The following is a 133,480-nucleotide window of genomic DNA, read 5'->3' on the forward strand; positions in this document are numbered from 1 at the left end:
TACACATTGTGGCCTACAACGACTATCAGAAGACTACAAACTCCTACCATATCATTGTGGCCTACAACGACTATCAGAATGCTACAAACTCCTACCATATCATTGTGGCCTACAACGACTATCAGAAGACTACAAACTCCTACCATACACATTGTGGCCTACAACGACTATCAGAAGACTACAAACTCCTACCATACACATTGTGGCCTACAACGACTATCAGAAGACTACAAACTCCTACCATACACACTGTGGCCTACAACGACTATCAGAAGACTACAAACTCCTACCATACACATTGTGGCCTACAACGACTATCAGAAGACTACAAACTCCTACCATACACATTGTGGCCTACAACGACTATCAGAAGACTACAAACTCCAACCATACACATTGTGGCCTACAACGACTATCAGAAGACTACAAACTCCTACCATACACATTGTGGCCTACAACGACTATCAGAAGACTACAAACTCCTACCATATCATTGTGGCCTACAACGACTATCAGAATGCTACAAACTCCTACCATATCATTGTGGCCTACAACGACTATCAGAAGACTACAAACTCCTACCATACACATTGTGGCCTACAACGACTATCAGAAGACTACAAACTCCTACCATACACATTGTGGCCTACAACGACTATCAGAAGACTACAAACTCCTACCATACACACTGTGGCCTACAACGACTATCAGAAGACTACAAACTCCTACCATACACATTGTGGCCTACAACGACTATCAGAAGACTACAAACTCCTACCATACACTTTGTGGCCTACAACGACTATCAGAAGACTACAAACTCCAACCATACACATTGTGGCCTACAACGACTATCAGAAGACTACAAACTCCTACCATATCATTGTGGCCTACAACGACTATCAGAAGACTACAAACTCCTACCATACACATTATGGCCTACAACGACTATCAGAAGACTAAAAACTCCTACCATACACATTGTGGCCTACAACGACTATCAGAAGACTACAAACTCCTACCATACACATTGTGGCCTACAACGACTATCAGAAGACTACAAACTCCTACCATACACATTGTGGCCTACAACGACTATCAGAAGACTACAAACTCCTACCATACACATTGTGGCCTACAACGACTATCAGAAGACTACAAACTCCTACCATATACATTGTGGCCTACAACGACTATCAGAAGACTACAAAGTCCTACCATACACATTGTGGCCTACAACGACTATCAGAAGACTACAAACTCCAACCATACACATTGTGGCCTACAACGACTATCAGAAGACTACAAACTCCTACCATATCATTGTGGCCTACAACGACTATCAGAAGACTACAAACTCCTACCATACACATTGTGGCCTACAACGACTATCAGAAGACTACAAACTCCTACCATACACATTGTGGCCTACAACGACTATCAGAAGACTACAAACTCCAACCATACACATTGTGGCCTACAACGACTATCAGTAGACTACAAACTCCTACCATACACATTGTGGCCTACAAGGACTATCAGAAGACTACAAACTCCTACCATACACATTGTGGCCTACAACGACTATCAGAAGACTACAAACTCCTACCATACACATTGTGGCCTACAACGACTATCAGAAGACTACAAACTCCTACCATACACATTGTGGCCTACAACTACTATCAGAAGACTACACACTCCTACCATATCATTGTGGCCTACAACGACTATGAGAAGACTACAAACTCTTACCATACACATTGTGGCCTACAACGACTATCAGAAGACTACAAACTCCTACCATTCACATTGTGGCCTACAACTACTATCAGAAGACTACAAACTCCTACCATACACATTGTGGCCTACAACGACTATCAGAAGACTACAAACTCCTACCATACACATTGTGGCCTACAACTACTATCAGAAGACTACACACTCCTACCATATTATTGTGCCCTACAACGACTATCAGAAGACTACAAACTCCTACCATACACATTGTGCCCTACAACGACTATCAGAAGACTACAAACTCCTACCATACACATTGTGGCCTACAGCGACTATCAGAAGACTATAAACTCCTACCATACACATTGTGGCCTACAACGACTATCAGAAGACTACAAACTCCTACCATACACATTGTGGCCTACAACGACTATCAGAAGACTACAAACTCCTACCATACACATTGTGGCCTACAACGACTATCAGAAGACTACAAACTCCAACCATACACATTGTGGCCTACAACGACTATCAGAAGACTACAAACTCCAACCATACACATTGTGGCTTACAACGACTATCAGAAGACTACAAACTCCTACCATACACATTGTGGCCTACAACGACTATCAGATGACTACAAACTCCTACCATACACATTGTGGCCTACAACGACTATCAGAAGACTACAAACTCCAACCATACACACTGTGGCCTACAACGACTATCAGAAGACTACAAACTCCTACCATACACATTGTGGCCTACAACGACTATCACAAGACTACAAACTCCTACCATATTATTGTGCCCTACAACGACTATCAGAAGACTACAAACTCCTACCATACACATTGTGGCCTACAGCGACTATCAGAAGACTACAAACTCCTACCATACACATTGTGGCCTACAACGACTATCAGAAGACTACAAACTCCTACCATACACATTGTGGCCTACAACGACTATCAGAAGATTACAAACTCCTACCATACACATTGTGGCCTACAACGACTATCAGAAGACTACAAACTCCAACCATACACATTGTGGCCTACAACGACTATCAGAAGACTACAAACTCCTACCATACACATTGTGGCCTACAACGACTATCAGAAGACTACAAACTCCTACCATACACATTGTGGCCTACAACGACTATCAGAAGACTACAAACTCCTACCATACACATTGTGGCCTACAACGACTATCACAAGACTACAAACTCCTACCATACACATTGTGGCCTACAACGACTATCAGAAGACTACAAACTCCTACCATACACATTGTGGCCTACAACGACTATCAGAAGACTACAAACTCCAACCATACACATTGTGGCCTACAACGACTATCAGAAGACTACAAACTCCTACCATACACATTGTGGCCTACAACGACTATCAGAAGACTACAAACTCCTACCATACACATTGTGGCCTACAACGACTATCAGAAGACTACAAACTCCTACCATACACATTGTGGCCTACAACGACTATCAGAAGACTACAAACTCCTACCATACACATTGTGTCCTACAACGAGTATCAGAAGACTACAAATTATCATTATAACCATATATTTATCAATAATATTTCATGTCAACACAAGTGCTGACTACTGTGCTGGTGGTGCCCTCTGGGAAATGAAAACTCGACCCAGTGATTGGAATTGTTCACACTTTTCGACAATCGGCATAATAGATAAAACTGATTAATTCATTAAATGCGATTCCATTTACGAACAAAATAGCCACGAACAGAACTTTCTTATTACTTCCGGTTATATTTGACGTTAGGGTTATGCCGCGTCACAAGAGTAAAAAGATTATTAACAATGATACCGAACTCCAAGATAAATTAAAAAAAGAGAAGTTAAATAAATCTGACAAACAAAATTCTGGACTATATCAACAAACAGAACGAATGAATATTCCTGACTTATTCCCCAACCCCATTGTAATGAATCTATATCCGATTTAAGTACATTAAACGAGCACATCCTGACTTCAGATCTCTATGAGAATTGAGGTGTTTATCATCAGTTGTTTTTGGCTTTGTAAAAAGTCGACACTCATTAAAAAAACACTAGATATTTGAAGTTTAAAGAAACAGTCCTCGATCCACAGAAAACAGACACAAGAATACCATTCTCACGAAAAATGGAAATATAAACATGTGTCCAAGAATAGTGCAAAAGTCTGTAGTATGGATGGAGTTTAATATCAGCAGATTCAACCGTAGAACTATGATATGTCATTATGCAGTCAATTCTTAACATGCTTCAACAAAAAACGTACCAGGAGTATTAACTTGTCGACGCACCTGTTTTTCTCCTTCTGTAGTTTAAGATTCTTGCGGATCTTTATATCTGTATCATCATCATTTGATACCCCTTTGTTACCCTTTGTTATATAATTATGACATCATGGGAATATATGAGCTATTATAACATAAAAAGGGTTATTGAGTGAAAGGGTTTCTTCTTGTCTTTCTGTTTCATGCTATAACACAGTAAGTTTACTAGCACATTATTTAAAGTAAATATTGGTTAGAAAGATATATACATATTGGAATGCTCTTTTATGGAAATATATATCCACCAAACTCAACAAACAGTCCATCATTTTGTTAATCAAATATTATATGATTATTTTATTTGAATATAAACATACTTTTTAATATATTTTTCTGACCGTTTTAATAGATTTGAATATCGATAAACTACTGTCGCCTTAATCTATATTTCTCTGTACTTATTCATAACAGTGTAATATTGTTGTTGACTATTCTGGAATTAAATGATGCTTGTATATCTAGAAAATTTGTTTACCTCAAAGTCGTAAAGAATGAAAAGCAACAAACGGAATTAAGAGATAGTCCCTGCTGAGTTTGTAAAGTGCATTACACACCTGTTCGGATACTAGTTATTTTGTGGCATCGATAGTAAAGCACTTATAAGTAATCTGATACGTTTAATTTACATGGTACAAAATGTACCTCAAGTCGTACATCTAACGACTTTTATTCAATTACAACTTCTAATGCTTTGTTATTTAACACCATTTAAATAACTGAAAATATCCGAATCTTCTAAAGACATTATTAGTTAACGTCAAAAATGAATTAGAAAATTGTAACATGATTAATGACTTTTCTTTTTCTCTTTTGTGCATCAAAATTAGCTCAGTATGTACTTTCTAATAGATATAGTTTTTCTTGTGTCAACTATTATAAACTCAATCCTACCTACACTGGGGACATGATTTTAACAAATATTTTTATTATTGAATGCTGGGGAATTTTAAACATTTGTGAATAAAAACATGGTCCAAAATATATTAAAAGATTGCCTAACATCTTCTCCATAAGGTGTTCCAAACAATATTGCTCAGTATGTACTTCGACAAAATAAAATAAAAGTTTAACTTATTATATATTTTCAATTTGAACAATTTAGCAATGGTGATTGTTTTTGGTTAAATTTTGTGGCCTGAAATGTTCAAATGTCAAAACTTAAAGCATCTCTTTTGTTGGGTGGTACCTTTAGTTCTATTTTCATTGTCTGTTTCTAGATGTTAGGCAGACCAGAATATTACACAGATTCAATTATATGTATAGCATTATCATTATTTAAGTTCAAAAGAACAGATATGATCAAAGTTTCTTACTTTATAAAAAATAAACGATAAGATCACGTGTTTTCTAAAGCTGAGATGGATTTTGAAGAATAAATCCTATCTTCTTTTTAATTTCTTTAGTCACCAATTCATGCATTGAAGCACAGGCACTTGCTGAAATTATAATCTCGGGGACAGTTTAAGACATTTATCGGTGGTCGAAATGCTATCATCCTGTTCAGTCATGGTGTAAATGATACTCTCAGAAACAGCCCTAACATTAACCACTTAACTAGGTGACATTCGCGGTGACATTGCTGTGCATTTACAGCTGCCTAAATGGTACCCTCTGGTACAGTCTTTGACATAAACCAGTGGATGAAATGTTGCCCTCCGAACAAACCTAGATATTTACCGATGGACGAAATGTTACCATCAGAACAGACCAGGATATTTACCCTTGGCTATTTTATTCTTCCAGGGAAGTCCTAGACAATTACCGCTTGACAAAATGTTACCCTGTGAGACATTACTAGACAAATACTGTTGGAGAAGATGCTACACTCGGGACCCTAGAAGAATTGATTCCCTCATAGACAGTCCGAAACATTTATCGCTGGGCGAAATGACACTCTTGGGTAAGTCATCAACATCTACCGCTGAACGAAACAAATCTAATAAAATTACGGAACTTTAAGGCAAATATTAAAAGGGTAAGAAGTCTATAAAAAATACAAAATCAAACGCTGTCGATCAACGGATCAAGAGAAAAACAACTACCGCATTTTGACTTGGTACAGGCATTTTCTGAAGAAATTATCAATAAAAGTTTTATAGCTAGCTAAACATCCCGTTTGTAAGAAAGTTGTTTATCGTTCCATTATATTGACATAAATGGGTTTGAAACCAAAAACAGACATAGGTTATTTTAACAATAATTGGGATCCAGCAGCCAAAAACTGTGTAAAAAACATCACAGACATACAACACCATTGACTAAAAAAATCAAAAGTCATACAACCAAAGAACCATTATGGACAAATAAAGGTGAAACTAAAGTCAAATAAAATGATACACTAATAATTAACTTCGTTGACAGTGCTAGATACCACTGAACTAATTGAAAACTTCATGGACCGTCCTAGACATTTATCGCTGGACGAAATTATGCCTTTTCATTGTCCCAAACGTTATAGATAGTACTGTGAGACCTAATCCTATGCAATCTCTATGAAAGAGATAATGGAGTTTGGATGCAGAAGAACCTTACGACCTTTAAATCTGGTTTGAGATGATATTTAAAAGTAAACTGTTAATAATAAACAAAGAACATACGCAAATTTTGAACAACACCATCATGATTATAACCTTTATGCATAAGTATATTAACACGAAATCCGTGATTCAGAAGGATAAGTTTCTGACATTTAGCATGAACAATATCAATATGGTTAAGTGCTGGTGTGAAATACAAAGATTTGTAATATATATTCATTATCACATATGTGTTACGAAAACTTTGGGTTTTGCATATGTAATAACACAAAAGTTGTCTTACTCATATTGCTAACCGGGTCAAAAAAAGTGTTTATTGGTTATTTTGCCCTGTTTTAAATGATGTGACGTCATTTCGTTCTTCACGAAAATGGCGCACAATGACAGTAAAATTGAAAATGGAAAGGAGATTATGTCAAAGAGACAACAACCACACCATATAGCAGACAACATCCGAAGGCCACTTATGGTTCTTCAACGAAGCGAGAAAATTACCCACCCCGGAGGTAGGCCCAAACTGATTCCTTAATAAAATAATGTACTTTTTCAGTGAAAATGGATGAATTTTGCTACACTAGCTACTAGTAACAATGTGCAACAAACTATTATCGAATAAGACTCAGTTATGCAAAACTATTGCTTTCGTGTATAACCACATTAAAATATATGGGGACATGTTACAATAAATGTGTATGCAGTAAATGAAAAAAAGTTGTTTGTACATTTTGTTGTTAACCAGATAGTTATAGTTGAACGCTTTTCTCTGCTCTGCAGAACTAAAATACGCGATAAATAGATTATAACATGTCTTTTGCATATTGGCCCTGATATAATCCCCGACCTTGGCTAAAGCCTCGATATTATACTTGGACCAATATGGAAAAGATCATGTTATAATCTATAATAGTATTATGAAACTACTAGTATTCCTGCACAACAGGGGCAAATAAAGGCAACAGTAGTATACCGCTGTTCAAAACTCATAAATCCAATAAAAACAAAATCGGGGTAACAATTCAAAACCGAGGGAAACGCATTAAATATAAGAGGAGAACAACGACACAACACAAAAATGTAACACACACAGAAACGAACCAAGCATCAGACAAAATCCCACGAGAATAACAAATATAACATCAAAACCAAATACTAGCAACATCGGGATACTGACACATGCGTCATCAAAACATTTAATAAGATAGTTACAGATATTCGACATCGGAAGCCTAGTGGTATCATTAGTGCAACTACTGCACCACTGACTTGTCAACACCGATGTTGTAAGTTTATATATTACATAGGGACCTTGATAGCCAATCAAACTCGTCCAAGTACTGTACAACTCAACACTGAGGTTGTCAGTTCATATAAAAAAGAGGGACGAAAGATACCAGTGGGACAGTCAAACTCATAAATCAAAAATAAACTGACAACGCCATGTCTAAAAATGGAAACAAAAACAAATAGACAAACAAAAGTTCACACGACACAACATAGAAAACTAAGGAACAATCAACACGAACCCCATATAACATAGGGACCTCAGTTGCCGGTCTCATTAGTCGAACTTCTATATCACTGACCTGTGAACACGGAGGTTGTCAGTTCATACAATACATAGGGTCCTGGGTAGCCAATCCCACTCGTCCAAGTACTGTACCAGTCAATTTATTTGTCTAATAGACAAGATGGAAAGGCAATCTAACATGATGCGAAAATATTTGCAGTTTAATTTGAGAAATAATAGGCATAAAATGTTTTTGCCGAAAGTCGTCAATGTTTGAAACCATTGCATACGTTATATAATCACATGATTGGTACACATTAAACTACCATTTCTAACATAGTGGATAGTTGTATAAATAAAAGCAACAGTAGTATGCCACTGTTCAAAAATCATAAAATCTATTCGGCAAAAAACAGAACCTGTCAGAAAGCAAAACCCCGGGAAGCACATCAATTATTAGAGGAAAACAACGGAACACCAGAAACCATACCTAGAATGGACTATATTACAATTGCCATATTTCTGATTTGGTAAATGATATCTATTTAAAGGAAAAAATGGTGGGTTGAACCTGGTTTTATAGCTAGCCCGCTTTCTTTTATATTTCAATGACAGAATTATTGCTAATATGACAACACTACATGACAGGAATACAGTGCAAAAACGCAAGAACGCTCAGGACATAGATAAATAATATAATAGTATATTACAACATGTAAACCACCCATGAATTTACGACATCACACCAGAACACCAAAAAAGAAGTATAACTTCGCGTCACATGACTTGATCAATGCCCACAAAGAGTGACGTATGTTTTGTGACAATTCTAATATTAAGTAAATTTCTAAAGATAAAACATATTTTTTTTTGTTATTCATTTATAGACGTTTAAGAGTATAAAACTGCGATTGAGCATATTTGACAATTCGTTACAATAAAGTTATTAACGTTCATGTTTGAATTTGCAGTCTGTAGAATAAATTGGATTATGAGGCAGGTTTTTAAACTAGGGAAATGTGCAATTTGATATCAGTCTTTTACCCGTAACCATTTCGATGTTGATGAATTTTTAAAATCCATAATATGACATGTCTTTATAAATAAACATGTATTTACACATATCATTATTAAAACGAAATATTTCCTTTCATATAAAGAGACATTTTTCACAAATGAGGTTATAATATGTTAACGTTTCAATTGTATCTTCTGAAATAAACCAACACACTTTATCTTGACTTCTTTGTCACTCACTAACAGCTGCACTTGTTTTACTCTATTGTTCCAATAATAAAGAGAAAATTAAGACTTACACAGAACTCCGCACAACGTGCTTGATTGCTTATCCCATATCAGTCACATGTCATATTTATAGGTTTCGATACAATATGTTAAATCATAAATTGTCTTAACTGGAACTCATTGAGTCTGAGCGCTTGACATTTCAATGTCTTATTGAACATTGCTTGATGACGTATAGAATTACAATATTTGTTTTATTGTTTTTCAGTACTATCTTACCAGCTGTGGTTATAGCTTGTCTTTACATGATTTGTTTCCACCATTCAAAAACCTTTGGAAATTAAGCATATATTCCTATTAAAACTAATTTCTCATTTGATTGCTACTTTTGCATAGGTACTATATCTGTACTAAAAATCTGTAGTACTGTAAATATAGTTTTAATATTTAGTACCATTTCTTTACTTTAAAATTATTGTAATGTTTAGGTACCTGTATTTTACAGTACTTGATTTGTAAGAAATATTTTGGTACAGAAATAATACAATATTCCATGTTTGAAAATCATTATTTTAAGAGATTTGAAATAGAAAAACTTTCAAAATGCTGAAAATGTAACGGTAGTAACCAACAATCTGTAGTACCTACATTTCAAGTACAAATTAAGTACTGTAAAATACAGGTACCTAGATATTACAATAATTTTAAAGTAACTAAATAGTACTGAATATTAAAAATGAATTTCCAGTACTACATATTTTTAGTACAGAAATAGTACCTATGCAAAAGTAGCTGTGTAGTCACTATAGCATTAACAGATTAATAAGGGTGGTTGTGATATACATCCTTGTAACATTTTCTACCAGAAGTCGATAAGAACCGTAAAACAAAAATCATATTAGTATTAACAGGATGTAGGACTTCGAGCGTACGAATGCGTATTTTCTTTTGTTTTAATTTATAATTAATCATATTAGTATTAGTACCGATGCAAACAATATTTAAACTATGTATTACTGGTTAAGTATTAATTCAGGGATTGATTTCCATAAACTACTTAAAACCTTTACCTAATTCTTTCATAAATACACATATTTGGTTTGTAAGTTTGGGTAAAAACTACTTGTAAATGGTTACCAATTCAACACTTTAAGCAGATCTTAGAATATTGTTTTTATTGGTGAAGATATTGATTTTGTTATCAGTAAATTAAAATCAAACTAATATTATACATATGCACATTCACAGTTCAACAATCTGTCGGTAACTGTATTTTGGCTTTGCCAACGTTTTTCTCTGACTGGTACTGACTTCTGTACACTAAATTCATTTTGTTTTTGATATGTACTGATTGAAACTTAAGTTTTAGACGCATTATTTTTTATTAGTTGTTTTTGTCTTTGAACTGGCTGTCCCTTAATATTTTTTGTTCTAAGGATGTATCAATACACTGCCACGTCCTGTTTGTGTTTTTTATCCGAAGAGTGAAGCCATTATCAACTGACTTTTATAGTTTTTTCATATTCTGTATTGTTAAACCGCTGTCCCGGATTTTTGGACATTTGGGGGTTCGCTTACACAACAATACTCTGATAAACATTTTATTTGTATTAGCATTTTTTGTACAAATATCCCAGTTTCAGTACTAAAATCATGAAAAAACAAGGAAAAAACATTTCTGTGTGAGAGAAAAAAAGACGATAGAACTTTGAATTTATTAAAAAGATGGCTCATATATAAAACTTCAGAAGAAAAAAGGTGTACCCGCGGAATTCTTATTCTTGCTATAATCACATTGATTTAACATTCCTTTATTAAGGATCTGAGTTATCTCCCCTTATATAGCAAAGATGACAGAAATTAAAATTTCATATTAATATGAAAAAAACATATCATATTCTTAATTAGGATAAAGCGTTTTACATTTTAATAACATTCAAAAACAAACGCAATAAGCATGATAATCAAATATCGAAACCATGGTATAGATAAAAGGATATTTTGGTTAAAATGTAACTCCAAAGAAGGTCATATGGATAATATATTTTGTTTGTCGGCTGTGCTAAGTTGTAAATCTTCGCATCCACACTTTTTCCACTAATTTCTTTCCTATATACTTTGTCATTTGGCTTATAAATAAGAGAGGCGAGGGATACCAAAGAGACTTTCAATAATAACCACATGTTAATCAAATCGCCAAATGTAGTTTTGCAGCCCGTTTCCGCACAAGGCATATACATATAGAAAAATTAACACGAAACCAAATGATGTCGACATATGTTTTTAATTATCCATGACGTTAACAAATACAAAAAAATATGCAAAGTGATAAAACTACTGAACTCGGAGGAAAATTCAAAGTGAAACTCTAGTTGTAGATTATACAAAAGCGTCAACCGAGCACACATATTTATTAAGATTGATACACCAAAATGCTTCTGTCAACGCTTTTATATCAAATGGATCTAATTTTACTACAATGAATAGTGAAAACAGATCTGTAAATAAATAATTTGAAAACGGACCAGAAATAGACATGATCAATTGGTAAATGCTTTACGTCCAAAAAGAAAATAAAGCATACATATTTTTTACGTCTTTATGAGTTGTACCTCCATTGTTCCTAGCATTGAATCAGACTGTCAATGTGCTATCTCACATTGAGACAGTCCCAATACATATGACGATTATCGACCGATTCGTCTTTTCCTAATGCTACATGCTTTGTGTAGGAGGAGCAATAGACATTTGAAGGGCCATTGTTATAACCAAGCTGGAGCTTGTACACACAACTTATGTTGAGAACGGTACCTCTATATCACAAATAAAATAATATAAAAAATAGCAAGGGAGGTTGCCATTTGTTTCAAATGCCCTCATATCATAGGAACAAAAGTTCTCATAAATATAGAATTATGGGTAGTTTCGTTTTTAATATTGACTATATCATGATGAATATCTAGACGAGCCCGTTAGGGCGAGTTAAAATATTCACATGATATAGTCAGTATCAAAAACGAAACTACATATTATTCTGTTTATCGGTAATTGTAACGTCACACAATGTATTGCCTAATATTTTCAGTTATAAAGCCAGTACGTTGATACTCGAAAACATCAGGCAGTAACATCAACACTTTTTGTGCTGACATGAATTATCATTGATATTGTTATATTTATAAATTAACTGTTAACAAAAGTTTGATTTTTTTTTAAATACTAAGGCTTTTCTACCTCAGGCATAGATTACCTTAGCTGTATTTGGCAAAACTTTTAGAAATTTTGGTCCTGAATGCTCTTCAACATCGTACTTTATTTGGCCTTTTTAACTTTTTTTTATTCGAGCGCCACTGGTGAGTCTTTTGTAGACGAAACGCGCTTCTGGCGTTTATATAAAATTTAGTCCTGGTATCTATGATAAGTTTATTATCAAAGGAAAAATGTACAAATTACCGATGACTATCAATATCTGTAATTAGGGTACTTAAAGATATTTTTTCTAATATCAAATTTATCTGATTCAAAACTTTGAAGAAAATGTTATATGTAGTTTAAAAAAAAATGGATGCTTGCGTGGAACGAACAAAATCTATAATGAAAAATAAGCATAACGCAACTTCTCCTCAAAGTTAAAGTCTCCCTTACTCTTCCCTGCAAACCAATCAATGGAAATTTTATTTATTGTTTTACATATTGTTATATTAGTCTTGTGTGGACATGGCGCGCGTCTAGCGTATTTAATTTTAAACCAGCCACCTGTTTTTGGCTATTAATCGTTTGTTTCTCTGTCTTATAAACCTCCTATTTATTTGTATTGTAGTCCTGTCATGTTTAGTTGTCATTTAAATGTTATAATTAACATTGCCATTAAAGTGGGCGGTTTGGCATGCCACAAAAACAGGCTCAACCCACCATTTTTATCTTAAAATGCGCTGTACGAAGTCATGGAAATGGCCATTGTTATATTATAGTTCGTTTCTTTGTGTGTTGCGGTTTTGGTGTTTCTGTTGTGTCGTGGTTCTCTTATGTTTGATGCATTTCCCTCGGTTTTGGTTTGTGGCTCGAGTTGTTTTTTTCACTATCGATTTGTGAGTTTCAAACAGCGGTATACTACTGTTGCTTTTGTTTAAACATTTTCTGTAAATGACATCAAATATTAACGACTTTGTGTATGTATTCCGGACCATATGAGGATTTGGACTATACGCGTATGGTCATGACCATATGCGTATACTCATATGGTCCGACGATTCGCGTATGGTCCGACCGTACGCGTATGTTCGGACCATATGAGTAATATAATACTCGTTTTGGTTATTTACGGACCTGACCATATGAGTATTTGGACCATATAGAGAAAAAAAATTGCATTGTAAAAGCTCAATAATACAAAAACTTTATTTAAAAAAAAACCAATGATGGTTACGTACATGACAATGTATTATTATTATAATTCAAATACTTCGTAAATTTTAATATTGATGCCATACTTAGTTTTCATCGCTAATTACATTCTTGCATGTAGGCTTGGGTGACATTTACTTCCACATGGTATCATAGATTTTTTGCATTTGCAAGTCTTGGTTGTGCACGATCCTTTTCATTTAGACCTTTTGTTTGCGAATGAAAATCTCGCCTTTCCTAGCTGCGTTTAGCAATACCGAGGTCTTGGGCCATTCCGATATTTCTAATGTGTTTTTAAGAACCTCTAGATTTCACATATCGTAAATAAAGGCAACAGTAGTATACCGCTGTTCAAAACTCATAAATCCATGAACAGAAAACAAAATCGGGATAACAAACTAAACTGAAGGAAACGCATTAAATATAAGAGGAGAACAACGACAAAACATTAAAATGTAACACACACAGAAACAGACTAAGCATTAGACAAAATCCTATGAGAATAACAAATATCACATCAAAACCAAATACATGCATTTGGGATTGATAAGTACCATGACACGTCTTATAGTAATGTGAATTCACACTCACAAATAAGAGAAAACAAACGACATAACGGAAACACAACGTTAAAATGTAACACACACAGAAACGAACTATAATATAACAATGGCCATATTCTTGACTCGGTAGAGAACATTTTTAAAGAAAAAATGGTGGGTAGAACCTAGTTTTGTGGCATGCCAAACCTCCCTCTTTTATTGCCATGTGAAATATAACATTTCAATGACATCACAACATTACAGGACTACAAAATAAATAAATAGGAGAACACAATTGACAAGGAAACCCACGAATAAAAGCCAACAAGTTTAAAATTTTAATACGCCAGAAGTGCATTTTGTCCACACAAGACTTACTAGTTACACTCAGATACAAAAGTTTGAAAGCAGAAACAATTACAAAGTTGAACAGCTTCGAGGACCAAAAGTTCAAAAACGTTGTGCCAAAAACGGCCAGGGTTTTCTGTTAGGTACCAGAACATCTCTATTATTTAGAATAATTTATACTTTTGCAAACAGTAAATTTTATAAAATACAAAAGATATACTTGATAAAACTGAAGTATTAACTAATTACGGGAAACAACCGAAATACATTACATAACCCGACAAAATACAACACAAAAAATAGACACATCCGGATAAGTCAAAACCTCAACGTCAAGTGACGTCATATTTGAAACTGTAAAATATGACAAAAATGACGTCACATTTGAATGAATAAGATAGAATTAGGATTGATTTAAGATTATATTTGAACTAAATACTGATATTACATTTAATAACAATGCACATTTTAATACTTATCAATAGCATACTAAGGTAGTAGTTAACTATATTATATAGCTATGTCCGGTTTGTTTTGAATTTAACTTCAAACGTAAAACATCGTACAGATTACGTTGAACAAAATTAAATCTAATAAATGAAGGCGGTGATTAATTTTCTTTACCATAACACATGAATATTATAGAAAAGGCGTCAACACATATGACAAAATCCAATGAGAATTACAAATACAACATTAAACGTTTAAACTAAATACATGAATTTGGGATAAATAAGTACCGTAACACGTCTTATGGTGATGCGAATTCACACTCAGCAAAACAGTCACAATCGGGAATAAGTCACGTTTGGTAATTAAAAGATAAGACGACGTAATGACAAACCACAATCTAACATGTCCTTAGCTAGTTGTAACATGATTGCAATACACCATATTCACAAGACAAATCTAATGAACTATGCTACATTTTTAGTGACTTCTTGTGTTACAGTTCATTCAGAAATCTTTGGCATTTATTTTTTATGTCGACATATTGCCATTCACTCGTAATAACAAATAGATAATGACCATCGGTATTAAATGTATTTATTATAGTTTTGACAAGTAAGTCAAATTAACTATGTTAAATTTCTAAATTTTATTTAGCTAATTTTTCTATTATGATATAATAATAAAATAATCTATATGATAGCGTCTTTTTCATGTATGGATCATACCATATGAAGAGTTAAGAAGAGTCACAAGTAAACTGAAATAGAGTTTTAATTTCCCCAACCATACGCGTATGGTCAAAATACTCATATCGTCCGGAACATATGTAGCATTCACAGTGGATTTATTGAAAACAAGTAAATCCTTCAAAAACAGCAAACCATTTGAAGTGCTGTAGAGCTATTAATAAAGACCAAAGTGGTATGCCGCTGTTTAAAAGTCATAAATCGATGTACAGGGAAAACATCCAGGTTACAAACTAATCAGAAAGAAACAAATCAGCTATATGAGGGGAAAAAAGAAACAACAAGAACAATGAGGTGCAACAAAAACGCCAACATACATAGAAACTAACAATTTGAAAACAACTGCCATAATTCTCACTTGTGACAGGGCATTTTACGAAAAAAATGGTGGTTTAAAATTTGTTTATGGCTAGCCAAACTCTGGTTATATTGCAATGTTTAAACATGTCGCTAAACGGAAACAACTACGTGATCAACATGATAAAGCAAAAATAGGCTAGAAAACTCATCACAGAGAAACGCATCATAAATATTGTAATAAGGGGCAAACCAACCGAAGAGACAGTCAACCCTATAGAACGAAAATAAACTGACAACGCCATGGCTAAAACAGAAAAAGACAAACAGACAAATAATAGTACACAAAACACAACATAGAAAACCAAAGACTTTTCAACACAAACCCGACCAACAACTAGGAGTGACTGCAGGTGCTCCGGAAGGGTAAGCAGATGCAGCTCCACATATGGCACTCGATGTGTTGCTCATGTTATTGTAACGTCGACCGATACAACAACGAACATATTCCATCAACGATAGACAGCATCGGATATCACTAACATCAAATTACAAAAAAAAACCATCCAAAACAAATATACATAAATCTAGATGATTAATTATTGTTAAATGTTACGTCAGTTGAAAAAACCTTTTTCGTGAGGACCTTTTAATGGGAAAAACTAATAGGACTTGTGTTAGAGAAATCATGAATTCAAGATAATTCAATGATTTTTTGTTATTGGTTTAATGAAAATTTTATATGCATGAATGAAAATTTTATATGCATGATATATTTATGTAAATATATACCATAAACGTAATGTAATCAATGCATTTTACTTGAATAAAACAGGAATAAGAAAACACTCTTAAATGTTATCACATATTTTGAGTTGCATTACCTTTTTATTTTTCAATAATGATTACATCACAAAGAAAAACTGAATATTCATTATAAAAAGATATAGGAAGATGTGGTGTGAGTGCCAATGAGAAAACTCTCCATCCAAATAACAATTTAAAAAGTAAACCATTATAGGTTAAAGTACGGCCTTCAACACGGAGCTCTAATTCTACAAGTAGTCCAAGTATCTGTTCAACACATTCCGACTCCTGGCTCACTGGTAGTCAGTTCCTAACTTTTACATGTTTAAATACACAAAGTTTCCTAGCGAAACGAGACTTAATTGAAGCTGAGCTTAGCGACAGAGATGTTTTGTTATTTACCGAAACCTGGTTTAATACACACACTGATGACAGCAATATCAAATTGGAATCTTTTAAAAAACCATACAGAAATGATAGAAATCATAAAGCAGGAGGGGGTGTGGCTATTTATGTGAAAGAAAATATTTTTAGTGAAGAAAAACCTGAATTTAAAATAAACGGATTGGAATGTGTTTGGGTCAAAATACATGTTAAAGGAACAAATATATTATTTGGGAATTTTTATAGACCGCCAGATTCAGATAACCAAACGTGGGAAAAAATAAACTATTCAATAGATCTTGCCATAAATTCGAATGCAGATAAAATTATAATTTGCGGTGATTTTAATGATGACCAACTTAATCATAGCAAACAAAATCTTAGAGAAATTTGCAACCAAAATAGCTTATATCAAATAATTACTGATGCTACATATTTTTGCGAAAAGTCAGTGTCGCTACTTGATCTCATTATGGTAAATGATCCGGATGTAATACTGTACTCAGAAGTTGGTGAAAACATCCTCGAAAATTCTGTACGTTATCATTGCCCTATAAGTGCAGTAATAAATATCGAAAAACAATTAACCAAATCCTTTAAAAGACAAATTTGGCAATACCACTTAGGCGATTATGACTTGTTTAAAAACGAACTCCTTAAAATTAACTGGGATTCTCTAATTGATAATCACAACATTAATACCGCGGCAGTAAATGTTACGGAAAAAATTCTCGAAGCGGCAGCAAAATCAATCCCGAATAAAATGGTTCAGGTTAGGAAAAATGATCCACCTTGGATGAATTCGAATATAAGAAAAATGATTCGGAAGCGTAAAAGATTAAATAAAAAGGCAAAAATAACAAACGATGAAATTGATTGGTCAAATTTTCGACGTATACGAAATAAATGCATAAACTATGTTCGATCAAGTAAAAAAAAATTCTTAGAAAAGCAAATAAGTAAAGTAGATAGTATTCACACATTAAGCACTAAACAATGGTGGAAAACCATAAAAAATTTGATCGGACTACCAAACAAAAAATCAGCATATCCAACTTTAATTTTCAATAACCAATATATAGAAAGTGATTACGACAAGGCTACATATTTTAACGATTATTTCTGCGCTCAGTCTTCTGTTGATGATTCACATAATGTATTACCAATATTAGAAAATGATGAAATTAATAAACTAGAGGAACTGGTTATTAGTGAGCAGGATGTTGAAGATGTACTTTTGAATCTTGATATTTCAAAAGCTACAGGGCCTGATTTAATCAGCCCAAGACTCCTGAGGGCGGCAGCAACTGTCTTGAAGTATCCATTTACAAAACTTTTTAATCTATCCCTCTTAACAGGGAGGTTTCCAGATGTGTGGAAACTAGCAAATGTTATACCTGTTTATAAAAACAAAGGTGGCCCAGAATTTTTACTTAATTATAGACCTATATCTTTGCTGTCAAACATTGGTAAGACAATGGAGAGATGCATTTTTAAATACCTTTTTAACTTTATTATTACAAATTCTTTATTAACAAAATTCCAGTCTGGTTTCATCCCTGGTGATTCGACAGTAAACCAACTACTATGTATTATTAACGATTTTGGTAAAGCATTAGATGAAGGGAAAGAGGTCAGGGTAATTTTCTGCGACATTAGTCGAGCTTTCGACCGAGTTTGGCATAAAGGCTTACTATATAAGCTTAGAAAAATAGGAATTAATGGTAACTTGTTACTTTGGTTTGAAAGCTATTTAAACTCAAGAAGGCAACAGGTTGTCATTGGTGGAGAAACGTCCAATAACGAACATGTCTCAGCTGGGGTACCCCAAGGGTCTATCTTGGGTCCTATTTTATTTCTCATTTATATAAATGACATAGTCAATGACATCGAATGTGATATAAAACTTTTTGCTGATGACACCTCAATTTATATAGTGGTTGATAACGAATATGAAGCGGCAGAAAAGTTAAATAAAGATATTGAGAAAATACATAATTGGTCTAAGCAATGGCTTGTCAATTTCAACCCTAACAAAACAGAAATAATGACCATTTCAAAAAGGCATCATAAACCCCACCACCCGCCAGTGTATATGAATAATAATATCATAAAAGAAGTTGAGTCGCACAAGCATTTAGGGGTAATTATAAATGAAGATGGAAGCTGGAACAATCATGTAAAAATGATTATTGATAAGGCTATTCCTAGATTAGCATTATTTCGAAAGTTAAAGTTTAAACTTAAAAGGAAACATTTAGAAACTATTTATTTATCTTTCATACGCCCAGTCTTAGAATATGGGGACATTGTCTGGGATAACATACCTAATTATTTAAAAACATCTCTGGAAAACTTACAACTAGAAGCAGCAAGAATCGTTACAGGTGGTACTAAGGTAACATCGAGACACTTGCTGTACGATGAAACCGGTTGGGAAACTCTCCAGTCTCGGCGTGATAAACATAAGTTATTAAAATTTCATCAAATGTTCCACGGAGATTGTCCTGATTATCTTTCTGTTTTAGTTCCAAATCAGAGACTAGATCTACACGACCACAGGACTAGGGGGTCTTCAAATTTACAAACTGTATTATGCAGAACAAGCTATTATCAAAAGTCATTTCTACCAGTCGTAGTAAACCTTTGGAACAATATTCCTGACGACATTCGTCTAAACCAATCAAAATCGGGTTTTAAAACTTATCTTTCTCAAAATATTAATAAAATACCATTATATTTTCACTTCGGCTGTAGAAGAGAACAGATATGCTTAGCAAGACTAAGGCTCCAGAGTAGTGTTCTAAGGGACCATCTATTTAAAAAAAATCTAATCGAGAACTCACTGTGTTCCTGTGGTCGAGTAGAAACTACCTCTCATTATTTCTTCAAATGTCCAAAATATAATGAAATTCGAAGGGATACTATCGGGACGATCTCTTGTTCTAATCTTAAGATTATTTTATATGGGGATAGTCTAAAAGCTGACGAGGACAATATGCAAATATTTCATAAAGTTTCTGAATACATTAATAAAACAAAACGTTTTGAAAGTTAATCTAGTATATGTATATATATATTATATATTTAGACTTTTTTTTTTTTTAAATATGATGTAAAATCGAGTGGATGACCCGGTGTAGTTGATTGTGGTCGGACGTGTGTGTTGGTTCCAGTGACTGTCTAGAAAAGTAAATAAGAGTTGACTGTTTCTTGTTTTTTTATTTTTTATTTTTTTTTTCTCACTTTTTATTTTTTTCCTTTATTTTATTTGTTGTATTTTTTTTATTTTGTGTGTGTGTGTGTATGTTTATTTATTCAATTTATCATATGCTACCATAAAATGAATATACTGTTGGCACGTAATATTGTATGTTAAATAGATGTTTTTTGTTTTTTTAGGGAGACGGATTTATAAAAGTTTTTCCAAACTTGTTTCCGAATCCCATATTTGTACTTTATGTAACATTGGAATATTTGTCTTGAAATTGTTTATTAATAAATATTGTTTAAACTAACACGGAGCTTGGCTCACACCGAACAACAAGCTATAAAGGGCCCCAAAATTACTAGTGTAAAACCATTCAAACGGGAAAACCAACGGTCTAATCTGTATAAACAAAACGAGAAACGAGAAACACGTATATAGTACATAAACAAACGACAACTACTGTACATCAGATTCCTGACTTTGGACAGGTGCAAACATATGCAGCGGGATTAAACGTTTTAATGGATCCAACCTCCCTTTTTCTGAAACAATAGCATAACATCACAACAAAGAAAAACATACGATAAAATATCAATTGGAAGACTTAACTCAATCAAAAAACGTATGATTACAAATAACAAAAATACCGAACTTAAAAGTCCCTAATTAAATGGCAAAATCAAAAGTTCAAATGCATCAAACGAATGGATATACGATATTAACGAATGGAAAAGTACACATTTGATTACTAACATAATATCACGAATTTCAATACATATCATGTCTTTGCTTTGTTCACAAACTGTTTCAATTCAATATGATTGTGATTCCCATACAACTGAAGGTTTAGATATTTATGTAAAACCCTGTTTAATCCGCCATTTTTTACATAGAAAATACCTTTGCCAAGTCAGGAATATGACAGTTGATATCCATTCGTTTGATGCATTTGAACTTTTGATTTTGCCATTTTATTAGGGACTTTAATGCTAGTTTCAGATATTGTTTCCGTTGGAAGCAGAGTTAAGTTTGTTTTTTAACAAAGTAGGATTTATCCTACCCTAAGACAAGATACTTGTAAATATTTTTTTTATGTAACAAAGCATGACCAACTCTTTCAATTTTTTTTTTTAGTTAAGAATCGGAAAAACTGGGTTAGCGTCTGTAAACATTTGAAATGTTTTAATGCTTTTGCAAGATCAAAGACTGTTTGTACTCTACAATAACTGTATCATTTTTTGATTCTGATTCACGCCACCTCTAGAATAGGAAGTTTCACAATTACTTTACAGCCCGGCTTTATTTGATGATAACAATGTTAATAATTTAGAAAAACAATTTGTGGAGCACTTTGAAGAATCATCACTACATCGTTGTTTTTAAAGACACTTATGTAGTTTTTGTATTCATTACAGTAAAGGAAGATTCAGTTCTTCATCTTTGGTCGAATTTCCTACGGGATATAGAACAGACCTTTGATTATCCAGGATATTCTAATTTTAAAGTGTCGTTGGTGTATATGTTGAGTTTCCAAGTGAATTATCACAATCTAGTTCATTTATCAAGCAGTTTATGTAATGTAATTTACATTTATAAAGGGAAGGCAAACAATAGAACTTTAATTTGTATCTTTATTTTCATCGTTAGTTGAATACATTAAAATTCTACCAGTTTTCCAACTTTGTAGAATGACTGTTGACTCCTAAATTTCATAGTAGTGCTATCATATTAGAATATATATGTATAGCATAGCTGTCATAATCACTCAATACTATGATAAAACCCGGCATCAACCTTTTCCAATTTTGAATGCCGTTTGATTTAGATGATAAAGGGTACTCATAAACTTTGAATGCACTTGATTCGGAACATGGCCGGTTGTGATAAATCTTTATACACTTGTGTCATAAATTATTTGTTCCTACAATGGGCTTTTTACAATTAGCTCACATTGAGAGTAAATTATAACCTCTTTATAGTTGTAGAAGTATTTAGTATATTAAAAAACACAGAAAAACCTTAACTATATGTTATAAAATATGTTCGATTTTATGTTATAATTTATATATCATTGATATTCAGGGTTTGACTTTGATAGAAAATACTTGAAAATTTCATTTTGGGCTACAGGAACATATACTTTCAATATCAAGATCAGTGTTGTTGATTTTTTTCTTGTTTGTTCTACTACTTAAAAGACTTTCCACAATTTTTAACATGGGTTAAGTAAAATATCCAAGGTATTGAAGGGTCAAGGAATATTGACCCCCCCCCCCCCTTTTTTACACCTGGTGTAAGTAATGACTATTAAATGATCAAAAATGCAGTCATGGTCATTTAACTTTTTTTTTTACTATCAGTTGATACAACTTAAGGTATAAAACTTTCATTTAAGATAATAAATGGGATTTTTGTGAGTTTTTGCAATGTTTACATCAGGCTATGTTATCTGCCAAATACATGCTATGACGCAATGATATAAGGGATAAAAATCAAATAATTTCATTAAATCTTGATGACAACAACTTTTTTTGGTAGTAAAATAACCATGTTTTAATGTTGATACCACAGAAACAATTTACTGTGCATTTATACCAATTTGGGACATTTTTTTTATGTAAAGCATATTGTCAGGGTGGGAAAAGCTAAAAATAGCACAAATTCAAGTTTCAGGCTCTAAGTTTGCAATATGTGACTTTTTGCCCCAAAAAGATTGAAATGTGACTTCTATCACTTCATATAATCAGTTAAGTAAAAAAAAAATCAATTGTTTTTTTGAATTTGAGGTTTCACCGCATTTCCCTTAAAGGTGTCAGACCACCAATTAAAAGTCCCTATCTGTTCAACCAAATTTTGCAATTTTCATAGCTTTCTAAATTTTTTATCTTAAGTTTAACCTCTTACAAACCAGTTATGTCCTGAATCGTACAGGTATCACCTTTCTTCATGCCAATTTTCGACATACTCTAAAGCCATATAAGAAAGAAGAGACCTTCCGAATGGATGTACCACTAAAAATAACCCCTAGTTTCTTGAAATCTTAAATTAGTATACTATGGAGCGCATTTATCCTCAATTTTTAATTTCAACTCATAGACAAGTATATTTGGGCTAAAAATGGTCTTAGGCTCCGTGTTGAAGGCCGTACTTTTACCTATAATGGTTTAATTTTTAAATTGTTATTTGGAAGGAGAGTTGTCTCATTGGCACTCACACCACATCTTCCTATATCTATTAAGATATTTTTCTTTCACCAAAAGTTTCATTTCTGCAAATTTGTTGGGTAGTTTAAGTAAACAATGACATCAAATGCACTATTTTTGTCCCGAGTAGGCCTACTTTTACATACGTTCTAAATTTGGGGGAGTTATTTGTGGTCTGACACCTAAAGAGCCAATAAAGTTGCTCAGAAATCTTTGCTTTGCTTTATTCTTAATCCTTAGTCAATTTGAAGTCAGAAACAGCTTATTTGAGCATAATGTGACTTATATTACAAATTTCACAGCTCAATTTAAACTGACTGTAATGTATGACTTTGATAGAAAATACTTGAAAATTTCATTTTGGGCTACAGAAACATATACTTTCAATATCAAGATCAGTGTTGTTGATTTTTTTCTTGTTTGTTCTACTACTTAAAAGACTTTCCAAAATTTTTAACATGGGTTAAGTAAAATATCCAAGGTATTGAAGGGTCAAGGAATATTTACCCCCCCTTTTTTACACCTGGTGTAAGTAATGGGACTATTAAATGATCAAAAATGCAGTCATGGTCATTTAACTTTTTTTTTTACTATCAGTTGATACAACTTTAGCTTTCTAAATTTTTTATCTTAAGTTTAACCTCTTACAAACCAGTTATGTCCTGAATCGTACAGGTATCACCTTTCTTCATGCCAATTTTCGACATACTCTAAAGCCATATAAGAAAGAAGAGACCTTCCGAATGGATGTACCACTAAAAATAACCCCTGGTTTTCTTGAAATCTTAAATTAGTATACTATGGAGCGCATTAATCCTCAATTTTTAATTTCAACTCATAGACAAGTAAATTTTGGCTCAAAACGGTCTTAACATATTTCTCTTTCACCAAAAGTTTCATTTCTGCAAATTTGTTGGGTAGTTTAGGTAAACAATGACATCAAATGCACTATTTTTTTGTCCCGAATAGGCCTACTTTAACATGCGTTCTAAATTTGAGAGAGCAATTTGTGGTTTGACACCTAAAGCCAAACGTATATTGCAGAAAATGAAATCAGCACTAATGATCACTAATGGTTTAATATATAAACACACCCAAATAAAAAGAGTACTAAAACACGTAACTTAAGTCAGTACCTACAATCAATACTTCAAGACAATCCAGTATTATTGATACAGAATATTTATCAACAAGGTCTTGGTATTTTCCGAGGAACTTTTGACAAAGACGATACATGAATAGATACCACCTAGAAATTTGAACTCAGTAGGTTTAAGTTGCAAAGTTGTAGATTAAGAATGATCTGAAGATTTGATCATTTCAAGAAATTCTTGTTTTCCGAAGTTACCACCCGATAAAAAACGGTTGTTTCTCCTAAATTTAATTGTAAACATGCACTGTTTTAGAAGTATATACCATTTAAAAAAGACTTTATCTGTGATTTAACAGTGTAAACTAATAGTTTCCTCTTTTTACCTCATCATTTAAACGTCTGAGAACGCATGAAATTACATAAACATGTAATATTTAAATAGAATTGAAAATGTAAATGGGGAATTTGTCAAACAGATAGCAACCAGACCAAAGAAAGAAAAACAGTCGGCCACAACCAATGGGTTTTCAAAACAACGAGAAAATCCCCCACCCGGAGTAGAGCTACATCTGGCCTATTAATAAAAATATGTACTAGTTCAGTGAAGATGGACGTTATACTTAACTGAAATATATAAATGAACTAAAATTCAAAATCATACAATACAGGTTATAGGTACCTGAATTGGGACAGGTGCAACTCTCCTTAATATCTCTAGCCAATGTAGAAAAACAAACACAAAGCAATTCGCACAGTATAACTCAGTTTAAAAGGAGTCCGATTCCAATGTCAGAATAGTTACCAAAAGAAATTAAGCCAAATGACAATGATATATAAATCAAGACAAGGCTACCAGCAATTACTGACAAAGTAGTAAACTACAATTTTACAAAAGCATACATTCATTTTACTAGCCAGATGAAACCATACACAGGAAACGAATTGTTTTCATTCTAAATATTCTTAACAGTTCTGTTAAAGAGGCACTTTCTGTCAAATTCATGTTCACCGGTGGACTCAAGTTCTCATATCTTATTTATATCAATGAAAAACATTTTTTCCAAAATATCAAAAGTATAAAATAAACAATTTACAGGCCATGGTCTCAATAAGATTAAACTTCGTTTCGTGTGAATTTTGGCGATGGCGCCATTTAATTAAATTTCGAGTTGACCTTCTATGACCATATAGGCGATGTAAACATAAACATAGATATTAATAGATAAAGCAACTCGTGCAGTTGGATTTTTATAGGTCTACTCAATTTTGTATTATAGATTAAAAAATTATGTTTATCGTGTTTTTTTTCCTAAATAAGAAAGAATTTTTGTGGATCGAATCAGTCAATCAAATTATTTACCTTTGTTTCACCTTCAATAGTGACATTCTTTTCCTTTAAATAACCGTGCACGGGCAATGCATGCGTTATTCTAACTCTTTCTACGAGGTTAAATTGGAATTCAGATGAATACAGGTTTAATGAGGTCGAATTATTCATTTGCAGGTAAACAATTCATTATCAATTTTTATTAGCTTAATTTGACAAAATTGAACCATTTTAGCTGCTAAAAGTGAATTATTATTTCACTATTTCACTTTCATTTATGATTGAACAGAAAAAATCATACTTTAGTTTTTTTTATATATCTCGTAGCTAGTGCCTTTTAACAAGTTTTGAATATTTTCTTTGAAGTCCTCAAATATTAAACATATATACAGTTAAGATTCGTACATTAAACATACAACATATGACATATATATAAAATAATCATATATATATTAAGATGGTAACAAAAAATAGTTTGTATTTACAGACAGATCTGTAGTTGTGGTGTTGAACATTATTATCAATTACTATTGATTGATAATTAGATATTAGTCCATTAACAGTTGTATACAGATTAAATATGTTAATAAAGTCTCGTCACTTGTATAACACAAACACTTAAATACACCTTTGACATACAACGTATAAGATAAAACATTCAACTGCAGATATAAAAAAAAAATTCAAACTAACATGTACATAATTCAATTGGCGGTGTTTGATTATGTGTATTATTGTAAACGAAAAAGTTTGCATCTACGAACACTTCTACTTCCTTAAATATTAATTTGGATATTATGTTCATTAAGATTAGGGGAAGTGAATAAATGCAGTTAGTTACGAATATTTAACAAAGAAATATCGTGCGTCTGTTCGTCCGATCTTTTACATAACTGATATCATAGGTGTATATTCAGACAAGTTCGAAATTCATTGCCGGTCAACCATTCTAAAGGAGTTATTCTCATTCAGAAATGTTTTATATATGGAAAATTTCTTTGTAAGTAAAGCCACACAAGTATTGAACTCCGATGAAAATTTCAAATGCTCAAAAACATCAAACGAATGAAAAGTAACTGTCAGATTCCAGGACTATTACAGCGCTCTCATATGTTCCAAACTTTCAAAATTATTATGAAATCGAGTTATACCCCTTTTAAATAATTTTATATGGAAAATTGCATTTGAAGCGCACTGGTATGAACAATTTTTGCAAGATTTTAATTCAATTATATACTAAAGGTTTAAATGAGCAATGTCTCGGACTAGATCCAAAATTAGTGCCAATCAAAAGAGGTATGTCTTTTAGAAAAAAATCACATATATTGAAAATTGCATTGCATTTCACTACAAACTGCTCAGAGTCTGAAATGACCAGTTTTTGTGCTCGACCAGTAAAATCAAGCACACATTTTACTCTACTAGTCTCGACATTGTCTCGACTGTACTTAACTGTACTTAAATGTACTTGACTAGGTCTCGACTTTACTTAATTAGCCTGATTCAGTACTTGATGATCGTTGTGTAGTCTGAAATGGTCTTGATCATGGCTCGAAATGTCTCGACCTGTCTTGACTCAGTTTCAACCAGTCTGGACCTGTCTCGACTAGTCTTGACCTTCAAATTTAGATTTGACTGGTGTAAATCAGCCCATCTAACTAAATTAAATATTGATCTTTCAAAATTCAAGCTTATCAGGTAGTTTGATTAATGGCTGTGAAATGAAAGAATTTAATTTTACGATAGGTAAAAATAAAAGTTATTATATAATTCAGATCGGCATCTTAAATTTTTTATATCTTTTTCAAATCAACTTGGATTTTCATTAAACTATGCAGCTATCTTAGATATATATTTTACTTACTGAATCCCATTTCATTTAGTTTTTTGTTGTATTGCTGTAAAATTGAAGAATTAAAGTAATGTTGGTAAAAAAAAGCTAGGATTTGCTATTCGAACAAAATCGAGATAGTACACTTTAATTTCTTTAATAACTTTTTCAAATCAACTTGCATTTTCATCAAACTATACAGCTATCTTAGATATATATCAAGCTTACTGAATCCCATTTCATTGACTTTTTTGTTGAATTGCTGTCAAATTTAAGAATTAAATTAATCTAGGTAAAAAAAAAAGCTAGAATTTGCAGTTCGAACAAAATAGAGATAGTACACTTTAATTTTTTTAATAACTTTTTCAAATCATCTTGGATTTTATTCAAACTATGCAGCTAGTACAGTTAAGTACAGTCGAGACAATGTCAAGACTAATCTAGTAAAACATGTGCTCGATTTTACTGGTCGAGCACAAACACTGGTCAATTCAGACTCTGAGCAGTTTGTAGTGTTTGCTCTCAAGTCTTAATTTCTTTTAAACTCGTTATAAAAAGTTCAATAAAACAAAATATGTATTCGTTGGGTACTGCCCAATAGAAAAGATATGTGTTACGCGAAAGCAGACGTTGAAACTATGTTCTTTTAAACTTCTTCAAATGGTAAAAACTTGCAAATTACATATGTCATTTATTTATGCTATAAAGTTTAATATGGTTGCTATCGAATTCTACAGCGAGTTTCCTCAAATTAGCGTTATATGCAATATACCGTGGTCGCTTAATTCTATTATCTTCATCTAAAAGAGCGTAGACTAACCCATCAATTGCATTCATTTGATTTATCCTGTGCGCGTCATTGCTAGCAACAAACAGAATGCTGTTATGGAAAACTATTCCTCTTGGGCTTCTAACGTTCACGGTCCAGATCAGCCCACCATGAAAATCAACACAATGGACAGACTCTTTTACAATACGGCTACAAAAATGACCTGTTTCGTATAATCTAAGGCCAGGCGTAATGTATTGCCAGTAAATTGTCCAAAGCTTCTGGTGTTACCCGGAATAACACACATTTCTCTGATGTTCTGGTCATAAATGCGAATAGTACCATCGTCTCCTTCACCAAGTTCAACTGCAAAATGGTCTTTATCACAGGCAATGCTGTACGGCTTGTCGACTACTTTTATCGTTTTGTGAGTGCGTATCTTATTTTTTTCGAATTTATATATTCTTATTTCCTTCTTGTCAGCAATAGTGACTACTACAAAATCATTAGCTGATGTAGCCATTCCTCTTGGGTCCTCTTTGATAAACTTTACCGTTTCAAACTTCAATCCACTATTAAATAATTTCAAGCTTCGATTTTTATAATCAGCAACAACAATTCTGCCGTCGGAAAGAATTGCTATACCACGAACTCGAGTTACCTCTTTGTCTCCTGGGGCAGAACACATGAACTCGTGTGTAAATGTACCCGAGTACTGACCTTTCTCAACTTGAACCTGGGCTTGCACTAATTGTTGAACATGTGAAACTACATGTGTTCTTGTTTCTACCACCCCCGAGTGACTGTCTGAAATAAATGACATTGTTTCGTCTCTAGCGAGTTGTTTTGCAGATATCGCGATATGGCCTTTAGTTGCTTTAAGCATGGAGTGTTTCTTTGTGCAATTGTCACATAGCAATTGTCTACACTCTAGACAAAGACTTACTGCTTGCCCTCCACACTCATTGCCACAATTTACCTCAATAGAAGAATGAGTATTATCTGTATCTTGATGCGATGCATCTACTAAGACATGGGAACGTGTGGTTTTACATTTCATATGATAAGCGGTGCAGTCCTGGCAATACAGCTGCTCACAATTGACACAAAATGATTCTAGCTTTTCTTCGTTTTCGCAGCCTTCACAAACATTTGGTGCAGCTGCCATTCCTGTGGCAAAAATATATATTAACTCTATAAATGATAATTAAACTTGTTCATCAATTTCATCAACGGAAATAATTTGAAATTCTTAATCTCAAATTAAAACAAAATTTCTCAATTAATTCATCTAATTCCTCACTTGTTTGCACTTAGATTGTAAAATCTTACTCAGTTTACTTTTACAAAATGTTATACTTTTCATACCACTTCTGCCTCTGATGGTTTAAAGCCAATATTTCCTTGATAGAGGATAGCTGCTCACAAGGAAACTATTAAACCAAGAATTCCAAATGGGGAAGTTGCAATCATCCCTTCGTAAATTTTACACTCCATCACGAGTTGGTTGACCGTTAAGGAATAACCGTGACACAGATAATATTGGATATGTTCCTTGTGTCGTAACGACAATACCCTTCCCTTTTCACGAATGTGACCTACCGAATTAGACTATTTACCGGATTTGTAATAACATAATCAACACAACGGGTGCCACATGTTGAGCAGAATATGCTTTCCCTTCCTGAGCACCTGAGATAACCCCAAGTTTTGGGTGGGGTTCGTGATGATTAGTCTTTAGTGTTCTATGTAATGTCTTCTGTACTATTATTTGTCTTATTGTTTTTTTTATTTTTAGCCATGACATTGTCAATTTACGAGATTTAATGTTCCTCTGGCATTTTTCCTATCTTTACATGTCAATACTACACAGACAAATTGAAAAAAATAGAACAGGGATGTAAAAAGAAATTGTATCCGCTTTTATCAAATATTTCATATGACTTATACAAGTCATTATTGCCTATTTTCCAATTCGAAGAAGACTTCTTAATGTACTGTTCTGTATAATATCCCTTTGTCAGCTGTGATAGTAAGAGTGAAACCCAATGATTGGTGTGTCAGTGCCATATACACATTGTTTAATGAGGGAGGGGTTGTTTTTTTTTTTATATAGAAGACAGAAAATGTGTTAGAATTTTCAATGAGACAACTATCCATCGAAATTAAAATAAAGTGGATGAAAGCAATAATAAACACTCACCCGAACGGCCTTCAACAATGAACTAAAAATATGTATGGATTGTAAAGCATTTCAAAAACATTGTTTCAAATATCTCACCTTCTGGTGATAAATGTCTGGTCGACTATTCGCGTTCTTGTACTTTCATTTTTTCAATATTTTGATTTTCACAGTACCACATTCTCAGTATTCCAAGTATAGAAATTAAATGTTTCGGGTTGGTTTTAATGTAAATTAATAAATCTTGATCTTCAAAATAAAGTACACAGGATAACTGTAAATGGAACACTTGTAAGACATGCAATGTCGCCGTAAAGATATTTCTAAATTGGGACGAGTCTAAACAAGTTGTAAATGAATATATCTTAGTCGATCAACGTCGTCAATTTTTAAACTAATACAATTCCCAATTTACAAAGCCTACTTGGTGCATGCGTATAAAAATGTATGGGTCAAACCACTTTTGTTGAGATAAAAATGAACAAAAATAGATTTAAAAACATTGAATGGTAGTAATATTTAACCAGTTGTATCGGTAGTATAGAAAACCAAAACACAATTAATAAAATCAATAATGTATCTTACACTCTTTTATTTTAACTATATACATAATTGTTGACCATTATTCGATACAAATTATGCACCCGGAGGTAAGCCCCAGCTGATTCCTAAATAACAAACTATTATCGGATTAGACTCAATTATGCAAAATCATTGCTTTTTTGTATTATCACATTAAAATATATAGGAAAACTGTTACAATAAATATGTATGCAGTAAATGAAAAACATTTTTTTTTATATTTTACCTTTTGTTGTTTATCAGATAGTTATAATTGAACGTTTTTTTCTCTTTTCTGTAGAACTTAAATACGTGATAAATAGATTATAACATGTCTTTTCCATATTGACCCTGATAAACACCGACCCTCGACTAAAGGTTCGGGATGATATCTGGGACAATATTGAAAAGAGCATGTTATAATCTATAAATAGTATTGTGAAACTACCCCTGCACAACAGGGACAAGCAACATCGGGATACTGATACATGCGTCATCAAGACATTGTATGTTCATAGAACATTTAATGATTAAGATAGTTACAAATATTAAAAAATGTTATTAAGGATAAAATAGCAAAATACAGTTATTAGGTCTTAAAGGTGCATTGCAATAACTAGTTAATATTGCTCTAGAACATAGGGACATCGGAAGCCTAATGGTATCATTAGTTCAACTTCTGCATCATATACTACATCATATGTAACAAAGGGACCTCGGTAGCCAGCCACAATCGTCCAAGTGCTGTACAACTCACTTATTAATACTAATATTTTCTGCTGTTGTTTTTTTATTTGGTCGGGTTGTTTGACACATTCCGCATTTCCATTCTCAATTTTAAGGTTGTAAGTTCATATATAACAAAGGGACTTCGGTAGCCAGTCACACTCTTCCAAGAACTGCACCAATGACTTGTTAACACCGATGTTGTAAGTTCATATATAACATAGGGACCTCGGTAGCCAGTCACATTCGTCCAAGAACTGCACCACTGACTTGTCGTGGTACTGTTGATTCTTGGTACTGTACAACTCACTTATTTAAAACACTGAGGTTGTAAGTTCACATATAACATAGGGAACTCGGTAGTCAGTCACACTCGTCCAAGTACTGAGCCAATGACTTATCTACACCGATGGTGTAAGTTCATATATAACATAGGGAACTCGGTATTCAGTCACACTCGTGCAAGTACTGCGCCAATGACTTGTCAACACCGATGTTGTAAGTTCATATATACCATAGGGAACTCGGTAGTCAGTCACACTCGTCCAAGTACTGCGCCAATGACCTGTCAACACCGATGTTGTAAGTTCATATATAAAATAGTTAACTTGGTAGCCAGTCACACTCGTCCAAGTACTGCGCCAATGACTTGTAAACACCGATGTTGTAAGTTCATATATACCATAGGGAACTCGGTAGTCAGTCACACTCGTGCAAGTACTGCGCCAATGACTTGTCAACACCGATGTTGTAAGTTCATATATAACATACGGAACTCGGTAGCCAGTCACACTCGTCCAAGTACTGCGCCAATGACTTGTCAACACCCATGTAATTGCATTTATAACAAAGGGACCTTGGAAGCCAGTCACAAGGTATGCTATAATAAAGTCCAAGTACTGCACCACTGACTTGTCAACACCGATGTTGTAAGTTCATATATACCATAGGGAACTCGGTAGTCAGTCACACTCGTCCAAGTACTGCACCACTGACTTGTCAACACCGATGTTGTAAGTTCATATATAACATAGGAACCTATGTAGCCAGTCGCAATCGTCCAAGTACTGTACAACTCGCTTATTTATACTGAGAGTTTCAGTTTATATATAACATAGGGACTCATTAGTCCTACTACTGTATCACTGGCATGTCAACACGGAGGTTGTCAGTCAATACAATACATAGGGGCCTCGGTAGCCAATCACACTCGTTCAAGTACTGTAACAGTCCATTTCTTTGTCTAAAAAGACCAGACGGAAGGGCAGTCTAACATGACGTGAAAATATCAGTTTGAGAAATATAACAGGCATATCTTCAATTTTTCACTTATTCTTACAACATTTGTATAAACTTCAAGATTATAAAAAACCGGTTTTTTTCTAAAGTGAACATTGATTGGTTAAATATTTCTCAGTGTGTTTGAATTTGTTTGATAGCCTTTTGGTCATGACTGTTTGTCTCTAATGTTTAATTAACTGTGCATTTGTATTCAGATATCGCAGATCAAATTTATTCGTTCTTTGTGTAATCATACGTTTTTTGATTGAGTTAAGTCTGCTAATTGATATTTTATCGTATGTTTTTATATGTTGTGATGTTATGCTATTGTTTCAGAAAAAGGGAGAAGGTTTGGGCCCACTAAAACGTTTAATCCCGCTGCAAATGTTTGCACCTGTCCTAAGTCAGGAATCTGATGTACAGTAGTTGTCGTTTGTTTATGTAATATATACGTGTTTCTCGTTTCTCGTTTTGTTTATATAGATTAGACCGTTGGTTTTCCCGTTTGAATGGTTTTACACTAGTAATTTTGGGGCCCTTTATAGCTTGTTGTTCGGTGTGAGCCAAGGCTACGTGTTGAAGGCCTTACTTTAACCTATAATGGTTTAATTTTTAAATTGTTATTTGGATGGAGAGTTGTCTCATTGGCACTCACACCACATCTTCCTATATCTATAAAATGTTTTTGCCGTAAGTCGTCAATGTTTGATACAATTGCTTACGTTATACAAACGCATGAATGGTACATATTAAAGCTACTATTTCTAACATAGTGGATAGTTGTATGAATCAGAGCAACAGTAGTATGTCACTGTTCAAAAATCAAAAATTCGATTCAGCACAGAACAGGTCAGAAAGCAAACCAAGGGAAACACATCAACCATTAGAGGAAAACAACGGAACACCAGAAACTTTGAACATACATAGAATGGACCATATAACAATTACCATATTTCTGATTTGGTAAAGGACATTTAAAGAAAAATTGGTGGGTTGAACCTGGTTTTATAGCTAGCCCGCTTTCTTGTATATTGCAATGTTAGAATTATCGCTAATATGACAACACTACATGACTGGAATGCAATACAAAAAAACGCAAGAACGCTCAGTTCAGAGAAATACATACATTCTTTGTGTAATCATACGTTTTTTGATTGAGTTAAGTCTGCCAATTGATATTTTATCGTATGTTTTTATATGTTGTGATGTTATGCTATTGTTTCAGAAAAAGGGAGAAGGTTTGGGCCCATTAAAACGTTTAATCCCGCTGCAAATGTTTGCACCTGTCCTAAGTCAGGAATCTGATGTACAGTAGTTGTCGTTTGTTTATGTAATATATACGTGTTTCTCGTTTCTCGTTTTGTTTATATAGATCAGACCGTTGGTTTTCCCGTTTGAATGGTTTTACACTAGTAATTTTGGGGCCCTTTATAGCTTGTTGTTCGGTGTGAGCCAAGGCTCCATGTTGAAGGCCGTACTTTAACCTATAATGGTTTAATTTTTAAATTGTTATTTGGATGGAGAGTTGTCTCATTGGCACTCACACCACATCTTCCTATATCTATCTATAGACAAATAATATAAAAGTATATTACAACATGATAATTACAACAGAAACCATCCATGTATTTACGACATCACACCATGACACCATAAAAGAAGTATAAACTGCGCGTCACATGAATTGATCAACGTACACAAAAAGTGACGAATGTTTTGTGACGTTTCTATCATCACAGGTTAATTTTTAGAGATAAAATTTATTTGTTTTTATTTATTTGTAGACGTTCAAGAATATAAAATTGAGATTGAGCATATTTGACGAGTTTTTACAATAAAGTTATTAACGTTAATGTTTGAATTTGCAGTCTGTAGAGTAGTTTGGATTATGAGGCAGGTTTTCAGTGTGCAATTCGATGTCAGTCTTTTGCCAGAGCTTTTGATGTTGACGAATTTTTAAAATCCATAATAGGCCATATCTTTATAAATTAACATGTATTAACTCATCTCATTATTAAAAAGATATATTTGCTTTCTTATAAAGAGCCATTTTTCACAAATGAGGTTATAATATGTTCAATTGTATCTTCTGAAATAAACTAACACACTTTATCTTGACTTCTATGTCACTCACTAACAGCTGCACTTGTTTTACTCTGTTGTTCCAATAATAAAGAGAATATTAAGACTCACATAGAACTCTGAACAACGTGCTTGATTGCCATATCAGTCACATGTCATATTGAGAGTTTTCGATACAATGTGTTAAATCATAAATTGTCTCAACTGGAACTCATCGAGTCTGCGCGCTTGACATTTCAATGTCTTATTGAACATTGCTTGATGACGTATAGAATGATATTATTTGTTTTATTGTTTTTCAGTACTATCTGTCCAGCTGTGGTTTATAACTTGTCTTTACGTGGTTTGTTTCCACCATTCAAAAACCTTTGGAAATTTAGCATATTACTATTAAAGCTGATTTCTCATTTGATTGAGCCCTAGTCACTATAACATTTACTGATTAAGAAGGGAGGTTGTGCTATACATCCTTGCAACATTTTCTACCAGAAGTCGGTAAGAACCATTAATCAAACAACCGCAATACCCTTTCATACCTATACCTAACCTTTAACTAACAGATATATTTGACAAAGCCAGAGAATTATATTTAATTGACAGTAAAAAAACTAACGAAAGGTTAAAAACACAAAAAAAAACAGAAATATGATTACGCACAATAAATAAAAGCTAGATCAAAGTCAACGACAGCTTATAAATAAATCAGACTAAAATATCAATTATTACACATCATATGAATTACGTGTAAAGACTTCATAAATATGACATTGTACAATGAAAACATATAAGTATTGACAGGATGTAAGTATTGACAGGATGTAGGACTTCAAGCGTTCGAATACGTTTTTTTGTTTTGTTTTTAATTTATAATTAACCATATTAGTATTAGTACCGATGCAAACAATATTTAAACTTTGTATTACTGGTTAATTATTAAGTCAGGGATTCGTTTCCACAAATTACTGAAAACCTTTACCTAATTCTTTCATAAATACACATATTTGGTTTGTAAGTTTCGCTGAAAACTAATTGTAAATTCAACACTGTGAGCAAATATTAGAATATTTTTTTTTATTAGTGAAAATATCGATTTTTTTTATCACTAAATTAAAATCAACCTAATATTATTGTGATATACATAAAGATATGCACATTCAAAGTTTAACAATCTGTCAGTAACTGTATTTTTGCATAGCAAACGTTTTTCTCTGACTGTTAATGACTTCTGTATACTAAATTTATTTTGTTTTGGATATGTGCTGATTGAAACTTAAGTTTTGAATGCATTGTTTTTTATTAGTTGTTTTTATCTTTGAACTGGCTGTCAGTAACTGCGAGTTCCTTTATGTTTTTTGTTCTAAGGATGTATCAATACACTACCACTTCCTGTTTATGTTTTTTTTTATCCGAACCATTATCAACTGATTTTTATTGTTTGTTCATATGTTGTATTGTTACACCGCTGACCCGGATTTTCTGAGATTTGGGATTCGCTAATAGAACAATACTCAGATATTATAAGCATTTGATTTGTTTTAGCGCTTTTTGTATAAATATCCCAGTCTCAGTACTAAAATTATGAAAAAAACAAGGAAAAAACATTTCTGTGGGAGAAAAAAAGACGATAGAACTTTGAACTTGATGAAGATGGCTCATATATAAAAATTCCGAAGAAAACAGGTGTAGCCGCGGAATATTTGTTCTTGTTATAAACACATCGAATTAACATTACTTTATTTAATATCTGAGTTATCTCCCCTTATATAGATAAAATGACAGAAATTGAACTGAGGTTTGTAAACATTCGTATTAATAAGATAAACCATATCATATTCTTAATTAGATAAAGTGTTTTACACAGTAGCAACAGTACAGCAGCGCCTGCATATGGAGTATATATCTCATAATTGATACCCAACAATGTTAGATCTGTAAATTTGGTTTCGCAAATTTTTGGTACTTCCCTCGACGGGATTCGAACCCATATGCTACTGAGATATCGTGACACCAAATCGCCTGCACTGTAGCCGTCTCGCTAGACCACACGACCATCTGGTCTCCTATTTGATACGATATTCACGTGCTTGTATTAGTTGGGTGACTGTTATAAAAAATTTAAAAAGGCATCAGTAGTATATATACTGCTGTTCGTATTCATAAATCTAAATTATAACTTGAGAAAAAGCAAATACGGGTTACAATCTAAAACTGAGGAAAACACATCGAATATAAGAGGAGAACTACGACATAACAGAAACACAACACTAAAATGTAACACACACAGAAACAGAAACTACACGTATAATTAAACAATGACCATTTAACTGACTTGGTATAGGATATTTTCAGAAAAAATATGGTGGGTTGAACTTATCTTTGTGGCCAGCCAACCCTCCCGCTTTTATTGCAATGTTAAATATAACATTAAAATGACAACATTACATGACAGGACTAAAATACAAATAAATGGAAGAACATACAGGACAGAGAAACATATAGGATCGAATAACCGTTTCACAGATGATATCGGTTATGGTCCTTACATTTACGTCTTTATTACAATCCCAATTCTTTTTCATTAATTTCACCTACCGAATTAGACAATTTACCGGGTTGGTAATAGCATGAGCAACACGACAGGTGTCGCATATGAAGCGGGATCTGATCACCCTTCCGGAGCACACGAGATCAACCCCTAGGCCAGTGTTAGGTGGGGTTCTTGTTGCTTAGTCTTTAGTTTTCTATGTAGTGTCATTTGTACTATTATTTGTCTGTTTGTCTTTTTCATTTTAAGCCACGGCATTGTCAGTTTATTTTCGATCTATGAGTTTGACTGTCCCCCTTGTTTTTTTCGCCCCAGTCTTTATTTACATTTAAAAAGACACGGAATAAGCATGTTAATTTAAGCTCGAAACCACGGTAAAGATAAAAGGATATTTGGTCAAAATGTAACTCCAAAGATGGTGATGTTGAAGATATCTTATCTTTGTCGGCTGTGCTTAGTTGGAAAACTTCGCATCAACTAACTCTTTATCCTAATTTCTTCCCTAATAATAATAATAAAGGAACAACTCAGCAAGAAAAAGGACATAATTGGTTTTCATTGGAATTCCGAGAGTCTGTTGAAAAACACGTCCTCCAAACGTAACAAATAGGTTGTCAATCAAGAAATGAAGCATCTTGATATTGTCAGTTTCAGAGAATTTTCTTCGATTGAATCAGAGTGATTCTTTATAAAGTAGGATTTATCCCTCCCCAAGACAAGAAACTTGTAAATGCATACCATAAAATCAATGTACTGTATGTACTTTTAATTTAGAAAGACATACTTGAATATCATCACATATTTACAGTTGCATTAACTTTCAGTTTTTCATAGAGATGATAACGGCACAAAGAAAAAGTCAATATTTATTATAAGTTAATCTGAGTTCAAATTTGATTAATATTATAATAACACAGATTTCAATAACTTTTATGCCTGCTGCTTTGTAATCGTCATACTATTGAAGGTTCAGATAGCAATGAAACCATGCTTAATCCACCATTTTGTACATTAAAAAGGCATGTACCAAATTAAGAATATGACAGTAATTTCCCTTTGTGTTATGCGTTTGAAGATTTGATTATATATATGATTAAGGACATACTATTTTAGATATTCTTCGGAGCTCGGTAATTTTGTTATTTTTATTTTTTTTTAAACAAAACAAAAAAGACAAAGCGTGGTATTCTTAGAATATTGTCGTTAGTGTTGGTAAATGTCAAAAAATATTGGTAAAACTTATAATATAGTAAAATGGAGTTACATTTAATTAAAAAAAAATAAGAAGTCAATTATCACATGTGTTTTGTTCTCTTTAGAATATTCATTTAATTTGGTCATTATATAGTTCCTCTCTAACGTCCATCAGAATTGTTCCCAGAAGATTGGTTCCCCGCCATTTGTCTTTGTTGAATGCATCTGGATTATCTGCTGCTAACCCGATTCCCCATTTCTCATCAAACGGACTAGCCTCTGCTAGTGTTTTATTTCCGGTTTGTAGTAGTAAGGCTTTCAGTTTAGAATTCTGTGAGAACTGAAAGAAAATGTAAAAGAAAGAATAACATATTTTGTATTATCTGTCTGTAAAATTATCATGGTTATATATATAGTTAATAACAAGGCCAAATGCATGATCAATTTTAGAGATTAACTGTTTGCAAAGGTAAGAAATATTTGTAATACTTATAATTTGTTTTTTGTAACCCAAGCATGGATAACCTTTCCGTATTTGACACATTTTAGAATGTTGGGTCATCAATGCTCTTCAATTTTATACTTGTTTGGCTTTCTAACTATTTTGATCTGAGCGTCACTGATGGGTGTTGAGCTGTGTACATGTTTGGCTTTATACCTATTTTTATCTGAGCGTCACTGATCAGTCTTATGAGAACGAATAATCTCATCATAGATACCAGGATTAAAATTTTATATATAAGCCAGACGCGCGTTTCGTCTACAAAAGACTCATCAGTGACGCTCGAATAAAAAATGTTAAAAAGGCAAAAAAAAAAACGAAGTTGAAGTCGAAACGAGAGTCTGACGTATTAAATTTTGATCCTGGTACCTTTGATTACTAGTATGTATACGCGTCTGTCTTCTCAAATTATAAGCTTGGTACCTTTGATAACTATTTAGATGTCTATTTAAATATTGTCGAGTTTTCTTGTGAAACATTTGAGAGTTTTGTATACGCTTTATGGCTGAAACACCAAATCTCCGCTTTGAAAGGGTAAGTATGACTTAAATAAGCCTTCAATCGTAATTTTCACTAGCAGTTTAAGCAATTTTGTGAAATCCATGATAACTTGTTTAAACGTGATATTAGAAATGTGTTTTTTTATATAAAAATAGACCAATGATTTTGAAATATATCTTTTTTTATATTTTATATTCCTGTACCAAGTCAGGAATATGACAGTTGTTGTCTATTCGTTTGGTGTGTTTTATCATTAAATTTTGCAATTTGGTCAGAGACTTTCCGTTTTGAGTTTTCTCGGAGTTAAATACTTTGTGATTTTGCTTTTTATATATTTCTAGTTAACACTGATATACAGCGAGTATGAATTAAATGCATGTGTACTGTTATTAATGGCATACGATACAGTTACAGGGGAGATTTTAACTGATTTAGCTCGAAAGCGAGTACAAAGACCTCTATTTTTCAGAAGACATCAGGTTTGATTACGTGTGAAGATTATTTGACAATTTAATGAAAAAAATCACCTTGAAGGACTTTTTTTTAACTTGATAAATATAACGCAAAAATGTCGTTTTTCCTAAAATCCTAAAACCCTCTAAAAAAATATTTCAAAAGGACTGTTGCATATATGAAGAACATCTTAATGTACAAAAAAATCATAATTATCCTACAAAAATATTTGAATTTGAATAGGTAGCAATAAATCTTCTGCTTATGATTATCTGAAAATATTTTATAATAAAATTTTGAAAAAGCTTTTAATGTCCCCTTTTTTTTACTGTGTGTGAACTAAATACTTTGATTGAAACCTAACGCAAATGAAGAAGTAAAAAAACAATTTTCACACCAAATAAAGCATAAGACAAAATCCGATGAGAATAACAAATATAGCATCAAAACAAAATACATGAATTTGGGATAAAAAAAATTACCGTGACACGTCTTATAGTAATAAACCTAAAAATCATGTCTTTTTTGCGATTTACCTTTGCAATATTGCCCTGTTTCACAATTTCTTCACATTTACTATTCCACAACGGTCTATCAAAGCTAGGTAATTTTGCTGCCTGTCGACCCAAATCCTTTTGTTCTTCCGGGTCTGTTGATGTCATAACTCTTTCTGTTAACTTTTCGTCATCACACAAACCTTTTATAGAAGAATAAAAAAAATGTATGAGCTGAATAAATAAAGGCAACAGTAGTATACTGCTGTTCGAAAGTCATAAATCGATTGAAAGAAAACAAAACATTTCATTTGATAACATTTCTCTTTTTTCTTTTTTTATATGGGAGTTAATGAAGCGACAACCGAACAGTCACATGGCAACACATCTTTAAAAATGATCTACACTTAACATTTCGTTTATAAAAAAATATATTGTTTCAACTGAATTCTAAATTCATTGTATGACATAAGACAATAGACATTAGACATTAGACATTATTTTATTATACCAATCATAGGCCCTTGACGGGCAAGTTACAAAAACATCATAATACAATGATTATATAAACATAAGTGAAATACACAATAAGTAATACACAAATAATAAATTGATAATATGGGCAATGTTTGATATAATTATGGTAAGAGGCATTGAGTGTAATGAGGCCGATTTAATATTAAAAGAATATGATATAAAGTTTATTAATACGGAAACAAAAAAAAAGTAAAATTATAACCGGGAATATAGTATCTCATTCTGCAGTAGTTCTCCTCATGACCAGTGCACAGTAGTGAGGGACTTTTACATCACAACAATGCAAAGGTCATCAGGGGGAGATCCTTCAGAACTAGCTACAGATACATGAGATTACTCCAATGGTGATTCTCCTAATGACTAATGCACAGCATCAAGGGTTGACATTGCTACTGGGCAATATTCATCATGGGACGGTGCTCTATAACTCACTATAGAGAAAATATAAAGTTCAAATTACAAGTAGTAGAGAGAGATAAATCCCAATAAAACTTTTTTTAATATTTCTTAATGAACGTGCATAATTCTGTGAATGAAGTCTCATCTTCATTATTCATTAACCATATCAGTGTTTGGTTAGGGTCAAGATTTTTAAAAATCTTACAGTAACTATTTATCATTGTTATCATGTCTTTCCTTTGGTCCGATAAACTATCACAGTTGAAAAGAAAATGTGTTTCATCTTCGACCTCATTACTACAACATCTCTTACATATTCTATTGTGTCGGAGAGTATTACTATATCTATGAAATGGGGTCGAAATACATTCTATATCCGATTATATCTTACGTGTTTTATGATACATCATAAATTGCTCTGCACAGTTAAACGTCAGTTCCTCCACTGTAAACATTGAATGATACCACTGACTGAATACGGAGCCTTTCTGCCAGAATAGTACGAAATGTTTATTTTCTTTTTGTGTAAAAACTGGATCGCTGTATTTGGGCTTAAGAAAGTTTCCCATTTTCCTTTTTCCACTATGGGGTCGTCGTCCAGATCCTTCGGAATGCTTTTGAACTTTTGGTTTCTTGTACGGTTTTGCTTTCTTATGATCTTGCTTTACACGCCCATCACCACCTGAGTGTTTACTTCTTGTATGCCTTCTGTCTTGTTTATCTGAACTGAGTGCGTCACCCATTAAAGTTATATATTGTTCTACTGCACAATAACTTCTTCTGATGTATCAACTAAACTTAAACTTCGTTCATCTTTGAAGGAATGTGTTTTCCTCTGTTATAAAGTAATAAATCGAAAGTAGACTTATATCTGTTAAAGGTAAATAACTAAATCAAATACGTATACGTTAAAATTCCGTACAATTATGTAAACAACTAACCTTTAAAGTGTAACTGATCTCTTTAATAAATAATAACATTCGAAATGTTAATTTAATGATTATTTTACACAAAAGGATTGATTTATTGAGTATGTTGTGTGAACAAATGCGTCTAATCTATGTTATTTGTTTCCGTAATACAATAATAAAAGATCGTTTCGAAATTTTTAAGATATAAGTCAACATTCGTAATGTTAAGCCTCTTCTCCCATTACAGGAAATAAATAACAAACATAATACTAAATGAGTTCTAAGTTAGACAACTGGAATAGCAAACGAATTTAATGTAATTTAAAAATAACATTGTTGAAATGATGTTAGTTAGATTATTTTTTAATTTGATGAAACTATCATTTTTTTCTCTCTTTTAATTTTTTTCATATTCAACCTATCTATCATGATTTAAAGACATATGGTGCATTGTAACTTACGTTAAAAAAATATATTGCAAATACTTGATAGTATGACTTAATCTTTGCATTTGATGTAAACATGAACACTTGGGGACTTAAAAATCGACGAAAGATACCAGAGAGACAGTCAAATTCATCAATCGAAAATGAACTGACAATACCATGGCTAAAAATGAAAAGGACAAACAGACAAACAATAGTACAAATGACCCAACATAGAAACTAAAGAATAAGCATGACTAAGGTTATTCCATGCATGCATGGACGACGGCAACTAACATTAACTAAGTTAAGACTAGCATGAACTAAGTCTGCTTGAATAATTGAATAATTTCAAATGTCTATGTAAAGTTAGTTTAGCTCATGCATACATGGACTACGTTTGTTGTGTTTTTGGACTAAGTTAGAGTTAGATTTGTCTACTTCATATGGCGAATGGAAACGCATTTGATAAAAGTAAGTCAATACAATGGGACCATCAAGTATCATAAGTCTAAGAAAGACAGTACACAGAACAGCACTGCCTAACGATATTGTCTTAACTTATTTATTGAATGTGTACGGAATGACGTTTATCAAATAAATCGATAACATAAGTTTGGAATCAAAACGCATTTTAAGTGCATAAAAATCTAACTACATATTAACATTCAATATCGTGTGTAGTTAATATTCATGGAGTAGTTATAACCTATAAAATATATCCCTCGTGCTCAATTAAAGCAGAAATAAATGTATATATATAATGATTTGCAATTGGAAACTTGGTCGACTTTAAAGTTACAGTATCTTCAGTTTAACGAGTCTTTGGTTTTTATAACAAACAAAAAAAAAACAATAAGAAATTGACTAAATACCAACTGATTGCAGTGAAAGTGCGCAATAGCTCAACGTCAGTGAGTTCATGTCTTCTTATTATTAAAAATATATTTTTTTTAAATAACTATTTTTAGGTTTTTTAATCCAAATGCAATACTCAATTGATGCATGTTGCAGGCTAAAACTAACTACTGATTATTCAAACGATACACATTTTTCGTTGTTTTTCATAAATTTAATCTTTGTTTATTCAATTTCATTTTATTCATAAGAAGTAAAAACACAAAAATACTGAACTCCGAGGAAAATTCAAAAAGGAAAGTCCAAAATCAAAAGGCAAAATCAAAAGTCCAAACACATCAAACGAATGGATAACAACTGTCTTATTCTCTGCACATAATCGTGAGATTGATAAACAAACACTTAATAAATGAAACCCTTGTCAATACATTTTATCATACAATAAGTGTTTAAGTGTTAGTTTCACTCTGGATAAATACAATATACATGTAACACTGAAATGAGCTGATGAGAGATGCATGTACATGTACAGTTAAGATGGGGTCAGCAATTTTAATTCAGTTGTATATAAAGATGGTTGTTTCGTGTATCAGGATTTAAAGGTGCATGTTTATGGCATATGTATGTGTATATTTATATGTGGGTTTTTTTTCGTTTTTTTCTTCAATTGTATTATTGCATGTACCTGTGTTGATAAAAATGCTCTGTTGTTATTATGTTGGGTTTCTTTGTTTCTTTTTTTCGTTACTTTACTTTCTTTTATTTAGCATGGGGATTATAAATTAGCATGTTGACTTTTATTATTATATATGCTATTCTTTGGTATACATTGTCTGAGAATTTGTCTCTCTTAAAAACGAACAATACACAAATTTAAAATTAAAACGTGCAAATTGAGGTACAAATGAAGTTTCACAGAACTTTTTGATATATCTTTCAGTTTTACTTTAGTACAAAAATATTTGCTCATTTTATTTATACTATGATGCTCTCGACACTTTTTTTGGGGGGTTGGGGGTAACTCTAAGTAAAAAATTGAAACATTGGGAAAACACTTTTACGTATAGATGCACATGTGTATGGTTTGTTGATACTGTTTGAATATATTGGGGTTATAGATATTTATATTTATTATTATTTAAGCTATTCTTGTTTAACCACTTGATAATAGTATGTCGACTATAACTATTGGTAGTGTAAACTGCAGGGGTTTATCAATAACAGTTAAAAGAATTGATATATTTACAAAATATAAGGACTAATATGATATAATTATATTAGTAGACACCCATAGCACATCTGAAAAAGAAAAACAATGGCTGCATGAATGGGGAAATTTGGGGAAATTTAGTTCTTTTTATAGTAAAAGTAGAGGGGTAGCTGTTCTTTTCAGAAATACTTTTGAATTTAAAATCCATGGAGAAACCATAGACTTGTCTGGTAATTTTGTTATATTAGATATCACCATTCAGGACTATCGTATAACTTTGGCAGCAATATATGGACCAAATAATGAGGAACCAGCCTTTTTTGACAACATAAAAAACAAAATATCCCACTTTGGCAACTCGTTAATTGTAGTCGTGGGTGATTGGAATGTTGTTCAAGATTATGAGATAGACACATTATATTATAGAAATGAAAATAACCCTCAGTCAAAAGCTAAGATACATGAGGTTATGCATGACCTTGATTTATTAGATATATGGCGCCTGCAACACCCTTTTGAAAAGAGGTACTCATGGAGGGGTCCAAATCGCAAACAAAGTCGTTTGGACTACTTCATGATTACCTCTGATATAGAAGCATTTGTAATTTCATCAGATATAGGAATTAGTTATAGATCGGATCATTCTCCAGTACTTATTGATTTAAAATTTTCAAGCCAGATTAGAGGGAAGGGTACATGGAAATTTAATAACAGTCTTTTGAAGGAAACTGAGTTTATTGAAAAAGTTAAAGGGGATATCAAAACTGTCATTGAAGAATATGAGTCCATCTATTGATATTGAGACAGAGGACAAACAGTTTAATATAAGCTATCAGCTTTTATGGGATATGATTAAGTTGAAAGTTCGTGGATCTGCAATCTCATTTTCGTCTTTCCAGAAGAAGGAACAAAATAATAAAGAAAAAGAATTATTATACAAGATATTATTATTAGATAAAAAAAACTCATAGAGAATAACTTGCCATCAGTACAACAAGAAAGAGAAGGGTTGGAACTAGAATTAAAAGTAATAAGAGAAAAAAATGTTAAAGGGATAATTACAAGAGCAAAGGCAAGATGGCAAGTAGAGGGGGAAAAGGGAAGTAACTATTTTTGTAATTTGGAAAAAAAACATTATACAGAAAAAATTATTCCCAAACTTATTCTGGAGGACGAATCTGAGATAACGGATTCATGTATTATAAGAAATGAACAAAAACAATTTTATAAAAAATTGTATACTAGTTCTAACCCATTGTTACTTTAGACTCACAGGAGCACATTTCTTCAGCATGACAATCCTTTTATTACAAACCCTATTGAGGAAGAGGTGAAATCATGTGAAGGACCTTTATCAGTACAGGAATGTCTGAATTTTTCTGGAATGATATTAAATTTCCACTAGTAAGATGTTTAAATGAGGCTTTAGAGTATGGAAAGTTCTCTATCACTCAAAGACAGGGACTCATTACCTGTATACCAAAGGAGGGTAAGTCAAAGTTTTATCCTAAGAACAGGCGACCTATCACACTGCTGTGTGTAGACTATAAGATAGCTACAGCCAGTCTAGCAAATAGATTTAAAAAGGTCTTGGTAAATATAATTAGTCACACACAAAAAGGTTTTCTTAAAGGTAGGTATATTGGCGAATGTACTAGATTTATTTATGATCTAATGGAAAAGATGGAAGAAGACGACATTCCTGGACTTTTACTTTTAGTCGATTTTGAAAAAGCTTTCGACACAGTCGAATGGTCTTTCATATATGAGGCTTTGCAGTTTTATGGATTTGACCATACATTTATAAATTGGATTTAGGCTTGCTACTGTGATGCTTCTAGTGCTGTGTTGAATGATGGTTATATTTCAGAATTTTTTTCATTAAAAAGGGGGGTCCGTCAAGGGGATCCTCTGTCTCCTTACCTATTTATTTTAGTGCTATAATTACTAAGTGCAGCTATTAAAAATGACCCTGAGGTTGCAGGTGTAACAATTAATGACTCTGAATTTCTGTTGAGTCAATACGCTGATGATTCTTCCGTAGTCCTGGATGGTAACCAAAAATCCCTAAATCAGTGTTTATACTTGTTTGATAAATTTTCAGAATGTGCTGGACTGAGGTGTAATGTTGACAAAACCGAAGCCGTATGGATTGGGTAAAAAAAGGGCAGTATAGAAAAAAATTTGCCAGAAAAAAATCTTGTCTGGAACCATTCTGGGAGGTTTAAACTACTAGGCATATGGTTTGAACTTGCTAAAATGGATAAAACTCTATGTAATTTTACAGCCAAGATAAACAGTATCAAGTCATTACTCAATACTTGGGCTTATAGAGAACTGACATATATTGGGAGGGTTGTAGTTATTAAGACTTTAGCACTTCCCATTTTGGTCCAAGTTCTGACTGTCCTTCCTAACCCCCCAGAAGGGGTTTTGAGGGAGATTCAGAATATATTTTTTTAACTTTTTATGGAAAGGAAAACCTGATAAAGTGAAAAGGGCAGTGATAATGTCCGAACACTGTGATGGTGGTCTTAAGATGCCCAATTTTTATTATTTTTGCTATAGTGTAAAAATGTCTTGGCTGTATAAATTATTAGATCCCCAAAACTACTCTCCTTGGAAAGTCCTGTTACTTAGTTATATACAAAAATTTGGAGGGGGGGGGGACAAGATTTTACACATAAGTCAGGAAGGTTTACTTTATTTAGCAGAAAAAGTTAATCCATTTTGGCATGATATTCTGGTAAATTTTTCCAAGTTAAAAAATAAGCTTAAAGCTGAAAACAATACTGAAATTTTGACCCAGTCCATATGGCTGAATCCAAACATCAAAATAGATGGCAAGATTATTTTGAGGTTCAAATATGTTGAAAATAGTATATTCTTCATTAATGATCTTATGTCAGATAATAATACATTATTCGCATATGATGAATTCAAAAAAAAGTATGATATCAATACTAACTTTGTAGAATTTATAGTATTTTAAGTGCGATTCCAAAGAGATGGAAAAGTATAATAGAAGGTAGTTCAAAACTGGAAATTATTGAAAATAAATTAATAGATAAAGTTAAAAGGGAACCATAATCTTGTAAATTTTTCTATACATTATTTTTGGAGGATAATAAAGTGTTATCTTTATCTTCCCGTGAAAAATGGGATAGAGATTTAGATATGCAGATTGAGGATTGGAATGCTATATATTCCATGCCCTTCATCATAACCAGAAACTCTTTTTTGCAAAACTTCCAATTTAAGATTGTTCATAGGATTCTACCATGTAATTCATTTTTATTGAAATGTAAATTAAAAGAAACTGAACTTTGTACTTTTTGTTCAGAAATTAAAGAAAATATTTATCACATTTTTTGGGAATGTAATGTATCACAAAACTTTTGACTATCCGTTATAGATTGGATTAAAAATTATGGCATTCTCCTGCCTTTCAGTGCAAAAGAAGTCATTTTAGGTGTGTCGGAGGATTTTGTCAACAGTAAAATAGTTAACAATATTTTGTTGTATTTCAAATATTATATATACAAATGTAGATGTAAGAACATATTCCCCACAAAATGTGGTGGGGTAGAATATTTAAAATATTGGATTAATATAGAAAAATACTCTGTATGTTTCTTAACCCCTGTACAAAAAGTAAAAATGGATCAGAAATGGCATTTGTTAGAAGCAGCTTTTATTTAATTTATTTGATTAATTAACAAAATATTTTTGTAATATTTATATCTATATCTTATTATATCCATATGACTTTATTGATTTATCAAGTATTACTTTATTGTTAAAATGTGTATCGAATACTGTAGTATGTAATTTCACATGTTTCATCATCAAAAATAAAATAATTACAAAAAAACTGTCCTATTCCTGACTTGGTACAGACATTTTCTAATGTAGAAAATGGTGGATCGAACCTGGTTTTATAGCTAGCTAAACCTCTCACTTGTATGACAGTCGCATAAGTCCATTACATTGGCAACGATGCATGAACAAAACAAACATACTCAAAGAGTGCAAATTTCAAAAATAGGGGTACAGCAGTCAATACTCTGTTATCATCCTAATCACTATAAAACAACAAATGTAACGAAGAAGCACAAAAAGGCATACATCAAATTTAACATACTCATTTTGCTTATCTTATACGACTTTATCTATCTATGTAAAGTCTACCCGTAAAGGATGGAAGGTTTTCAGTACTGGTGTAAAATTGCGCGTTTGAAATTCCCACAGGTATACATAAAATAATGTTGTCGTTTAAAGTATGACGGCTTACATAAATGCAGAGTCACGTTAAGTAGATTTAACAAACAAAAAAACTTAACAGTAAAAGTAATACATGTAATAATAAATAAAATAATTGTGTGGTTCAAAGTATGACGGGATACATAAGTAAAGTTTCACGTCAAATGTATATCATAAAAAAGAGACCTAACAGAAAAAGAAGTATTATTGAATTAAATAGTTTTGTCATTCAAAGTATGTCAAGATCCTTAAGTAAAAGTAATATTAATAAATGAAATAATTTTGTCGTTCAAAGTATGATCTATTTGATTTCATGATAAGTATCGTTTTATCAGGTTTACATATGAAGTAAAAGCAAAGGTCAATATCTAGAACGTCAGATTACCTATTACCTTGAGCCTAATTCCAAGGTCATAATCTAAGGACCTCAAATCAAAAGAGCCTAGATCTTAGTTATATATGATTAAGTTATATCTTTATGTGCGTATATTTATAAACAAGTGGGGAGGAAACTCTAGTTTAATTTCAGCGTCCTTTTTAAAAGAGGGACGAAAGATACCAAAGGGACAGTCAAACTCATAAATCTAAAACAAACTGACAACGCCATGGCAAAAAATGAAAAAGACAAATAGAAAAACAATAGTGCACATGACACAACATAGAAAACGTTTTAAATGTTAATGTGTTACAACATGTCGCAACTTACAAATTAGTAAAATTTGTTGTCAATATCTTTTGTGGTTTTTGAAAGGAAGTGGTAATAAGCCAAAATCCAAAATTTATAATATGACCTTGACCTTAAACCTAGACCGTTAAACTTTTTTTAACCAAATACCTCAAATCAAAATAATCTAGGTCTCTTTTACTTATGGTTTACCAGTTTCAAATTCATTTTCTTATTATAATAACAGAACGGGAAATAACTCTCATATGGAATCAAAAGACCGCTTCGGTCAAAATTATTCTTTTATAAGATCCGAAGGATATTTCGAGCTAATTTTGTCGTAATCTTTTACGGTTGCGAAGGAGATGCACACACATGAAAATCCGTGTTACAAAACTCTTACAATAAAAAGTGTTCTGATAAACAGAGTTAGTTAGAAATTCGCAGTAACTGTTAAATAGCATATTTACTTTTATTTCGTCAGTTTAATACTTCATATATAATAGAGAGTTACAATCTTTGATAAAAACTAGAGGCTCTTAATAGTCTGTGTCGCTCACCTTGGTATATGTGCATATTTAACATAGGACACAGATGGTTTCTTGACAAAATTTAGTTTTGGTGATGGTGATGTGTTTGAAGTTTCTTACTTTTCAGAACGTTCTTGCTACTTACAATTATCTCTATCTATAATAAACTTTGCCCATAAGAAACAGAGGAAATTATTTGTAAAAATTTATAAAAAATTACTAAATTAATGAAAATTGTTAAAAATTTACTATAAAGGGCAATAACTCCTTAAGGGGTCAACTGACCATTTTGGTCATGTTGAATTTTTTGTAGATCTTACTCTGCTGAACATTATTGCTGTTTACAGTTTATCTCTATCTATGATAATATTTGGGATAATAAACAAAAGCTGCAAAATATTCTTAAAATTACTAATTCAGGTGCAGCAATCCAACAACAGGTTGCCTAATTGGTCTGAAAAAGCAAATAGATATTGACCTAATGAACAGTTTTATCTCTATCTATAATAGTATTCAAGATAATTGCCAAAAACGGCAAAAATTCTTTAATAATTTGAAATGGGGGACGGCATCAATCCAAGAACCGGTTGTCCAATTCATCTGAAAATTTCAGGGCAGGTAGATATTGACTTGATAAACAATTCAACTCATTGTCAGTTTTGCTCTAAATGCTTTGGTTTCAAAGTTATAAGCCAAAATCTATGTTCTATTTTTAGCCTTGGCGGCCATCTTGTATGGTTGGCTGGGTCACTGCCCATATTTAACTAAATACCCCAATGATGATTGTGGTCAAGTTTGGTTGAAACTTTGCCCTGAAGTTTCAGAAAAGAAGATTTTGGTAAAAGATTACAAAAAAATATGAAAAATTGGTAAAAAATGACTATAAATGGCAATAACTCCTTAAGGGGTCAACTGACCATTTCGGTTATGTGTACTTATTTGTATATCTTACTTTACTGAACATAATGGCTGTTTACAGTTTATCTCTATCTATAATAGTATTCAAGATAATAACAAACAAAACAAAAAATGTCTGTAAAATTACCAATTCAGGGGCAGCACCCAACAACCAGTTGTCCGATTCATCCGATCTTTACTTGATAAACAATGTCACCCTGTAAGATTTGCTGTAAATGCTTTGGTTTCAGAGTTATAAGCCAAAATCTACATTTTACCCCTATGTTAAATTTTTAGCCATAGTGGCCATTTTGTATAATTGGCTGGGTCACCGGACACATTTTTAAAACTAGATACCCCAATGATGATTGTGGCCAAGTTTGGTTAAATTTGGCCCAGTAGTTTCAGAGATAAAGATTTTTGTAAAAGTTAACGACAACGGACGGCGGACGGCGGACGCCAAGTGATGAGAGTAGCTTACTTGGCCCTTTGAGCTAAAAATGAATCTGTCTACAATTAGTACACAAAATTACAATACTTTATTGCAATATTTTAATATAAAGAATGGATGTTGCTTTTATATATTTATATATCAGAATTCAGTGAGAGTTAATCTAGGTGAAGGTGCACACTTCAAAAGTTATAATTAGAATGTTGACTTTGCATGCTTCCTGGAATTATACTGTTTTCGTATCGTGTAGCTAATTAAATATGTAGAATGCTGCTGCCTAGTATTGATCGCAACACAAAAACGAAACAGTCACCAGTGCCAAATTCTTTTGACGTTGAATTAGTCTTAGGGAGTTTTTGATTGATTTAGCAAATTGTTTTCCTAAACAAGCAACGTACTTTGTAGAAGTAAGTGAACATATTATAATCGTTGATGTTGCACAACCTATTATATTGAATACTTGTATGTAGATTAACGACACATTTCCGGTTTTGGACGTAAGAGGTGAATGAAAACTTAATTCATAATGCTTCTGTATTTGTGAAATTAACGTGTTAATATTAGCAGATAATTATCTTACTTTAAACCGGTAAGTTTTTTTCCTCATTATCTCATTAGTAAACCTTTGGAATGACATCAGGTAAACGTTTTTTTAAGAATAATTAATTCTTAAAGTTAGAAAGAGTAAATATAATTTGATAGATACATTTTTTGTGCTTCTTTGTTAAATATTTGTTTGTTTTTGTTCTAATTGAGATTGTTACACGATGATGACTGCTGTGCCCATATTTTGACAATTTTACTTATCATGTGTCTGTTTTTCACGCATCGTTGTAAATATAAATGAATTTGATGCGACTGTCATAAATGTGAGAGGTTTAGCGCTATAAAATAAGGTTCAATCTACTATTTTCTACATATGAAAATGCCTGTACCTAGTCAAAAATATGACAGTTGTTGTCCATTCATTTGATGAGTTTTATCATTTGGTTTTGCCATTTGATTAAGGGATTCCGTTTAAAATTTCCCTTGGAGCTCAGTATTTTTTTTTTTTTATTTTTTTTTTTAATATCAATTATATAATTTTTTGATTTTACAAGATGGATTGTAGAAAGAAATTTAAGACCAAAGTGTTTTAGGTAGTAAAGGAAGGGCAGTTATATATATATAGATTCTTACATTGATACCAGTGGATTATCGGATTTATCCAATCGAGATAGTTAAATTATCAATTTTAAAGTTCGAGCCGCCTCGGCGAGTACTTTAAAATTTATAATTTAACTATCGAGATTGGATAAATCCGATAATCCACGAGTAACTATGCAAGAATCTGTTTCTCTAGTGATTAAAAAGACATTTTCTTTTTTTGTTTACCGAAAATCCCCTTCGAGTGCCTTTCACATTGCACGAAGTTGTCAATTTCATTAACACCTGTTATCATATTTTGGTTCATCCAGTCAGCCAAAAAGGTCATGACCCTTAAAATCATCCAATGATCTTCTGAGATCACCAGCAACCACACGTTGATTAAATTTTTTTATACAATGGGTTCGAAAAGGGATAAATTTCCATAGAATTAGAGAAACTCATTTATTCTTCACGCGTGCAAAAAGCGGGAGTTTTTCTAAGTAAATTTTTGATATTGCAATGATTGATGGGGTGGACTGAGTATACGCAAAACTATTTAATCAAGAAAACAATTCACTTAGCCTTTACATATACAGGAACAAGGTCATAATGTGTCTATGTTTAAATGATACAGCTGTTTGGTATAATAATGACTTTTATGTTTAAAGAAAATTTTGGTCACCGTTTTGCTACATTTATTTTCAACTTGGTTTTTTTCTGGATCGCTTGCTATTTGACAACGTATGATTGCTTATTGTTGGTTGCACTCTTTGTGCTATTTTTTTTTGTTTCTGTGAATTTCCACATCTAACTATCGTAAAGATCCCCGTATAATTGGCACCTCTTCTTCGTGATACTTAAAGATAAATAAGTCACTAGTTTGCTTAAATGTGTATATATAAACCAAATGAAATTCTTATATAGACTACTGCAAAACTGAATACAAAGAAATTATGTTTCCATTTCGGATAAGGAAAGTAAATCCTAAATCAATGTCAAACCCTGTTAGCGATTTTTTTTCTTTTAATTTGATATTCCAGAGTATATTAAACATGTTTAAATCTGTCATTGTATATTTTTGATGTTTAATGATAAACCCGAACACTAGTAGTGCTCGTTATACTCCGGAAAAGGCTATCTAATTAGAAAAAGTTCAAGTTGTAAGTTAAAAAGTATCGACATAGAGAGTAAGCTATAAACATTTGATATATGATAAAAGTGTAAAGTTATGATCTATTCAGGCAACAAAATCTTTTTGGAAAATGATATAACAGGACAAGTCTGACTATTCTGCGTAAAAATTATTGACGATGTATAAATAACAACATCAATAAACTGATTGAAATACTAGTTGATTAAAGCTAATTCTTTTTTATTTTGTTTTCGTTGACTATTATATAAACCAATTATCTTTGATAGGGTTTTACACATTTAAAATAGTCCTAGCATACTATGAATATGTCAAATAGACAGTGTTAACCTCAAACAAGAAAACAGGCAGCGACGCTAGTAGAAGGACAAAATCGTTGTCGGTATACATGTAATAAAATTCATCAAATGTTTTTGTTAAATTTTGTAGTACATTAGTTATTCTCTAATCGCTAGTAAGCGAGTGAAAGATAATGAGATGTTAAGTCACAGTCAACAGAATAGTAATCAAACACCAGTAGAAATTTATTGATTTTTGCCACATTGCAAATTCAGAAACAATATCTTAAGGACAGCTCCACAAGTTTGACTTTTATAAATGCACCCACTTGACCTCAATCATTTTTCTGAAAGAAAGCATTTCTGACTCCAGCTTGTGTATGAATATATATTAACATGCATCATGACTTGATAACACTCATAATTGTATATCAGGATTAAACATTCCATTTTGTATGGTTGTACTTTATTGAGCACAAACCTGTCGTCATTCACCTCAAAAATTAACTAAAACATTAAACTGTTGTTAATGTATTCAAGATGGCATTTTTTTGGGACTTACATTGATTTTGTCATAGTGTCTTTGCATCGAAAATAAACGCACTGATTCTAAAAACCAGTTGTTGGCATGATACATGTATAAAATATAAAGCATTATACGTAACCCCTAATGGGAGGGTTTGTGGTTTGAACTTTATGTGATGAAATGATTTTGGTTCTGATTAGTTGAGATCTGGACCTGGCATGTCTATATCTACTAATAGTCCTTTGTTAATTTATGTTGATCATTGTAATTTTACTTAGTTTCTTCGATAACTTATTCAAACATCTGACTTGGACTTTTTAAAACTGATTTAAACTGTGCAAATTGCTGTTTGTTTGTTTATTTCATATTTGCTAGAGATACAGGGTTGAGATTTCACAAAAACAGGTTAAGCCCCGCAGAATTTTTGCGTGTTTTGGTTTCTTTTGATTTGTTCATTTGTTTGAATCGGAGTTAAGTGTGACACCCATTTCAAAAGTATCTTGACCTTATAGTTGGAACACATTTGTTCATCTTTAAATGTCTATTGAATATATTTTCAAATGCGAGGAATCTTGAAGATTTTTTTTTTATTAGTCATTCGTGCCTTTCAACTAGCAAGGAAGCAACACAATGATTCGAATGACATAACAATTTAAATAACGGGACCATTTCCACTGAAAAGTATTTGTTTTTTTCGGCATGTTGGTCATATATCATATAATCATTTTAGGTAAAGAAAATATTAAGTTTAATCTACCTAATCTTTCCTTTTGCTTATGTGCTTTGTCTATATGTCAAGTTGTTTTTATCCTGGTTGACATATTCTCGTTTGAATTGTTTTACATTGTCTTGTCGTGGCCTTTTATAGCTGACTATATGCGGTATGGGCTTTGTTCATTGTTGAAGGCCGTACAGTGACCTATAATTGTTAATGTTTGTGTCATTTTGGTCTTTTGTGAATAGTTGTCTCATTGGCAATCATACCACATCTTCTTTTTTATATATTCGTTTGTTGTTGTAGTGATTAAGATTATAACACAGTATTGACGATTTTGTCTCTATTTTTGTCATTTTTACCTGTTATGTTCAAACAGAGTTGTCAATATAATGGTATTTTATCCAACTGATATATAAGTTGGAGGTTTTAATAGCTGTAAACCAAGATTTCATCTAATATTTCTTACATTCGGAAATGTCTGTACGAAGTCAATTGTCATTTGGTAAAGACATTGCGTTTTCATTTTTCCTTTGAGTTCGGTTTTTTGTTGTCATTTTACTTTATTCTATTGTATATTGTAGAATAATTATATTTACTTATCACTATTATAAGAAACATTGATAATTTACAAGTATACAAGTACGTTAAAAGACTGTATTGTTCATCGCACTATGATTATGTAAACCAAACATAACTAAAGTCTAAATACAGCATGCAGAATTTTACAAGCAAGACTACCTCTGTTTTCAAATTTATATTGCAATTAATATATGAACCAATCACAATGTTATATACCTTACTAAAAAAGTAACAGGAGTTAAAAAAAATCGAGAGAAAAAGAAACATAAGATTGTCCGAAATTATGTAAATAAAGGGCTGTTGGCTTATACTTTTTTATAACCTACTTTCGGTTTAGGAAATGGAATTATTTCGTTAAAGCACCATTTCTTCTGATGTTGTAAAATGTCTCGAAAGCTAAATACACAAACATATTTACCCTGTGTTTAAATTACTGTTCACAAAGGTAAACAAGTGTTGTCTTAATTTTTATCTTTCGGTATTTTTCAGTGCTATCGAAGAATGGTAATTGACTCCTAAACTTCTAGCATTGCTAAAAATTTCATAATAATATTTATATGATAACTTTCTTTATCATCAAAAGTAGTTGTATACAACCCTTTCGATCGGTAGAGTAGACCAAAAAGGATGCTCGAATTGTTTCAGATTATAAATAAAACTTTCCGAAATTGTACTTATACTATGAATACACCTGATACATTTCGGAGAATAACCGATTTTCTAGAAATGATCATTGTCATGCACTTGCAAAAATGTGGTAAAGCAAATTCTGTTCATGTTTCACATTTAGCTAAAACTGAAATTAGAATATGAGCGATTTAAGTTATAGGTAATATATTGACAAGACAGAATCATCTACAACTAGGATTGTACTTGATGATATTTACAATGTTATGTTATCATTTATAGATCATTAATATTCATGTCGTACACAGAAACAACTATTTTTAGCACATTAATCCGAGCATAAAACGTTACGTTATATTATTTATATAATGTTCACCATTGGCAACATTCAAACAAACACACATGTTTAGACAGTTTAAGTCTATCATAAACAAAATTCAGTTAAGATATACGATATGTATGCATTCAATCAACAACAATAACAAAAAAAACTTCCTCAACTAAATTCCTGAACTTAAGTGAATTATATAATTGAATTATATCGATGCTTTTTTATTTACTTTTATAAAATAAAAATGTATTGATATTTTAAATATTTTTGAAAGAAAAACTTAAAGAAGTAAAATCTGCCACAAGTCAATGTGCCCAAGTCAGGGAGAACGATGTAGTTTCTATTTTGATAAATGATGTTTATTGAATGTTATAGCTCAAATCAGATGAAATCATAATCTTTCAATCAGTTTAATTGAAGTCTGGAGCTGGCATGACAGTTGACTGCTAGTAGTCTATTGTTATGTATGTATTATTGTCATTTTGGTGTGGTTTTTCTTTTTTTGGTTACATCTTCTGACATCAAACTCGGACATCTCTGGAACTGAATTTTAATGAGCGTATTGTTATGCATTTACTTTTCTACATTGGCTAGATTATAGGGTGAGGGTTGAGATCTCATAACAGTTTAACCCCGCCGCATTTTTGCGCCTGTCCCAAGTTAATTAAGTTTAATTTTAGTTTCTTGTGTACAATTTGGAGTTTAGTATGGCGTTCATTATCACTGAACTAGTATATATTTGTTTATGGGCCAGCTGAAGGACGCCTCCGGGTGCTGAAATTTCTCGCTACATTGAAGACCTGTTGGTGACTTTCTATTGTTATCTTTTTTATGGTCGGGTTGTTGTCTCTTTGACACATTCACCATTTCCATTCACAATTTTATGTTGAACTTTTAATATATTTGGTTATACAGGGACCTTTTACTGAATTGAAACATTCAGTGTTAGGTGCAGTGCATATAAGTTCATCGGAACTATAACGTCTTGAGCATTATGTTCACCTCAAACACAGTGTTAAGGGTTATGGACACTAGATATCTATTAGAACGGTGCAAAAAAAGAGGGATGAAAGATACCAAAGGGACAGTCAAACTCGTAAATCTAAAACAAACTGACAACGCCATGGCTAAAAATTAAAAAAAGACAAACAGAAAAACAATAGTACACATGACACAACATTGAAAGCTAAAGAATAAACAACACGAACCCCACCAAAAACTAGGGGTGATCTCAGGTGCTCCGGAAGGGTAAGCAGATCCGGCTCCACGTGCGGCACCCGTCGTGTTGCTTATGTGATTACAAATCCGGTAAATAGTCTAATTCGGTAGGTCAAATTCATGAAAGGGAAGGGGATTCTAGTTACGACTTAAGGAACATATCCGATATCATTTGTGAAACGGTTAGTCAACCAACTCGTGATGGCGTCGTAAAATTTACGAAGGGATGATTTCAACTTCACCATTTGGAACTCTTGGTTTATAACTTATTAGCAACTGATTAGAACTTATAAGAGATAATAGTAACACTAAATGTAACATTCATAAACTTTTATATTCTCTCATGAGTTTATTTTTTTTCCATTTTTCTAAAAACCTGTACTTCGGAAGTTGAATGGAAACTCAAAGTAATGCAATACAAAGGGACCAGGTAGCTTTAACGTAAAACAATATATTCATCTTGCTTAATCAAAGCAAAAATTAATATAATGATTTGCAATTTGGAAGCTTGGTCGACTTTAAAGTTGCAGTATCTTCAGTTTGACGAGTCTTTGGTTTTATTACCAAAAAAACAGTTATCAAAATTGACAATAAACCCACTGCAATATCTGAATGAAAATTCTAAATAGCTCAATGTCAATGTTGTTCATTATTTAATTCATATGTTCTTAGTATAAAAATACCTTTGTCTTCTTTTCTTAAAAAAATGGTTTAAGGTTTTTGAATCCAATTGTAAAATTCAATTGAAGTACGTTGCTGGATAAAGCCTTTCTCCAACTACTGATTATTCTAACGGTACAACTCGCGTTTCAGCACTTTAATCGTTCTATTATCATGTTAAGTATAACTTGCCTATAATCAGAACTATAAGGAGGGTTACATAGATTTTCACGACGTTCGGCTATTTTTGATAATCGAATTTGATCCTTCAAATATGTTTACTGATTTGCATCGTTTTTAAGACTTATTTGTATTTATGGTAAAATATAAAGAAGCATATACATGATTTTCCGTGTTATGGGATCTAATAACAGTAAAGAGAAGCCATGTAAAATATTCGCCGCAATAACTGATCGTCGCAATACCAGAATAACGAAGTATACAAAACGAGCTAAGTCCACTTTTTTGTTTGTTAAAAAAACAAATAACCATAAGGTAGATGTGAAGTGTTTTGTTCTATTTCAAGTATTCAAGAATCATAAAAAGAAGCAAAAAAGGCTTTAAACAGAATCGGATTCTAAAAAAAAAGCGAATAGTATGATGAAAAGTGAAACAAAGAAGCCACAATTACTAGATAGTCATTAGGACAGAAATTATTAGGATGCGACAAATTTGGATTAATTTTTAATAAAAATTGATATATAAATACTTCATTCTCTATAATGAATCGTCAAATGTACAGAAAAGGGACAACAATACATTAGCATACAATATGTGATTGAATAAATAAAAACATAATACAAAAAAAACTAAACAAATAATAATAATAATCAAAATGATAATAAAAGTAACTGAGATAATAAGATAAACAAATGAAAAACTTTGGAAGTGTAATAGGACTAACTTTTTTCATTTTTCACTCTCAATTTAAAGGTGGTAATCTGTTTTCAATTAAGCAGAGTGTGAAATTGAGATTAAAGTATGGACAAAAATATTATAGGGAGATGACATGAATATACATATAAATATGATATGGTAATTGATCATTTACACACAAGAGTGTGATATAGCATTTCCATTCTTTGAAATTGTACTGATATTTATTATATTTGCAAATGCTATATATACTTTACTGCTTTTATAAAATTTCTACAAATGACAATCTTAGCAATTTAAAATAAGTTAATGCAGAATTGCTGTTACAAAATTCATAAATACGTTCTCGTTATTTGATACCTAACTTTTCGATGTTATAAAGTTTAACATGATTGCCATCGATTTCCGCTGCAAGAATCTTCAAGTCTTGTTGGTAGGCAATATATCTCGGTCTTTTAACTCTGCTGTCCTCGTCAAGAAGATGGTAAATCAGTCCATCGGTTGTATTCATCTGATATATTTTATTGACTTCACTGCTTGCCACGAACAGAATATTGTTGAACATAACGATCCCTCGTGGACTCTTCACTTTCACTGACCAACATAAGTTCCCTTTAAAGTCAACACTGTGGATGGATTCATTTACAATATCTACCACAAATACGATCTTTTTCATAAAGTCCAAGGCGAGACGTATTGTATTGCCAGTGAACTGCCCAAAACTTCTTGTATTTCCTGGTATGACAAACAACTCCTTTCCGCCCAATTCATAAATACGAATGGCACCATCTTCCCCTTCTCCACTTTCTACGGCAAAATGTTCCTTATGATAAGCAATGCTGTATGGTTTTTCTTTTACTTTGAATGTTTTATACGTACGTATCTTATTATCAATTCTGAAAATTCTGATCTCCTTCTTATCAGCTATAGTTACCGCTATTAGATCATTTTGTGTGCTTGCAATACCTCTAGGATCGTCTTTCAGTTCTCTTGCCATTTCAAACTTCAGATCACGTTTGAATAGCTTCAAACTTCGATTTTTGTAATCTGCAACGACAATTTTACCGTCAGAAAGAATTGCTATTCCTCGGACTCTCGTAACTTCTTTATCAGCTGGAGCAGAGCTCATTAATTCATTGGCGAATTGACCCCTGAATGGCCCGTTATCCTGTACTTGTGCTTGGAATGTATCATCACGATGTTGAGTAAAAGCCAGTGACCTGCGATCACCGCTTACACTATGACGATCAGAAACTACTGATATGGTTTCATCTATTGGTAGTTGTTTAGCCGCGATGGCGCTATGATGTTTCGTTGCTTTAAGTAGCGAATGTTTGTTCGTACAGTTGGTACAAAGTAACTGTTTGCAGTCGATACACAGACTTACTGCTGGTTCACCACAGTCATTACCACAATTGGCATTCACTGAGCTTAGATTTAAGTCCGTTATATCGTGTGATGCATCTACCAGGATATGTATGCGAGTAGACTTCAGTTTTCTATGGTACAACGTGCAATCGTGACAAAATGCTTGGTCACAATTTGCACAGTATACTTCAAAGGTTGTCGTAACTTCGTCACATCCATCGCAGACTTTTGAAACTGTTGCCATATCTACATGATAAACAAAAAATACAAATTAGTTCAGGAACTAGAATGGTTTAGATAACTTACTATTTCTATGGCGCGATTTGCAGCTTTTTTTTTGAAGCAGCATGTTTATCAGAGGCATAATGACGCTGATTGTAAATAAAAAACAAGACGATGAAACTTAAAGCTAACTAACGATAGCATCTAAGAGAAATAATGGAAACATATCATCAAAATGGGGAAATTAAACATTACTTCCATATATATTTGAATTGAATGGAGAAACATGGCCTTTTCACAGTTCTGTCGTTCAAAGCCTCGTATGTCTAACGTGATTTGAACTAACTTTTGCATACCATTAGGTATTAGCAACAACAAAAAAACATGATATAAGGTACCATTAAATTATATCTGAATATCACAATTGAATAATAAATCAACTCAATTATTCTATGTAACAGCAATAATAGCGTCTGATGAATATACAAAATTTAGTCCTGGTATATGATGAGTTTATATGTTTAAATAAAAATTAATAGATCGAAACATCTCACAGGTTGCATCCGTTATTTTAAATAATATATTTAATAAGAAGTGTACCTATCTGCTTACCTTTTTAAATCAGTTATAACATACCTTTTGTGTTTGGTTAAATTTTAAATGTAAATGTATCAATAAATCTATTATATGCATTCATCTATTTAAAAAATACACAGGGTTAGAAGAGAAAGTGATATTTTAAAAGTTTACCTTTCTGAGAATCTGAGGTTTACCAAATTAAACACATTCCAGTAATGGATGAAAAGTTTGTCAGTTTAAAATATGATCAACCTCCCACTAGCAATATTAACCTAACAATCATCCTTTACAAATAGTGTATGCATTTTGGTTCTTGATCGCACATGAATGATCTTTTTAGAGCACGGATCGTGAAACCCGATATAACATTTGTTTGCATTAATCTGGAACACACAAAGCCCATGCAATATCTAAAACCAAAGTGTGTGATAGTATCGAAGGCCTAATGACCTATATGACCTTACAGACCTACAAATAATAGACGGGTCCATCTTTAGTCTGAAACTTTCAGTAAATATCAGGGTTTTTTTCAAAAGTCAATATAACAATATATGGTTGCTTCTCATAATTAGTCTATGGTGTTTGTGCTGTTTAAATGTTTGTTATCTTGTATTAGGGTGTTTGTTTGTTTGTGTTTTTCGCATTTTTTTATATTGTATAGTTTTATCCTTTTTTTTATTACCAATTTTTGCTTGTTTTCTCTGGGTTTTTATATAACCTTTCTGAATCTCATTCCTCCTTTTTATTAAGTGGTCTTTTTATGTGTTTTTTTACAATATTAAATGTTTATATTTTTTGTATTCTATATATGAAGTTTTGATGTAGCTTATCGAGATTTCATATCAACTAAACCAGCTTAACTGAATCAATTTTTTTCATGTGTCTGCCTATTTTAATTTTGGTATTGGCATCGAGTAGTAATCGACTCTTTTAAAAATATTTACAATTTTATACATTCGTAGTGTTTATGATTTTTTCGGATAAAGATAGGCTGAGCTTAATGTGTCCTTTTAACAAACATCTTTTTTATTGTTTGAATTATCAAAATTGACTCTTAAAGTTTGAAAGCAAGGCAGAATATGGGAAAAATTGTTTTCAGAGGAAATCAAAATTTCGCAGAGGAACAGAAAATTAAAGAACGAATTAACCAGACATACAAGGAATTAATTATACTATAAAAAAAAATGTGTTAAAAAATGCAGATGAGACTATTATCCATCAAAGTTCAAGTGATGTGGGTGTAAATAATTATGGGCAACAGTATGGCCTTCAACAATGAGAAAAAAACATACCGTAAAGTCGGCTATAAATGACACCGACATATAAAATATGAAACAACTCGATTGGGGAAATTTACAGCATATTTTATAAAAAAAAATTTACTATTAACGACAACAAAATGACTAGCATGAAGAACGACAACCACTGAACTACTGGTTCCTAATTTAGACTAGGCACATACATTATGTGGCGGGATTACCCACGTTGAACGCTTAATCGTCATCTAACATGTTCCAGAGCTGTTCAAACACACCATATAACCAAACTATTACAATCATTTAAAAATGGCATAACTCATCAGACCGATTCATAAATGGTTAAAAAATTTCGAAAAAAATAAGGATTTTCCTATCCCAGGCATAGATTACCTAAGCCGTATTTGACACAACTTTTTGGAATTTCGTATCATCGTTGCTCTTCAAGTTTGTACTTGCTTGGCTTTATAAATATTTTGATATGAGCGTCACTGATGAGTCTTATGTAGACGAAACGCGCGTCTGGCGTACTAAATTATAATCCTGGTACCTTTGATAACTGTTTTCACAGTTAATATGCTCACGCAAAAGAAATATTTGAACATGATGCCGATGTTAAGAAAGCTAAATTGTTTGAATAGTTATCAAAGGTACCAGGATTATAATTTAGTACGCCAGACGCGCGTTTCGACTACATAAAGACTCATCAGTGACGCTCAGATCCAAATAGGTATACAGTCTAACAAGAAGAAAGCTGAAGAGCATTTAGGATCCAAAATTCCAAAAAATTGTGCCAAATACGGCTATGGTAATCTATTCCTGGGATAAGAACATCCTTAGTTTTTCGAAAAGTTCAAAGTTTTGTAACAGGAACTTTAGAAAAATTACCATTACATTGATATTTATATCAACACCGAAGTGCTGTCGACTGGGCTGGTGATACCCTCGGGGACGAAACGTCCACCAGCAGTGACATTGACCCAGTGGTATAAATAGTTATCAAAGGTACCAGGATTATAAATTTAGTACGACAGACGCGCGTTTCGTCTACATAAAGATTCATCAGTGACACTCGATCCAAATAGGTATACAGCCTAACAAGTAGAATGTTGAAAAGCATTGAGGACCCAAAATTTCAAAAAGTTGAATCATATTTATTACTTCTTAATATATATTAGTGTAAATATAAAGACTCGTTGTATTCACTGTATGTATCATTTACCTTCGACCATGCACTGATATTCGGGTTGCAAAACCGAAAATGATCAATAATGGTAAATATGATTTAACGTAAATGTTTGTTAAAAGGAAAAACAGATTTTCCATGTTTATTTTAAAATTTTACCTGTAAAAATGAACATCAATTTCAATACAAGGAATTTATACAGGTGACGCCATATTGTTAAACGTAAAAGTAAACAACTCGCTGTGTTGCAACCTACATGTAAGGCCAGTAGTACTTATAAGCGGTAAGTTTATTCGGGAATCAATTATCTGAATAAAACCATAGACTTCAAGCAAAATATGAATGAATGCTCAAACTTTATTTTATTAAAATTAATTAAATCGTTTTTTTTAATTTTGCTGTAGGAATGGAAGCTGCATCAACAGCATGTGATGGCTGCGAAAAGGATGAAAAGGTAGAATCATTTTGCGTTAATTGTGAGCAACTTTATTGCCTTGAGTGCACCGGTTATCATATGAAATGTAAAGCGACACGTTCCCACGTCTTATTAGATGCATCACATCTTGACAAAGATATATCCCACGCTTCTACTGATGTCCAGTGTGGCAATGAATGCGGGGAGCAGGGAGTAATTCTTTGTCTAGACTGTAAACAGTTACTTTGTGACAACTGTACACAGAAACATGCAAGACTTAAAGCAACCAAAGAGCATAATGCAATAACCGCGAAACAACTCGCGAGAGACGAAACAGCATCTTTAACTTCCTTTGGTGCTTACTCTGAAAGAACTTCTATAGTTTCGCGTCCAAAGGAACTGGTGCATGCGCAGGTTCAAGTTGAGAAAGGTCCGTACTCGGGTATGTTTGCACATGAGTTCATGAGTTCCGCTCCAGGAGACAAAGAAGTAACAAGAGTTCGTGGAATAGTAATTCTTTCCGATGGCAGAATTATTGTTGCCGATTATAAAAATCGGAGTTTGAAATTATATAGCAGTGAATTGAAATTTGAAATGGCAAAGGATATAAAAGAGGATCCAAGAGGCATGGCTGCTTCTGCTAACGATTTTGTAGTAGTCACTATTGCTGATAAAAAGGAAATAAAAATATATAAGGTCGAACATAATAAGATACGTACTCACAAAACGATTAAAGTGAAAGAAAAACCTTACAGTATTGGTTATAATAAAGACCACTTTGCTGTCGAACACGGCGAGGGAGAAGACGGAACAATTCGTATTTATGATCAAAACATTAGAGAAATGTGTGTCATACCGGGTAATACCAGACACTTTGGACAATTCACTGGCAATACAATACGCCTTGCCTTAGATTATACAAAACAGGTCATATTTGTAGTCGATATAGTAAAAGACTCCGTTCACTGTGTCGATTTTAAAGGAGGGCTGATCTGGACAGTGAAAGTGGGAAGTCCTAGAGGAATTGTGTTCCACAACAATATTCTTTTTGTTGCCAGCAGTGCCGAACACAAGATAATCCAGATGAATGCTGTCGATGGATTAGTTTACTCTATGTTAGACGAAGACAATAGAATTAAGCGTCCTCGTTACATTGCCTACAATCCCGATTTGAGGAAACTGGCTGTTGAAATCGATGGCAACCATATTAAGCTTTATAACATTACAAAATGTGACAAATGAAATGTGAAAGTCTTTACAATATTTTGAAGTACGAGTTAACTGTCTTCATCTATTGAAAGCTCTTAAATAGCTGCTTAGCTTGCCACCAACTACATCATGACAAAACTGTTTATAATACTCAAAGATACCAGAATTATAATATTAGTATGCACGACGCACAATTTGTCTTATTAAGAGTCAATTGTCTTGAAATGATAATGCTGGAAGGCAAAATCAATAACGAAGTTAGAGAGCATTGAATACATAAAAGTACAGAGTTCATTATGTCATTTATAAGTCTTAAAAAACATACAAGCATGTCGTATATCTTGAACTATTTTACTTTTTACTGTTTGAGTATAATTCATCTTATATATTTGTGTTAAGGTATTTAACATTATTTTCAAACTTTTAACCATTCGTTACTTATTAAATTATTAAAGGGACTCGTTTGTGCTGTTCTAAAAAGTTAAATCACACAAAAACTAAACAACACGGAAAGTTTAAAACAGAAAGTCCATACTCATATGGCAAAGCTTAAACACATCAAACGAATGGATAACAACTGTCATATCTCTGTCTTGGTACAAGCATTTTGTTATGAAAAAATGGTGGATTAAATATGGTTGTAAAGCTAGCATAACCTTTCACATGTATGACAATCGCCTTGAATTCCATTATACTGACAACACTGCGTGAAGAAAACAGACATAATAGGTAGGATTGTCTAAAATACAGTAGTCAACATTATGTTATTATCGTAATCACTTAAAAATAAACATACAAATATGTAACAAAGAAGTACAAAATGGCATATAGACCAAGTAAGTAGCAAAATTTAAATACAAGAATACACAAATTCACCAGTGTACAATAACACAATGACGGGTTGTATAGGTAATGTGCCATGTCATTTATGTAACAAAGAAACATAAAAAGGCATGGAGACACAGCGCATAGAAAAAATGAAATACAAGCAACAAACTAGTTATCACAGTAACACCAAAAAGCACATAGACAAACCACATTGACAAAAAGGTTAGACAAGAATACGAGAATATCATAAACAATAATGACTTAATGTATATGTACCACAAGTATCTTAATAACAATAAAAACAAACAAATATTTAACAAGAAGCACAAAAAATCATATCCGGTGTGAACAAAAGCTCCGTGTTGAAGGCCGTACCTTGACCAATAATAGTTTATTTTTATACATTGTAACAAGGATGTATAATTGTCTTGTTGGCTCTCATATCACATCTTTCTATATCAATACATCAAATTTAACAACATTATTTGTTGCTTTCCTATTCTTGAATTTTATTTATGTTTGTTAAATCCACCCATATACGATTTTTAAGCATTGGGACCGATAGTCTGGTCAACATGGCTCTAACAAAGAATCACGCGTTTGATGTCAGAATGTAAAAGTCACACAGGTAGAGATATAAAATAATTTTGTCGTTCAAAGTATGAAAATATTATAGTATACAGTTCTTTATACATATCCTCTGCAGAATTATAATTAGAAGTTTACATTTCATTCTTGCCTCTTGACTATATATAAATTATGTGTTTTTTCTAAAGACATTATGTCATTATGTATACAAGAAATAAAGAAAGGGCATATAAGCAAAGCATGAGCAAATATGAAAGATTAGAATACAAAAATATAATAGAACAATAACACAATAGTAAGATGTTAAAGAACAGAACCACGTCACATGTATCAAAGAAACACAAAAAGACACACGGACAATGCAAATATGAAAGATAATCAAACAGCATGACGGGGTGCATAAGCACAGGCACTTGCCTCTATCCATAGGAAGATATAAAAAAAAGATGTGGTTTAAATGCCAATGAGACAACCATCCACAAATGACCAAAGTGACACAGACATTAACAACTATAGGTCACCGTACGGCCTTCAAAATGAGCAAAGCCCATACCGCATAGTCAGCTATAAAAGGCCCCGATAAGACAATGTAAAACAATTCAAACGAGAAAACTAGCGGCCTTATTTATGTAAAAAAATTAACGAAATACAAATTTGTAACACATAAACCAACGACAACCACTGAATTTACAGGCTCCTGGCTTGGGACGGGCACATACATAAATAATGTGGCGGGGTTAAACATGTTAGCGGGATCCCAACCAAGTTGACTATCCATATAAATAGAAGAAGAGGTGGCTAACGAAATTTGTTTTAGGGCTCGACAGTCTCCGCTTCAGACGCTTTTTATACCCTTTCAACTAATGCAAAAAATCCCTACCTTATATGAATCTATTCAGTGAATATTTTCCTTTAACACTAAATTAATTTTCTATCCCAAACAGTGTTCCTCTTCACTAACCATAACTCACTAAACCATGGCGAAAATTTGATCTACCAACTTTTCAATGTATCTTCTTCCGGTTGACATCGCAGTAAATTAATTTTGTTTCTATTGATTGAGTTTTTCTCCCCTAATTCTTATCAATTTTCTTGTCTCCGTATGAGCCTCCTTAAATTAGGAGCACCACCTTGAGTTATGAATTGAAATTTTGTTGTCATAGATATAGGAAGATGTGGTGTGAGTGCCAATGAGACAACTCTCCATCCAAATAACAATTTAAAAAGTAAACCATTATAGGTTAAAGTACGGCCTTCAACACGGAGCCTTGGCTCACACCGAACAACAAGCTATAAAGGGCCCCAAAATTACTAGTGTAAAACCATTCAAACGGGAAAACCAACGGTCTAATCTCTGTTTACTTATTTATAAATATTTTTCAGTTTTGCTCATAAAAGTTTTTTTATACCCTCGCTTTGAAAAGGGGGTATACTGTTTTACCTCTGTCTGTCCATCTATCCGTCAGTCGGTCAGTCCATCCATCAGTTCATCAGTCCGTCCGTCCCATATTTTTCGTCACAATTATCTCAGGAAGTACAAAACAAGGATTTCTGAGATTTGGATTCAGGGTTTATATAAGTGGGTCCTACTAAATGCGCCCGGGAGCGCCCGGGTGAAGAAAAAGCGCCCTGGGAAAATAAAAAGCGCCCGGAGAAGAAAATATAGCGCCCGGGGTACAGAAAAAGCGCCCTGGAAAAATATTTAGATATTCTTTTGGCATGAGACAACTTTGTTAAGTTATGGACATTGATTTTTTTTTTAATTTTAGACAAGTAATTTGCAAATTCAGATAAGGCCACACCAATTTGATTCCTTGTTCGACGGACGCGCCCGCACCTATTTTTTTCAAATCAGTTTTTTTAAATTTTTATTATAATCCCGCTTCCCGCATCCGGAAATGAAATCATGTCTATTTCCCGCACCGTTTTTTTGTAAATATTATATAGAAATCTCAACATTTGTATAACGCTTCTAAACCTATCAGCACCCCACAACACTTTAAATATCTGCGAGAATATTTGTTTCAGCATGAAACCAATAGACCACTTTCGAGTTCATCCGTCACCGGCAAAAACTCGTCAATTATGCACGCCTTTATGACGTCACTTACCAGATAGAGGGGCTCGCCTATATCCCTGTACTATTTACGTTCATCAAGCGTCTTAGTGATCGTCTTTGTGCACGATAAACTAGAAATAATGGTTGCTCTGTAGGTACTTACTGACAATAGACCACTTTCGAGTTCATCCGTCACCGTCAAAAACTCGTCAATTATACACGCCTTTATGACGTCATTTACCAGATAGAGGGGCTCGCCTGTATCCCTGCACTATTTACGTTCATCAAGCGTCTTAGCGATCGTCTTTGTGCAGGATCAACTAGAAATAATGATTGCTCTGTAGGTACTTACTGACAATTCCCTAATGACAGCAGTGTTGATTGTCAATTTTGAGAATTCAATTTGCCGAATAATTCGTACAATATAGAATTATAGTTTTCCAACCACTCGCTCAACATTGGAAGGAAGTGACGACGCCCCTAAACGCACAAATGACGATGATAAAGGCGCGTATAATTGACGAGTTTTTTCCGGTGACGGATGAACTCGAAAGTGGTCTGTTCCCTAATGACTGCAGTGTTGATTGTCAATTTTGAGAATTTAATTTGCCGAATAATTCGTACAATATAGAATTATAGTTTTCCAACCACTCGCTCAACATTGGAAGGAAGTGACGATGCCCCTTAACGCAAAAATGACGGCGATAAAGGCGCGTATAATTGACGAGTGTTTTCCGGTGACGGATGAACTCGAAAGTGGTCTATTTTCCAAGCGGGAGTGCTCCGATATAATTAGAAATACCAGTACAGAACAAAACGTTGGTTTCTTTCCCCTAACTTATATTCCCTATAAAAAAAATGTTCGTTGTTAAAATAAAGTACAAAGAACTTCTGAAGGATTTCCCTTTAACTGAAATTATAATGTATGGTGACGGTCATACCCGCTGCAGGTTTAAGCACCTGTCCTGGTTGATTCAGAGACCTGTCGTTCAGCAGTTATCGTTTGTTGATGTGGTTCATTGGTATTTTCCCGTTTGGAAATATAATTTAGATCGTTGATTTTCCTGTTCGAATTGTGTACAATACTAAGTTGTGGTCCCTTATAGGTTGCTGGTTGGTCTTGATCAAAGCACTGTGTAAAAGGCCGTACTTTGACCTATGTTTGTTATTATCAGGTTGGGACCAACCCTCCCTCAGACAAGGGCCTTGAAGGGGTTATTTACCATGTTTACTGTTCAGTCTGTTGTAGAAAAGAAAATAGAAATACTAAGGATTTGTACAGTGCTACTGTACAAAACCTTTGACAACTGAGAATTTTTTACTCAAAAAAGGAGAAATACATTATATTTTAAACAACTTTTCTAAAAGAGGGATGGGTCCACTTATTTTGAATAATATTAAACTGTTAAAGTAAATGTGTTAACATGGTTAAAGTCCAGGAATATTACAAAATTCTTGGATCATTTAATACCAAATATTATAGTTCTTTGGGAATATATAAGCCCTTTTGTACAAAAAAAAAAATTATAACTTTAATATTTTGACCCCTCATAAAAGGGATATTCATAACATTAAGGGGTTGTTCTGAACCGGATTATGACTTGGATGGAGAATTGTCTTATTGTCAGTCACACATACATACACCAGATTTAATTATTCAATTATTTCTTGTTGAACAGGGAAAAAATACTTAATAAATTAAAGAAATGTCAAGGTACAAGTGATAAATCAAGTTTTAATATAGTCAAAACCTACTATTTTATGTTTACAAAAAAAAATTATAATCGCTCGCCTTTACTTTTTAAGCTTCGCCTCAAAAATTTGCAAATTAAATATTTTTTTATTAAAATTTTCAAATCGCTCGCTCGCCCCAAATTTTTGGAGTCCAAAAATCCGTAGAACAAGAAATTAAATTGGTGTGGCCTAATAGACATTTGTAATAAAGCACAAAAACAAGTATGAATATTTCAATTTTAACAATATTATATGAATACTATTTCGAAAGACTGATAATAATATTAATGGATCACAGTTTATGCGGCAGATTTATAACATGTAAGACATCAAAAGACATGTTTCAACATGCAGTTTCGAAAATAATAGACCTCAAGCACCGATTATTTTTAATAACCGGCAATCATGATTCTTCTATATACTCTTATTTATATTTATTTACTTACTTGTATACAATTTTGAAATGTAAAATGTAAAAGTACAACAACACAACAACAATTTAGATGTAGCATCGTACATATCCCCATTTTTATTACTTAGGACAAAACAAGCAATGATTAGTTATTTTTTAAGGGAAAAAAATATTGTTATGAAATATTATTATTTTCTTCTCCCGGGCGTTTTTTCTGTTCCCCGGGCGCTATTTTTTCTTCTCCGGGCGCTTTTTCTTTTCCCCGGGCGCTTTTTCTTCACCCGGGCGCATTTTAGAAGGACCGATCTAAGTCGGCTTTACTCTGTGATGCGTTTTCAGATTCATCACTCGACAACTTCCTGTTTACCGAACACTTATATGATCTTACACATGATAGCTAAATTGAAATTGTTCGTCACATTTTTCTCAGAAAGTTCAATACAAGGATTTCTGAGATTAGGTTTCAGGGTTTATATAAGTCTGCTATACCAGGTGATGCGTTTTCAGATTCATCACTTGACAACTTTCTGTTTACCGAGCACTTGCATATTTTGACACTATTAAAATTATCCACTTGCGGCGGGGGATATCATCAGTGACTGAGCAGTAGCTCGCAGTTTCACTTATTTTTTTCTATCTTTTGAGTGATTTGTTTTCTTTCCTTTTACATACAATTTTAAAAATTAAAAATAACAGAACTACAACTACAACGATAAGACATAAAAACGATTGCCGATCAGAATAACAAATATCATAACTAAATACATGAATGTTGGATGTACAAATACCGAGACACGGCTTTTAGCAATGCGAATTCACACTCAGCAAAACAGTCACATTCGGCAATAGTTCACGTTCGGTACCTAAAGGAACGTAAATGTAAACTACAACCTATAGCTAAGACGTATAATATAAGTAGATACAAAATCGATGAAAGGGAGATGTTCAATGAAGTTATTAAAAAAAGTCTCGAAGGGAAAAGACATATCATTATCATAAATTGTTCACACAGATATGTCTCGTCTGCCTGTAATATTGATTGTACAAGCAAATGTTGAAATTTATATACCAATACTTTTAACATGTAAACTAGCAAAAGGTCTCGAGGTATATAAATGAGTGCGTGCGTTTGAAGAATTGCGCTTGTCATCTGTGTTTTTATTTATTACTAAGTTACTGCTCTCTACAGCCAAATTGGAACTCAGTTCATGAATACAATAAGCTTTGTTAGTTTCTTACACTGCACTGAAATTTTGCAAACAAAATGCGTCATTTCTGGAATCATGTCTTTCACTTGGGCCAAAACTAGGCCTTAATGCCCCTACTCCTTTGTCTCCAAGTCAAAAAATATGACATTATTCACTCGGTTAATATGTTTGAGCTTTAAATTTTGCCTTCTGCTCAGAGACTTTCCGTTAAGTATGTTACTCGGAGTTCGGTGGGTTTTTTATTTTACTTTTTGTTACTTATGGAAGACGTGATTTTTAACAATTACGATAGGAATAAACCTCTTCTTGTCGACTTATCTTTTATGTTTATGATGACGACTTCATACAGGAACCTCTTAGACAGAAAGAAAAGAAGTTAGCAATATCCATAATCTTCACTTTCAGCTCTAACTTAATAATTCAAAATTTGGAAACAATGTTGAAAACATCTTTCCCATCGAACTTGAGATGAAGAATACAACAGATAAATTTGACAATGAGAATTAGTTGAAAACCACAAAAGACAAGATTTCAGTGCCAAAATTTGCACTTTTCATTTCTGCGTAGCAACATTCTAGCAGCGCCTGCATACGAAGTATATTTCCCAACTATTTTAAGGCTTGTATTCTATCATGATTCCCTTTATAGAGAACTGATGCTCAACAGGAAGCTATAAAACAAAGAGTTCCAATCGGTGTACTTTAAATCATTCTTTCGTAGATTTTATAGACACCATCACAAGTTGGTTAAAAGTTATGAAATATTTGTTTAACAGATGACGACCGTTATGTGCAATTGTTTGTAACTACAAGCCCGTTCCCTTGTTCCCGAATGTGACTTACCGAATTCAACTTATTTGTGGGTGTGTACTAACATGAGCAACACGGCGGATGCCATATGTAGATCTAGATCTGCATGCCATTCCAGAGCACCAGAGATAAACCCCAGTTTTCAGTGGAGCTCATGCTGTTTAGTCTTTTGTTTTCTACGACTTGCAAGCTTTGGGTTTATTGGGCGACTCTGCGAAATGGCGTCTCATCAATAGCACAACTAATCTTAAACACTTGTTGTACTTAAACCTGTATGATTTGTTTGAAAATGGCCTGGTGACCTGTATATTTTCTTTATTTTTTCTTTTTATACGCAACTCCTGAAACTTTTTTTCAAACTTATAGGACCTTACGATTCATGCAATGCGTTCAGAGTCAATTAACTGCATTTGTCATGTATTTTTAGTTTTAAGTATGAGGATAAGGGTCTGTTTTTTAATTATACATTGCAAAATGTTTATGATTAAATTGGAAGTAATGTATACTGGAGGCAGTCAGATGTGCAAAATTTAAATTTTGTATATTTCCTGCCTTGTGGGAAATGAGGATATAAAGGCAGAATATTTAGCACCGTTGTTGCAATATCGCATGGATAAGAGCGCGAAGAGATTAAATAGTCATTTATTAGCACAAAGTTGACTCATGAAATGTTTTAAAATGCAATCACCATTTTTTTAAATTGTTTTACAGAAAAAAATCATTAAATCGAAAAGAAAAAGAAATATAAAAGAACGCAACAAGTATATAAAATGCAATAAATCATTTAAGTTGAAGGTTATAGCCAAAATTTAAAATTATTTTGTCAATTCTGACGTTAATGCACTAAATAATATGTGGATATGATTCTGAGGTTTCGAAAGTAAAACAGTTGAAAATCACACTTATTCATCCATCCCAACCAATACTGTAACAAAATATAACATCGTTCCAATCACTGTGTATTTATCTACGTGCTATTGGACAAATGATATGCACTGCACTGATATTAAGGTCTCAAAAACATGCATGATAAATTTATTGATAGTAAATTTGATTTTAAGTAAAAGTTTATTGAAAAGAAAATTGTATTTCCATTTCTTTCCTTGTTTATTATTTACCTGTGGTTTATTAGAATTTCATACCGGTGACGCCATACATAAAACGTAAACAGGGCTGTATTGCAACCTCAGCTTAGGAGGACGGATGAGCGGTTAGTTCAATCGGGAATTGATTACCTAGAAACTTATCATTGGTTTCAGAAAATAAACAATGTAACATGAGTTTTGTTCACAAGAAAGTTTAGAATTATTATACAGATCTGCTCATTTTACTTGCTGTGATCTTATTTATTCGAACTATTTTTCAAAACAAATACTAAAGGGATGGCAGGTAACCCAAACGTTTGCGATGGCTGTGATAGCTTTGAAAAGATTAAATCATGTTGCGTCAATTGTGAGCAGTGTTATTGCCAGGAATGCACCGCTCATCATATGAAATGTAGAACTACACGGTTACATATCTTAATGGATGCTTCAAACATTGACACAGATAAAACTCTAAATTCTTTTGATGTTAAATGCGTTAATGAATGCGGGGAGCAGGCAGTAATGCTTTGTCTAGATTGCAAACAGTTACTGTGTGACAACTGTACACAGAAACATACAAGGCTTAAAGCAACCAACGATCATAATACCATAACAGCGAAACAACTCGTGAGAGACGAAACATTATCAACTACTTCTGTTGATGCTTACTCTGAAAGAAGAACTGCAGCAGTTTCAGATTCGCAGGAATTAGTGCATGCACAGGTTCAAGTTAGAAAAGCTTTGGGTACGTTTTTACGTATGTCAGAATTATATTAAGTTTTCAAAATGCTCCGAAAGCTATTTCATGATTATGAAGAAGCTTCTTTTTGTGCTTTGTGAATTGTAAAAAAATATAAAAAAGGAAAACAATATTTTCAATTCATTCTTTTTATTTTTTACCTGTGTTATATGAACACTGATGTAATAGAAGTGCATACAGTTGACGCAATAGTAAAACGTAAACAGGGCTGTATTGCAACCTTAGCTCAGGTCGACGGATTAGCTGTTGGTTGAATCGGGAATCGATTTCATGACAATTTATCAAATATTTCAGGAATAAGTTATATAAACATGAACTTTGATTACACGAAAGATTTCAGTAATCATACAGATTTGTTCATTTTACTTATATTTTCAGGTTCACAGGAATTACTGCATGCACAGGTTCAAGTTAGGAAAGGTAAACATTCGGGTACGTTATTACGTATGTCATAATTAAATTATGTTTTCAAATGCCCAAAGCTATATCATGATTTTGAAGAAGCTTCTTTCAATGCTTTGTGAAGTTGCATTGAAGTTTTTAAACATAGTAGAATCATATTCAAAACAGTGTGGTCCTGGCCATTGATTGACGACCTAAATTATCCCATATCTCAGAATAAGACCGTTGTTTTTTATGTCCTTTATAGCTTTCTGTTCGTCTTAACCAGTGTTCCGTGTTGAAAGCCGTACTTTCATCTATGATTCTTTATACATTGTGACTGTCAAAAATGAAGAATTGTCTCATTAGCACTCATATCACCTCTCCTAAATTATGAAGAAACTCTTTTCGTTAGGATAAAGGCTATGGGATCGTGTATAGAAATAAGAATTATTAAAAAAAAAATGAACTGGTTTATGAATTCCCATGCTACTTCAATCATAAAAAGGAAAGCAACAAAAATAACAAACTTCAAGGGAAACTAAAATATCTCAATAACAAATATGTTGTTAAAGCAGATAAACCTCAAAACAGCATCGTTTTTGTGATTGAATTTTATTACACATTCTTCTTGACAAATGAATTATGTATTGACCATTCCATCACTTGGAAACTCAACATATTTCCCAATTATCAGGGATAAAAACCTGGATAACTAAAGGTATGACGTTCTTAGTTCTTTTTAGAATTTCAACAGTAGATGAAAAACTAGATCTTCTGTAGCAGTATTTAATACCAAAATTACATCAGTGTCCTTACAAACACGTTATATTACTTGGTTTTATCAAGTGCTCCAGGAAACCTCTTTCTTAATTATTAACATCAATTGTGTTCTGCCATCAAAGGCGGAATTCAAAATTATAACGAAACAACCCATTCTAAAGTTAAAGTAGTGAATCAGATGTGGATACTAAAAAACGATCCAAAAATCTTAAATAGTACATACTGTCTAAGACTTTTTCATTTTTAAATTTGACTTTTTTACATTTTACACATATATTCCTCATTTCGAACTTAAAGTCAAAAATGACATTCAAAATTGATACTGCTTTGTACATTAAAAGAAAAGTCAACGTGGATACCAGTATTTTGCCTTAATTAGGGATACTTTGTACTTTAAAAAAAAAAAACTCGGCTTTAAACAAAATAATTTTAGAAACTGACATCTTCAAGATGCTTAACTTTTGGTTTAAAACATAGTTGTTACTTTTGAACGACGTTTTTTTAAACATACATTCGACTTTTCCATGGAAACATACTGTGCCCTTCTTTTTCCCGACTTGATCTTTATTCACATTAGGCTTTCTTCATACCGGAACTTTAAAGAAATAAATAAAATATTAGTTACTTTAAAATTCATTCTAAACAATATATATGATGTTCCAGCATTGCCTGCATACATAGTATATCTCCAAGTTAGAAAGCTATAAAACCAGGAGTTCCAAATGGTGAAGTTGAAATCATCCCTCCGTAAAGTTTACGGATGCTATCAATATTTGGTTGACCGTTAAGTAATATCGGTTTAACAAATAATAACAAATGAGACCAACCGAATTCGACAAAAAATTGTTTTACTCACATGAGCAACACGAATAACATGAGCAATTTACCATTTTTGGAGCAGAATCTTCTTATCCTTCAAGAGCACTTGAGAGAACTCATCCCTACTATGAAATCTTTGCAATCACTTTGCATTTGATAACGTAAGAACGGACTAATGGTATGCACTGCATTTTCTTCACTGAACTAAAGGTCTCAAAGCATGAATAATTAACTTATTGATAGTGAATTTGATTTTAAGTTAAAGTTTGGTAAAAAGGAAAACATTTTTATTTTTCAAATTTATCATTGGTATATGAGCTCTTGATTTAAGTACAACAATTAAATACAGGTGATGGCATATTGTTAAACGTCAAAGGTAACAGGGCTGTTTAGCTACCTCAGTTTGGGGAGACGGTTAAGTTGTAAGTTGATTCAGGAATTGATTACCTGGAACCTTATCATAGGTTTCAGAAACATCATAATGATTACATGGAGTTATCACACATATTTTCTTATTTCACTTGAGTGATGTAATCACATTTGTTGAATTAAATCAATTTATTTTGTTTTACTGCAGGGTTGGCAGCTCCATCAAACGTTTATGACGGCTGAGAATTTGATAGAAAGGTAGAATCCTTTTCGGTGCAGTTTTATTGCAGGGAATGCACCGCTTACTATATGAATTTAAAACCCAGACGTTTCCACTTCTTAAACATATCTTATTTGTTCAATCCTTATTTTTTAACAAGGAATTAATTATTTAAGAGAGAGTAATTTGCAAAAACAATTCCTTGTCACAAGTATAGTCAACTGCAAATGTAAAAATAATTTTGGTATTCTAATATTGTATAAAAGATTTGTTAACGTTGATTTCAAAAGTTTTGACATTGAAATTGAAAATATTTTGATTAGTAGATTTAATTGATGATACTGTAGCCGATAACGCATATTAATAAAGGAATTATGCGTACAATTTTAAACATCATTAAAAGGTAAGAATATTTGTGTCTTGTTAAATTTCAGTATCGAAAAAGCTTGAACTCAATTTAGTTAGAAAAGTGTTCATCAGCTAGCTATAAGAACGGTCAGTAACAAATATATCTATATGCAATGTATATGTTTTGGGCAATGTAGAATAACGCAGGTTAAAGAACAGTTTCAAATGGAATACACTGCATACGAGAACTTGAAGGGACAGCATTTCATGCATATTAAAACATGTGATCTATGATAAACTTTTTATATCGCTATTTTGTACATTTTTCCTTTGATCTTTTTTTGTGATAATTTTCATATCATGCTTCTTGCTTGTGATGGAAAAATTATCGCTAGAAACTAAAGAAGCCACGTGGCGTTGCTAACGAAATTGACTTTGCAATTGACAACGTCGTCATATGTAAAATAGCGATAAACAGATTATCATTGGTCATCTCAACTCGATTGCTTTTCTCACTTTCGCTGTACAAGCTCAAGAGAGAAAATCAATCTCGTTGAGATAATCAACGATAATCTATAGTTACTTTACAACGTATGCACATTATATTTTGTTGATGTTAAGTGAGTCTGCTGATATGTCAGTGTCAATTTCATCTTGTTTTAACTTGTTTAAAAAAAAAAAAAAAAAAAAAGAACAATTTACATTGTAAACACTACGTATAAATGAAGTAGTGATGAAGTTTGTGTTTGTATGAGTTAGAAAGGTTTTATATCCTATTTTATTAATTTTAAACACCATATCGTATTGAGTATAGTTTTTTATTTTCATATTTCCAAATGTTATGTAACTTAAAAATTACTTAGTAATAAATACTAGTTATGTATGTATGTGCTTGAAAACGGCTTATAAGGTAAAATAAATAAGTGTTATTCTTATTCTTATTTATTGCACATAGTAGCACGATACCAAATGACGTAATTGTATAGTTATCGTTCCTGACGTCATTGAACAACCAGTTAATGCAGCAGGTTTCGTCGTGTTTATGGCGGTTGACAACCAATACATGTAGGCCCTAAATTGGTCTTTTATTGCCAAAATAAAATTTTAAAAAAAAATCCTTTTTGGTAAACACTTTTACTTTAACTTTTATTACTTGTATCCCTTTCTTCTTAATATTTACATTAAAATATGCTGGTAAAAAATAAATTGCCAGCAGTGTAATCACTTATCGCTGCTGACATATGAGAGCATCATTGGAATTCGAATTCGAAGAAATTGTTTCTCAAAATTCACCTAAGAATTGAATGCTACTTTTTGTAACTTTATTTGGGGTGTAAAAGCGTTGAAGTGCATTTTGTATTAAGCGCGGCAGCACTTTATTCTTCAAATGTGCGCACGTTCAACGCTTTTACAACCCTATGAAGATACAAAAAGAAGCATTCAATACTTACAATTACATTTTTAGCTAGGATGATAAACACGATTTTTATCACCTTTGCATTAGCTCACCTGGCCCAAAGGGCCAAGTAAACTTTTCTCATCACTTTGCGTCCGGCGTCCGGCGTCTTCCGTCGTCGTCGTCGTTATCTTTTACAAAAATCTTCTCCTCTGAAACTACTGAGCCAAATTAAATCTTACTTGACCACAATCATCATTAGGGTATCTAGTTTAAAAATTGTGTCCGTTGACCCGGTCAACCAACCAAGTGGCCGCCATGGCTAAAAATAGAACATTGGGGTAAAATGCAGTTTTTAGCTTATAACTCAAAAACCAAAGCATTTAGAGAAAATATTTCAGGGGGTTAAATTGTTTATTACGTCAACATATATCTGACCTGAAAATTTCAGATGAATCTGACAACCGGTTGTTGGGTTGCTGCCATTGAATTGGTAATTTTAAGGAAATTTTACTGTTTTTGAATATTATCTTGAACAATATTATAGATAGAGATAAACAGTGAACAGCAATTATGTTCAACAAAGTAAGTTTTACAAATAAGTCAAAACGTCCGATATGGTCAGTTGACCCCTTTTTTGTAGATTTTTAGAAAATATTTTCCACTGTAACTACTGGGCCAAGTTCATTATAAATAGAGACAATTGTAGCAACAAGAATGTTCAGTAGAGTAAGATCTACTAACACATCACCATCATCACAACACAATTTTGTTGTGAATTTATCTGTGTCCATTGTTTTATATGCACATAGACCAAGGTGAGCGACACAGGCTCTTGAGAGCCTCTAGTTTAATCTACCTGTGCATTTGATTGTGGGACCTCGTGTCATCGTGAATGATAAATTTTATTGTACAATGAAGTTGATTAAGGAACAACGAGAAATTTCAGTGTAGCCAATCAGAAAATCGTATTATAATGAAACTTATATCTTATGTTATTATAATCAAAAGATTTATTAAAAACAATAATTTATTTTCTTTTAAATTCTCTGATCTAAGATATTGTATCCAATCCTTTGTGATTGCGTTTAAAGATTTTAACTGAGATTTCCAGTTGGTTTTTAGCTCACCTAGCCCGAAGAGCCAAGTGAGCTTTTCTCATCAATTGGCGTCCGTCGTCCGTTGTCGTCGTCCGTCGTCGTCCGACGTCATCGTTAGCTTTTACAAAAATCTTCTCCTCTGAAACTACTGGGTCAAATTAAACGAAACTTGGCCACAATCATCATTGGGGTATCGAGTTTAAAAATGAGTGGCGTGACCAGGCAAACCAACCAAGATGGCCGCCACCGCTAAAAATAGAACATGGTGGTTAAATGCAGTTTTTGGCTTATAACTCAAAATCCAAAGCATTTAGAGCAAATCTGATATGGAGTACAATGTTTATCAGATGAAGATCTGTATGCTCTAAAAAATTTCAGATGAATCAAACAACTCGTTGTTTGGTTGCTGCCCCTGAATTGGTAATTTTAAGAAAATTTTGCTGGTTTTGGTCATTATCTTAATTATTATTATAGATAGATAGAGATAAATTGTAAACAGCAATAATGTTCAACAAATTAAGATTTACAAATAAGTCAATATGACCGAAAGGATCAATTGACTCCTTTAGGAGTTATTGTCCTTTATAGTCAATTTTTAACCATTTTTCGTAAATCTTAGTATCTTTTACAAAAATCTTCTCCTGAAACTACTGGGCCAAATTAATCCAAACTTGGCCACAATCATCTTTGGGGTATCTAGTTTAAAAATAAATGTGTCCGATGACCCGGCCATCGAACCAAGATGGCCGCAACGGCTAAAAATAGAACAAAGGGATAAAATGCAGTGTTTGGCTTAAAACTCAAAAAACCAAAGCATTTAGAGCAAATCTGACTGTATCTGCCCTGAAATTTCAGATTGATCGGACAACCCGTTGTTAGGTTGCTGCCCCTGAATTGGTAATTTTGAGGAAATTTTGCCCTTTTTTTGTTATTCCGCGCTTCATACAAAATGTGCTTCGGACAACGCTTTTACACCACAATGAATTTACAAAAAGAAGTATTCAATTCTTAAATAAAATAAAAAATTAAAAAATTAAAACCACAAACGATAAGACATTAAACAATATCCAATTGGAATGACAAAATTGACGTTTTTATCAAAAATTAACTGAATTGGTAAAAATGGTGACTCATATTTCGATGTATCTCGTATAAAAGACCGGTGTATCACAATTTGGCATTATTCTCCTTCATATAATAACAAACCAATAAGGAAAAGAACAAGCATTTCAGAAGAAAAAAAATCTTATAAAAATTCATATAAATGTAAACATTTAAACTGATCATTTATTGTCAACCTTGAACTTCTGGAAATATCCTCGGTTTTCTTAATTTATATGAAATTTTCTGTTTGATAAGTGTATTCGGTAAAGAATGGTTATACAAACAAGATCGATAAGTTTATGCAGAATAAATGTATGCTAGTTCAAAAGGGATTTGTATTGGTATTATTTTATAAATTGTATAAAGTATGATACAGTTGACATTAATTTCTGTAGCAAATATCTTCTATTCTAGTAGGTAGTCAAGATAACTCGGTCTTTTAACTCTGCTATCCTCGTCAAGAAGATTATAAATCAATCCATCGACTGTTTTCATCGGAATATTCTGTATATAAAAAAGATGATGTGGTGTGATTGTGAATGTGACAACTCTCCACAAGAGACAAAATGACACAGAAATTAACAACTTTAGGTAACCATATGGCTTTCAACAAAGAGCTACGCCCATACCGCATAAATAGCTATTAAAAGCCCCGAAATGATAAACGTAAAACAATTCAAACGAGAAAAACGAGTAGACTACTGTGATACGACGTGCAATCGTAACAAAAAGCTTGATCGTAATTTGCACAAAACGATTCCAATGTTTCCGTAAGTTCGTTACATCCTGTCGGTAATTAAGCGCGAATATATGGACGGCGTGCACAAAGTTGAGTCCACAAACGTAACGTCTTCAAGTTTCTAAAATCATTTACGACGTCGGAAATTCTACCCAGAAAACAGAAGCGTAAACAAAAACACTTGACACTTAGTTTATAACATGATTTAAAACATAAACGTTCAATATATTACTACTTTTCGGACAACAAAGCAGAGAAAATGCACATTCCGGAAATTTCAAACAATATATTCTAAGAGCAATGTAAAGGAAAAAATAAACGATTATGTTATGGACCCTTTTCAGAAAATAGCATCAAAACTTCATTTCTTTAAACTGGGACATTTAAAAAATTGAGGTGTACAGCCTAGACTATCGAATCATTCATATTTTGCTGATTTTTTTAAACCTCTTGTTATGCACATTTAGAATATCAAGTCATTTCAAAATAAAAAAATAGCAAGTGCATAATAAAAAAAATTACCGATTCTTCCATTACCTTAATTAAGCAATTCAAATTACTACTTCTTATACCTAACGAACTACATTTCAAACGCATCCACCATGGTCGATTTTGATTTTTTTGTATGTGAAGTTCGTATGACGTCGTAGTCCGAAGTTGTGAATACAATAATGTGTATGCATCGAAAAACTCAACCCTCAAAGTAGTATTGCATAGTTCAAACAGTTGAAACTGTCGATTAAAAATAAGGCGTATAAAGTCACAATATAATGAATTACTTAAATCATGAAAGACAATAGATAAGTGCAATAGGAAAATTATTATTGAACAAATAAAGTATATAAAATCAAATGACACATTTGTTTACCAGTGCATAAACAAACATTCAATCAAGTTGAGAAGAATCTAGTTTAAATAGGGCAATATTTACCGCAGTGTTATCATCGCTGTTGCATGGTAAAAATTGATACGCGACACTTGCAGGAGTATTTTATGGAGACTCTATTCTTAAGATAATAATTACCAATTGTATGGAGATTTCGTAGTCAAAGCTTGGAAGATTCAGTATATCCAGTCTGCAAATTGCGATTAAAAGAGGACAGTTTCCTGGTTTACAGTTTTTTAACGTTATTTATCACTTATCAACTATCAAAAAAGTAAAAACACAAAAATACTTAACTCCGAGAAGTCATTGACATAACCAAAAGTATGATTTTTGGCACCAGCTGAATTATATCTGTGTGACATATACAATCTTCACAAATTTTTCTGTCGAATGAAAAGAAATCATATGTATTATGATCGCAGCATGTGCAGGCATCATTTTGTTATTATTTATAATGAGATTGAAAGAGAAAATAAGTTGACATTTTTTATCAAGACCAAAACAAGCGTATATAAATAAACTCATCATAGAAACTAGGATTTAAATTTTGTAATTACGTCAGACGCGCGTTTCGTTAAAGATTCATCAGTGATGCTCGAATCCAAAAAAGTTAAAAATGCCAAATAAAGAACGAAGTTGAATAGCATTGAGGACCAAAAATCCTAAAAGTTTTACCAAATACAGCTACGATAATATATACATGAGGTAGAAAAGCTTAGTATTTCAAATGTACAAAGATTTGTAAATATTTGATTTATAAATATGACCATATCAGTGACAATTCATGTCAGCACAAAAGTGCCGACTAATGAGCTGGTGATACCCTCGGAAAATAAAAATGAAAAAAATGAAGAGCATTGTAAACCAAATTCCTAAAAGTTTTGCCAAATAAAGCTAACGTAATCTATTCCTTAGGGAGAAAAGCGTTAGTATTTCAAAACTTCTTTTAAACAGTAAATTTATAAATATGACCATATTAAGGTTAGTTCATGTCAGCACCGAAGTTGTGACTACTTGGCTGTTGATACACCCGGGGAATAAAAACTATATATAAATAAAAGCATATTTATCCTTGCCTATTGAAATCCAGTTTGCATATCTTTTCCGACTCGGATAAGTAATGAATATATATGTTAATTACTCTAATTATAGGCGAGAGAGAGAGAGAGGGTGCAATATTTATATTACATCTATTCATCTTTTTTAAAATACACTTGGAGGTTATTTCTTGAACACATGTTGTGATCATTGATAACAATATTACAAAACAACTTTATAAATTGTAAAAATATTAACACGCTTTCATGTCTTAATTAAAGAACACAGTAGTATACCGTTGTTTAAAAGTTATAAATCGATTGAGGGAAAACGAATTCGGGTTACAAACTTAAACCAAGGAAAACCAATGCTGTTTATTTGTTTTGTTTATACATTGTTGTCATTACAGTAAAACGCCATGCGACTGCCATACAGTTGAGAGATATAGCTATCTATAAAATCAGGTATAATTCATCAGTTTCTCCATAAGGAAATGCCTATACCAATCAAAAATATGTATTCCCATTCGATTATTTATCTGATCTTTTACTATTGTCATTTGATAAGTGACTTTCTGTTTTGAATTTTCTTGGAGTTCGGTATTGTTTGTTATTTAACTTTTTACATCATTTAATATACCAGGTGCCTTGTTTCCAGAGCTTCATATTATCAACTATCATAGGATTAACCTAGGATCAAAACAATCTGTGGATAGTTCTCAACAGTATGGTCTTAGTACAAATCAATTACATTATATTTAAAAGTATGCTGTCGTCTTCATAAACAGTACTGTTGTAAAATCTGCTTACTACATGTATAGTAAAGCGCGCCGCTCGATTGTAACGTCACTATAGTTGACGTACTTCCTTTAGCTTTCATTACATTATCAAACTAGCAAGACGTCTGTTATTTTACTTCATGCCATTGTACGAAATCTTACCCACTATACGCAAAATTGGTGCCGAGACCAGATGAAATAATGGAAGCGAAGATGAAAGCCGTCCGAGCGGGACATAAAGGAGCAGTTACCAAACTCCTGAGGAAATTCGAAGACATTCAACAAAGTTCAGAAGCGGATTACGAAGAAATTTCAACGCTATTAGAAGCAGTCACACAGAAGAAAAGAATTTTAGAAAATATCAACGAAAAAATATTGGAGCAAACTTCGGATGAAGATGTAGCAGTGGAAATACAGGACTCAGATGAGTACATGTACAATTTAGAATATAAATTACGGCAAATTACAAAATTAGCAAAGTCAGTTCAAAATCAGAGTTTACCCGCAAATGAATCAATTTCATTGAATTTGAACCCTCATGTCGATAATTTTATACCGAATACCCAATCAGTTCCATCTACATTTATTAGTCAACCTTCAACATCAGCAAACCAACAATATACACATAGCTCAAATTCACGCTCATCGTCTAGCACAAACAGCGAGTATCACAAGCTACCAAAGTTAAACTTGCCTATATTTACCGGAGATATACTAGACTGGCAATCATTTTGGGACTCCTATGAAACCGCGATCCACACAAATCCTACACTGAGTGATGCACAAAAATTCAACTACTTGAAGTCCCTTCTACAAAGCGAAGCGTTACAAACTATAGCAGGATTTTCCATGACAAACACAAATTACGACAAAGCAATTTCATTACTCCAGGAAAGATACGGGCAAACTCATAAAATAGTCCAAACCTACATGCAGGCCTTACTTGATTTACAGGCTCCAATTCATACAATTACTAGTCTCCGTAGTTACTATGATAAGACAGAAACTTATGTAAGAGGTCTCGAGTCACTCGGACAGACAGACGATACGTACGGATCATTACTAGTTCCTGTTATTCTGAATAAATTACCCGCAGAGATACGTCAACATTTAGCACGAGAACACAGATCCACAAACTGGACACTACATGATTTACGCAAAGCGCTTCTCGACGAACTAAATATTATGGAAGCCGGAAAATTACCGGATAAAGTAGAAAGACCACTCGCTACCGCTACATTTTTAACTAGTATGAAGTCACGTTCAAACTCAACATTCGGAAAACCCGAAAAGTCAGTTTCGGATAAAAAAACCTTTCATTAAGTCTTGCATTTTTTGCCATGAAAATGGGCATATAGCCATTAATTGCACAAAAATCACAACCGTTGATGCACGCACAGCTGTAATTAAGAGAGAGAGGCTATGTTTTAACTGTCTCGGTCGTCACAAATTAGCTGAATGCAAATCTACAAGCACGTGTAAAAAATGCAACAAACGTCATCATACAAGTATATGTAACAAGAATAACAGTATGAACGAATCACATGAACAAGTAAACGAAGATAATGGTAAAACCGTATTACACTCCTCCCTTGCACCACATAAAACATCAAATGTTATATTGAAAACCGCTGTCGCTTGCGTGAGCTCAGGAACACAGTCAACGGATGCTAATATTTTACTAGACGAAGGAGCACAGAGATCATTCATCACAGAATCACTCGCCAGAAAACTAGATTTAGGTATAAACGGGACCGAAATAGTTCATCTTTCTGGATTCGGAGAGCAAAACAGACAAGTTAGGCATATGCAATCGGCAACGATTTACTTACAAACTGACGATGTAGAAAACATACCGCTCGAGGTACTTATCATTCCTGAAATAGCATTACCGATACAAACGCACATGAAATCAGTAGTTAATATGAGACATTTGCATGGCTTGAAATTAGCACACCCAATTACCGAAGATGACATGTTTGATATTAATTTACTTATTGGAGCAGATTATTATTGGAGTATAGTAGGAGATAAAATCATAAGAGGTAATGGACCGACTGCCGTCGAGTCTAAATTAGGATATTTACTTTCTGGACCAACGACAAGTATTAGAGAATCAAACAGAAGTTCAATATTGAACGTTATCGTGTCTCATAAAGCAGAGGAATGTAATTTAACAAAGTTTTGGGAAATCGAGTCCCTTGGTATAGAAGACAGTAACACAAAAACAGAGCTAGAAGAATTTCAAACGATTTATGAAAACTCATCAGTGTCATTTCTTGACAACAAGTATGTCGCCAAGCTACCTTGGAAAACCAACCACTCGCCATTACCGTCAAACAAAACAGTCGCCTTTCGTAGGACTGAAAATGTAATAAGACGTCTTAGTAAAGAACCGCAATTGTTACAAAAGTATGGAGAAATCATCGAAGAACAGGAAAAGCGAGGGTTTATAGAGAAAGTCGAGGAAGATTTAGTTAAACCAAATACCAAGTTACATTATATCCCGCATCACGCAGTAAAGAAAGATTCCGCAACTACACCTATCAGGATCGTGTATGACTGTAGTTGTAGACAAACACCGGACACCGCCAGCTTAAATGATTGCTTACTTAACGTACCTCCGAAGTTGAATAATGTAACCGCAATACGTTTAAGATTCCGCATGAATAAATACGCCGTATGTACAGATATAGAAAAGGCATTTCTCAACGTTGGACTAGATATTGAAGACCGGGACGTCACCAGGTTTTTCTGGTTAAGCAATCCAACAGACCCAAGCAGTTGTATCACGACTTATAGGTTTAAATCTGTATTATTTGGAGCCACCTGTTCACCATTTATATTAAATGCTGTTTTATCAAAACACATCAACAACCACCAGACAGAATTTACTGACAATTTAATGAGAGATTTATACGTAGATAATATTGTTTCTAGTTTTAATTCCGAAGATGAATTGTCACAATATTTCAAAGTTGTTCGCAAGTTATTTACAGATGGTGGATTCAATTTACGCGCATGGGCATCAAATAACAAACTATTACAACAACTTGCAGAATCTGAAAAAGTTATCGACACAGAACAGGTAGTAAAAGTATTAGGCTTGCGTTGGAATACAGATCAAGATACACTAAAGTATGCTGAAAATATTCTAGACACGGAAATAGACCTCATCACGAAACGCGAAGTACTTAGAGAATCGTCCAAGATTTATGATCCACTCGGGATCATCAGTCCAGTTACCGTACGAGGTAAAATGTTTATGCAAACACTTTGGGGTGAAAACATGAAATGGGACGAGCCATTGCCTGATCATATGAGAACAGAATGGATTGACATAAGAAAAGATATTAATGAAGCAACAAAGACCGTTATACATCGTCACTACTTCACAAATTGTTCGGATTCTAATAGCGACAATGTGATACATGTATTCATGGATGCTAGCATGAAAGCTTACGGAGCTTGTGCATACCTAGTTTCAGAAGGAAAAAGTTCACTCTTAATGTCAAGAAATCGAGTAGCACCGTTAAAACAGCTAACAATTCCAAGACTAGAACTAATGGCAGCAGTAATTGGAAGTCGACTTTTATCTCATATTTTGTCTCATATTAATGTTAATCGTGTAATATTATGGAGCGATAGCCAAATTGTCTTGAGCTGGCTGAGTTCGAAGAAGACATTAAAACAATTTGTCGCTAACAGAGTGAAAGAAATCAAAGAACTGACTGAAAAGTTTACATGGAAATACTGTCCAAGTGAATCCAATCCCGCCGATTTACTATCAAGAGGAATAACAACTCAAAAGTTTAGAGACAACATGTTATGGATGAACGGCCCTGATTGGTTAACGAACGAGAATAAATGGCCTGAATGGAAAATAGATGAAACGCAAATTATGCCAGCAAGTGCTCAACAAGAAGTTACAGTTGATACGACACAAATACTGAGTACACACAGTGTAACGCAGGAAAATACCATAATTGACATTGACAGGTTTAATTCTTTCAAGAAACTTTTGAGAGTCATAGCCTACGTTGAAAGATTTATATTTAACTGTAGATCGAGAGAAAAACGTACTGGAAATCTTAATACGCAAGAATTACAGAATGCAACGTATACTTTGATACAAGAAGTACAACGAAGACACTTTTTGGACGTAAAGCTAAGCTTACAAAATGGAGAAACAAAGACACACAACTTAGTTAAACAACTGAAACTTTATTTGGATAAGGACAACTTGATTCGTTGTGAAGGACGTATTCATAACGCGCCATTGGATGAATCTACTAAATTTCCTATACTGCTACCTGCAAAAGATAGATTAACCAGACTCGTTATAATGGATGCTCACATTTCACATTTACACTCAGGACTGTCAAGTACCGTCACACTAATCCGTCAGACATATTGGATACCGACTATACGACAAGTTGCGAACAGTATCTTACGCAAATGTGTGACCTGTAAAAAAGTTAAAGGCCGACCGTATACAGCCCCAGATCCGCCGCCTTTACCGAAGGACAGACTACGAGAAGCACCGCCGTTCACAGTAACGGGAGTTGATTTTACGGGAGCTCTGACAGTGAAAAACAACGATGGAACTACAAGCAAAGCTTACATATGTTTATTTACATGTGCCAGCACTCGCGCTGTGCATTTAGAAGTGGTGGACAATTTAACAGAAGAAACATTTATCCTAGCATTTAGAAGATTCGTTAGTAGAAAATCGTTACCGAAAACGATGATATCCGACAATGCTACTACCTACATTGCAGCCGCTAAGCATATAGAGAATCTCACACGATCAGCGTCACTTACAGAAACGTTGAACAACTATGGTACAACATGGACATTTATACCAAAACGCGCACCGTGGTACGGTGGCTTTTGGGAAAGATTGATAGGGATTACAAAAGATTGTGTTAAGAAGGTTTTGGGACGTTCTCTTATCAATATAGAACTTCTTAAGACAATTGTGACTGAAGTTGAAACTATTATGAATGACCGTCCACTAACTTACGTATCGTCAGATCCTTTAGATGAACCGCTAACGCCATCACATTTACTTTACGGACGTCGGATCACAACACTTCCATACCCTGATAATAGAGACTTTGAGCATTCGACGCTTGAGATGACTCATGAATCTGTGAATAAACTGTCTCGGTTGAAATCTCAAATTATTCAACAGTTTTGGTGCAAATGGAAACACGAGTATCTTACCTCTCTTCGAGAATATCATCGAAACACTGGAAAGGACATTCAAACAATTAAAGTTGGAGATGTAGTACAAGTGTACGAAGAATCACCGAGGACAAAGTGGAATCTAGCCGTTATTGATCAACTGAACATTGGAGGTGACGGGAAAACGAGATCTGCTGTTATACGGACAAAACATGGACTCACTTCACGTCCAATAACAAAACTTTATCCTCTCGAAGTGTCAGAAAATAGAGACTTTACTATAGACAATAATTGTGATCTCAACAATCCTTCTACGTCTAGAAACTTAAGCCGTAAAGCGAAAAGTGTTGCCATAGAGAAACTTAAGAAATGGACAAAAGGAAATAATTCATAATCAATGACTGTAAATTAAATTCAAGTTTAGTTTTCATATATAGACATTAACTCCTTTCAGAGACTTCAGAGTTTTCAGTAATTTTTCAAGTGTCAATTTATTTATATTGTAGTTTTTAATATTTTTAATTTCATCTTTTGCGCGGCCCGAGTATGTTGTAAAATCTGCTTACTACATGTATAGTAAAGCGCGCCGCTCGATTGTAACGTCACTATAGTTGACGTACTTCCTTTAGCTTTCATTACATTATCAAACTGTTATTTTACTTCATGCCATTGTACAAAATCTTACCCACTATACGCAAAATTGGTGCCGAGACCAGATGAAATAATGGAAGCGAAGATGAAAGCCGTCCGAGCGGGACATAAAGGAGCAGTTACCAAACTCCTGAGGAAATTCGAAGACATTCAACAAAGTTCAGAAGCGGATTACGAAGAAATTTCAACGCTATTAGAAGCAGTCACACAGAAGAAAAGAATTTTAGAAAATATCAACGAAAAAATATTGGAGCAAACTTCGGATGAAGATGTAGCAGTGGAAATACAGGATTCAGATGAGTACATGTACAATTTAGAATATAAATTACGGCAAATTACAAAATTAGCAAAGTCAGTTCAAAATCAGAGTTTACCCGCAAATGAATCAATTTCATTGAATTTGAACCCTCATGCCGATAATTTTATACCGAATACCCAATCAGTTCCATCTACATTTATTAGTCAACCTTCAACATCAGCAAACCAACAATATACACATAGCTCAAATTCACGCTCATCGTCTAGCACAAACAGCGAGTATCACAAGCTACCAAAGTTAAACTTGCCTATATTTACCGGAGATATACTAGACTGGCAATCATTTTGGGACTCCTATGAAACCGCGATCCACACAAATCCTACACTGAGTGATGCACAAAAATTCAACTACTTGAAGTCCCTTCTACAAAGCGAAGCGTTACAAACTATAGCAGGATTTTCCATGACAAACACAAATTACGACAAAGCAATTTCATTACTCCAGGAAAGATACGGGCAAACTCATAAAATAGTCCAAACCTACATGCAGGCCTTACTTGATTTACAGGCTCCAATTCATACAATTACTAGTCTCCGTAGTTACTATGATAAGACAGAAACTTATGTAAGAGGTCTCGAGTCACTCGGACAGACAGACGATACGTACGGATCATTACTAGTTCCTGTTATTCTGAATAAATTACTCGCAGAGATACATCAACATTTAGCACGAGAACACAGATCCACAAACTGGACACTACATGATTTACGCAAAGCGCTTCTCGACGAACTAAATATTATGGAAGCCGGAAAATTACCGGATAAAGTAGAAAGACCACTCGCTACCGCTACATTTTTAACTAGTATGAAGTCACTTTCAAACTCAACATTCGGAAAACCCGAAAAGTCAGTTTCGGATAAAAAAACCTTTCATTAAGTCTTGCATTTTTTGCCATGAAAATGGGCATATAGCCATTAATTGCACAAAAATCACAACCGTTGATGCACGCACAGCTGTAATTAAGAGAGAGAGGCTATGTTTTAACTGTCTCGGTCGTCACAAATTAGCTGAATGCAAATCTACAAGCACGTGTAAAAAATGCAACAAACGTCATCATACAAGTATATGTAACAAGAATAACAGTATGAACGAATCACATGAACAAGTAAACGAAGATAATGGTAAAACCGTATTACACTCCTCCCTTGCACCACATAAAACATCAAATGTTATATTGAAAACCGCTGTCGCTTGCGTGAGCTCAGGAACACAGTCAACGGATGCTAATATTTTACTAGACGAAGGAGCACAGAGATCATTCATCACAGAATCACTCGCCAGAAAACTAGATTTAGGTATAAACGGGACCGAAATAGTTCATCTTTCTGGATTCGGAGAGCAAAACAGACAAGTTAGGCATATGCAATCGGCAACGATTTACTTACAAACTGACGATGTAGAAAACATACCGCTCGAGGTACTTATCATTCCTGAAATAGCATTACCGATACAAACGCACATGAAATCAGTAGTTAATATGAGACATTTGCATGGCTTGAAATTAGCACACCCAATTACCGAAGATGACATGTTTGATATTAATTTACTTATTGGAGCAGATTATTATTGGAGTATAGTAGGAGATAAAATCATAAGAGGTAATGGACCGACTGCCGTCGAGTCTAAATTAGGATATTTACTTTCTGGACCAACGACAAGTATTAGAGAATCAAACAGAAGTTCAATATTGAACGTTATCGTGTCTCATAAAGCAGAGGAATGTAATTTAACAAAGTTTTGGGAAATCGAGTCCCTTGGTATAGAAGACAGTAACACAAAAACAGAGCTAGAAGAATTTCAAACGATTTATGAAAACTCATCAGTGTCATTTCTTGACAACAAGTATGTCGCCAAGCTACCTTGGAAAACCAACCACTCGCCATTACCGTCAAACAAAACAGTCGCCTTTCGTAGGACTGAAAATGTAATAAGACGTCTTAGTAAAGAACCGCAATTGTTACAAAAGTATGGAGAAATCATCGAAGAACAGGAAAAGCGAGGGTTTATAGAGAAAGTCGAGGAAGATTTAGTTAAACCAAATACCAAGTTACATTATATCCCGCATCACGCAGTAAAGAAAGATTCCGCAACTACACCTATCAGGATCGTGTATGACTGTAGTTGTAGACAAACACCGGACACCGCCAGCTTAAATGATTGCTTACTTAACGTACCTCCGAAGTTGAATAATGTAACCGCAATACTTTTAAGATTCCGCATGAATAAATACGCCGTATGTACAGATATAGAAAAGGCATTTCTCAACGTTGGACTAGATATTGAAGACCGGGACGTCACCAGGTTTTTCTGGTTAAGCAATCCAACAGACCCAAGCAGTTGTATCACGACTTATAGGTTTAAATCTGTATTATTTGGAGCCACCTGTTCACCATTTATATTAAATGCTGTTTTATCAAAACACATCAACAACCACCAGACAGAATTTACTGACAATTTAATGAGAGATTTATACGTAGATAATATTGTTTCTAGTTTTAATTCCGAAGATGAATTGTCACAATATTTCAAAGTTGTTCGCAAGTTATTTACAGATGGTGGATTCAATTTACGCGCATGGGCATCAAATAACAAACTATTACAACAACTTGCAGAATCTGAAAAAGTTATCGACACAGAACAGGTAGTAAAAGTATTAGGCTTGCGTTGGAATACAGATCAAGATACACTAAAGTATGCTGAAAATATTCTCGACACGGAAATAGACCTCATCACGAAACGCGAAGTACTTAGAGAATCGTCCAAGATTTATGATCCACTCGGGATCATCAGTCCAGTTACCGTACGAGGTAAAATGTTTATGCAAACACTTTGGGGTGAAAACATGAAATGGGACGAGCCATTGCCTGATCATATGAGAACAGAATGGATTGACATAAGAAAAGATATTAATGAAGCAACAAAGACCGTTATACATCGTCACTACTTCACAAATTGTTCGGATTCTAATAGCGACAATGTGATACATGTATTCATGGATGCTAGCATGAAAGCTTACGGAGCTTGTGCATACCTAGTTTCAGAAGGAAAAAGTTCACTCTTAATGTCAAGAAATCGAGTAGCACCGTTAAAACAGCTAACAATTCCAAGACTAGAACTAATGGCAGCAGTAATTGGAAGTCGACTTTTATCTCATATTTTGTCTCATATTAATGTTAATCGTGTAATATTATGGAGCGATAGCCAAATTGTCTTGAGCTGGCTGAGTTCGAAGAAGACATTAAAACAATTTGTCGCTAACAGAGTGAAAGAAATCAAAGAACTGACTGAAAAGTTTACATGGAAATACTGTCCAAGTGAATCCAATCCCGCCGATTTACTATCAAGAGGAATAACAACTCAAAAGTTTAGAGACAACATGTTATGGATGAACGGCCCTGATTGGTTAACGAACGAGAATAAATGGCCTGAATGGAAAATAGATGAAACGCAAATTATGCCAGCAAGTGCTCAACAAGAAGTTACAGTTGATACGACACAAATACTGAGTACACACAGTGTAACGCAGGAAAATACCATAATTGACATTGACAGGTTTAATTCTTTCAAGAAACTTTTGAGAGTCATAGCCTACGTTGAAAGATTTATATTTAACTGTAGATCGAGAGAAAAACGTACTGGAAATCTTAATACGCAAGAATTACAGAATGCAACGTATACTTTGATACAAGAAGTACAACGAAGACACTTTTTGGACGTAAAGCTAAGCTTACAAAATGGAGAAACAAAGACACACAACTTAGTTAAACAACTGAAACTTTATTTGGATAAGGACAACTTGATTCGTTGTGAAGGACGTATTCATAACGCGCCATTGGATGAATCTACTAAATTTCCTATACTGCTACCTGCAAAAGATAGATTAACCAGACTCGTTATAATGGATGCTCACATTTCACATTTACACTCAGGACTGTCAAGTACCGTCACACTAATCCGTCAGACATATTGGATACCGACTATACGACAAGTTGCGAACAGTATCTTACGCAAATGTGTGACCTGTAAAAAAGTTAAAGGCCGACCGTATACAGCCCCAGATCCGCCGCCTTTACCGAAGGACAGACTACGAGAAGCACCGCCGTTCACAGTAACGGGAGTTGATTTTACGGGAGCTCTGACAGTGAAAAACAACGATGGAACTACAAGCAAAGCTTACATATGTTTATTTACATGTGCCAGCACTCGCGCTGTGCATTTAGAAGTGGTGGACAATTTAACAGAAGAAACATTTATCCTAGCATTTAGAAGATTCGTTAGTAGAAAATCGTTACCGAAAACGATGATATCCGACAATGCTACTACCTACATTGCAGCCGCTAAGCATATAGAGAATCTCACACGATCAGCGTCACTTACAGAAACGTTGAACAACTATGGTACAACATGGACATTTATACCAAAACGCGCACCGTGGTACGGTGGCTTTTGGGAAAGATTGATAGGGATTACAAAAGATTGTGTTAAGAAGGTTTTGGGACGTTCTCTTATCAATATAGAACTTCTTAAGACAATTGTGACTGAAGTTGAAACTATTATGAATGACCGTCCACTAACTTACGTATCGTCAGATCCTTTAGATGAACCGCTAACGCCATCACATTTACTTTACGGACGTCGGATCACAACACTTCCATACCCTGATAATAGAGACTTTGAGCATTCGACGCTTGAGATGACTCATGAATCTGTGAATAAACTGTCTCGGTTGAAATCTCAAATTATTCAACAGTTTTGGTGCAAATGGAAACACGAGTATCTTACCTCTCTTCGAGAATATCATCGAAACACTGGAAAGGACATTCAAACAATTAAAGTTGGAGATGTAGTACAAGTGTACGAAGAATCACCGAGGACAAAGTGGAATCTAGCCGTTATTGATCAACTGAACATTGGAGGTGACGGGAAAACGAGATCTGCTGTTATACGGACAAAACATGGACTCACTTCACGTCCAATAACAAAACTTTATCCTCTCGAAGTGTCAGAAAATAGAGACTTTACTATAGACAATAATTGTGATCTCAACAATCCTTCTACGTCTAGAAACTTAAGCCGTAAAGCGAAAAGTGTTGCCATAGAGAAACTTAAGAAATGGACAAAAGGAAATAATTCATAATCAATGACTGTAAATTAAATTCAAGTTTAGTTTTCATATATAGACATTAACTCCTTTCAGAGACTTCAGAGTTTTCAGTAATTTTTCAAGTGTCAATTTATTTATATTGTAGTTTTTAATATTTTTAATTTCATCTTTTGCGCGGCCCGAGTATGTTGTAAAATCTGCTTACTACATGTATAGTAAAGCGCGCCGCTCGATTGTAACGTCACTATAGTTGACGTACTTCCTTTAGCTTTCATTACATTATCAAACTGTTATTTTACTTCATGCCATTGTACGAAATCTTACCCACTATACGCAAAATTGGTGCCGAGACCAGATGAAATAATGGAAGCGAAGATGAAAGCCGTCCGAGCGGGACATAAAGGAGCAGTTACCAAACTCCTGAGGAAATTCGAAGACATTCAACAAAGTTCAGAAGCGGATTACGAAGAAATTTCAACGCTATTAGAAGCAGTCACACAGAAGAAAAGAATTTTAGAAAATATCAACGAAAAAATATTGGAGCAAACTTCGGATGAAGATGTAGCAGTGGAAATACAGGATTCAGATGAGTACATGTACAATTTAGAATATAAATTACGGCAAATTACAAAATTAGCAAAGTCAGTTCAAAATCAGAGTTTACCCGCAAATGAATCAATTTCATTGAATTTGAACCCTCATGCCGATAATTTTATACCGAATACCCAATCAGTTCCATCTACATTTATTAGTCAACCTTCAACATCAGCAAACCAACAATATACACATAGCTCAAATTCACGCTCATCGTCTAGCACAAACAGCGAGTATCACAAGCTACCAAAGTTAAACTTGCCTATATTTACCGGAGATATACTAGACTGGCAATCATTTTGGGACTCCTATGAAACCGCGATCCACACAAATCCTACACTGAGTGATGCACAAAAATTCAACTACTTGAAGTCCCTTCTACAAAGCGAAGCGTTACAAACTATAGCAGGATTTTCCATGACAAACACAAATTACGACAAAGCAATTTCATTACTCCAGGAAAGATACGGGCAAACTCATAAAATAGTCCAAACCTACATGCAGGCCTTACTTGATTTACAGGCTCCAATTCATACAATTACTAGTCTCCGTAGTTACTATGATAAGACAGAAACTTATGTAAGAGGTCTCGAGTCACTCGGACAGACAGACGATACGTACGGATCATTACTAGTTCCTGTTATTCTGAATAAATTACCCGCAGAGATACGTCAACATTTAGCACGAGAACACAGATCCACAAACTGGACACTACATGATTTACGCAAAGCGCTTCTCGACGAACTAAATATTATGGAAGCCGGAAAATTACCGGATAAAGTAGAAAGACCACTCGCTACCGCTACATTTTTAACTAGTATGAAGTCACTTTCAAACTCAACATTCGGAAAACCCGAAAAGTCAGTTTCGGATAAAAAACCTTTCATTAAGTCTTGCATTTTTTGCCATGAAAATGGGCATATAGCCATTAATTGCACAAAAATCACAACCGTTGATGCACGCACAGCTGTAATTAAGAGAGAGAGGCTATGTTTTAACTGTCTCGGTCGTCACAAATTAGCTGAATGCAAATCTACAAGCACGTGTAAAAAATGCAACAAACGTCATCATACAAGTATATGTAACAAGAATAACAGTATGAACGAATCACATGAACAAGTAAACGAAGATAATGGTAAAACCGTATTACACTCCTCCCTTGCACCACATAAAACATCAAATGTTATATTGAAAACCGCTGTCGCTTGCGTGAGCTCAGGAACACAGTCAACGGATGCTAATATTTTACTAGACGAAGGAGCACAGAGATCATTCATCACAGAATCACTCGCCAGAAAACTAGATTTAGGTATAAACGGGACCGAAATAGTTCATCTTTCTGGATTCGGAGAGCAAAACAGACAAGTTAGGCATATGCAATCGGCAACGATTTACTTACAAACTGACGATGTAGAAAACATACCGCTCGAGGTACTTATCATTCCTGAAATAGCATTACCGATACAAACGCACATGAAATCAGTAGTTAATATGAGACATTTGCATGGCTTGAAATTAGCACACCCAATTACCGAAGATGACATGTTTGATATTAATTTACTTATTGGAGCAGATTATTATTGGAGTATAGTAGGAGATAAAATCATAAGAGGTAATGGACCGACTGCCGTCGAGTCTAAATTAGGATATTTACTTTCTGGACCAACGACAAGTATTAGAGAATCAAACAGAAGTTCAATATTGAACGTTATCGTGTCTCATAAAGCAGAGGAATGTAATTTAACAAAGTTTTGGGAAATCGAGTCCCTTGGTATAGAAGACAGTAACACAAAAACAGAGCTAGAAGAATTTCAAACGATTTATGAAAACTCATCAGTGTCATTTCTTGACAACAAGTATGTCGCCAAGCTACCTTGGAAAACCAACCACTCGCCATTACCGTCAAACAAAACAGTCGCCTTTCGTAGGACTGAAAATGTAATAAGACGTCTTAGTAAAGAACCGCAATTGTTACAAAAGTATGGAGAAATCATCGAAGAACAGGAAAAGCGAGGGTTTATAGAGAAAGTCGAGGAAGATTTAGTTAAACCAAATACCAAGTTACATTATATCCCGCATCACGCAGTAAAGAAAGATTCCGCAACTACACCTATCAGGATCGTGTATGACTGTAGTTGTAGACAAACACCGGACACCGCCAGCTTAAATGATTGCTTACTTAACGTACCTCCGAAGTTGAATAATGTAACCGCAATACTTTTAAGATTCCGCATGAATAAATACGCCGTATGTACAGATATAGAAAAGGCATTTCTCAACGTTGGACTAGATATTGAAGACCGGGACGTCACCAGGTTTTTCTGGTTAAGCAATCCAACAGACCCAAGCAGTTGTATCACGACTTATAGGTTTAAATCTGTATTATTTGGAGCCACCTGTTCACCATTTATATTAAATGCTGTTTTATCAAAACACATCAACAACCACCAGACAGAATTTACTGACAATTTAATGAGAGATTTATACGTAGATAATATTGTTTCTAGTTTTAATTCCGAAGATGAATTGTCACAATATTTCAAAGTTGTTCGCAAGTTATTTACAGATGGTGGATTCAATTTACGCGCATGGGCATCAAATAACAAACTATTACAACAACTTGCAGAATCTGAAAAAGTTATCGACACAGAACAGGTAGTAAAAGTATTAGGCTTGCGTTGGAATACAGATCAAGATACACTAAAGTATGCTGAAAATATTCTCGACACGGAAATAGACCTCATCACGAAACGCGAAGTACTTAGAGAATCGTCCAAGATTTATGATCCACTCGGGATCATCAGTCCAGTTACCGTACGAGGTAAAATGTTTATGCAAACACTTTGGGGTGAAAACATGAAATGGGACGAGCCATTGCCTGATCATATGAGAACAGAATGGATTGACATAAGAAAAGATATTAATGAAGCAACAAAGACCGTTATACATCGTCACTACTTCACAAATTGTTCGGATTCTAATAGCGACAATGTGATACATGTATTCATGGATGCTAGCATGAAAGCTTACGGAGCTTGTGCATACCTAGTTTCAGAAGGAAAAAGTTCACTCTTAATGTCAAGAAATCGAGTAGCACCGTTAAAACAGCTAACAATTCCAAGACTAGAACTAATGGCAGCAGTAATTGGAAGTCGATTTTTATCTCATATTTTGTCTCATATTAATGTTAATCGTGTAATATTATGGAGCGATAGCCAAATTGTCTTGAGCTGGCTGAGTTCGAAGAAGACATTAAAACAATTTGTCGCTAACAGAGTGAAAGAAATCAAAGAACTGACTGAAAAGTTTACATGGAAATACTGTCCAAGTGAATCCAATCCCGCCGATTTACTATCAAGAGGAATAACAACTCAAAAGTTTAGAGACAACATGTTATGGATGAACGGCCCTGATTGGTTAACGAACGAGAATAAATGGCCTGAATGGAAAATAGATGAAACGCAAATTATGCCAGCAAGTGCTCAACAAGAAGTTACAGTTGATACGACACAAATACTGAGTACACACAGTGTAACGCAGGAAAATACCATAATTGACATTGACAGGTTTAATTCTTTCAAGAAACTTTTGAGAGTCATAGCCTACGTTGAAAGATTTATATTTAACTGTAGATCGAGAGAAAAACGTACTGGAAATCTTAATACGCAAGAATTACAGAATGCAACGTATACTTTGATACAAGAAGTACAACGAAGACACTTTTTGGACGTAAAGCTAAGCTTACAAAATGGAGAAACAAAGACACACAACTTAGTTAAACAACTGAAACTTTATTTGGATAAGGACAACTTGATTCGTTGTGAAGGACGTATTCATAACGCGCCATTGGATGAATCTACTAAATTTCCTATACTGCTACCTGCAAAAGATAGATTAACCAGACTCGTTATAATGGATGCTCACATTTCACATTTACACTCAGGACTGTCAAGTACCGTCACACTAATCCGTCAGACATATTGGATACCGACTATACGACAAGTTGCGAACAGTATCTTACGCAAATGTGTGACCTGTAAAAAAGTTAAAGGCCGACCGTATACAGCCCCAGATCCGCCGCCTTTACCGAAGGACAGACTACGAGAAGCACCGCCGTTCACAGTAACGGGAGTTGATTTTACGGGAGCTCTGACAGTGAAAAACAACGATGGAACTACAAGCAAAGCTTACATATGTTTATTTACATGTGCCAGCACTCGCGCTGTGCATTTAGAAGTGGTGGACAATTTAACAGAAGAAACATTTATCCTAGCATTTAGAAGATTCGTTAGTAGAAAATCGTTACCGAAAACGATGATATCCGACAATGCTACTACCTACATTGCAGCCGCTAAGCATATAGAGAATCTCACACGATCAGCGTCACTTACAGAAACGTTGAACAACTATGGTACAACATGGACATTTATACCAAAACGCGCACCGTGGTACGGTGGCTTTTGGGAAAGATTGATAGGGATTACAAAAGATTGTGTTAAGAAGGTTTTGGGACGTTCTCTTATCAATATAGAACTTCTTAAGACAATTGTGACTGAAGTTGAAACTATTATGAATGACCGTCCACTAACTTACGTATCGTCAGATCCTTTAGATGAACCGCTAACGCCATCACATTTACTTTACGGACGTCGGATCACAACACTTCCATACCCTGATAATAGAGACTTTGAGCATTCGACGCTTGAGATGACTCATGAATCTGTGAATAAACTGTCTCGGTTGAAATCTCAAATTATTCAACAGTTTTGGTGCAAATGGAAACACGAGTATCTTACCTCTCTTCGAGAATATCATCGAAACACTGGAAAGGACATTCAAACAATTAAAGTTGGAGATGTAGTACAAGTGTACGAAGAATCACCGAGGACAAAGTGGAATCTAGCCGTTATTGATCAACTGAACATTGGAGGTGACGGGAAAACGAGATCTGCTGTTATACGGACAAAACATGGACTCACTTCACGTCCAATAACAAAACTTTATCCTCTCGAAGTGTCAGAAAATAGAGACTTTACTATAGACAATAATTGTGATCTCAACAATCCTTCTACGTCTAGAAACTTAAGCCGTAAAGCGAAAAGTGTTGCCATAGAGAAACTTAAGAAATGGACAAAAGGAAATAATTCATAATCAATGACTGTAAATTAAATTCAAGTTTAGTTTTCATATATAGACATTAACTCCTTTCAGAGACTTCAGAGTTTTCAGTAATTTTTCAAGTGTCAATTTATTTATATTGTAGTTTTTAATATTTTTAATTTCATCTTTTGCGCGGCCCGAGTATGTTGTAAAATCTGCTTACTACATGTATAGTAAAGCGCGCCGCTCGATTGTAACGTCACTATAGTTGACGTACTTCCTTTAGCTTTCATTACATTATCAAACTAGCAAGACGTCTGTTATTTTACTTCATGCCATTGTACGAAATCTTACCCACTATACGCAAAAAGTACATTTAATTTGATAATGAAACTGTGTTGAAAAAGACAGCAATGGTTTTATCATTTTACTGTCTTTTTTTTTCCATAGATATTTTACCGCTTATTGTGTGTTACTATATTTAATATCTGTGCTTGTTGCAGTTGCTATATTTTTAGTTGCCTAGGTAAAAATCTACATATTAGCTGTTCCAAATCTCATATTAACTTCTCAAGATTTTCCCTCCCTGAATAAGCATATATTCTTACTTTTGTGATTATTATTAACAACATATAAATATAACTGTAATCAAATCTGAACTGTTAGATGCATTCGTGTGTTTGACTATGTTAGATTGAACCAATGGTATGCACTGCACTTTCTCTTCACTGAAATAAATGTCTCAAAAAATGAATGACCAATATATGGATAGCAAGTTTGATTTAGAGTCAACGTGTTTAAATATAAAGAAAACCACATTTCCAGTTTTATTTTTTTAAATTTACCTGTGGTAAAGAAACACTGATTTAAATACAGTTGACGCAATATTGTTAAACGTAAAAGTAGACAAGACTGATAAGCGGTAAGTTGATTGGAAACTTAACCATAGGTTGCAGAAAATTAAGGAATACATGAAATTTGTTTTTGAAATTTTTTAGTTATCATACACATTTTACTTGTTTGGGTCATATTAATTAGAATTTAATCGTTTTTGTGGTTATTGTAGTGATGGCAGCTGCACCAAACGTTTGTGACGGCTGCACAAAAGATGGAAAAGTAGAATCATTTTGCGTCAATTGTGAGCAGCTTTATTGCCAGGAATGTACCGTTTATCATATGAAATGTAAAGTCACACGTTCACATATCTTAATGGATGCATCAAACGTTGACACATATAACGCTCATTCTTCAATTGATGTTAAGTGTGGCAATGAATGTGGGGAGCAGGCAGTAGTTCTTTGTTTGGATTGTAAACAGTTACTTTGCAACGACTGTTCAGAGAAGCATTCAATGCTTAAAGCAACCAAAGGACATAATACAATAACCGCGAAACAACTTGTTAGAGAAGAAACAGCATCCTTATCTTCTGACTGCGTTTACTCTGAACAAACTTCTGTAATTTCACATCCACAGGAGTTAGTGCATGCACAAGTTCAAGTTGAGAAAGGTCCACACTCGGGGACATTTTTGCATGAGTTCATGAGTTCTGCTCCAGGAGATAAAGAGTTAACTCGAGTTCGTGGAATAGTGCTTCTTTTCGATGGCAGAATTATTATAGCCGATTATAAAAATCGGAGTTTGAAACTATTTAGCCGTGAAATGAAATTTGAAATGGCAAAGGATATAAAAGATGACCCAAGAGGAATGGTTGCTTCTGCTTATGATAATGTAATAGTCACTTTTGCTGATAAGAAGGAAATACGAATATATGAAATAGAAAATAAAAAGATACGTACTAAAAAAAAGGTAAATGTGAAAGAAAAACCTTACAGTATTGCTTATAATAAAGACCACTTTGCGGTTGAACACGGTGAGGGAGAAGATGGCACAATTCGTATTTATGACCAGCACATAAGAGAAATCTTTATCATACCGGGTAGTACCAGAAGCTTTGGACAATTTACTGGCAATACAATACGCCTTGCCTTAGATTTATCAAAATATGTCATATTTGTTGTAGATATAGCAAAGGAGTTGGTCCATTGTGTTGATTTTAAAGGTGGGCTGATCTGGACAGTAAAAGTCGGAAGTCCTAGAGGAATTGTGTTCCACAATAACATGCTATTTGTTGCCAGCAGTACAGAAAACAAGATAATTCAAATGAATGCTGTAGATGGAATAGTTTACTCTATGTTAGACGAAGACAATAGAATTAGGCGTCCTCGGTACATTGCCTACAATCCTGATTCGAAAAAAATGGCTGTTGAAATCGATGGAAACCATATAAAACTGTATAATATTACTGGCTTACAAAAGGGTTTTAACTTTTAGCATTCCTGAGGAATGAATATCCTCATTGATAAAATTAGTAGTCAAATCAAGTATCATTTGAATTATTTTACGTTTCATTTATTTAGCATAATTGATAATATGGATAGGATATCTTTTAGTGTTCGTGTATTTTATTTTATTTCAATATATCAATTATGCATTACTCAAAGATTTGCGGTAACTTGTTTACATTGGTCTGTTTAATATTTTTCCTTTATTTTTATTTTTTTGTCTTTTGAGGCATTTAGTCACACATTATACACATGGGTAAAATCGTATAAGTAACACGATATAAAATCATTAATGCACTTTGAAATAATGTATGTACCGACTACAAATATTTTTGATTTTACATTTTCTATTTCAATATATACTTGAATGAATCACAAATGAAAATAAAATTAAAGATTAGTTTTTAATAAAATGTCAATGTTTATTTTTCTAGAAATCCTTTTTGTTATAATATACACCTAGTCTGTATTTTTTTAATGGATTAAACTACAGGAAAGAAATTTACAAATTACATTCTACAGGATTGTTGTCAATATTTTACCTAAAAATATACTCGTGGAGTCAACTTCTGGTAGTTTTTTGATTTCTTAATGTCTAAGGTATTATAACTTTCCTCAAGGAAACCTGTTCTATCTTTATGGCAACTGGAACGGTCGATGTTAAGATGATGGGGATTATTGGATTGTTGGTGATCTTCGGAAAGACTCGTTGTAGACTTTTAATGTATTTTTTTTTATCAAAGTGAGATGTTTCCATTTAATATATATAATAAAGCTACAAAATTACTTCACTTATGCATCAACTCGCGAACTAAATGTCATGTATTTAAAATGCATTATATCGAACTGTATGTCATATTTGTTTTGATAATTTAAGGCAAAAATAATCTGATAAATCTCAGAACGAGTAAGCGCGGTTATTGAAAAATTTTGTCTGCGAAAAATTATACTTGATCACGCTTTGCTAACTTAGGAATTAAAGTTTTACTATAAACAAAAACAAAAAAGCTTTGTCACGAAAAAGTAAACGTTAAAACTAAACCAAAGGAATATACCGGAAGACTGGCTCTTTTCAGAACACGTCGTAAATGAATTTTAAAAAGTGTCTAAAAAGTGTGGATCATGTTTTTTCAAAAAAAATAATGAAAGGTATGTGACACTGGACTTTTTCTGCGCTACAGGTTGTGCCAAATTTCTAGATTTTGTATAGATTATGAAAAGGAAATCCAATTTTGTGTGATATAAAGAAAACTACATGATATAATTTTACGATGAAATGTGAGAAGATAACTTTATACCATACTTTCAGATAAGAAAAAGAAAAAATGGGGTCACGGAACTTGTTTTCGTGCAACATATTAAAATAAGTAAATTCAAAACACTCATAGATAGAAAATACTTTATCTGCGTTATCCCCCCTACTAACTGAATTATCTTCCCTTATTTGGCAGAGATGAAAAAGAATAGTCACAAATATGGTGTTTTTTTAGAAATAACAGCCGTAAATATGATAAAACATATAGTTTTCTATATTGAAATCAGAAGTCTTGCACATGAACTACATACTACTCTCCAGATTTGCACAATTCATCTAAGATCTAGACCAACTGTTATCTGCTACTTCAAAATCTAAGATGCAGGAAGACACCTGAGCCATCTTAACGGGATTATTAAAAAAAGCTTTGTTCTAACAAAATATACAGAAAATAATATTAAGAAAATGTTTGTACATTTGTTATTAAAACAGAGATATCTATGAGATTGTTATCTTGAATAGTTTTATATCATTGTCATTCCGATTAGTTTCTTGTATTACCTAATCTGACTTCGGACTCGGACTTCTTTTAAAAGAGGGGTGACGGATAGATTGAACTGACAACGCCATGGCTAAAAATAAAAAAGATAAACAGACAAATGATAGTACACAAGAAACGACATAGAAAATTAAAAAAAAATTAGCAACACGAACCCTATTGAAAACTGGGGGTGATCTCATGTACTCCGGAAGGATAAGCAGATCCTGCTCCACATTGCACCAGTTGTGTTGCTCATGCTATTACAAATCCGGTAAATCTTCTAAATCGGTAGGTCATATTCGTGAAAAGGGAAGGGAATTGTAATCACGACATAAGGTAGTAATACACAGTTAGGAGTTTAGTTTTACATTTTCAAATAGGAAAGTTATTGTCTAATTAAAATTAATTTTTAGAAAGCTGAGTGCTAATTTAGCCGTCAAAGATGGTTTATAATAGCATCAAGATTATTTTTTTACATGTTTTATGGGTTATTTTCTGTTTGACAATCCGTAATTTAAAAGCATTAGCATTTTATTTAGATTTAGTTATTTTAACTAAATCTAAATACACGAACCCGTGTGCAAATAGGGATATATAGATATAGGAAGATGTGGTGTGAGTGCCAATGAGACAACTCTCCATCCAAATAACAATTTAAAAATTAAACCATTATAGGTTAAAGTACGGCCTTCAACAAAAGCACGTAAAGCCTACAACAAAGCTAAAATAAACCTGGTAAACAAGAACATAAAGATAAAAATAAAAAGTTAAAACCAACTGCACAAAGGGAGATAAGAAAAGCCCAAAAGCGCATACATGCAAGAAATAATTGGCCCCCAGTTAAGGAAAACCCGAAATCTTTCTGGCAATTTATAAAAAGTAAATAAAACAGAAACCTCTGGAGTTTCACCATTAAGAGGAAATGATGGTTTATTATATAGTGACCCAAATACACAAGCTAACATCCTAAACTAACAATTTAAAAAGGCTTATACTACCTAAACTACATCCTCTATGCCAAATAAAGGTACAAGTCCCCACCCCACTATGCCAGATATATTTATTAGTAATAACGGTTTATTAAAGATACTTAAAAACTTAAGTTCACACAAAGCCACTGGCCCTGATTTGTAAAAGATTACTAAGATTACGAAAAATGGTTAAAAATTGACTGTAAAGGGCAATAACTCCTAAAGGGGTCATGTTGACTTATTTGTAAATCTTACTTTGCTGAACATTATTGCTGTTTACAGTTTATCTCTATCTATAATAATATTCAAGATATTACCAAAAACAGCAAAATTTCCTTAAAATTACCAATTCAGGGGCAGCAACCTAATAACGAATTATACGATTCATCTGAAAATTTTAGGGCAGATAGATCTTGACCTGATAAACAATTTTACCTTGTCAGATTTGCTCGAAATGCTTTTGAGTTATAAGCCAAAAACTGCATTTCACCCCTATGTTCTATTTTTAGCCATGGCGGCCATCTTGGTTGGATGGCCGGGTCATCAGGCTCATTTTTTCAAACTAGATACCCCAATGATGATTGTGGCCAAGTTTGGTTTAATTTGGTCCAGTAGTTTCAGAGGAGAAGATTTTTGTAAAAGCTAGCGACGACGGATGATTACGACGGACGACAACGACGAACGACGGATGATGACGACGGACGCCAATTGATGAGAAAAGCTCACTTGGCCCTAAAAAGGTGACAAGCATAACGCTATTAATTACCGACCAGTTTCATTAACTGCAATATTTTGCAAAATTCTGGAATATAATTTTAACTAACAACATAATAGGAAAAGATCTTTCAAATAATAACATATTAAATGACAGTTAGCATGGGTTTAGAAGTAAAAGGTCTTGTGAGACCCAATTTATTATCAGTATTCAAAATCTAACAAAATCATTGGCATATGATAATCAAATAGATGTCATACTTTTAGACTTTTCTAAAGCTTTTGATAAAGTCCCCCATCAAAGATTAGCCCAGAAATTAGATTTGTATGGTATAAGAATCAAAATTTATATTGGATAAATGAGTTTTTGGCTGACAGGCAACAGCAGGTACACTTAAATGGTGTTAAGTCTTCAAAATTAGCTGTTGACTCTGGTGTCCCTCGGGGAACAGTTTTAGGCCCAACATTATTTTTACTTTTTATTAACAATTTACCGGAACATGAAACTTGCAATGCAAGACTTTTTGCAGACGACTGTTTAATAGAAATGTAAATAATAGCTCTGATGCACAATTACTTCAAAAAGAGTTATGCTCATGAAATGAACAAAACCGAAGTGTTATGTGTAGTTGTATTTTTTTCGTGCATTTTTCTTAAAAGAAGTTGCAAATTTGAAGCTTTGTAACCATTTTGAAAAAATAATGTGAAAATTTGGTATTGTTTATATCTGTATGTTATATTTTTTTCAGTAACTTACTAATCTTAAGAAAATTTAAACCACAAAAATAAGAATACATGCTTTATTATTTTTTAATAAATTTGAGATTCTTTACCTTGATATGTTGAAAAATTCAATAAACGGTCAACTAATGAATTCCAAATCTAGATTATAGCTTGATAAAAGATATGAAAACACCTTTAATGTTGTTTGTTATACTCTAAAGAACGCTAAAAAAAATCCAGAATCAATACATTCTGATGATTAGAAGCGGTAAAGTTATAATTTTGTATCATTTTTTACTGATATTTCTGTCTTTTTTTGCAAGAGTTATCTCCCTTTTCAATGCAAATCTCCATAGGAATTTTAGATGGTGATATATTTAGTCTTCCTCAAGTTAGATTTTATGGGACTTTTTTCTGTGTATATTTGGGGTATAATGTTAAAGATTAAAACTTTAAAATCTCCTGTTGCAATTACTTTCGGGTTAGGGTCAGATGAATGCTTGATTAACTGTTTATTGCTATTAACTTAGGAACATATCCGATATCATCTGTGAAACGGTTAATCTATATACGGTCAGCCAACTAATGATTTCGTCCGTAAAATTTACGAAGGGATGATTTCAAACTCACCATTTGTAACTCTTGGTTTAAAAGCTTTCTTGTGAGCAGCAATCCTCTATCAAGGAAATCATGATAGGAAATACAAGCTCGGGAATATCGTATCAATAATGGGAGATATATACTCCGTATGCAGGCGCTGCTGGAATATTGCTACATAGAAATGAAAAGTTCACAATTGGGAGGCTGAAATCATCTCGTTTGTCGTAAAGTTTTGTTTTCAACCAACCCTTATTTTCAATTTCTATATGTAAATCAAGATATGAGGCAGACTTAACTGTACCTGTTGTGTCCTTTATCTCTAGTTCGATGGGATAGATACTTTCAACATAGTCACCAAATTTTGAATTATTCAGTGAGAGAACATCATCTGTATAGCGGAAAGTTGAGTTAAAGATTATTGCTTACTTATTATTTTTAATCATAAGAAGTTCCTGTATGACGTCAGCCTCATAATAATAAAGAAACAAGTCGGCAGGAAGAGGGGCACAATTGGTTCCCATTGGAATGCCTACAGTCTGCTAAAAAGCACGTCCTCCAAACGTAACAAATATGTTGTTAATCAAGAATTCACATGCATTGTTAAACATCAGCAATTGCTATTGTTCCTAATCTCAGTCAATACCACGGCTTTGATTGTCCATACATTCCATTGGGGAATTTTAAATTGATATCAGACTTTTTGAATTATTAAACCATCCATTGAAAACGCGGAACATCTCATCTGAGTAATATACTAATAACACTTCTTGTGTGAGACACTTTTTATATGTTAATGGATTTATTTTGTCATTGACTAGTATCATAGATATTTTAAGCCTCAAATGGTAAATTATATTAAATTAACGTCTAGATCTGAAATCTTGACACTGAAGTAAGTTTTAAACTAGGTCAGGTGGTTCATACGAGATTGTTACGTAATTGTATCTAATTACAATTACTACCTTGAAGCATAATAATCAAAACATCTTCATTGAAGTGGGGCGCAGCAAATTTAAGCGAACAAATTTACTACTAAGGGACATTTTTGCTCAGACATTATAGCCCACTTTAGCAAGGGATTAGTCCGTTTAAGCTAGGTTCACACTGCCGATCAGATCACCTCGATGATCCCGATTGTCCAAATTTCCACGATCAAGCTCAACCAAATTCTTGATCGGGTCTGTTTTTGACTTCTACCCGACTGCGTTCCGACTGTACACGACTTAAACTCGACCATTCACGACTCCTTTATAATGACTTTATCACGACTCCATCCCGACAACAAAATGAAGACTCATTAGATGATTCCGATCAATTCACAATCTCTACACAATCTTTACTCGACAAGCCTGACCAAATCAACTATTCTCGATCTCAGCCTGATCTCAACCAGACCAGATCGACCTGATCGTATATGGGTCATATGGATAGTCGGGAATTGGTCGGGTACACACAATTTTAGAATAAAAACGTCCGAATGTTTTGTTCCCCGCCGCTTCGGAGTGGTCATTACGTTTTACCCTCGTCCTTCCGTAAGTACGAACGCACGTCTTAAAACAATATTAGTTTCCGTTCTCTATTGTATTTTGCTACCATAAAACAAAGAGAGAATGTGGGTGGCTGTTCTTGAGTAATTACCCTTTATAATGTTATATACCATAGACACATTCTCCGTTTATTTGGTTATATCCACTAGAAGGTCTGTGTAAAATGATACATCTAAAATATCTAAATAAAGCAGTTGGATTTGTGGAAAAGGCGGTTAGATCTCAGAGAGAGGGTTAATAGCTGTGTCAAAAAAGAGGAATCCAATTGTTATTAAGACTTCCTCATAGTGGACGCTGATATGTTATGGGAATTATATTGCTCTTCTCTTGAAAATGATACCACAATATGATATTTGTCACTGGATTAGTACTTATGTAGAACTAGAGGGTCTAAAGAGCCTGTGTCGCTCACCTTGATATATGTAAATTAAACAAAGGAAGCAGACAGTTCATGACAAAATTGTGTTTAGGTGATTGTGATGTGTTTGTACATCTTACTTTACTGAACATTCTTGCTGCTTACAATTATCTCTATCTATAATGAACTTGTCCGTGTTGTTTCAGTGGAAAATGTTAGTAAAATTTTACAAATTTTATGAAAATTGTTAAAAATTGGTTATAAAGGACAATAACTTCTTAGGGGGTCAATTGACCATTTTGGTCATTTTGACTTATTTTTGAGTCTTAAATTGCTGTACATTATTGCTGTTTACAGTTTATCTCTATCTATAATAATGTTCAAGATAACAACCCAAAACAGCAAAATTTCCTTAAAATTACCAATTTAGGGGCAGCAGACTAACAACCAGTTGTCCGATTCATCTAAAAATTTCAGAGCAGATAGATCTTCATCAGATAATCAATTTTACCCCCATGTCAGATTTGCTCTAAATGCCTTGCTTTTTGAGTTATAAGTCAAAAACTGCATTTTACCCCTATGTTCTTTTTTAGCCGTAGCGGCCATCTTGGTTGGTTTGCCCGGTCAGAAAATACAATTTTTAAACAAGATAGCCTTATAATGATTCTGGCTATGTTTGGTAAAATTTGGCCCAGTAGTTTCAGAGGAGAAGTTTTTGTAAACGTTAACTAAGATTTACGAAAAATGGTTAAAAATTGACTATAAAGGACAATAACTCATAAAGGGGTCAACTGATCATTTTGGTCCTGTTGACTTATTTGTAAATCTTGCTTTGCTGAACATTTTTGCTGTTTACAGTTTATCTCTATCCATAATTATATTCAAGATAATATCCAAAAACAGCAAAATTTCCTTAAAATATCCAATTCAGGGGCAGCAACCAAACAACGGGTTGTCCCATTCATCTTAAAATTACAGGGCAGATAGATCTTGACCAGATAAACAATTTTACCCATTGTCAGATTTGCTCTAAATGCTTTGGTCTTTGAGTAATAACCAAAAACTGCATTTAACCTCCATGTTCTATTTTTAGCCGTGGCGGCCATCTTGGTTGGTTGGCCGGGTAAAAAAACACAATTTTTAAACTAGATACATCAATGATGATTGTGGCCAAGTTTGGATTAATTTGCCCCGGTAGTTTTAGAGGAGAAGATTTTTGTAAAAGATCATGGAAATTTACGAAAAAAGGTTAAAAATTGACTATAAAGGGCAATAACTCCTAAAGAGGTCAACTGACCATTTTGGTCATTTGACTTATTTGTAAATCTTACTTTGCTGAACATTATTGCTGTTTAAAGTTTATCTCCATCTATAATAATATTCAAGATAATAACCAAAAACAGTAAAATTTCCTTAAAATTACCAATTTAGGGGCAGCAACCCAACAATGGGTTGTCTGATTCATCTAAAAACTTCAGGGCAGATAGATCTTGACCTAATAAACTATTTAACCCCTTGTCAGATTTGCTCTAAATGCTTTAGTTTTTGAGTTATAAGCCAAAAACTGCATTTTACCCCTATGTTCTATGTTTAGACATGGCGGCCATCTTGGTTGGTTGGCCGGGTAAAAAAAATTTAAACTAGATACATCAATGATGATTGTGACCAAGTTTGGTTTAATTTGGCCCAGTAGTTTCAGAGGAGAAGATTTTTGTAAAAGTTAACTACGACGGACGCAGGACGACGACGACGACGGACGACGGACGCCGGGCGCCAATTGATGAGACAAACTCACTTGGCCTTTTAGGCCAGGTGAGCTAAAAATGTAGAAAGGAAGATCGATGACAACCAAGGTAGACTACCCCGAACATTCTAGCCGATTGAGTCAGACCAGTCATCTGATCGCGTAATTTGTCTTGATCGGACTTGATCGAGATTGTAAACATAGTTTACCTGGAGTTGGTTTCACCCAATAACTTACGACTTGATCGTAGGTATACTTAATTGTTCACGACTTAGGGTCAATTTTAGACGTATGTTTTTTTGTGAAACCGACTCCTGTATTTTAAATGGGGAAATAATGTGACATATGAAGGCGAAGTTGAACGTCATCAGCCGGACATTTTCGTTTTCTGGAAATTATCAAATAACAAACAACAAAAATTATTAGGAAGTATCGATACAATTTCTCTTCAGCCTATTCAAGAAGAAAAGAAAGAGCAGTTCCTCTAGCAATGAACAACCTGGAACGCGGTATATCAAAAGCCCGCCACGAACGTCCATTCGTACATTTTTTTACAATTTAGCATTTGAAATATATTTCGAAGACTTTTAGTTCTGTGTTTCAATAAACACGACTTTTTTTCTATTTTATGTTTACTTATTTAGCTTTAATTCTCGTCTCTCTATTCTAAATATATATACCAGATTTGATATGTGTTTGACTATATAGAAGCAAGGGAATTAAGCGCCATAATCGGTCCCAATTTTCACGAAAAAATAAAGTTCATTCGAAGTCAGATGTTACCAACTAAAATAACCATTGTAAAGTGTGACATGTTTTCCTGACATCCCAATAGGACCTCGAAAACGTGATGATGTTGTAAGTATTGATAAGAAATCAAAGATTTTCAAGTATATTTTTGAAAATTCGTACCTTCCGCAGGCATGTGCCAAAATTTCCTTTTAACAGTAAACAGAAATATAAACCAACAAAATTATGGAATGAAATATTCACCATAATTATACAATTCTTAATTTGTGAAATGCAATGTCTTAATAAGAAACATCTAGACTTGTCAAACTTCATGATTTGTAACATGGTGATTTGTAATTTTTTCTTTAGAAACGAAACTTCTCATTGGCTGGCTGCGGGTAACAGTTACACAGACACATCTATGGCACGCCGTTTTCATATTTATTCAAATTTGAAGATATCCTATTTATTTAACAAGATATCTTATTAAGTATTAAGATATCTTTAATTTTTATAAGATATCTTATTCAATTTGAAAGTAAATCAGATATCTCTATTAGTTTTTAAGACATCTCTATAAGTTTATAAGATATCTCTATTACTTAATAAGATATTTTATAAAGTATATAAGATATCTTACTTCTTTATAAAGATATCTTTTAAATACATACTTTATCAGATATCTTATTAATTAATAGAGATATCTTATAAACTAATAGAGATATCTTATTAACTTATGGATATATCTTATATATTAAATAAGATATCTTTATAACCAATTAAATAAGATATCTCTATAAGTTAATAAGATATCTCTAAAAGTTTATAAGATATCTCTATTAGTTTATAAGATATCTCTATAAGTTTATAAGATATCTCTATAAGTTAATAAGATATCTCTATTAATTAACAAGATATCTTATAAAGTATTAAGATATCTTTAATTTTTATAAGATATCTTATTTAATTTGAAAGTAAATAAGATATCTCTATTAGTTGATAAGATATCTCTATTATTTTTTAAGATATCTTATTAAGTAAATAAGATATCTCTATTAGTTTATAAGATATCTCGATAATTTTTTAAGATATCTTATTAAGTAAATAAGATATCTCTATTATTAACTATATAAAAGATATCTTATATAGTTAATAAGATATCTTATAAATTAATAGAAATATCTTATATTTTAAATAAGATATCTTATATATTTTATAAGATATCTTTATAAACATTTCAATAAGATATCTTATTTAATATATAAGATATATTATTTAATAAATCAGATATCTCAATTAATATATAAGATATCTCATTTTGTTATTAAGATATCTCAATTAGTTTTTAAGATATCTTATTTAACTAAATAAGATATTTCGAAATTGAATATGTATAATAACGGCGTGCCGTACACATCTCACAAAACGTGACTCAAACAAAGTAACTACATTTCACACATTAAGAAATGTAGAAATTCATGTACCGAATGAATAAAATTCATGTAACGAATGAATAAAATACCTTAACAAATTAAGAAATTGTGTTTTCACATTAAAAAATTACATTTTACAAATTACGAAATTGCATGATACGATGATACGAATTAAGAATTTCATTTCCCAAATTAAAAATTGTATTAGTTTGGCGGATATTCTCTTCCATACAAAATAGCCTGGGAAAGATGGGATTTTTTTTGTCAAAATCGATATCGTTTTCTTCTGGGGGTGGGAGGGGTCTTGGAAATATATACCCCTTTAAGACAAACAATCTACTTGCAAATACATTAACTTCTATGAGATGCAAATATTATGCAACTCGATGTGGATTATTCCTAAACCTTTTTTAGTCTTGTTAGTCTTTCTCATGGTTTATATTTGATATGGATAGAAAAGAAAGAAGAACTCGAACACAGTTCCTCGGACGTTAGGCGTTAAAAACTAGAGGCTCTAAAGAGCCTGTGTCGCTCACCTTGGTCTAGGTGAATATTAAACAAAGGAAGCAGATGGATTCATGACAAAATTGTGTTTTGGTGATGGTGATGTGTTTGTACATCTTACTTTACTAAACAGTATTGCTGCTTACAATTATCTCTATCTATAATGAACTTGTCCGTGTAGTTTCAGTGGAAAATGTTAATAAAAATTTACAAATTTTATGAAATATGTTTGAAATTGACTATTAAGGACAATAACTCATAAAGGGGGTCAATTGACCATTTCGGTCATTTTGACTTATTTGTAAATCTTACTTTGCTGAACATTATTGCTGTTTACAGTTTATCTCTATCTATAATAATATTCAAGATAATAACCAAAAACAGTAAAATTTCCTTAAAATTACCGATTCAGGGACAGCAACCCAACAACAGGTTGTGTGATTCATCTGAAAATTTCAGGGCAGATAGATGTTGACGTAATTAATATTTTTACCACATGTCAGATTTGCTCTAAATGCTTTGGTTTTTGAGTTATAAGCCAAAAACTGCATTTTACGCCTAGGTTCTATCTTTAGCTGTGGCGGCCATCTTGATTTGATGGCCGGGTCAACAGACACATTTTTTAAACTAGGTACCCCAAAGATGGCCAAGTTTGGATTAATTTGGCCCAGTAGTTTCAGAGGAGAAGATTTTTGTAAATGATAACTAAGATTTACGAAAAATGGTTAAAAATTGACAGTAAAGGGCAATAACTCCTAAAAGGGTCAACTGACCATTTTGGTCACGTTGACTTATTTGTAAATCTTACTTTGCTGAACATTATTGCTGTTTACAGTTTATCTCTATCTATAATAATATTCAAGATAATAACCAAAAACAGCAAAATTTCCTTAAAATTACCAATTCAGGGGCAGCAACCCAACAACGGATTGTCCGATTCATCTGAAAATTTCAGGGCAGATAGATCTTTGACTGATAAACAGTTTTACCACGTGTCAGAGTGATGGGAAAAGCTCACTTGGCCCATTGGGCCAGCTGAGCTAAAAACTAGAAAATGAAACTATGAAGTAGATAGTTTTATAGGCATATTTTATCAGAAAAAGCAATTTGTTCTAAGCTGGGCCGATTTTGGCCCTTATTGACCCTACTCCATTTCACTTCTGTTCTCATACTATGAGCAACAAAATCATGTATTGCGTAAAAAAAATCTGTATACCTGACAAAATAATCGTTTTCATTTACCCGTGTTCATGATTTTATTTGGCTGCATGTTGTGATTGTCCTTCTGAAATCGTTTAATATCTCACCCTTTATTTTATTGATTTTGCATTTACATTGTGTCAATCATAGGTCAAAATTGTAGGTCAGGTGTATGTTCGCTTGTTTGTGTTATCAAGTCTTTTGATTGAGTTGAGACATTTCAATTGATATTTTATAGGGTGTCTTTCTATGTTGTTATGTTACATTTTTGTTTCAGGTAAGGGTGAAGGTTGGTACCTATTAGAAAGTTTTTTGCACCTGTTGTGTAATGGTTGTCGTTTGTTGATGTGGTTCATAAGTTTTTTGGGTTTTTTTATTATATAGATTAAACCGTTGGTTTTCCAGTTTGAATCGTCTAACACTGGTCATTTTTTAAGTTTTGCCCTTTATAGCTTGATGTTCAAGGTGAGCCAAGGCTCCGTGTTGAAGAGCCTACTTTGATAATCATCTATAATGGTTTACCGTTAGACAGTGTTACTTGCATGGAGATTTGTCTCGTTGGCACTTGTACCACATCTTCTTATATCTATATGATGTTTTATTTTCGTCTTAACTGTATTATTTCTGCTGCTAAAAGTTGACATAACTAATTTCCATTTTCGTTGAATGGAAAAAAATATATTGCGCTAAAATGTCCAATATTATTCATTAAAATGTAGCAATAAAGGAGCATGTGTAGACGTTTATTGCTTATCTAAACACCTTAACACAGCAATATATGTCAAACTTTCAGTACTAACATTTTTAAATTTCAAATACAAAATAAAAAGATTAAATTCAAATATAAAAAAGAAGATGTGGTATGACTATTTCAAAATGTGTCCAAGTTTATTATCTCATAAACTATGAATGTTACAAAATAAGTTTGCTAAAAAAATAATGAAAAAGATGTTCATGAAGATGACTTAATCTATTCTTTCTCAAAACGTTCAAAAAGATGAGTAAGTCTATTCTTTCTAAGAACGTTCATGAAGGCGACTTAATCTATTCTTTCTCAAAATGTTCATAGCGATGAGTTAATCTATTCTTTCTAAGAATCCTGCTTCCTTTAACAACTCGTCTCTCACTTCTGTCAGTATTTTCCCCAGTAGATTTTTTCCTTTCCATGTTTCCTGGTTTAGAGCCTCTGGGTCATCTGATCGAAGTCCTATTCCCCAAATCTTATCATTTCTACTGGCCAATACCAAAGTCTTTGGGTATGTCTTAATCAGGTGTTCTTTTAACTCCTTATTCTGAGAATACTGTAAAAATAATTAAGTACAATTCATATTTATGAAACTATTACAAATTGGTATGCTAGTACTACAGTATTCAATTTTGTTTTTGTTGCTTCCTTGAAATATTCTAAAGTCATCTAAAACATAACTACGGCAATGGTCCCATGTAAGTGTGCTTTAGTAGTGATGTTCGTTGGTTCGACCCCAGTCAGGTCTAAACAAAGACTTAACAGATCTTAAAAAGACGTGGCCAGGTGAGCTAAACGTCTACATGCTAGCAAGTTGTTTTGAATGATTCTAATTAGGAAATTAACCCTTTTGCAGTTTGTTTGCCTATATACTGTTTATATGACATCGAGTTTACTTTTAGGTCATTGAGTTCAGTTTAATATTTTTCGTCATGAGAAGGAAGTTTTCCGTGCATTTTTTAACTTAAAAAGCTTCCTCAATCAAAACTTCCTTACAAGTTAAATGATATAAAAGTCATACATAATGTACAAGCACTTGGGCCATCCAAAAGCTAAGAATATTCTTTTCGGAATCATGTGGTGTATCTTACCATGTATATTACACACCTTTGAACAGTTAACAAGCTAAGTATTTAGACAATATTTTTAGAAAGCTTAAACAGATTGAAGACATACAGGTGGTAGATACCAAATAAAACCAGATGCTCCACAGGGCGCAGCTTTATACGACCGCAGAGGTTGAACCCTGAACGGTTGGGGCAAGTATGGACACAACATTCAAGCTGGATTCAGCTCTTAATTTGGATTTGGATTAAATAGTTGACACAGCATAGGTTTCTGACACAGAATGAATGTGGTCTAATGAACTTAAAAAGTTTGTTTTGCCTTTGAGTAATTCACTATGGTGTTGAATATATATCCTCTCAAAAAAATGTTAGAAGAAATTTTCTTTTTATTTATGAAATCTGAAATGAGAAAAATTGACACCCCACCATTTTTTTTTTCCACATGACCCTTTCCCTTATTCCAAAACTGATCTCAATTCAAATTTCTAATGGAGTTTGCAACAATAACTGCTCTTTAAATACATCATAAAATATTAAAATGTAAAAATAAGTACTTGTTATCACTGAATGGTAAAGATTGTTTTAATTTATCAGTTGGTAGTTAAAGTGAAAATACATTGTATATTGTATAAAAAAAAATGATTTAAGTTGATTCAACTACTATTCTGGACAAAGAAAGATAACTCCAATTGAAAATTTCTTGCTATGCACAATATTGTGCAATTAGATATTTCTTGCTATTGCGCAATACTATGCAATTGAAAATACTTGCTATTGCGCAATACTGTGCAATTGAAAATTTCTTGCTATTGCACAATACTGTACAATTGAAGATTTCTTGCTATTGCTGAATACTGTGCAATTGAAAATATCTTGCTATTGCACAATACTAAGTATAATAATTTTGAATCCTAATTTGGACCAACTTAAAAACTGGGCCCATAATCTAAAATATAAGTACATGTTTAGATTCAGCATATCAAAGAAGCCCAAGAATCTATTTTTTGTTAAAATCAAACTTAGTTTAATTTTAGACCTTAATGTAGACCAATTTGAAAAAGGGACCAAAAATTAAGAATCTACATTCACAGTTAGATTTGGCATATTAAAGAACCCAAATTATTCAATTTTTGATGAAATCAAACAAAAAACTTTAATTTTGGACCCCGATTTCTACCAACTTGAAATCTGGGTCCATCATCAAAAATCTAAGTACATATTTAGATCAGCATATCAAAGAACACCAAGGATTCAATTTTTTTTTTAATCAAACAAAGTTTAATTTTGGACCCTTTGGACCTTAATATAGACCAATTTGAAAACGGGACCAAAAATTAAGAATCTATATACACAGTAAGATTCAGCATATCAAAGAACCCCAATTATTAAATTTTTGATGAAATAAAACAAAAAAGTTTAATTTTGGACCCCGATTTGGACCAACTTGAAAACTGGGTCAATAATCAAAAATCTAAGTACATTTTTTTAGATTCATCATATCAAAGAACACCAAGGATTCAATTTTTGTTAAAATCAAACTAAGTTTAATTTTGGACCCTTTGGACCTTAATGTAGACCAATATGAAAACGGGACCAAAAATTAAGAATCAACATACACAGTTAGATTCGGCATATCAAAGAACCCCAATTATTTAATTTTTGAGGAAATCAAACAAAGTTTAGTTTTGGACCCTTTGGGCCCCTTATTCCCAAACTGTTGGGACCAAAACTCCTAAAATCAATCCCAACCTTCCTTTTATGGTCATAAACCTTGTGTTTAAATTTCATAGATTTCTATTTACTTATACTTAAGTTGTAGTGCGAAAACCAAGAAAAATGCTTATTTGGGCCTCTTTTTGGCCCCCAATTCCTAAACCGTTTAGATCTCAAATCCCAAAATGAATCCCAACCTACCTTCTGTGTTCATAAACATTGTGTTTAAACTTCATTGATCTCTATTCACTTATACTAAAGTTATTGTGCAAAAACCAAGAATAATGCTTATTTTGGCCCTTTTTTGGCCCCTAATTCCTAAACAGTTAGAACAAAAACTCCCAAGATCAAACCAAACCTGCCTTTTGTGGTCATAAACCTTGTGTCAAAATTTCATAGATTTCTATTAACTTCAACTAAAGTTATAGTGCGAAAACCAAGAAAATGCTTATTTGGGCCCTTTTTTGGCCCCTAATTCCTAAACTGTTGGGACCAAAACTTACAAATCAATCCCAACCTTCCTTTAATGGTCATAAACCTTGTGTTTAAATTTGATAGATTTCTATTTACTTAAACTAAAGTTATAGTGCGAAAACAAAAAGTATTCGGACGACGACGACGACAACGACGCAGACGACGACGCCAACGTGATACCAATATACGACCAAAAAATTAAAATTTTTGCGGTCGTATAAAAAAGCGGTGCTAACACCGGTGTGATTGACCTTTAAATCAATACGAATGCGTTATACTTACTACATTTTAGAAGAAAACAAGTCTGACTCTGGTGTTGTTTTCGTATTTACACTACAACTAGCGACATAGAAATGCAGAAAAAAAATCTTAAAAGTATTTCTTCCATGGTTACAGTGATATTTTTTTTTATATTCTGGACAATGACAATAAAGACGAACATATGTTGGATGAAAACTTCAGATCAAAGTCATATGTATACAAGACGTGGATTAGCCAGTTTAATCCCCATCTGATTTATTAATTTTGTTGTAGATCTTGAAGATATCTTTTATGTTAGATTTTCATTTATGTTGGATTTTCATTGTCTATAACAGCTTTCAAGATGTTAGACAACACTTGTATTTACTTCTATGATCTATTTCAGCAATGTCGACCAGGTTGGTTAAAAGGAGGGATAAGATGATGTAAACTTTCAATTTGAGACCCCAATTGTGATGGTGGCCAACTTTTATTCCATTTGTCCTAGTAGTTTCAGAGATTTTTTTCAAATCAACGGACGACGATAGAAGACATCACACAGATATTATTTCAGCAGATCGTCAGAAAGCTGACACATCATTCAAAATCAAGAAAACAAGTTGTACAATTGTGTCCAGAGCTATTCGATTAGTACCGCACTCAAGCGTTCAATGTCCAAATGCACTTAACTTCTCAACCACCTGTGTGGTGATAGTGCCACTAGCAACAACTATTTAGAGTCTGAAGATGACTGAATCGAAATGACAAATGTAAAACAATTCAAATGGCCTGATTTATGTACAAAATAATAAAAGAATAAACAGCTGCACCATGAGCCTACGGCACACTCGTCACTATTTCAACGGATAAAGTTCCACAACTTCTATATGTAATCGAAAACTGGAAAATTGCCCCCTTTTTTAAATGAAAATAATCCCATAACTCGGACACGTGAAGTCTAAAAATATGAATTTGTTTAAGGAAGCTTACGTCAATAGATATAATCAATTCACCAGTTTCATGATAATTGATTATTAAAAGGGTTTACTCCTGGTTTGCCCACTTTTAATTCTACTAATTATCTAATAGCAAAGAAAACAAAAAAGACAAAAGGTTTATTAAATGAGCATACAATTGTATAGTCTGTTCCAACTTAGGTATATGGTTTATCAGTGTTTTCTTACTATATTTACTTATTTATTAGTATGATTTTTAAAGAAAAATAATAAATAAATCAAATAGGTTTTCTCTCAATAATTTGATATCAATTCAATATTATCATATAACATACAACTAAAGACATTCAGTAATAAAAGTGTCTTCACATATTTTTAGTTTCTGAATGATTTTCATGATATAAATACTGCAATACAAATATTGCAAACATAATTTATATGATATATGAATCAAAGTTTATAAGTGCATTACATAGGGAATAAATAAAGCACTATCATGGTAAAAGAAGTAATAAGGTGTACCATGGACACTGTATGTGAAATAAAGGGAAATAGTTTATTTATGAATCATGTCAATTTGACAAAAGTGTCAAAACATTATATTTAAAAAGACACTAAAACAATATTTCATTAAGTTGTTTAATTGAAATTGAGATGATAGGATGCTATGTCAGAATAGTCTATCACTCTGACGATTCCTTGTTGGTATCTGGTGTCTTATTACTTTGAATCTTCTTCTTTTTGGTGGGCGGGCTCCTCCTGCTGCACACTGGATAATATTTCTTTCTATTAGTGCCTGGTACTTCTTCATTAACTCATTTATCTCGTAGGATGGGCATGTTGGAGTCTCATCATGATTTTGGTGTTCCATAGAAAGCGATATACTTCAACCCAGAATTCTATCACATAATCAGTCAATAATGTTGTAGCAAGTATTTTGTCAGCTTCACCAATGTCTTCTAAACTTTTTTGCAAAACGTCTTCAACTAGTTGGGGTGGAACAAGAGGTTATACTGCGGCTTGTCTTTTAAATCAAGTGATGTTTCATTTTCTTTATCATACGCTTGTACTCAACATTTCTGTGCCTTTCGACAAATACACTTTTAAATAAAGTTGACCATCTGTGTTGTTGGTTGCTGTTTCCTTTTTTTTCTAAATGAAGCTGTTACTGAATTTCTTCAGCGATGTATCCTTACTTAGCTTATGATTTGTTTTAAAAATAAGAAAATGCTGCCTTTCAATGCTCTTAGAGACAGATTTACTGTTCAAATTGTGCATTTGTTAAGCTGCAGTTGCATTTATATTCTATTTGTTTAGACTAATTGGATATTTGTTATATTAATTTCAGAGCAGTGTATTTATTTGAATAATAAATATATATATATTATTCTTTAATTTATTTTTTTCAGAATGTAACAACAATTAAAACTTTTTGTTAATAAATTATAAAAGTAATACACATTTTTGTCTATTTATATTTGTCAACTTCAATACACTTTCCTTCAAAATTATATCCAATCAAAAATATCTTTGCACATTTTTCAGAATATAGTATCTTTAATTAAAAAAATACAGGTAAAATAAGAGGTATAATGTCAAATTCTGCACATTTTCTTGCTCAAAAATAATAAAATAAAAACATTTTTGCAGATTTTCATTGATTTATTAGCAGAATATTGTATCATTTATATAAAAATTACAGGTAAAATAAAAGGTAAAAATTATGACTTTTATTTAGAAATAAACTATAATTGTTAAAACAACAATTCCCCCTATGTTTACATATGCATGTAATTAAAAGTGGGCAAACCAGGATGACACCATTAAGGTTTAATAAAATAAAAACATTTTTGCAGATTTTCATTGATTTATTAGCAGAATATTGTATCATTTATATAAAAATTACAGGTAAAATAAAAGGTAAAAATTATGACTTTTATTTAGAAATAAACTATAATTGTTAAAACAACAATTCCCCCTATGTTTACATATGCATGTAATTAAAAGTGGGCAAACCAGGATGACACCATTAAAAGCGATTTTGATTTATTGTGCGACATGTTGACGACGGACGAACAAACAGACGGATGGACACAGGTAAACCATAATACATCCTGTAAACGGACGTATATAAACGTAGGGAATCTTATAATGTATGACTACCCTCTTTATACACTTTCACGTACAGTATTCTTAACATTTCGGAAATAAATTGCCTTACAAATAATGACATCCTTTATTTTCTTTCCATGAAGGGAATTCCAATATATCTGGAATACTTTATCTTGGCCATGGTGACCGCTCTTAACTATTTCCTCAAATGTAGAATCCATCAAAATACCTTAGCAAAGGTGGCATTCTTTACTATTTCATCACGTACGAAATCTACAACCTCGAATTAATTTAACTAAAACATGGTAGGGCACTTTACTATAGGTCTGCACGCGTACAATCCCACAACCTCAGGAATAATTTTTCTTCCAATGATGGCGCTCTTTACAATAGGTCTGCAGTACAGAAGCCCATGCCATGTTGGCATTCTTTACCATTTCTTCTCGTACAGAAGCCAACAACTTCTGGAATAACTTACCGTGACTTTGTTGGTGTTCTTTTCAGTTTCCTTTTATGCAGAATGCAACAGGTGTGCAGGTACAGACATCCACAACTTCTTAAATAACTTGAATTGGCCATGCATGATTGTGGCGTTCTTTACTATAGGTCTTCATGTACAGACACCCACAACTCATTAATAAACTTACAATGGCCATGCATGATTATGGCATTCTTTACTATAGGTCTTCATGTACAGACACCAACAACTCCTTAAATAACTTACAATGGCCATGCATGATTGTGGCGTTCTTTACTATAGGTCTTCATGTACAGACACCCACAACTCCTTAAATAACTTACAATGGCCATGCATGATTGTGGCGTTCTTTACTATAGGTCTTCGTGTACAGACACCCACAACTCATTAATAAACTTACAATGGCCATGCATGATTGTGGCATTCTTTACTATAGGTCTTCATGTACAGACACCAACAACTCCTTAAATAACTTACAATGGCCATGCATGATGGTGGCATTCTTTACTTTAGGTTTTCATGTACAGACACCCACAACTCCTTAAACCCACAACTCCTTAAATAACTTACAATGGCCATGCATGATTGTGGCGTTCTTTACTATAGATCTTCGTGTACAGACACCCACAACTCCTTAAATAACTTACAATGGCCATGCATGATGATGGCGTTCTTTACTATAGGTTTTTATGTACAGAGACCCACAACTCCTGGAATAATTCATCGTGGCCATGGGGGCGCTCTTGATTATTTCCTCACGTGCAGAAGCTCACAACTTTTGGAATAAATTACCTTAGAAATAGATGCGCTATTTACTATTTTTTCAATTACAGAATCCAACAACTTGTAGAATTACTCACCTTAGCCATGGTGGCGCTCTTGATTATTTCCTCACGTGCAGAAGCTCACAACTTTTGGAATAACTTACCTTAGAAATAGTGGCGCTCTTTACTATTTTTCGAATTACAGAATCCCACATCTTGTAGAATTACTCACCTTGGCCATGGTGGCGCTCTTCACAATTTCCTCACGTACAGAATCCCATAACTTCTGATCAAACTTTGGAATTAACCTTCCAAGTCTTTTCTGTTCTGCAGGATTCTTTTCTGACATTATTGCTTCAGATATCCAGTCACATTTTAGTATTTCTAAAACAAAAGTTTATATTTTTCATCATTTTTTTTTTTTTCAGAAGCCAATCAATCGATGTTTTTTTCAGAAATGACTTTGTCAAGGAAGCAACCAGAGCAACAGCATAGGTTTAAAAATTCCGAACCATTCACATTCATAAGAATATAAATGGGATAAATGCAGGAAAAATTAATGGAAAACATTCAAATGTTATTAACCAAGGACAAAATTCACATACTTACTGGCTTTTCTAAACATCATGTATTGTTCTGCACAATTAAATTTGCGACCATCAACTGAGAACTCTGATGGATACCATTGACTAAATGGCGAACTTTGTCTAAAGAAAAACACAAAGCTATCTGTTTCTTTGTGCCCAAAGTCCCCACGTGGTTTGTTCATGACTGATTTGAGTCCACTTCCTGTACGTTTACTGTAAGGGGGTGAAGAACTCCATCGGTCCCAATCTCTGTATCCCCAGTTCATGTTAGAGTAACCCCAGTTACCATAACAACCAGGAAACATATACGCGTTATATCCACCAGTCTGGAGTCTGTTATTACGTCGTTTGTCTGTATATGCTGTCATCTGCAAATTGAGCATTTTACACTAATAAATTATATATGATTTTAGATTGAAAGAACGGCTAACCGTTTGGTCTGAGATGAGACATTACGTCTTATGTTCTGTGTAGGGTGATTGACACTATTCACACTTGCAACAATTAGCTGAATAGGCCGTAGCTATCCCTTATTGAAAACAATTTTTCGACATGTAACATACATATATATCCAAGAGGAAGATGAGAGCAACGTATAATCATTTTTTTAAACATAGATAAAGGCCGGGAAATAAGTCGTCAGGTAAAACGGTAGTGTTTTAGACCAGAGGAGATATGTTTTATAGCCATGGTCTTCTGACCGACTCTCAAAAAATTGTTGCAAGGATTTCTTTAAAGACATTAAAAAAGAGGGGGACTCAATTTGCTCCTCTCCGACAGATAACTATTTACAAAATCTGAGACTACTATAACACATGTGTCATAGACAAAATGGAAAGTAAAACATTTATCATGCATCCTATACACCTACTGAAAGGACTTCCACTTCGGCCTTTTATGGAAACGTCCACAAGACCATATTTGTATATCCAAGTCAAAATTCGTGGTCTTCTGCTGGTGTTACAGTGTACATGTTATATTAAATTGTTTGATTGATTGCCATTGAAAAATAGTCCAAATTGATTTGCTCTTTTACCAATCTAATTAAAAACCGATCTGTCATGCTCCCGTTTTCTCATCAGAAAAAGGGAGCATGAGAGATCGGTTTTTAATTAGATTGCTCTTTTACCATCCATATTTTAATTACAAGGCGAATGTCATGTTTTCGTATTCTTGAAATACGTCTTTATAGTAGCTACGATTTTGTCAAAATTTTAAAGCTGTTTAAATAAAAGATATGTACTAAAAATAAGCAATAAGATCGCTAGAATGTTTTCATAACCTACAGAAGTGTTTAAAATTGATAATTCATATCGTGTTGCGCTTCGAGTTTAATACTTCCCGAATTTTGCCGACACAGCGAGTGAGATAACCAAGATATAAATAGATGTATACACGTGTTCGTGTGTTGAATCGGGACCTTCGTGAAGGATACACTTGAAGAATAATATTAAACTATAGGAAGTTGATTTCTAATTTCTTCTAAGGTTGGAGATCACTGACCGTTAATTTATAAACATATTTTGGACAATAATGAACACGTCGCGATTTATTTCAGAAATGTATACATTAGGTAAACCGTCGGCTACTTCTGTTTTACTTTGCCTGTGTGGCAGGGGTTTTAAGTAATTCTAATGACCGATCTCATCGCCGATTTTTTTTTATTTTCAATTTACAATAACTTGTCTGAACCTCATTTTTGTTTCTTTTCTCGCAAAAACTGTAAATCCACATTCCATTTCCGCGATAAAATTCCACCGTTCGACAGTTTTAGCTATTAACTGGAAAGTGGAATGCTTCTGCTACATAAATATGGGCTGTTTTTGACAATACAATGCACATATATCGGGTACTAGCATCAGTAAGTCATGCTAAATTACTGAAATCTTCACAATTTAGGCATTTTAGTTAAACTTTAGACGGTTTCCGTCTTAAATGAAAGTGGCCGCATTCGTGTTCTTTCATAATATTGGAATGCAAATTGTATTCGACATGTATAAATGTTGAGGATGAACTCGGATGCGGTCACTTTCATTTTTGGCAAAAAACACCTGAAAAGTGACATTATTTGGCATATTTGATAGATTTTTCATATTTAAGCTTGAATCGGAGCGTTTTTAATAACTAAATAAATTAAAATCTTTCACATAAACTAAATGAATAAATCATGAAATTGACACTTAAAAAGTGTCCAAAATCTTTCGTCAGACGAACCTGAAATTGGAAGCCAAAATCGGTCCTTACCGGACCTACTCCTTTAGAAAGATCATATATTTGTATTAACTTTCAAGTAGATTGGACTTCAACATCATCAAAAACTAACTTGACCAAAAATTTTAACCTGAAGTGGGACGAAAGAACGGACGGACGAACGAACGAACGGACGGACGAACGAACGAACGAACGAACAGTACCACGGTCGGACGGTGGAACGGACGCACAGACTAAAAAACATAATGCCCCTCTACTATCATAGGTGGGTATAAAAAAATCTAACATAACATATATCATAAACAAGCAATTAAGTGCTTCCATTATTGTAATGAAAATGCTGAAGTGTATGATCGTATTATATATATATATATATCCTGGTTCATAAGCGTCATTATTTGGACATTACCAACAACCGTTAATTTTGATCTTGTCCACGATATAATGGTCTTCTTCAGGACGAACGTCAAACAAAACAAAGAAGGTAGACATTTGCATTTTTCTTTATAACAAGGGACCCCACTGTAAATAACTTTCGTGGGTCATGCTAATTGAGGTATTGGGCTACAGTGATAATCCAGTATATATGAGTTTAATATTACCATCTAGTCTATTTGTATAGTCAAAATATCATGACAATTTTCATAATCTTATTTTTCAAATAAAATAAAACCTAAAAATTTCAATATACAGCAATAAAACAAGCGTGGTTGCAAAGCTTTTTTATACACTACTGACTGCATAAATTAATATATGTTAACAGTCTTTAAATCATGATGAAATGAAGCATGAAATTCAGAATGACATAAATTCTTATGGTCTCTAATGGTTCTTCTGAAATACTCTGAAAAAAATTAAAGTGCCAAGAAATATTCTTCTTCTTTTCATCGTTTTTCTCTCTCTAAATGTAGAGGTTTTAAACGTGCATATAGTCTTAAAGTAGTAGTACCAACAATGATCAACAATCTCCGACCACAACGAATCTTGTCTGCTGTCGTTTTTCCCGTGTCATAATAACTAATGTCATGGTTCAAATAAATGAAACTGAAGACCTGGTACAAGATACATCTCCCAGGGGGAGAGCACTTCCTACATACAAGGTGACAGGACGTGTCGCTGGAAAATTTTAATTTTACTTACGCATTACATAAAAAGGTACTTAGTATTCATTTTTAAAATCTAAATTATATGAAAACTACAGGCTGGTGTAACATAACCCCAGCGGCAACCCGTATCAATTAAGTATTGAGGTAGCTAGCACCCGCCCCCACCCCCCCCCCACCCCCAAAAAAAAGCACTTGAAATGTTGAAATGTATGTGCTTCCCCTTTCCCTGGAGAGATTAGTTTTGAACATGCAAAATAACACGTGGTCAATATACACATGTCAGTTATGATGAAAGTCATTTTTGGGATTCGTAATAGGTGCTTTCAAAACTGGTGTTTGACCGCTGGAAATAATCTGGAATGATTGTTTTATTTTTTAATCAATCTTTACAATGCCATAATGATGTATAACCTTTCAAATATAAATTAAATTCTGTCTTACCTTTGTAGTAGTTTTGTCCTTTCGTTCTCATGCACGATGATGTGAAGGGGAGTTTAAGAAAGGGGAGTGGAACGGATTTTGTGACTTCAAAACGTCTCATGATGGAAGCTGAAAACAACACGTGTGAAACTATCAGGTCCTCGATAATCAGATATGAGTAAATGTATGATGTTTTGCTGTCGATTACAGGTCATTACAAGTATTTGTAACATCAAAAGTGAATTAAAAAGAAGGATGACCGTTGACATTAAGAATTATGCGAAATATCTTTTATAGTCCAAGATATGAACGGCTTTGCTTTTTTGTTTTTTGTCTATCTGTTTGTTTTTATTTTGGGGTTGGGTGGTATTTTTTTTTATTATTTTTTTTTTAGATTTTTAGGAGATGTATTTGAAATGGTAGAAAGTGTAGCTGATTTTTTTTTAATAATGAATTAGATCACATGTCATCATTTGATAAATATTATGTGGAATTGTGTTAGTATCCAATTTTGGACAAACGATAATATAGTTCATTTATAGATTTTTTAAAGTAACATTTCCCCCCAAAAAAAGCGAAGAAAGGAGCTTGTCATCGTTTCCCAAACACGAAATGCATTCTTCGATGAATAATTGAAACATTTATTGCATGCATTATTTTCCTTCAACAGATTTTGTCGAAAAGTCAACCAGATTTAATTCAAATCAAACGTAAATTGTTTATACAGGAGGTACTATTTTCTTTTACATAACCTCACAAGTTATACAATAGCAATCTAATGTTTTGAATTTATTTGTATATAATTATCACAGGGATATTTTATACCTTCAAATACAATTATCTGACATCATTACAATTTATTTTATAACAGTTCCACACACCCTCATACATCCTTTTCAATAGCGCCTTTGTCTACCAGCTCTTGCCGAGTCCTGCGACTTCCGAAACAAATTCACAAACCAATATAACTGCCGAAAAATCACGACCGTCTAATAAACAAACTGCTGAAAGATTCTATAATATATAGACATTAGAGAGGGGATAGGACCTTTATCGGGACTCCGGGATCGGAGATTTCGGGTTTTCGTGTTTTTAAACCCGGGATTTCATATAAGTACTGTACGTACTTGGTTTCTTTTCGTTGTTGGGATATACAAGTACCTGGCCACGTCCACTCTGTGTTTCTGATATATGTTTGTCTTTTTGTATCGATCTGATGAATTAATTTATAGTTCATTCTGATGTTTTACTGTTACATCCCTATCCCAATATAGGGGGATTGGAATCCCGCTTAAATGTTTAACCACGCTATATTCTGTATGTGTGTGCCTGTCCCAAGTCAGGAGCCAGTAATTCAGTGGTTGTCGGTTTTTATGTGTTATAACTTGTTTTTCGTTCAATTTTTTAAGTTTTCTCGTTTGAATAGTTTTACGTTTGTCATTTCGGGGTCTTTGATAGCTGGCTATGCAGCATGGGCTTTGTTCATTGTTGAAGGCCGTATGGTGGGTATAGTTTAAGAGATAACTGTATTGTATTTGAAGCTTTAAGGACGTCCATCGGTAGTTTTACTGTCGCAAATTTAGTTTACCTGGCGACGCGGATGTATGTGTCAGTTGGTCAATGTACCAATGAGTTATATACAAAAGTGACGTAAATTTACCAGTGTGATTCAAATTACAGAGAGATTATAGTGTCAAGTTGACACTTCTAAAGACTAAAGACTAAAGTTGGTCTGTTGTGGAGAGTTGTCTAATTGACAATTATATACCACATCTTTATATATATAAAATTATATATATATATAATATTAGATGGATTTCTCATATTTTTTTGCATAGACTAATGATATGCGAGTGACATTCACGATGTTCTGCGACCACAGGATGTCATAACAATGGCCGTTAGACGTCGATGCAATTTCGGACAACATACTATAAAGGTTATGACCAATTGGTACTTACCGTTTAGTTTCAACCATTTATTTACTAGTATATATCAGGATGAGAATATGTTTATGTGATAGGAATATGATGACCCATGCCATACCAGAGGCGGATTTAGGGGTGGCAGGGGGCCCGGCCCCCCCCCCTTTTTGGAAAAAAATTTGGTTGCTTATATAGGGAATCACTGAAGCGTGACTGGAGCGGGCCCCCTCTTAAGTCAGTCAGTGGGCCCCCAATTATGAAAATTTCTGGATCCGCCACTGCATACTAGATCGACATGATGCCTACATAATATGGTGTGTCGTATATTACTGTGGCCTTCATTTGAGATTGACATTTTACCTCAGTATACAATGGGTTTGTCTCCTGTTTATTAATGGCAGATACATACGACCTTCACCGTTCGGGCCTCAAGTCATAAAAAGTTTGCTTATTAACAAAGGTTTTTGAGATATGGGAAAATGGAGTCATCTTCTTCATAGCTTTATCCTGGTTTTTTTCCATGAACAAACTTCAAATCATATATCCAAGTTATAAATGTTCAACTTCCGGAAGGTAAATACAACAAACTAGGGTATACAGAAAACCTGACAAAACACATTTCTCGACTATATCAACAAACTGAAAACAACTGTCATAATCATGTCTTGTTACATGGATTTCCTGGGAAAAAGATGAATGAAACCTGGTTTTACAGCTAGATAAACCTCCCACTTGTATGCCAGTTTCAGTGGCGGATCCAGGGGGAGGGTTCTGGGGGTTGGACCCCCCCCCCCCTTTTTTGTCCTGAGTT

The 133,480-nt window shown here is 33.4% G+C and overlaps 9 protein-coding genes across 11 annotated transcripts; 6 read left to right on the plus strand and 3 right to left on the minus strand.

Moving 5' to 3' along the window:
- Positions 1–38,927: 38,927 nt before the first annotated feature.
- LOC134696728 (uncharacterized) lies at positions 38,928–43,168 on the minus strand. The gene is made up of 3 exons (XM_063558657.1): positions 42,662–43,168; positions 41,377–41,537; positions 38,928–39,724 (listed from the first exon to the last, which is right to left on the minus strand). Exons 1-3 carry the CDS (start codon positions 43,011–43,013, stop codon positions 39,515–39,517), a joined length of 723 nt encoding a protein of 240 aa, XP_063414727.1. The 5' UTR covers positions 43,014–43,168; the 3' UTR covers positions 38,928–39,514.
- A 9,547-nt stretch (positions 43,169–52,715) lies between these two features.
- Positions 52,716–67,232, plus strand: LOC134696739 (uncharacterized). 3 transcript variants are annotated; one of them, XM_063558669.1, is made up of 2 exons: positions 52,716–52,886; positions 65,586–67,232. In XM_063558669.1, exon 2 carries the CDS (start codon positions 65,588–65,590, stop codon positions 66,836–66,838), a length of 1,251 nt encoding a protein of 416 aa, XP_063414739.1. In that variant the 5' UTR covers positions 52,716–52,886; positions 65,586–65,587; the 3' UTR covers positions 66,839–67,232. The 3 variants fall into 3 exon arrangements, with proteins under 3 accessions (XP_063414739.1, XP_063414748.1, XP_063414754.1); XM_063558678.1 differs by lacking the exon at positions 52,716–52,886 and adding an exon at positions 52,934–53,068; XM_063558684.1 differs by lacking the exon at positions 52,716–52,886 and adding an exon at positions 65,356–65,464.
- LOC134711638 (uncharacterized) lies at positions 60,430–65,236 on the minus strand. The gene is made up of 2 exons (XM_063572382.1): positions 65,202–65,236; positions 60,430–62,184 (listed from the first exon to the last, which is right to left on the minus strand). Exon 2 carries the CDS (start codon positions 62,180–62,182, stop codon positions 60,920–60,922), a length of 1,263 nt encoding a protein of 420 aa, XP_063428452.1. The 5' UTR covers positions 62,183–62,184; positions 65,202–65,236; the 3' UTR covers positions 60,430–60,919.
- Positions 67,233–75,705: 8,473 nt separating the features above from the next.
- On the plus strand, positions 75,706–78,966 carry LOC134711642 (transcription intermediary factor 1-beta-like). The gene is made up of 3 exons (XM_063572394.1): positions 75,706–76,273; positions 76,667–76,720; positions 78,849–78,966. Exons 1-3 carry the CDS (start codon positions 75,826–75,828, stop codon positions 78,881–78,883), a joined length of 537 nt encoding a protein of 178 aa, XP_063428464.1. The 5' UTR covers positions 75,706–75,825; the 3' UTR covers positions 78,884–78,966.
- An 8,814-nt stretch (positions 78,967–87,780) lies between these two features.
- LOC134705680 (uncharacterized) lies at positions 87,781–91,833 on the plus strand. Its single transcript, XM_063564404.1, has one exon. The coding sequence runs from the start codon at positions 87,781–87,783 to the stop codon at positions 91,831–91,833; it is 4,053 nt and encodes a 1,350-aa protein (XP_063420474.1).
- A 1,660-nt stretch (positions 91,834–93,493) lies between these two features.
- Positions 93,494–97,546, plus strand: LOC134705689 (uncharacterized). The gene has a single exon (XM_063564412.1). The coding sequence runs from the start codon at positions 93,494–93,496 to the stop codon at positions 97,544–97,546; it is 4,053 nt and encodes a 1,350-aa protein (XP_063420482.1).
- A 342-nt stretch (positions 97,547–97,888) lies between these two features.
- LOC134705698 (uncharacterized) lies at positions 97,889–103,258 on the plus strand. Its single transcript, XM_063564421.1, has one exon. The coding sequence runs from the start codon at positions 97,889–97,891 to the stop codon at positions 103,256–103,258; it is 5,370 nt and encodes a 1,789-aa protein (XP_063420491.1).
- Positions 103,259–104,275: 1,017 nt separating this feature from the next.
- LOC134705707 (uncharacterized) lies at positions 104,276–105,538 on the plus strand. The gene has a single exon (XM_063564431.1). It carries the CDS (start codon positions 104,276–104,278, stop codon positions 105,536–105,538), a length of 1,263 nt encoding a protein of 420 aa, XP_063420501.1.
- A 13,055-nt stretch (positions 105,539–118,593) lies between these two features.
- LOC134696757 (N-glycosidase YbiA-like) lies at positions 118,594–130,874 on the minus strand. The gene is made up of 4 exons (XM_063558696.1): positions 130,766–130,874; positions 127,030–127,375; positions 126,653–126,804; positions 118,594–119,172 (listed from the first exon to the last, which is right to left on the minus strand). The coding sequence occupies exons 2-4, from the start codon at positions 127,373–127,375 to the stop codon at positions 118,948–118,950; spliced, it is 723 nt and encodes a 240-aa protein (XP_063414766.1). The 5' UTR covers positions 130,766–130,874; the 3' UTR covers positions 118,594–118,947.
- Positions 130,875–133,480: the final 2,606 nt, after the last annotated feature.

The sequence above is a fragment of the Mytilus trossulus genome, chromosome 1 (assembly GCF_036588685.1).
Source record: "Mytilus trossulus isolate FHL-02 chromosome 1, PNRI_Mtr1.1.1.hap1, whole genome shotgun sequence".
In the NCBI taxonomy this organism is placed as follows: Eukaryota; Metazoa; Mollusca; class Bivalvia; order Mytilida; family Mytilidae; genus Mytilus; species Mytilus trossulus.

Bases quoted from the DNA above. Each gene is read 5' to 3' on its own strand.
- LOC134696728 (XM_063558657.1), bottom strand. From the start codon at position 43,013: ATGGGTGACGCACTCAGTTCAGATAAACAAGACAGAAGGCATACAAGA. The intron at 41,538-42,661 runs GTAAGATATAAT...CTTCTATAAAAG, and splicing joins TATGATGTATCATAAAACAC to GTTTGTGTGATGACGAAAAG. The intron at 39,725-41,376 runs GTAAATCGCAAA...ATTTTCTTTCAG, and splicing joins AACAGGGCAATATTGCAAAG to TTCTCACAGAATTCTAAACT.
- LOC134711638 (XM_063572382.1), bottom strand. From the start codon at position 62,182: ATGGCAACAGTTTCAAAAGTCTGCGATGGATGTGACGAAGTTACGACA.
- LOC134696739 (XM_063558669.1), top strand. From the start codon at position 65,588: ATGGAAGCTGCATCAACAGCATGTGATGGCTGCGAAAAGGATGAAAAG.
- LOC134711642 (XM_063572394.1), top strand. From the start codon at position 75,826: ATGGCAGGTAACCCAAACGTTTGCGATGGCTGTGATAGCTTTGAAAAG. The intron at 76,274-76,666 runs GTACGTTTTTAC...TTATATTTTCAG, and splicing joins TCAAGTTAGAAAAGCTTTGG to GTTCACAGGAATTACTGCAT. The intron at 76,721-78,848 runs GTACGTTATTAC...GTTTTACTGCAG, and splicing joins TAGGAAAGGTAAACATTCGG to GGTTGGCAGCTCCATCAAAC.
- LOC134705680 (XM_063564404.1), top strand. From the start codon at position 87,781: ATGAACGAATCACATGAACAAGTAAACGAAGATAATGGTAAAACCGTA.
- LOC134705689 (XM_063564412.1), top strand. From the start codon at position 93,494: ATGAACGAATCACATGAACAAGTAAACGAAGATAATGGTAAAACCGTA.
- LOC134705698 (XM_063564421.1), top strand. From the start codon at position 97,889: ATGAAAGCCGTCCGAGCGGGACATAAAGGAGCAGTTACCAAACTCCTG.
- LOC134705707 (XM_063564431.1), top strand. From the start codon at position 104,276: ATGGCAGCTGCACCAAACGTTTGTGACGGCTGCACAAAAGATGGAAAA.
- LOC134696757 (XM_063558696.1), bottom strand. From the start codon at position 127,375: ATGACAGCATATACAGACAAACGACGTAATAACAGACTCCAGACTGGT. The intron at 126,805-127,029 runs GTAAGTATGTGA...CTTTTGTTTTAG, and splicing joins CATGATGTTTAGAAAAGCCA to AAATACTAAAATGTGACTGG. The intron at 119,173-126,652 runs GTGAGTAATTCT...TTATTTTTACAG, and splicing joins AGAGCGCCACCATGGCCAAG to TATTCTCAGAATAAGGAGTT.